This window comes from Phoenix dactylifera, unplaced genomic scaffold (assembly GCF_009389715.1).
Source record: "Phoenix dactylifera cultivar Barhee BC4 unplaced genomic scaffold, palm_55x_up_171113_PBpolish2nd_filt_p 000557F, whole genome shotgun sequence".
Classification (NCBI taxonomy): domain Eukaryota; kingdom Viridiplantae; phylum Streptophyta; class Magnoliopsida; order Arecales; family Arecaceae; genus Phoenix; species Phoenix dactylifera.
In genome coordinates this window covers 81717-225895 of record NW_024067964.1, presented here as the reverse complement: position 1 = coordinate 225895, position 144179 = coordinate 81717, and the positions used below count along the sequence as shown (strand labels likewise).

The 144179-nt window shown below is 39.1% G+C and overlaps 5 protein-coding genes and 1 long non-coding RNA gene across 27 annotated transcripts in view; 2 read left to right on the top strand and 4 right to left on the bottom strand.

The window, feature by feature from the left end:
• Positions 1 to 15532, bottom strand: part of LOC103723807 (protein NETWORKED 1D) — a 20435-nt gene extending 4903 nt beyond the window's left edge. The window contains exons 1-5 of one of the 4 annotated variants that reach the window (XM_026800244.2): positions 15098 to 15532; positions 14222 to 14341; positions 13998 to 14069; positions 13404 to 13576; positions 1 to 1650 (exon numbers count right to left, since the gene is read on the bottom strand). The exon at positions 1 to 1650 is cut by the window's left edge and continues 782 nt beyond it. In XM_026800244.2, the coding sequence (XP_026656045.2) occupies positions 1 to 1650; positions 13404 to 13506 (1753 nt within the window). In that variant the 5' untranslated portion in view covers positions 13507 to 13576; positions 13998 to 14069; positions 14222 to 14341; positions 15098 to 15532. Of the gene's footprint in view, positions 1651 to 13403; positions 13577 to 13997; positions 14070 to 14221; positions 14342 to 14965 lie in introns of all 4 variants that reach the window. The other 3 variants (XM_039119468.1, XM_039119467.1, XM_039119469.1) reach the window with 3 other exon arrangements.
• A 19679-nt stretch (positions 15533 to 35211) lies between these two features.
• LOC103723806 (serine/threonine-protein kinase STY13) lies at positions 35212 to 42279 on the top strand. The gene is made up of 8 exons (XM_008814850.4): positions 35212 to 35530; positions 35621 to 35681; positions 35783 to 36244; positions 40253 to 40374; positions 40676 to 40884; positions 40977 to 41151; positions 41380 to 41514; positions 41742 to 42279. Exons 3-8 carry the CDS (start codon positions 35920 to 35922, stop codon positions 41946 to 41948), a joined length of 1173 nt encoding a protein of 390 aa, XP_008813072.2. The 5' UTR covers positions 35212 to 35530; positions 35621 to 35681; positions 35783 to 35919; the 3' UTR covers positions 41949 to 42279.
• Positions 42280 to 49150: 6871 nt separating this feature from the next.
• LOC103723805 (EKC/KEOPS complex subunit bud32) lies at positions 49151 to 57151 on the top strand. Of its 3 annotated transcripts, none has more exons than XM_008814846.4 (7): positions 49151 to 49295; positions 53537 to 53629; positions 53724 to 53837; positions 54150 to 54428; positions 54586 to 54699; positions 56583 to 56655; positions 56744 to 57151. In XM_008814846.4, exons 2-7 carry the CDS (start codon positions 53567 to 53569, stop codon positions 56779 to 56781), a joined length of 681 nt encoding a protein of 226 aa, XP_008813068.1. In that variant the 5' UTR covers positions 49151 to 49295; positions 53537 to 53566; the 3' UTR covers positions 56782 to 57151. The 3 variants fall into 3 exon arrangements, with proteins under 3 accessions (XP_008813068.1, XP_008813067.1, XP_008813066.1); XM_008814845.4 differs by having other exon boundaries at positions 49170 to 49312; XM_008814844.4 differs by having other exon boundaries at positions 49170 to 49342.
• A 2531-nt stretch (positions 57152 to 59682) lies between these two features.
• Positions 59683 to 100398, bottom strand: LOC103723804 (ATP-dependent RNA helicase SUV3, mitochondrial). Of its 3 annotated transcripts, none has more exons than XR_003383014.2 (17): positions 100216 to 100398; positions 94729 to 94849; positions 87127 to 87248; positions 86856 to 87046; positions 84858 to 84998; positions 81179 to 81301; positions 78004 to 78081; positions 71719 to 71887; positions 70727 to 70839; positions 68363 to 68443; positions 64164 to 64229; positions 61628 to 61692; positions 61438 to 61483; positions 61235 to 61351; positions 60737 to 60828; positions 60225 to 60647; positions 59683 to 60145 (listed from the first exon to the last, which is right to left on the bottom strand). XR_003383014.2 is itself a non-coding variant. In XM_008814843.3 (16 exons), exons 1-16 carry the CDS (start codon positions 100277 to 100279, stop codon positions 60521 to 60523), a joined length of 1716 nt encoding a protein of 571 aa, XP_008813065.2. In that variant the 5' UTR covers positions 100280 to 100398; the 3' UTR covers positions 60180 to 60520. The 3 variants fall into 3 exon arrangements, 1 of the variants encoding a protein (XP_008813065.2); XR_003383015.2 differs by having other exon boundaries at positions 59683 to 60129; XM_008814843.3 differs by lacking the exon at positions 59683 to 60145 and having other exon boundaries at positions 60180 to 60647.
• Positions 100399 to 106232: 5834 nt separating this feature from the next.
• On the bottom strand, positions 106233 to 109320 carry LOC103723803. Of its 15 annotated transcripts, none has more exons than XR_005508665.1 (7): positions 108768 to 109320; positions 108002 to 108664; positions 107732 to 107849; positions 107424 to 107582; positions 107197 to 107337; positions 107038 to 107097; positions 106579 to 106934 (listed from the first exon to the last, which is right to left on the bottom strand). It is a non-coding gene; the product is annotated as an uncharacterized LOC103723803 (long non-coding RNA). The 15 variants fall into 15 exon arrangements; XR_005508666.1 differs by having other exon boundaries at positions 106579 to 107337; positions 108002 to 108380; positions 108461 to 108499; positions 108577 to 108664; positions 108768 to 109319; XR_005508654.1 differs by adding an exon at positions 106233 to 106332 and having other exon boundaries at positions 106739 to 107337.
• A 6924-nt stretch (positions 109321 to 116244) lies between these two features.
• On the bottom strand, positions 116245 to 130232 carry LOC120106523. The gene is made up of 2 exons (XM_039119465.1): positions 129602 to 130232; positions 116245 to 117011 (listed from the first exon to the last, which is right to left on the bottom strand). The coding sequence occupies exons 1-2, from the start codon at positions 130182 to 130184 to the stop codon at positions 116710 to 116712; spliced, it is 885 nt and encodes a 294-aa protein (XP_038975393.1). The 5' UTR covers positions 130185 to 130232; the 3' UTR covers positions 116245 to 116709.
• Between the last annotated feature and the right edge of the window lie 13947 nt (positions 130233 to 144179).

Sequence of the window (144179 nt, the reverse complement as noted above, 5' to 3'; positions counted from 1 at the left end):
GGTTCCTCTGCAGCAGATCACTTCTATCTTCTTCTAGGTGGCAAAGTTCTTGCTGAAGAACTTTCTTTTCTTCTACATGGACATCCACTTCATGATCAATTGTCCTCTTTGTTTCATTCAAGAAAATGATTTCATCTTGCAGATCTTTTATCTTAGCTACCGAAGAGAAATTCTGTTCGTTGAGGCTATCAATTTCCTCCTTAAGCTTGCTTACTTCCTCCTCTAAACTCGCATTACTCTGTTCCATGTCCTTCAACTTCTCAATGCCCTTTTGAATCTCCAAGCCCAAAAGCTTCACATCGTCCTGAGATTGGGAGTGTAGTTTCTCCATGGATTGAAGAGCTATCTCAAGTGTCCTCTTTGTTTCCGTTAAGGTAATTATTTCATCCTGAAGATCTTTTATCCTCATTGCAGAAGAGAGATTTTGTTCATTTAGGCTGTCATGCTCATCCTTAAGCCTGTGAACTTCTTCCTCTAAACCTACATTGCTATATTCCATGTCCTTCAACTTCTCAATCACCTTTTGAATCTCCAAGCCCAAAAGCTTCACCTCCTCCTGAGATTCGGAGTGCAGTTTCTCCCTGGACTGCAGAGCCATTTCAGCCTTCGCGCATCGCTTTTGTACATCTTCTAAGGAAATGATAAGTTTTTCCAACTCTTCTTGCTTTTGATTAAGTTCTTGCTGCTGCACCTTCTCTTTCTGTTCTAACATGCCCAGCTCCAACTGCAGAGATTGGCTAAGTTCTTCAGCACTCCTTAGCTTCATGACTTCCCTCATCATCTCATCACTAAGCTTTTTAAATTCTTTTTGTCTGTTGGAGATTTCGGACTCCAGACTTGATATTCTTTCAAGAGATAACTGGTATTGAAGAAAGGTAGCATTTTTCTCAGAGTTTAATTTAGAGAGACTGTCCTTTAAACTTTCGATTTCATTTTGAGCTTTATTATCACATTCAGATGCTGATGTTATTTGGTTTCTCAGATTTTGGATCTCTGTTGATAACCGTGATATTTCTTCATGCAGATTCTTCATGTCATCACTTGAATCCTCTTTCTCCTCAACTTCTCGTTTTTCAAGATCTCCTGACCCACTATGTGATTTATGCTCATAAACTTTTCCCTCTTCTTCATGGAAGTTCAGGCCTCTTCCTACTCTTCCTTCAGATAAATTTGTATGGGCTGCTCCTTCCCCAGTTGCAAACATCTCGTTCAACTGCTTCAAACCTTTTTGGCTTGATAATGCATCACCTTCTCCAGAATAAGCCCCATTTCTTTTAATGGCATGAAAATGTGACGATACACCCAGTGCATCCTTCTGTAAGTCTTCTGGATCTAATGATGCTCGAATGGGTGCAGGCATTTCAGGTGTTTGAGGCTCCACCTCCGTGCCAGATGAACCAGAAGGTGACTCATCAAGCAACACCAATGGGACTTGGTTGGGGAATGCTTCTGCCATTGTTCGGTGAGCCTGGCGGAGTGCCCCAGTTGCATGATCATATCTTTCAGCTAAAGCACGGTATGCTCGGTAGAACTCCTCCACCAGTTTCATAAGCTCAGGCCGTTTTTTGTAGTACATCTCTGCTCTCCTTGCAAAAGAATCAGCATCTTCTTCTATGAGTTTGATCATTGCCTTGACCTTCATGTCCATATCTGTGCAGGGAAGCTCAAGTTTTCAGTGAAATGATATTCATAAAAGTATATCTTTACAGGTGACAAACAAATAGTAAAGTTCTTGTACTGTACAAAAATGATTGCATAAATTAACTTTATTATATTAAAAAATTATTAAGAAAATACAGATCACATAAAGTAATGCCAAAAGTTTTAATTGACTAGATGTTCATCAGCAATAACATCTGTCCTTATATGCACCACCTTTGCAAATTATGCTGCTGTGATGGATTCCTCTCCATGATGTGGTAAAGATGACTCCTAATCCTTGTGAAAAATGATGGTGTGGTTTCTTTGTCAGCAGGATTCACCTAGGGTGCTTGATCATTTCTTTTAATTCTCAAGTATGTGGTGGCCTGGCATGTTGCAACCCTAAATCTGCATTCCCTCAAGAATAAGGTGCCCCATAGTCAGGTTCACCCCAAATGAGCAAAATGCAATTCAACCTTGCATTGTATATGACTGACCACCGTTTCGGTATCGGACCCCATACCAGTATCATCTTATTACAATGTCGGCACACCCGGTATGGTATCCGGTTCGGCGTACTAAGTGTCGATACGTCCCCGTACCGTGTACCTATTTGGTACTTATACCAATTGGTATGGTTGGTATGAGCCAATACCGACCGGTACGACAAATCTTGCGGGCCACTTATTAGGACCAATAAGGTCTTTTTTTCCCCTTAATTTGTGACCACCCCCTTGTTTTAATAGGAGTTGATGCCACACGGATGTAAGCAATCTGCATGGAATCTTTCTCACCTATCTTCTGCGTCTTCTTTCCCTCCCTACTTCTCTCTTCCTCTCTTATTCTTTTTATTTTCTATTCCATTTTTTGCTGTTTGGTTACTGACATGGTATCAGAGCCAAGTTAGGACTGTTCTGTTCCTGTTGCCTGGTTCGAGGACTTGTGAGAGATACATCCCAACTTTGCAAAGAGGAAAGACTTTGACCATGCTATTGTGATTTCCTCTTGATGCGTGGGATGTGAATCCCAAGTATGCTGTCCATCGATTGCAGCCCCCTTTATTATATGAAGCTTGTGATGCCATGAAAGAGTGCTGTTGGATGCTGGTTATGTTCAAATAGGCATTAATTTTCCATTGGAGAGTAACTGTCCAATCCAATCAAGACAAAATACCTGGACAACCAGATCATGGTAAAATAAATTTATCCTTTATGAAATCAGTAAATTCTGTGCTTGCTGTTCCGTAATGCAGAAATCAGCATATTCTTATTTGATTGATGATTAGTAAGGGTCTGCATATTATCTCCTTGTCTTGAGTGTGCTAGTGATTCTTAGTTGTCTTATATCGGTGATTTATGCTCCTTGCTAAATATTGATTCTATTTACTGTTAATGGATTATGGTGGGAGGAGAAAGTGATATGCAGGAATTTCCACTCGTGATATATTTTGTACATAAATCAAGCTTTCTGGGGCTAAGAAATATTTACAATGGGCCAAAGCTGTAGAAGTTTTCTTGAAGGCAAAAGGAAAACATGATTATCTCATTGAAAATCCTCCTTCAAGTAATCGTAGAATTAAAGAATGGCAGAGAGAAAATTCACAAGTTATGACTTTGTCATGGAATAGTGTGGAGGCTAGTGTTAGTAATAATTCAATGTTCTATGACACAGCAAAGTACTTCTGAGAAACTACAAGAGAAATGTATTCTTCAGAAAAAAATATCTCTTGAATTTAAGAGACATATGAACAGATTTTTCACCTTCAGCAAGGAAATGAATCACTTAGTGAATACTATAGTCAATTGAGAGGAATTTGGGGGGAGTTAAATGTGTATCAACCTCTCATAAATGATATTGAAAAACAAAGAAAGTAAAACAAGGATTTTAGAGATGCTAAATTTCTATCTAGGTTTAGTTCAGATTATGATCAACTAAAGGGTCAATTCATTAGTAGCGAGCTTCCTTCTCTGAACATCGTATATGCTCATCTTCAGCAGGTATCTATCTCATCCCCTACTCAGCATATGAGTGAAAATCTGCATTTGTCTCTACTAGTAGAGATATAGGAGGTCGCGGAGATCACAGTGGATGTACAGGGGAGGTGGTAATAGCACAATGAAATGTACCAAGTGTGGATGCACTAATCACACTGTGGAATGCAACTGGGATGTCATCGGAAGGCTGGCTTAGGCTAAAGCCGCAAGTACAAATCAGGCACTAATCACCTGCTTCATCCATGCTTTCTACCTCATGTAATAAGGTCTCTGATTCTCAGGAAGAGTATAATCAACTGCTTTTGCAGAAGTCTCCATCTAAAGCCACTGTTTCTCAGTCAGGTATTCTACATGCTCACCATGCATCTCATTGCTCACCCCCCTGGAGATTGATTCAAGGGCTTCTGACCATATGACTGATTCTCTTAATTATTTTCTTCTGTTAGTTATTTATCCTCTTCAAATCATGTTACTTTGGCTGATGATACCTTATCGTCTATTTCTGGACAAGGAGAGATCCGAGCTTCACCCTCCATGTCATTGTCTTCAGTCTTATATGCTCCTAAATTTCCATGCAACTTATTGTCTGCCAGTCAGTTAACTAAGTCCCTCAATTGTGCGATTACATTTTATCCTGCTCATTGTGAATTTTAGGATCTTCACGCGAAGAGAACTAGGTGGAGGATGTGAGAAAAGAGACCTATAACTTCTTGATTCTCATGGTGGTTCCTCCAAATCCATTGAGTCATAGCAAATCTTTGGTTAGATGGCACTGTCATTCAGGACAACCATCATTTCCTATTTTGCAACATATTTTTCCTAATTATCTAGAAATGTTAAAAACCTTGAATGAGACTGCTTTATGTCCTTGTTATTGTACCTTTATTTAAGCTCAAATAAGCTCAACCTTATATTCTATATGTAATGGCCGGTCACTTATTAGGGCCAATATGGTCTTTTTCACCCTAATTGGCGACCACCCCCGTTTAAATAGGAGCTGATGCTGCAAAAATGTAAGTAGTCCATACAGAATCTTTCTCACCTATCTTTTGCATCTCCTTTCTCTCCTCTTTTACTCCCATCTTCTCCTCTCTTCCTATCTTATACTTGTTACTTTTCTATTATGTTTCTTGATGTTTGGATACCATGACAAGGCCCATATCACTGTAACAACCAGGGTCGGCGGAACTGTCCCAAACTGGGCGGTTACGATAGTCTCGAGCCATACCAGTGGCTCACCAGTATGGTTCCGGCAACGGAAACAAAATCCGTTACCGAAGCTAGAAAAGGAGAAAGAAAGAGAGAGTGAGCGGGGGAGGAAGAGAGAGGGAGAGGGCGGGACGCTGGCGGAGGCCGCGGCCGCTTCCTCTGTTTCGTTTGAAATAGGGAAGCAGCCACGGCCTCGCTTCCCGTGGCCGAGGCCAGCCTCCGCCGGTGTCCGCCACCCTCCGTCGGGCTCCCTCTCTCTCTCCCCCTTCTCTCTCTCTTTTCCTCTCTCCCACGGTCTGCGTGTTGTCTCCTCCATCGGTACAAGCCCAGCACGGCCTGTGCCGACTTGTGCCGCCAGAGAACCAGTATTGATTCTACCGACCTTGGTAACGGCTGTAGGACATAAATTAATTTGCACTCTATATCAATTTTAGAATATACGATATAGGCATAAATGCACAAATACAAGCTTGTGCTTTACATTTTCTCCTTTCTAACCCCGCACTTGACTGTCCCATATAACCTTGTCCTTTTTAAGATGATCTGCAGTTTTGAATTTTGAAAGTCCTTTTTTTTCTGATTTTTTTCTGAGAATTTCATCAGCCTACATTAAATTGAAAGTTTTTCTTTCTCAATTTTTTTTTGGTTTTTATGGTTTCAATTACCATTTTATTTGATGAATAAGGATTTTAAGAGCTAATCCCTAAAACAGGGCCTGATCATCATAGCCAAGATTATGGGTTTTCTTGAAAAAGTAATCAACGCGATCATATTTTACTTGCTTTAAATTCAAATAGCATTATGGAATTCAAAGAAACTCTGTGCACCATAGATCCAGGTCTTTTGGGGCCTATGAACTTATAGGTCATGACACTTCCACTTTCTTCAATTTTTAAATGAGAAATGAATATTTCCGTTTAGTTTTTAGCATGAAAGTCCAAATATTGTTGTACAATGCCTTAGACAACAAACCACTTGAAACTATGATATGCACATAATGTTAAACGTATAGAGGTCAGAGAAAAGCGTGTTTCATAAATGCCTGTACATTATGATAAAGCAGTTTAAATCAGTCTAAATTAAGGGAAAAAAGTTGAAAAAACTAATATATCTCATTTCATAGGTTGTAAATCTTTTTTTGACAAACTTGCTTAGTATTGTGTCAGTGCATGCTAAGTATTAACAGGACAAGACACAATGTGTGTGCACATAACACCAAACTCTTGCCAGCAGAGCCAACATATATATGATTCTCCATTCCTAGTGAATAAGTAATGTGATATTTATATATAAGATCCCGTCCCCCCCCCCCCCCCCCCCCTCCCCAACATATTTATGATTCTCTATTCCTTGTGAATAGAGGGGGGTTTCCCTTCTTTTCAGAAAAATCTCTATGCAACTACAATTACTTTTAAAAGTCTTTTTTTTTGGAGCTTCTATTCTTAAGTGATTTGGGAAACTGATATGTATGTTCTATCCAATGGTCACTTTGTCTAACTTGTGAAGATGTTTATTTTCTTTAGCAAACAGAGAACAATCAATTTCCCCTCTTATATAACCATGACTTATATTATGACTTATCATCTCAGATGCTCGATGAAATTTGATAAAATATTCTTGGTACAAGTATGATCCACTTAAACAAAAGGTTCGCCATAAGATTCTCATCAGTTGTATCCCAAGAAATTCAACATCCAGGCTATGATATCAAGTAGGCTCATTAGGATCCATCAATATGCACACCGCAAGCTTCAATCAGTGCTTAAGTATAGTTTGCTTGTCACCTACTTAGACAATAAAGACTTCAATAACCATATAAACAAAAAATTTGAGTAGGTAAATATCATGATAGGAAGTTAATGCAAGAAGAAGTATCTTGATCTCACTGGAGTACACACTAGAACCATGTATTTCATGATTGATAGTAAAATGTGAACAGCACGTCACTAACAAGAAATATTTTATAAATGTAATAAGATTATATGTTCGTTGAACCACATAAAATAGCAAAACAAAAAAAAAACTTGGCTCTCTTCATTTTCCTTCCTCATTCTCATATTTTTCCTTATAATAGAAAAAACTGATGTTATATCATAATGTAGTAATTAACTTTTCATCCATCCTGGGCATCACATCAAGTATGCTATAAAAGATTTTAGCTATTCTTGGGATCCAATGTGCTGTAGTACATATGATAGAAAACAGAAATATACAAAGAGTTACAGGAGCATATAGTTTGTTAAGTTAGCACGATACCTAGCTGGCCAAAATAATATCTAATCATAATTAACTACCGTTTCATACTTTCATGTGTTAGGAAGAAGATAAGAAACAAACAAACAAAGGAAGCAGAAGTTTGGTTATGGCTCACAGACATCTAAGCTCAGAGTGATGCTAATACAGAAGGATTCTCAAACTTGATATTGACCACTTTGGCCACTACAAGTAGAGCTGGACAAGATCCAGGAGCAACATCCACCACCTCGGGAAGCCGTATTGCAAGCAAACTTCCTATGGTCATAACTTGGTCATACCACGTCCAATTAAGACGATCTTTTTTTTTAAATCAGACAGTTTTTCGAGAGTTACAACATAAAGCCACGCCCTTTAGAGTGTGGCGCCCCTAGTGATCGAACCCAACTTCCATCTTTTGGTATCTAAAACGGGCCGGTCAAACTGAACATTTCATTTCCACGTAAACATTTGCCCAAACGTTATCTCCCAATCCATAAAGAATTAGATGAGCGACAGAAAGCAAAGTTAATGTAGAAGTTGAGATCTACGCTTGTAGAATTTTAGTTTTTTCTTAATTATTTCTATTGGTCATATTTATTTTTGGAGATCTAACCCTATTCGAACTATGAGAGAAATCCAACCCAAACTATAAAAAGAAGAACCTCATTAGTACTATAAATATGGGCTATGTACCTCTGTTTATGAGATGTGGAGTATCAACGAAAAAAAGATTCTAAACCCTACTTTCACAATTCTTCCATCTTTTTTTATATTTCTTTTGAGCAAAGTAGGCCGAACCGGACCACTCGGTTCGGCCCATACCGAGTTGACCCAGTGGGAAACCGGATCGATTTGCCTATTGAAATCAGTTCCAGTTCCAAACCGGTCGAAACGGGTTCCAAACCGACCGAAACCGGCCAAAAAAAGGCTCGAGCTGGACTGAACCGACCGAAACGGCCTGGAACCAGACTGAAACCAGCTGGTTCCGTTCGAACTGGGTGCAAACCGGATGGTTCGCACCAAATCAACCTGATTCGAAACCGAGCCCTCTCCTCTACTTCTTTTGTTAAAAACAAGTGTTGGGAAGGTCGAAGGCATTCCTAACAGTTTGTTTTGAAAGTTCATTTAGCTGTAAGATGGCTAAAACTCCCCCTTCCCCTCAATTTGTGAAATCACACAGATTCAACACAATTAAAGAAAGATTCAAGCCTAAATATGATGTGCTTCTTGTTCCCTATCTTATTTTCTCTATTTTCTTACTTAAGAAAATAGCTCAAAATTTACAAAATAAGGAGAAATCATGCCAAAATTTTTGATTTGGCCTTGATTTTATTATATGTTGTAGATCTATGGATAATCTACATGATGACATAAATCTTTTTAAATTTTGGATTATATATAATTTTTAAAAATTAAAAATCAAAAAAATTGTACAATCAGAAGTGTATTTAGGGGCATGCAAACTACTGTCCAGAAAAATTTAGTATCTATTTATTCAAGTTTTGATGCGATCACGCGCACAATTACCTAGGCCTAAATTTAACAAAAATTAAGAAATAAGTAGCCTTTGATGCATGACCACGAGCTTAGAAAAATATATGTAACATCCATTGTGGAGTTCTACATGGATATGAGCTGAAATTAATTTTTTAAAATATTTATATTTAAAAAGTATTTTTAAATTTAAAAAATAATTAAAAATATATAATTAATACAAAAATTATAAAAATTAGTGGTACGTATTACATAATTCAGAAATAATTTCTGAAGTAGAAAACATATTTTTCTGAATTTTTGATATTTAAACATACTTTTAAATTTAAAAATAATAAAAATTAATTAAATAAATAAATAAATATGAAATATTTGTATATGTATTAGATAAATTAGATGTATTTTCTGAGGTAAAAAAATATCTTCATCATAACAAAATTTTGCTACTTTTAAATAATTAAAAAACTGGCGTACTTGATAAATCTGCAGGAATGAAACCATCAAAGAAAAAGAAGGCCAGAGCGTGATATTGGCTAGGATCATGAGCAAATGCTCTCGGGCCAACACCATTGAAAATGCAACTGGTGCAGCACAGAGTTCAAGGGAGGAGAGGTAATCAAATTGAAGCAACACTTAACTGGTGATTACTCCGACGTATCTATAGGCCGGAAATGCCCACGGGAGGTTCGACAGCTAATAAAAAAATACTTCACTAATTTCAGAGTAGTGAAAGAGAAGGTTTCCAAATGAAAGTAGAGGTGGACCGCCGAGCGGCAGAGCCACTTTTCTATCATTCCAGGGAGTCAGGATGCGTCCACTCCAAATGACGAGGCACAAATCTAGACTGCCATGCAGGCAAGCCTGCATGATTATGGGAGCAGGATAAGGTGGTCAGGCATAGGGCTCAATTTGGGCCCTCATACTACGAGTCAGGCTCCGATTCTGCGAGCAGTAGACTAGATCCAGAGTTCAAGATGCCTCCTCAATCAGGAAGGTCGTCAGCAGAAGCAGTGATTGTATTGCATCCATATTAGAGCTTTTGGTAGCAAAAAAAAATCATCCAGAGAGATTCCACCAGGAGGAGCAATCAATAATTTAGATCCATATGCCTTTCCCAACAGAAATTTGAAACAGCAGAGGGTTGACACTTGACACAATGCTGAAGAAGGATAAAAAAGGATATGTGCCGAGCTATTGGATCCTGATTCCACTTTAGCTACGTTCCAATGAATATGGCAGACAATACATACTATAGATCTGTCATTTCCTCCATACAGACTGTCGGTCCTGACATACATCCTCAAAACCCAAATGACATCGACGGTGAGCTTCTTCACAATAATAAGGAGCTAGAGATATGAATTGTCACATACAAAAGCAAGTGGCCCACATATAGACTAACAGTGATGTGTGATGGTTGGACCGGTTCTGCTAGATGGAGCATTATCAACTTTCTAACATATTGTGATACGAAGACTTTCTTCCACACGCCGGTTGATGCTTCTTATCAGGTGCACGATACCACGTACATCCTCAAATTGATGGAGGAGGTGATTGATCAGGTAGAAGAAAAAAATGTCATTCAAGTCATCACTGATAATGAGCCACAATATAAGGCCACCGAGGAGATCTTGATAGAGCGGCGACCACATATTTTCTGAACCTCCTGTGCTGCATATTGTATCGACCTCATGTTGATGGACATTGCGAAAATTCATAGGGTGCAATAGACAGGGGAGCAGCCCAAACCATCACCAGATATATTTACAACCATACATTGTTCCTTTTACTGATGAGAAGGTATGCAAAGGGAGATATCTTGAGACCAAAAGTCATACGGTTTGCTACCAACTACGTTGCACTTGATAGCATTCTTGAGAAACAGCCCTACGTCAGATATTTGTCAGTCCTAAGTGGCAGAAAAGTAGATATGCGAGGGTCGGCACTAAAGGTAGCATTGTCGAGAACTTGGTGATGAGGCAGACATTCTAACATCGGGTCACTACTATAGTGAAGGCTATCAGACCATTATATAAAGTGCTTCGGGTCGTAGACAGCGAGAGATGCCCTCAGATAGGCTTCTTATATCACATAATGGAGAGGGCAAAGATTCAGATCAAGAAGACAGATCCGACGTATGCCCAGAAGTACATCGACATCATTGAGCGGCGGTGGGACTACCAGATAAGCAGGGACTTACATCTAGCAGGTAAGTAGGAACATTGAAAATTAGGCTGCTCCTGTACTTGTACAATTTTACTAGGACAATAGCGAACTCTATCTACAGCATACTACTTAAATCCTCAGTTTCAGTACACTGTAGCTGGAATTGATATGGATGACTAACTTCTAGCCACTCTGCATAATATGATTTACAAGATGGAGCCTGATCCAGAAGTTGCGGCCCTATGTTTAGAAAATATAAGTTAACTTAAGTAGCATGTGTAAGTTAACTGATATCTTCAATTATTAACATACTACAACATGCTTCTTTTTCACATACTAAAATATTTAGAGAGGGCATTGACTGCTTTGGAGTCTTCGCAACTATCTTAAATAAGAAAAGTATGAATCCAGATATATTACACATCGGAAGAATATTTATCTGGCGTTAGATGGTTACTAATATGATAATATCTCATATATAATTTTCTTCAATATTTTTGCAGCTGAATGATAGATTCATTTTAGTTTGTCCGCAAAAAATCTTAAACAGTTAGCTATCTCGATCCTCTCCCATACGGTCTCCTCGAGTGGCTGTGAGCGCAGCTGGTCTACCTTCACCCTCATCCATAGCAAGCAGAGGAATCGTTTGACACAGAAGTGCCTCAAAAGCCTTGCATTTGTTCACTACAATCTGAGGTTGAGGCTGAAGTGCATTTAGAAGGAAGTGGAGCTAAAATACATAGATTCAATCCATAATGCTCTCGTTTGATGATGAGAATGATCCTATAATCGGATGGCTTATGGGCCAGCAGTAGGAGTCGAAGCTTGATGAGCGAGAATCGCCTTCACGGCCGGTCAATTTCGTAGCCAGCAAGACTAGGGTCGATGCAGGGCAATGGGCAGAGAGCAATATTCCACGCATCCTTCTAGCTGATCAGCCACAACCACAGGGGAGCCGAACACTACATAACTCCTTATCCAAAATATCCACTTATCAAGAGATTCTTAGATGAAGCCACTATGCTACCCAGCCAACTCAATCATGAGGGCGACATCCCAACATAGCCAGTTAAAGAGGAGAACGAAAGGTAAGTAAGCAGAGAGTGGCACGAAGGATAAGCAGGCAGCGAGTTGCACGAAGAGTAAGCAGGCAGCGAGTGGCACGAAAAGTAAGCAAGCAGCAAGTAACACGAAGGATAAAAAAGCAACTGCCCAGCACACCAAAAAAAACCAAAAGCACTTGCATCCCTAATGAAAAGTGTACAGGAGAAGCCAATTCATCCAGATTCAGAGACCAGGAGCAGCAGTTCTGGTGGTCATGGATCTGCTGACCAGAGAGGGAGGGGAGGACATGAGACCACCGTTTATGAGAAAATCGCAAGATGGTCTTCGATTCACCGATGAATATTAGTTTCCGTATGCTACATAGGGACCATGGTGCACGATCTGGTGGAGCCCACGAGAATTCGATTGCATATAAAAGACGGGCTCCTCGAGATCATTCAAGAGAACATTATGCAGCTACAGATGATCTCAAACATGAAGTAAGATCTATAGACATATTAAATTCCGAGTCGTATACTGGATCCTATTATCTACAGCCACAGACAGTTACGATCTATACGAATACGGATATGAATATGATGCATCTGAGGTATCTTTCGGTGACTACTATCTTATGCATCCCGAAGCATCTTACGGATCGGATTTTGCTGCCGGCTTATTCAGATAGGCCCCTTCATGGTCGTTTTATCAGGCAGTCTATTAGCCGAAAAATATCTCTTAGAGTTAAAGCTTCAGCGAGAAATCCAAGAGTGCTTATAACCCAAAGCGCGTTCCTTATGGGTGGACATACAAGACTACAACATCATTTGAGGCATCGCCACTCGACGAAATTTTAGATATCGGTATGCATGTTGTACTTTAAATATATGTAATTGATTGTATTATTTTATATTTTTAATCTTACTACTTGATTTGAGAATATTTTATTTTGCTTTTTTAGCATACAACATCTCACTAATCATTTTATATTTTGTATCATTTTAAAACAATAAGATACATCATTTAGATTAAACCGGAATCATAGGAACATAAAAAAAATATCAAATTAGACTTAAAATTATTGAAAAAGTTTAAAAAGATTGATTACTAATGAAATCAACTTGAAAACTCCAAAAAAAAATTGAACGTGCCGGAATTGAGCATGCCGGTTTTGGTACGGTGTCGATTCGGTACCAGAACCAGCACGCTCAAACATACCGTGTGTTGGTACGATACCTACCGGTTCAACGGACTTCGTTTTTGAGAAATTCAAGTTGAATGGGTTGAAGAAATTATTCCTTTTTTCTAATCGGATCATATGCTGACATGTATGACACAGAAGTATAAAGCTTATTAATCTCAATTGCCTCTTAAAGGATTGTAATTTGCTAAGGCTTCTGCTAAATCATTATTAGTGCCTTTGGGTTACATAGCTAAAGGAAAATCCAACAGAAGAGTGTGACTACTCTACAAGAATATCATACCCCATAATCAGGTAATAAATATTGACCTTACACAAGTTTTCTTATGGGCAACACAGAACTTCAAATACTTGGCAAGATATCAGGTTCATAGTTGCATCCCTCAAACATGACAATAACGAATAAGAGATATAAATACCTGTAAGATTTTCCTGAAGCCATTTGGAGTTCTTTGGGCTGATATGACTGCCCCACCACCATGAGTACAGCTGTCTTGATTCACCATGTCGCAGAGTTGCCATGAATCCAAGCAGGCAAACCACTACTATCAGTTCTGATCCTGTGAGAACTCGATCCTTGCAACAATTAAACCTTATGTGATAGATCCAAGACAAACCAAGAGCCAAGTCAGAATCAAGGCAGCCACTTCATAGCCACATAATTCAACATATCAAAAGTAATATGATGATTTGTATTCCCTACTCTAATGGATGTAAGTCTTTACTAGGCAGTTGCATCGATACAAACATGTCAGAAATAGTAATCACAGTATAGGTTCACAAATTCCAGAATAAATATTAGCTTCTACAAAGAGAATAAACAATATCTTATCGACAAAGCACAAAAATGAAAGAAATATAAATTACTTGAATCATTGCTTAAGTAGGACTAAAGTCACGTATTAAGAATTAGTTACATAAAAAAAAAAAAAAAAAGATGCAGAAGGTAAAAATATAGTAACATGAAAGCTTATCAGAAAGAAATCAGAAGACAGACAAAAAGATTTCATCACCTAATTTGAAGTCAGGAAAGAATTGGCAGCATCCTCAGTTTCTCATTCAGAAAACACTTCAAGCTGCTGCTTCTAGAGAAAAGGAAGCACATCAGCAAAAGCGTCAACAAAAATCCAAACCTATCATCTAAAACATGACAATATAGCTTTTCAGCAACTGGGTTTCAATAAAAAAAAAGCACGGAAAGGGAGGGGGGAACATATCAGATAGAGATGGAACTTACCAGGAAAAGAAATTGGCTGAGGGATTGAATAACAATTAACAACAATAATTGAGTGAAGTAAGCCTCCTCCGAAAAACTCCCAAAAGTTCTCTTTTATAGCTAGAAACTCCTAATTGACAACTGCCAAAACCAAAGAATCAATAGACACGACCTGGCTAATCAGAATTAGGAAGCAGAACTAACTTATAACCAAGAAAAATAAATGAAGGGCCAAATCAACCTCTCCATTTTTTTGCCATTAAATCTTTATCCAATTAATATGATAACGAAAATAAAGTATTCCTTCTTGTGAATGAACAAAAATCTAGAAAACTTGTAAACCCAAAGACCGTTGCAAAGCTAAATCAATCACTGGGAGTACGAGATCACAGTATTTCTGCAGCCCAGATTTTCCATTTATTTAAGAAAAATTCAGTTATACAGTCGGATTCTGAACACAGATTCTTATAAAACAATAGGAAATCTAGATAGCCACAAAGCCCAAGCTTTAAAAACAACCAAGAAAAACACGATCAGAATACTGAGGGCAGAGAAGAAGAACAATCTTGCGAAAGAAGACCATACAGTGGAAAGGGCAAGAGAGATACAAACAACAGAAATCCTAACCACCGATCAGACACGAAACTCAACTGAATCAATAACTAAAAGAAAAAATCGAATCTCTTTACAACCGGGTACCGATCGCAACAGGAAAAAAAATCGAATCTTTGAAAGAAGTAAGATATAAAGTCGCGATTTGATTACCGAATATTGGTACTGAATCCGATGAAGCAAAGATCTTTAAGACCCATAAGCCCAAAATCGCAAGAAAATCATATCCGATCTTTAAAAGGAAGAAGCTATAAAACTGCGACGTTTAGGAGGAAGAAACCATACCACGCACAATAAACGAAGCCGCCTCTAACAAGCAGCTGTGAATGATCAATTCCCAGCTGCTTTTCTCATCCAATCTCACCCCATTTCGGCACTAAATACTCCCTCTCTCTGTGTTGTTTGTTTGTAACTCTTTGTACTGTGGAAGGGGAAAGCAAAGGCTGCACACAAGAAAAGGCGAGACAGGCGACAAAAACACGGAAAGGAGATATCTTAACGTTTAGATCTGAGATTTAGCAGAGATTTAGTAGGATTTGCAACTAAATTTGGGGACCTAAGCCTTCCGGAGAAGCAGAGGTTGAGGAGAAGGGGCAAGCTCGAAGCTTCGATTAGGAATAGAAGCTTAGAATTGAAATGCACCTATTGGGCCGTGAGGAATTCCTATTCTTCTTTCCATGGTGTTTTTTCTGCGTGTTTCCCTGCCTCTGTTTTTGTTCTGTATCGGGAGAGGGGTCAAATGTCTAAAAGTAGGCTTTTGATTTACTAAAATGGCCTCGGGATTTGATTCGTAGATTCTGTTGGGTTTTTTTTTTTCTTGATTTCTGATTAGGTTTCCTGCTTAGATTTACAATGTAGCCCATGGATATGGGTTGGTTATTGAATCACAACTGTGGCTCAAAGAGTTCAGCTAGACATCTGACCATCGGAAAACAGTTCTAACTTTGATATTGCTCCAACCATCGTCACCATGGCAGCAAACTTAGGCAACAATTTAGACATGCAACCAACCCGCTTTAAATAGATTTAGATTTGGCTTGAGTATGTTTGGGTCATAGATAGATCAATCGATTAAACTCGTTTTTTTAAAGATTGCATTTAGGTATAACCTTTTGATTTATTTAACCCCTTTTGTCCTATTTAATAATTAGAACGGTTTGTAGATCTACTCATGTAACCCCTTTAAACTTTTTTAACCCATTTAAGATCTAATTAACTTGTTTAATTTGATTCACTTAGCTTATTTAACTCATTTAAATCTATTTAACCTATTGAAACCTACTTAACCTATGTAACCCATTTAACCTAATTTGAGTCATTTAATAAATACGTTATGGAGTGTGGTTGAATTACCTATTTAATAAAGGGTAGACTTAATATATATAATTTTCACTTGTTTAATAAACAAGTTGAGTTTGGGATTGAAAACATTTTGACCTGATCTATATCCGACTTGACTTGTATCTACCCTGGCTAACCTGATTGCCATCCTTAAGCATAATTAATGTGGAGGAGCACCAATGGACCCTAGCAAATATGAATTGTACATAACCAAATTACATATGTACTTGATGGTAATTATCAGTCATTTGTTGTTTTCATTGGAAATCATATTTGTTGTGTCATATATATCATGAAAAATGTGTAAAACTTTCTAAATACACTTCAAAAAGTCATACATAAATCTACATTGTAGAAGGTAGCTATGAAAGCAACTATGGAAGAAGTTGTTGCTTTATAAATCTTTTCTTTTTAATACTACCTTTTGATTTCTCTTGAAAAGGTATTAGGTGGATAATTCTTGACCAATCGCACATGGGTATTAAGCAAATTAAACCAATCAACAAAATTCAAATATAAATTCTATGCATACAAATGTTTGTAGGCATGCTTTATTTGTTATAAGTTTAGTATTGGTGTCATATATTCCTCCAATAATAAAAATTAGTTTGAAACTACAACGAGACAAATGGCACCACTTAGTTGTGTAATGCGAGTGGAATGTTGGAAACACATAAAAATATTTTAATATCTTTCCAAACCTTATATTCTCTAACATATGCTAATTAGCTATATCGACCCTGTAATACATTCAAGACTAATATATCACTTGATTCAATAAAAAATTACATAATTACCAAGACAACGAATTGTATGGTTAAGAGTAATTTGGATGCAAAAAGTGGCACAAAGATAGTCTCTTAAGTATTCACTTAAAGTATATTTGATTGTTTAATAATTTATGAAAGAAATAGAAGAAAAGAAAAGATATTCTAAGGACACGGAATGATCTAGACAAAATTTAAAATTTCATTTCCATATTAGTCTTCCCACCTTTCAAATAGTTGAAAAACTTATTATTTTCAAAAAAAATATTTTCAAAATTTTTTGCAAACCAAACATACCCTCATTAAAATAGGTAATTGTCAGCAATATTCTGCAAGAGCATTTAATAAAACAAATATTATCACATGCTTATTATAACATATTTGCTAAAAAAAAATCTTATCTTTTTGTGATTAGGTTTCTCCACTAGATGATATCCCCAATCTAATCCTAATCTCTCTTTTGTCTCTATCTAAACTTTAATTACAAACAGTCTTTAACTTTATCATTCATCAATCCACTACCATTCATTCAGAATTATTAATTTTAAAAAATAACAGTTAATTTATTTAATTTTAAAATTTATAATTAGTTGAATCATTATGTGCCCAAAGTCCTTCATCTGGTATATGCATTATAACTCGTATTATTTTCGACAATCATACTTTTTACAATTAAAATTCTATAAATTCATGGTGGCCAGACAAAAAAAATAAAAATAAATATAAATATAAAAAAATGATTGCCTCGGATGCATCTAACAAAATGGCATTTTCTTAATAACAATGAAAGGCGTGGTCACTCTTGCAAATGCGCACAGTTCCGCAGTAACAGTTTGGTAATTTACAGGAAGTCTATGGCTATTTTGGACAAGATGGTGAGACTCAAAGTGCGGTGGAATTTTAAAGGTGGACGGCGGCGCCGTCGGCACTCGGACAAAATATTCGTACAACGAAAAAGGGAACGTGCCCAAGGTTTGGTGTGAGTCCTATACACTTCAGGACCCTGTATAAAAAGTTAATCACGCTTTTTCCCTTGTTTAGTTTGTTGTTTGGTTAAAGGAAGGGAAAACTGAATTCTGCCCTTTCATATTATGCATATTTTCTGAGAAGTAAATGGAGGCACGGACTGAGTAAGTTCGTATATAGCGAGTCACTCTAGGAGCACCCTATGGGTTGAAAAAGAGGAATTGCTGAAAGTGCTCCGAAACTTGTTGTTTTCTGATTTTATTTGAATGTATCTGTACTAGAACAGTATAAATTATTCGTTTCAGTAAAAAGAACTCGATTCTGCTGGTTGTACTCACACTAGAGTTATGTAAGCAGCCGTTGTACAAAAAAAAAACTCTTCTAGTTTGTCACGTAAGAGACTCACTGAGCATCCTAGCATCTGTTGACACAAATATAGCAGCTCAAAAGGATAAGTGTCACTCTAAAATTTTTGTTTTCGGTAGCTTTGTTTGCGAGCCAATCAGTGAGCTGATTTCCTAGCAAAAGTTAAAGACTCTGAACATTTTGATTTCATGTCTCATGAAATTTATATATGGGACAAAATAAAGTGAGTTTCTATGTACAACCAAGCCTATCATTTGCTTTCATGGAGGGCTTATGCATGATAGTATAATGTGTAAGCTTCCCATGCCTTCTGTATCCCAGATGTACATGTGATGCAAGAGGTTTGACTACATTACAATCGAATCCACTGCTTCCAAGTTTTTTTTTTTTTTTTTTTTTTTTTAAATGAGAGGCCAAAACTTATATGCTAGCTAAAGAAATAATGTTAGTCGGGACATATGGATGACCACACAAATACGTCAGCTAAGAGAAGATGATATATAAGTGCATGGTTAAATGTCTTGGTATAGAACTTCCTGAAAATACCTTAGAAACTTCTTTGAACCATTTGGGTTGCATATAATTGCATATCAGATTATGACTAAAAAACAGTCCTTCACCTAACTCTAGTTATATTTAGGGGCTTTATTAATTTGAATGGTGTTGTTCTCATCGAACTTATATTTGGAGGCTATACTAATTTGATCCTGATTGTCACAATTGACTATGTATTGGTAGCTCGACTATCTCTCTCTATGTGTGTGTATGTAGGTGTATCTCTAGCACGCATATTAGTTGGTGGAGTAGCCTTTTCAGTTTAAGCTACCTCAGATTAATCTTACATATAGGATGCACAGTTTTTACATACAAGTTGTTTGAACTTGGGGACATGTGTTAAATTAGTCTACTTTGCCTACCCATGTTCTAATACATTTTTGGTTGACTTAGCTAAGTTGCATATTTAACTTTGCACATTCCATTGCTGATTTCTATGATTCATTAATAACCAAAAAACTATAAAAAAAGTGTGGAAAGCAAAAGATTTTGCAGAAGTAACACATACTTGAATGCTCCACTGATTATTTTGATGTAAATTCCTGCAATAATGATCCATTAGACCATATGCATGCAAAGTGTACCATATATAACATATCGATACATATAGACACACTCGTACATACACATATACACATGTAACTATAGAAAAATTGTTAGAATTATGAATGACACTGTTGCAATAAAAGTAGAGTATGGTAGCGAAAAATCAAATTATAAAATTAAGTGGAGGAATTACAAAGTGAGTCAGAGTGTAGCAAAGATGATATAAAGGGTGCAATGGTGGGGATTTTTCATGAAGAGCCACCAATATAACTATGTTGCTGGCCTCCTGCGAATGTGATAACTATGATCTCTGATATGGTTGTCAAGTAGGGGCCCGCCTCCGACTCGATGATTTGTTCTCTTTGGGGAAAAAGTTGCCGAACTTTTAATTCTTCTTTTCATATTTGTCCTTTAATGTGTTGTTAGACGGCAGCTTAGTCAGCATTGACAACCATTCATGCATGATAGAAGGATTTGAAACTCCATGCCATCAAACTTCACATTGATTAGGAAGTTTTACTGTAAGGGCGTCTTCAATGATTTGACCAATTTTCCATCGAATTGATGATAATTATAACTAGATATTTAGGTGGATTGGTGAGAAGAATTATAACAACCTAAAACCTCATCCAAAATGGCTAATCGGAAGATATTATTTGGGTTTTTTGATCCTATATAAGTACCCAAGATCTATCAAGCGAATAACCGATATGGAACTAAACACACGTCCGCACGAGTCCTCACAAGAATGAACTAAGATTGTTAATTCTTCAGAATAAAATCTAGTTTTTCCTCCACACTAAACATCTAGAGCTATAACTCAGATCTCTTGATTAAGGTTATGTTAGTCTTGAGGGTTGTGCAGATTGGTACAAGACTCTCTATTTCTTTGCCTTTTTCTTTGTGGAGAAAAAGCATCCTGTATTACTCTATTTAAAACACAGACAGATCTATCATGAAGCACAATATTCTGCAAATCTATAGGAGTAGAAGCCCTTAACTCACTTCTTAGGAAATCACTTCTAGCTCTACTGACTTCTATATTCAACCAACCATCCAGGGTAATATAAATACAAGCTTACCTAGCTAGTAGACCGATCGGAGAACAAAATTCGAATGAATCACTGCCATTAATGAGTCAACCAACATGAACCAATGAGCAAGTGATTAGTAGGTAAACTTTCTTAATAGATCAAATACATTGAGGAATACCATGCTACAAGTTATGACTAGTCATGTTACCCTGTCAAAGACCATAGAACATGGATCCCTCAGGACCCACCACCATTATTCCCACAAGAAGCAGTTCATGTGCTGTGTCCCATACTCCACAGCTCTCGATAGCCCCTCGATGCTCACTGAAGAGCTGGTGGTTGCATTATACACTGATAAAGTAGCCTCTGCATTATACACTGAAGAGATGGCCTCTGCAATTCATTTGTGCTGAAGTGCTTTATAGGAATAGGAGTGTCAGTTCCTAGTATTTTGCTAGTTAAGATGATTTATAGTGTTTTATAGGTGGTGAAATGTGTGTTCTTAGCATCTTGCCCGATGGCGGATCGAAAAAGAGGAAAGGAAGAACAACTACTAGATGAGCAGGTGATGAGAGATTGAGTCTCCAAAGAGATTCTGAAGCAGCAGCTGACATCCTAGATAGAAGTTTCCTGCTATTAACCTCTATACTCATTTGCTCTCCAATGGTTAGCTAAATGCTAAGATAGCAATCCTAAATATATGCTTAAGCTATCCAACAAAATCTAATAATCAAATCAAATTAACGAAACTCGAGTTAGGCAGATTGACATAGAAATAATCTGAATTAAATATAGGTTTGTGATTTAAATCTGGATCTGAACCACTGATAAACAAATGTAAGTTGGCACAAGTCAAATTGCAGGTTGAGTTTATGACATTAATTTTTTTTTTTCTTTTTTGGGTGTTATTGTGTTTCTCCAAAAAATAGTCATTAAATATATTCTTGTACGCATACGTATGGATCATATGTCGCGACTATTTATTATGTTCCTGCATATGATTCATGATGTCTAGGCTTATTATAGTTGTATGTGGAGGGCATTCAACCCTGAAGGAACAGCCTAACAGCATTTTGTCTCTAACTTCTTTTTCTTCAAGACATGTGAAAAGTTGATTCTAGTAGACACCATCACACCAACCTCTTTGCCAGAAAATAAGATCTAGATTTGAGAATGAAACACAATCCCTTCAGTCCATTTCCAGCATAGTGTCAGATGCAAGCACTCTGCCCATTTAAAACTTTTAAAATCTCACCATAACTTGGTCTCTATTTGCAGAGGGCATGAAAATATGAAGAAGGAGAGAAGATGGAGTTGGTCCCATTACAAGACAAACACTCCAAATTATGTTTTCTTTTAGAGTGGGGCAGGGAGCACCACCCATGTACTCAAGATTCTTGTTGAGCATTCACAAGAAGGTTGTTGGACCAACAGAAACAAGCATGAGGTGGTAAGCCTAAAAAACCACCTAATGGGTACTAGAGACAAGCATTTTGGTGGCCTCACATGTACACCTAACACATGACCTCACATGGTTTACACAGCCAGGGATCGTGTGGCTAAGAAGCAAATTGTTTCTCTTTGTGCACTTTCTATGCCTCACTGTGCATGTTTCTCACTCTCTCCTTTTTTTCCTCTTCTCCTTTTGGCATATAATATAATTCTATCAAGTAAATGATGCTTAGAGGGCAAGAAAAATTTTAAAGGATAGCTAGGAAAAGATTCAACCCAAAAGTGGGGACTCCTTATATCACGCCCTGATCTCGCCACCCAGGTCCGACCACGTGACATTGTATGAGCCCTAGAGCGATGCCCTAGAGATCATGCAAAGCTTAAGATGAATGAATATCCAATAATCGAATAATACAAATAAATAAATTCATTATATTCAACTAATCCAACCAGTTCAATTATAAGATCTTCAAATGTTTATTAGTATCAGAAACTAAACTAACTTATTAACTCATGACTCTGATGATCGAACTCCATGCTCCTCCTATTCAAAATTGTTCATCTTGCAACTCTGAAAGAAGAAGAGAAGAGGTAGTGTGAGCTTTATACAATATAGTAAATTTAAAATAAGGATTAACTACAAACCTCATCAGAATGCAGACAAAATCATAAAGCCTCATACTGATTATTTAATATAGCTTAATAAAATCTAGATAAATATGCATTCATAAATGTATGACGTCAAACATATAACCCATTCCAGAACACATGTAACATATTATCATATAGTGATTTTATGCTCTTAATCTTCCATCTTTATCCAGATTTCTAATCAACCATTATTTTTCTGATTTGGACTATTCATGGTCACGCTTCGGTTCGTGACTGGCAAACAATAATTCCACACTTCGATCGTGGTGGAAACCAAAATATCTGCGCTTTGGCCCGCGGTGGAAAACCAAGATAACTGTATTTCGGCCCACAGTGGCAAACCAGAATATCCGCGCTTCGGCCCACGATGGCAAACCAAAATAACTGCGCTTCGGCCTGTAGTGGCAAACTAAGATAACTGCACTTCAACACGTAATAGCAATCTACATATCTGCGCTTTGGCTCATGGTGGCAAACCAAGATATGTCACAATTTGGCCCGTGATAGGCAATCCATAACATGTTTAGTCCAAATTCTTTGTTCATCAATCAAATCGTTCAATTCATCTATACCAGAAAAATATAATTTCATATTATATTTTATGCCTAAATTCCGAAATAATCATCATTATATCCCAACAGCCAAAACTATAATCCAAGCAGCCATAATCATTAATATTTGATATGTCTATATATTAATGAAATATATATGTCAAAAATTTTTAAACAATCATATAGAAAATGATATAAACCCTAAAATCATTAACATATGTTACAAAATACATATTATCTATATAGGTAATTGTGTATAGGACTTCTTACCTCTATCGAAGATTGATTGAACATAATAATCACTGACCCACTTCATGATCTATGAGCTGGGTGCAGAGTACTTCGATCAAAACTTTTTTGTGTAGATGACTCTTCCTCTATAAAATCAAACTTAATTATAAAAATAAATCAAACTATGGACTAGTAATCTAGGCCACCTATCGGCGTCCACTAGGGGTCTATCACTAGGTCCTTCGAGTCAACTAGAGAGAGACACCATGATTGAAAAAAGGAAGAGAGAGAAACTAGAGAGAGAATTAGAGAGAGAAAGAGAGAAGAAGAAAGAAGAGAGAGAAACTCTCTCTCTCCTCTCTTCACGAATAGGGAAGCTCGTCTTCTCCTTCTCCTTTTCCTTCCTCCGCGGGTCCAAGAGGCCGGGTGGCGGCTATGGTGGCCCTACCCCCCACGATTGTGGTTGCAACCCTGGCCAAACCGGGGGCTAGCGGCGGCAAGATCGCGGTAAAAGAACATTGAAACAAGGCACCCTTGTTCAGTAATTTTCTGACGATTTGCTGGCTCCATTCACTATGGATTTTGTGATTGCCTTGCCTAAGACCCTTTGGGATAATGATGCTATATAGATGATTGTTGACCAGCTAACCAAGTTAGCACACTTCTTACCATTTAGGGTTGGTTTTTCTTTTAAAAAATTGGCAGGCTTATATATAGAATAAATTGTAAGGTTGCACAAGATTTCAGTTACTATTGTGTTGGATAGAGACAGTAGATTTGTGTCACAATTTTGTAAGAGCCTTCATAAGCCCTTAGTACTAGATTGAACTCAGTATGACCTTTCATCCGCAAACTGATGGACAATTGGAGTGAACCAATCAGATCTTAGAAGATATGTTGAGGGCTTGTGTCATGGATTTGGGTGGTGCATGGGATAGCCACTTATCGCTAGTTGAGTTTGCCTACAATAATAGTTATCAAGCTAGTATCCAAATGGCTCCTTTTGAGGCATTGTATGATAGAAAGTGTCGATCTTCGATTTGTTGGGATGATATGAGAGAGAAGAAATTATTGGATACAGAGATTTATTACAGCAAACTGTGGATAAGATTCAACTAATTAGTGAAGGACTTTGCACAACTCAGAGCAAACAAAAGAGTTATGCTGATAATAGAAAAAAAGGGCTAGAATTTTAGGTTGGTGATCATATTTTTCTAAAGGTATCTCCCACTAAAGGTGCGATGAGATTTGTGGTTTGCGATAAATTGAGCCCTAAGTATGTTAGCTCATTCGAGATCTTGGACAGGGTCAGAGAGGTGGCATATTAATTAACATTACCATCGACTTTGTCAGCTGTACATAATGTATTCCACATTTGATGCTGAGAAAGTATGTTCCAAACCCGAATTATGTGGTAGAATATGAACCGTTGAGTCTACATGAAGTTTTGACCTACGGGGAGTTTTCGATAAAATTGTGGATGGAAAGGATCATGTATTACGACATCAAACCATTCTTTTTGTCAAAGTACAATGGAATAATCATTCAAGAAGAGAGGCTACTTGGGATCTTGGAGAAGAAATTAAGGTCAAACATCCACAGCTTTTTGAAATTTCAGTTTGTTAATTTTCAGAACGAGATTATTTTAAAGGAGAGAGAATTTGAGGACCCATTGGCTTGTGGGCCGGCTCGGAGTGGCCAGGCCCACAATGCCTCACATGCGTGGCACGTGAGGAAACATGGAGGAAGACTCTGGCCGAGAGTCTTCTTCCTTCCCGATCCCAATTGAAATTGCCCAAAAAATAGAGAGTTTCAAGGTGATCCAAATACCAATTTCCATCTATTTAAGATCTCATCCTCTTTTAAATCTATCAAAAACTAGGAGAGAAATCACCACAAAATTGAGCTCTCTTCCAGACCCTTCTTCCTCCAATTTTTGTCGGACAGGGTCGTAGGAACGCCTGGCCGGACCGAGGTAAGGGTCTTTCATCTTCTTCTCTTTCTTCTAGCCATGTTTTGGCCTTCGTTCACTGTGATTGGAGCCGGTGAATCATCGGAAAGTTGCCGAAACAAGGGTGCCCTATTTCAGTGTTCTTTTATCGTGATTCTGCTACCGTTGGCAGTCGGTTTGGCCAGGGTTGCGACTATTATCGACTGGGGGCTGGTCCTCTATAGCTGCCACTCCCTTGGACCTGCAGGAAAAGGAAAAGTAGAAGGGGAAGACGAGCTTCTCTATTCGTGAAGAGAGGAGAGAGAGGGTTTCTCTTTCTTCTTCCCTCTTCTCTCTCTAGTTTCTCTCTCTTTTTTCTTCTTTTTCTTAGTCATGGTGCCTCTCTCTGCTTGACCTGGGTAAGTAGTAGTAGAAACTCGAGAGACCTAGTAATGGACCCCTAGTCGACGCCGGTAGGCGGTCTTGGTTACTAGTGTACGGTTTGATTTTTTTTTTAATTATCGAGTTTGCTTTTTTAGAGGAAGAGTTATCTGCACAAGAAGGTTCTTATCAGAGTATTCTACACCTCACCTCGTAGACCGTGAAGTGGGTTAGTAATTATTATGTTCAATCAATCTTCAGCAGAGGCAGGAAGTCGTGTACACAATCACATATATGGATAATATATATTTTGTAACATGTGTTGATAATTTAATATTAGTAGATTGATTTAATTATAATTATTGATATTGTGTGAATTTTTGTTCATCTCAAACTTAGCATATTCTCTAGAGCTCTATCTTAGAGAGTGTGCGGCTGTGTCGCATTCCAAATCGGAATACTGAGTCCTTGGTGGTACACCTTATGGTAATTGCCAAAAACTTAAATCTTCTAATATGAATATCTCCACCAAACCTCATCTTTCTATGCAGCGGAAAAGTTTCGAGCTCGCAGAAGAACAAGGATGGCTTCCCCATGCAATAACAACTGACCCGAATCTGAATCAAGAACGTAAGAATTCTAATTTATGAAATAGTCAGAAAACAAGCAGTACTGCTGTCCTGATATGAAGACAAAGGCAAGAAGTCTCAGTCCATGCTTCAAGATAAGAACCGACCATGGAGGATTAATCAATAGAAGAGCCATATCAAGCCAGCTCAGTACCCAAATAATGACAAACATGGTGGACTGATGCAGGCTTACGTAATGACAAGATATATCACTGCATGCGACCACATGCTGAAGTCCAGTTTAATGAGAATAGGTGCTCCGTCATTAGAATAACATCATCTTAATAGGATTAAAAATTCATGATGATTTATGATGCCACGTGTCATAGTAACTTATTATCTCATAAACATTAGTTATCTCACAACTCATTAGAATAATTGTCATGTACAGATACATAAATCCGATTTTAAATAGGTGGCATGCTGGCAGTTGATTGTTATGGTTAATGCAAAATATATAGGTGTTTTTTTTTTTTTTTTTTTTTTTTTTTTTGCTAATGCGGGTGGATCAGACCTGACGAGACCAGATACATCCAATAAAGTCAGAAAATAAAATACCTCGGAGTGCCAAAGGCAGCTCCCCATCGCCACTCCATAAGGTGCCTCCGGAGTGAGAAGCTACATACGCAGCTACCCAATCCGCAGCACCATTACCTTCACGGTAAATATGCTTAGCCTGAAAGGCCCATCCATCCCTCGCCATAACCCAAATATGTAGGTATTTGGGATATTAATTATTTCATATAAAACCAATGAACAAGTACTTTAGCACAAGCAGACTTTTCAAAGGAAACAATATCCTGCTCCTTGTTCTCTTGAAATCAAAGGGTAGATTTGTTGCCTGTCTTAGAACATCCAGTTCCTCACAAAAATGAATTCTAACACTGATCCGATTGGCAAAAGGAAAGAATTTTCTTGTTCAATTCAAGTTTTTCAAAAAAAAAAAAGGAAAAAAAAGTTTTGATTTTTTTTTTCTTTTATTGATCAAGAATTATACGCCAAACTTTCGGATGCCATAACTGTTAGGATCCGTGAGAACGCGTGTTTAGCCCCATATCAGTTATTTGTTGGATAGATCTTGGGTACTCATACAGGATCAACAAACTCAAATAATACCTTTCGGCTAGCCATTTTGGGTAAGGTCTTAGACTGTTATAAACCTGGCTCATAATCTATGTGGACTAGGGGACACTGCAGCACGGATCTATTGGGGCTGATCACGAGCCGATCGTGGTGTTTGTGATTAGATTTGAATGGATTTGAACCCTTAGCCTGACGAGAAAGTCGGGGCTTAAATGGAGAGAGTATGTGAGGACCCGTGCGGGCGTTTGTTTAGTCTCATATCGGTTATTTGCTGGGTAGATCTTGGATACTCATACAGAATCAACGAACTCAAATAATATCTTTTAGCTAGCCATTTTGGGTGAGGTCTTGGGTTGTTATAATAACTTAGTCATGCGACCCAATTGAGATAATTTTGCTCTTGGATCCCATCCAGCTCTACTTGTAAGGATCAAAGTAGTTCACACTAAATCTGGTGTTCTTTCTGAATCAAATTAAATATGAAAAATTCATCATGCCAGACCCACAATTGAAAGAAAGCTTGATGGTTAACTATCTTGAGCTATAAGAAAGATATCATGCTATGCCAAATCTATGGAACTCAATTTACTAAACATTAGGCAGTGTAGAATGATGACCGTACAATTAGGAGCCAGAATCAATAGTTTTAAGCAAGGGAGCAAAGAAACAATGCATTTAGAGTTAAATGAACTTGATGTTGCCTACTTTATCTGAGAATTTAAAATTTTACTGATGGTTATTTATTTTCAGTTTTTGTTTAATTAATTAGAATAGAATGCTATAAGTTTGCAGTTGTTAATTGAAGTGAAGTAGCGATACAACAAAGCACCTACCTGTCATACGTTATCACATACAATGGCGACAAAGAACAACTCATTTGACAATAACAAGGGAACATATCTTAATTATTTTGATAGCTACGGGTATTAAAACATATGCATCAGACTCCTAGAAGATAACACTTGTTGGATACTTCCTCAACTGATTGCTATCAATAGGACTCCTTGTTAAGATTTGCTTTGATAAATGAGAGACACTGTGATAGAGATTTCTTAAGCCACTTGGACATCTATTAAGTTCTTTCACTTAAAGAGCATTTGAAGGCACAAGTAAGAATGGCAAAGATCATTGAGGGAATCTAAAACCTGAAAAAATTCTAACAAATAGGTCTTGCTCTTCAATAAGTAAATTGAATTACCATTACAGATGATAACAGCAATTTGGTATGTCATCCTTGAAGTATATTTCTATGGTTTGTAAGAAAAACAATGTAGATTATTCTTAAAAATGAGAGAAAAACACCATAGATTCTAATATAAAGGGCCCCACAAGTTTAAAGACGAAGCCCCAAAACACCAAGGTGATCATTCAGAGATTTCTTTCCTCAGTTAAGAAGATTACATCCATTCATTTCCATGAAGAGTTATAAAAGTATTCACTGGTATTTTCAAGAAAATTCGGTGCTTATAAATCTGTAATTGATAATTCATCTTTAATATAGAAAGTTTTCCTTTCAGATTCAAGCTTAAGTTACTCATTGAAATTTACAATCCATTCAGCCCAATAAATAAATGATCACTAGAGTCTAGAACCTAGAATTCAAAGATAGTAGTTATAAAAAAAAAAGGAACAAGAACAATCTATGGATGAAATATTTAACTAGGTTGTGTTCCAGTGGATTACCTCCTTATATACCTTCCGCATTCAATCCGAGCGATGTATAATATAGCACTAATCTGCCATGTCATAAAATATTTAGAGTTGTAATCATTTAAGATAAAGTAGTAAAGAAACATAGAAAAATGGCTTGAACTTACAACAAAAAATGGCTAATCTATTAGCAAGGAATCAAAGAAGTGTGACTGGTGAATGAGTCAGGTTGATACTAGATGAAGAGTGGACCAAGAGGCTGACGAATGCTACAAAGAAGGATTGCTAATACCAAAAATCCATTTGAGTGGGTGAGGCTTGTAGATTATAATGCATGTACAAGTACTCTAATCATATATTGTTGTTCTTGATGATGATATCGAATGTCCAACAAGGCTTAAATTGGGAGAGGTGGGGTATAGATTCAAATTACATATTGTGTAACTCTTATAAAGTCACATCTCTTTTGAATTGGATGATAGGAGTCTCACATCGATAAGTTGAGCCATTAGCTATGATCTACTACTTCTACACTATTTAAAAATAAAAAATCATATAATTTGGAGATCTCTATCTTAGGCATCAAGCAATCAAAAATTGGACAATTTAAATAACACGTAAGAAATATATATTTTTGACCATTTGATGCAAAGGCTATGGGTCTCCAAATCTTGTGATTTTTTTGGTTTGTAAGTAGTTTAGAAGTGGTAGATCATACCGAATGGGTTGGATTATTGATGTGGGACCCTCATTATCTAATTTGAAAAAAATAGAGTTACATTAGATATAACTTGAAGTTGATACCATCAAAGATCCACATCATTGATTACAATCTATACTACTAAAAGTGCCTAGAAAGTAAAAAATCATATATTCTGATAGTTTCTAACCAATGCATCATATAGACAAAAAATAAATGGTTACCATTGTGCTAATTTGCTAAATATATGATAAAATATTTCAATTCAGAATCTAACTTATTGATAATTTGCACATATTAAAAGATATGTAGATTGAAAATCAATAGATTTTAATGATTAGATTGTAGAAAACTAGTCTCACATCATTTAACTGTTCATTTCCCCATCTATTTGATGCATTAAAGACCATCAAAACACACACATTTTAATTATAGAGATCTATACAAAATCATAAATTTTAATAAATGACACCTAGATTGTATGAAGACTCAATTTTTCTTACAAAATGTGGAAAAATATTCATATAGTATGACTGAGACTATTGCTTTGTAAAATATATGTCTCATAATGGAAATAAAGTGATTATTTTTCTAATAATTAACCTTTTTGTACAATCGAGTATTTCACATCATAGCAACTTTCAAACATTTCAACAACTCCAATAAACACAAAGTAACGAGGAAATATTAGCAAGTCAAAAAATGGCCCCATATAAATAACAAGCCATGCTATAGATTTTTTTCTTACAACCAAGATTAGTGGTCCTTATTTCACAAACAAAATTTCAAATAACTGCCTCCTCTCTTTGAGCTTGCAGGGTATGTAGTAGTGTCGAAAAGGCAAATCATATCTTAAACGGATTATGGAGAAAAATAATCCAGGAAGAGACAATGTAGTCAGGGAGTGTTAAGTGTGAGATTTCAAAAGCCATCCTATGACTAAAACACTTGGCAATTAGTATCAATTTAAACAATAAAATAGCCACATCCCTAAGTGAACAAATAATTTGTACATGAATATACTTGATATTACCAAAAACTGATAGAAGCCATTCCTCGAACATGAAGAAAGGAAAATATGATCCACTCAATGTCCTTCCTAAGGTAGACCTAGATATATTAAACTACTAGTAAGACATATTAAATGGGCACCTTCTCCTTATTCCACCGACTAGGTAAAGAGTACAATTTAACTAATGGGAGTTCATTGAGCATACCTAAGATCATGAAACAATGGTTCATAATAGGATAAGGAGACAATGGACAAATTCTAGGTCAATCCTCCTAGATGGTTTAGTATAAAGATTGAGATGGCTAGGTAACAGACTAGTCCTCTAGCTTTAAACGACTTAAGTATAGAATTGATTTACAAATAAGAGACGCAGTATATAATAATGACCAAAGATATTTTAGATTCATTTTGATGGATTCAGAAGAACATGACGGTAGTTTGACTATTAATTGGTTAGATCACTAAAAATTGATAAGCATGCAGACTTCAACCTTGATAATAATATAATCATTATTTAATTGAAAACTAGAGGTTTGACCTACTCTGATTAGTGATTGGGTCTAGGTCTACTTTAAATCATGTATGGATCAGATGGATTTCATGTACAAGCAAATAGTATTAGTATTATTTGAAAACTTCAACTCCCTTCATACCCTCCAAACTAATCATTGATTAAATAGCCTATAAAATTAATAAGTTTCATTAAAAAGGAAAACAATACAATCAAAATATATATCCTATATCAAGCAAAATATTAATAAGATTCCCATAAGTTTGATTTAAAAAGAAAAATATCAACATTATATTCCAACTAATTACATGTGAAAATATATTCAGCAAAAATATTTTTGGATGACAAAAAAATTAAAAAAAGGCCAATCTCTTAGAGCTAACAAATACCAACTAAATATTCCAAACTCTTAATTTAATGATTCTGATGAGGACTAAATATTTAAGAAATTAACCCTCAAAGTCCATATCCATAGAGGACAACGATGCAGCCTTTAGAACTATACCTCGTGACCACATGAGACAATTAATAGTCTGACATATACCTGATCCAACCCAAATAACACCTATCCCAGACCCCAGCCATGAAGAGTTAGCTCATGGCATATCATCTTTTGCCACCCCCCAAATTTTAGACCTTATGTGGCCCCTTTCTGGCCTTATCTTCAAACATTTCAAAACCAACACGTCAAGTTATGTTCATACTTTTTTGTCAGATATCTATGCTCATACTTATATGTGAGATATATAGATTTATTCTTAAAATGATCATTCTCTTGGTCTAGCTTTCCAATATACCTTTTACAATTGGGTAGGAATTTAGTGGCTAAGATTAAGCAGATTAAATACTGGAATAGCACAAAAAGACTGAAATAATCCTCATAATAATCAACTTTTGTTTTGGGTAAAGAGATGGGCTCACAATGTTGTTAAAATTCTCTCTTTCCATACAAAATGATCAAATTATGTACCATATTTATAAGGTTCTTCGTATCATCTTTAATATATATGTACCTTGTTTCACAATATTGTTCCATTCAATTACACAGTTTGTTAATAAAATTTTTGTCAAAGATCCATAGGGCAAATGTTTGTGAATATATATTATTTCACATGCCATCTCCTAATTACTCGCCTTCTCTTAATCATATCAGCAGTGGAACTCAGAATCGTAAGGTTGAAGAGCACACTATATATTAGAACTTGAGTAGAGGTCGAATTGATGCTAGATCAAGTGGTGATACTTAAAACATGAGTTTAGATTTTGAGCAAGTTAGATGCAAGTTTACCATACCTATTCGAATCCCACATTGATTGTTGTGTTGCGATCGACTCCATTAATGACTAGAGAGGGACAGAACACAATGGCATAAGGTAATCTGTGATACTTGTTTAGTTGTTATCAAACAATATGCATAATGGTTTGACATAGAGGTAACATTGCGCTCACCTCCATAGCTGAGTAAAGATGTCCAAGCCCAACCAATGATATAAATATATTACTTGACATGGATTTGATCAAGTAATAGTATTGGACCTTGGAACATCTCTACTTTGGGGCTAAGTACTATGAATGAGATGTCTGTAACTTTGTTTGATCAAGAGAAATGAATAGCAGGGCCTCTTGCTAAAATTTGTACAGTTACATCCATTCTTGAACTTTATGTAATTCACATAGCACCTGATTGATATGAGTTTGCACCAATCCTCTCCTTGATTCTTTTCCCACTTTTTTCTCTTTCATCCCTCCTAATTATTCTCTTTTGCCATCATTCTTATTTTGCTACTCTTTCTTGTACAATGCACATCTTCCTCCTGTGATTCATAAAACTTTCTCTTTTCCTCTCTCACATTCCCAAACTGCTTTGGCCTTTTTTCTTGTCCCAAATAATTTTCCTTCCTTGACCACATAAACTGCAAAAGCTATGATATCAAAGTAGTTTATCGAAATGTAAAAAAAAACGACATATATATTTAATAACATAACTATCATAAAGTGAGTAATCAATTTATAATATCTCATAAACAAAAAAAATCATGAAAATGAGTTTAGTTATTCTATAAGATTCTATGTGAAAGTAAAGATGGATCCTCATTCTCAAGAAATATTCAAGAAGCTTATACAAGCTAGATTTGTTCCTATCTTTAGATAATTAAATGATTGAGATTAAGATATACATTGGAGGTGAACATTTTAGCAATTGGATATGACATATCATCAATTGACATTAAATGTATGCAGGGTGAGATGATAGAATGCATATTCTAGTTGCATTTCATTAGCATACTAGTTCATTCTATATTTATCATAGACTTCCAAACCATTGCATAACTCAATCCTATATTTTGACCCAACGAAATAATTCTAATATAGAACTTGCATTTATATTCATCTTTTTTTTGCACGAAACCACCATTGGATCACCAAGCCCATGGATCTAAAAATGCTCCAAATTTGATCATTCATCTATTAACACAAATATGAAAGCAAGTGGCCGATGATCCAGTGGTGGATTCATGCTAATGATACACCCTCGACCCTTGGAGCCTAGTTATTGAAGTTCTTAAAAAAGCCTTATCTTCTTTCAGTCTTGCAAGTTTCGTAGACTCCAACAAATCATCACTGAATGCTAAATCCCAACTAAAAACATTCAGGTAAACCCTAAAATGAGATCAAATCTTGGAAGTTTCCGTTCAATGGTCCATTTCCAACCTCTTTTGCAGCAAATCTCTTATCCAACACCTATGCTTTGCGATCTGTGTAAACGGTTAGCTGGCGAGCTAAAACGTCTTTTTCCAAATGATTGTTTCCTGGTGACCTCACCAAATGATCTTCCTCCAATACGTTGGCGGGAGTCTCGGCGTGAAATTTGGAAAATCCAGGGTGGCAAAATCAGCGACAGAGCCCATCGTTGCCGTCACCGTACGGTAAGTGTAACGAAAATTCTATTTAAAAAACAATTCTATTTTTGATATCTTATTATTATTAGTACTATTAAATAAGTAAAGAAAACAAATGGGAAGAATAATTTTGATGGTTCGGCGGGAACTTCGAGGCTCCGCAAATACCCTGCCGCCTGTTGCACGGCATTCCCGCCTTTTAGTAAATTATCTACCAAGCAAATGCATACTTTGCATCCAACCCCCTGTCTTTGTTCAAATAAAAATAACGTCACCTTTTAAACGTCCTTGGCTCGGTCATTTGGACTTGTGAACAAGTTTGATGATGATGATATAACAAGAATAGCTCAGGAACATGTGGTTTAGTTTCATCCATCCACCTTTCCTATATTTTATTTATGTACATGAAATCATGCACCAAGACTGCTAGAGATATAATAAGCAAACTTTTATAATCTAGACTTCCATATTACATGATTAAAGGGCAAGTATGATCTTAAAGTGTGATCATTTGAATAAAAATTTTACTAGCAAGAGGCATTGCTTAAGAAGTGTTTAAATAAAAATTTTGGCATCTCCTTTAAACTAAATCTACCTCAGTAGCAATTGCTAAAATTACTCTAATTTGTCTTTTTTTAATTGGTAACATGACTTAATATTAACTGAGACAAGATTAACATGGAAATAATTATAACTGTATTTTAAAAACAAGATTTATTCTTCAAATATGTATCAAATTGGGCATACAGAAAATGATGTATTATCATAAAATGGTAATTAGCGTTACAAAAAATTTAAAATGTAAATATCTTGACAAAGAAAATGCTAGCTTATCATGCTTGGGCATGCCATGCTTCATGTTCCATATTAAGAATGGCACACATCTCATGGCTCAATCTTATGTAAGGAATTTCATAGGCTAGGCTGTAAGTACCATTCTCTTAGTAGAACAAACTCAAGTAAACTATAAGCTTCTTATGTTACCAAGTTTTGAAAACAAAATCATCCAATGGACAACCTTTGCATACGGTGTAATAAGAATATTAGGGACTTTTCTGTAAAAAGAGAACTTTCCTTTTCTCTCTGGCTGTCTCTTGTATTTGGTTTTTGGCTCCTCCGTTGTTGTGGCTTCTTTTCGTTGGAAGCGGTCGTCTCTTCCCCTCATTTTAAGGGCGTAATTCCTCGCGCCCTTTCATCCACCCTCCTTCTCTCTCTCTCTGGCTCTTTCTCTCCTGACGACCGAAGTGACGCTGTCCTTCCCTTCTTCCACCCCCCCCCCCTCCCCTTCCTTTTCCCCTTTTGTTTCGCTACTCGAAATCGATCCGAGAGCCACCTCGAGGTTGTTACATAGGGTTCTGTGCCCCTGCTCAACGAGATCGGCTTCCTTTTCTTGTGGATTACTCGTCTCCTCCCGTTTTCTCCACCCTTCGATCCCTATCCTGTTTCGGATTTCGAAAAGCTGGTGCTTTTTTCGATCCTAGCTTTCAAAATCTTGAAATCGCCTTTTTTTCGTTGAATTTGGGTCTAAGTTGACGACGTTGCTGTCTGGCAGCGAAAAGTTGGGATTTTGGAGGTTCTGCTAGCCGAGTTCTGGCGATTGGCTCTGATTTCAGGTTTGTTTCGCATTGTTTGCTGTGAAAATTAAGTATTTTTTTTTTATTTATGGTGTTGGTTTTTCTTCCGTGTTTGATTGATTTTGGCATTTGATCGAAAGGATTCTGGATTCCATGGCGTCTGGCTGAGGACTGCGGTCGGTTGATGACTGATGGAGAAAATTATGAAAAATTTATAACTTTTCGGGGAAATTCCCTCCATTTGAGGTTCATTTTGAGGGTGGGTTAATTTGTCAATATGGATTTGAGGATAGAAACAGAGAATGGAAGTGTTGGGCTTGCTTCCGAAGCGAAGGAGGGGGTTTCACAGAATAAATTGAAGAGTTCCGGGAGCTTGAGCAACAAGGACATGTTCTTGAGAGCTGATAAGATTGACCTCAAGAGCTTGGATATTCAGCTGGAGAAAAGACTTTCTAGGGTGTGGATCAAGGACAAGAGTGGTCCTCTTAAGCCCAAAGAAGAATGGGAGGTCGATCTATGTAAGCTGGATATAAGGTATGTTGTTGCTAAAGGGACCTACGGTACCGTGTATCGTGGCACTTATGATGGCCAAGATGTTGCAGGTACTTATCCGCTCCCTTTTGAGCTCAAGAAAAATTGCAAGACTTGTTATATTCTGTTGGCGTCTGCATATATGATTAATTCAGACTTGTTACTATTTACAATTTCTATGCAATAAGAAAAGCTGTCTCAAAATATAATTTAATATATTGCAAACTGTTCCATGTGTGCAAGTTCTAGTTTTTTATATTCATATTCAACTATGCATATATGTGTATCAGTAGGTATTTTCTCATTCTTGTAAATATTCTTCTGGGAAGGACATCATCATTGTATAATCCTTCTTTTATAAAACTGGGATTGCACATGGAACATAACTCTAATCAGGAAGGCTCCATGGAAGATTGTATAAGGAAGCATGCTTGAAAATCACAGGTACCAATCGTAATTGGGATGCCTCCTAATGCTTCATTACCTTTGAGGTTTCACGAGGATACCGACTCCTCATTCCTTAATTTTGAAACTTCTTTCTAGGTCTAATCCCCATGTCTAGCAGTTTCTGCTAAGTATCCTCATTACATCACAAGGATGTCCATAGTTTTAACAAAAGGACCCATTATGGAGGGTTTCAAGGAGGCTCAAGTACTTGTGTGATTAATTCTGTAATACCCAGACACTTGTTGCCTACTTGTCCAACTATGCTGCTTATCCCAGTCAGATGTTTATTTTCAAATTCTTCTGATTGTCTGTTATAGAGCCTTGTCAAATTATCTTGTTTCTTGGCAACATGAAGGGCATACTCTGAATCTGTAGTATATCATCATCATTGTCATTTTGAGAAAAGAATTGCTCTCTTAATCTTTTTTTCCTGTTATCTTTTTCTTTAGATAATTTAACTTAGGGAGGCATGGAAACATATTAATTCAGTTTTTCCTTCCGTTGCAAGATATATTTTTGTGGTAAATGATTATGGAGTTGGTAATGACTATAATATCTCATTTGGATGGTTGATGATTTTTGAAAAATGGTCAACTAAGGGTTGATGCAGTTCAGGAATAATCTATAGGTTACGTATGTCAGGACTGGACAAAGAACCTATTCTACAATTTCATATAAAAGAAATGATGTTTTTATCTATTTCGTGGTTTAGAGCAGGATTTGAGGTTCAAAGAGGCAAGTTATGGAAATATTTCATTTGTAAAATATTGCACAGAAATGGAGGCTATTGACCTTAGTGAGGGGGGGAGAAGAAAAGATTATGATTGTGAAATTTCAAGTAGATTTATGTGATTGCTGTTTTTCACTTGGTTAGTTTACCGAATTTTGATAGTGATTCAAAATTCGGTTCAGGATGACTATAATTCTTGCCTAAAGGTTAGATTACATAATGACAAATTTTATCATACCTAAGTTTTATTCACTCTTGAATGATTAAATAAAAGAAATAACTAATCGAAGGTTAAACAGGTAGTATATTTATCAAATCTGCTACAAACAATCTTGATTGATGTGGTGACAGCCATCCATCAAATGCTCTCTTCACTTGAACAAACATTGGCATTGCATGTGCCAAATACTAGTTGTTGGTAAATTCACTGCTAATATTCAGTAGGATGTGCCATGATGTATGTTACATGCAAATGAATGAGAAGAGGATAAGGTCTAATTCGCATTTGGAATCATGGAGGAAAAGTTCGGAGGTCAAGGGCCTAAAAGTTAGTAGGATGAGTAGAGGGTAAACGGGATGGAATATCGATGAATACAGAAATCAAATCGAACCTGTAGCTAAAATTGATGACAAAGATGACTATTTTGTGATTGGTTTTGATACCTTATATTTATAGTATAAAGAACAAAGTGATATTTGAAGGCATATCTAAAAGTTTGGTGGATGAAGTGTCGAGTGTTTCTTAGCTGTTATGGGACTGATGCATACCTTGGCATACCTTTTTTTTTCCTTAATTTTTTTGGCGAATAGAATGGGTGGAATCTTGACCAAAATAAGGTGAGGGCAGGACTTGAACCAAGGTCGTTGGTGCCCAACTCTTAGTAATTTTACTAGTTGAACTAGCTGATAATTTTACTAGTTGAACTAGTTGGCACCTTTCACATGTGGCATACCTAAAGGGAAATTTTGTAATATGGTAGCAAAGCTTGCAATGTTGCATTTTCAGTGTTGGCAACAAAAAGGGAGCACACAAGATAGAGGTTGTAGAGATGACAGTATTGAGATAAATGTATGATGAAGCATAGAAGGATATACTGAGAAACAAGGGTAGGAAGGTGGCATAGTGGCGGCACCTGATGTAGGCAAAGGCAGAACATTTAAATGGAGGATGTGAAATGAATAAACCATGACAAGGAAAGGTGCTAGAATCTTTGCTAGAGGGCTTAGAAAGAGAAGGTGGGGCTAGCAAGTTCATCCATATTATCCAACCTGCCTAAAATATTTGAGTGTTGGTATAGGTGTTCATATTTAAGTTGTGCTTAGATCTTCTGCTTTTAACTCGATTGTAGTAAGGTTTAGTTGGACTGAGAGTTTTTTGACCCAAGTACTAAAGATCCTTGGTTGTTTAAAGGGCTTTCATTGAGGTTAATCTAAGCGATCTCAAGCAATAAGGCTTTCAACTTGGATTAGGGGTTGAAGAAGCGGATACTGCCTATTGCCATCTGCTTTTGATTGCTTGCCTGATTAAGAACTCATACGGGCTTGGAGAAGCTGTATAACTGAATAATTATGTCCTTATCCTCCTATTTGCACGGAGGCTGAACTCCCTTCTCAATGAACTTGACCCCTTGCATCCCAATAAAATGCCAAAAACTCAGTTGTGTCTCACATATTTTTTTGCAGGACTATAAAGTGGCATGAATGCCTGACACTTGCATAGCGACCTTCAATAATAAAGAAGATGCCTTGTTGGTTAACCTTTCAACATAGCTTGGTGCAAAAAGATAAGCTCAGACATTTAATTTGGACAGAGTGAATGTCATGACTTGAGTGACTTAGAAGTCAAGAGAATTTTCAATAAAAAAGGGAAAAATGCATACCATGCGTGTGATTCCGAAAATAAAGTTAAGAATTTAGTGAAGGAGATGCCAAGAATATGGCCCTATTTTGGTGAAATTCCATCTTTATCATTTTGAGTCCACGACGAACTTTCATGATTTCATCTGTATCTAGTCTACATGTAGATTATTTTACTGGATCTAGTGATAGATAATCTCTTATGTTTCGTAGGAGTTATTTGGAAGAGTTGATGAAACCAATGTAAAGTTCTGTGTGATATAGTAAGGTGATTTTTAGTTTAGCTTGCAATCCTTCCATTTCTGTATTTGATCTGCATGAATGTTGTTGAGTTGCTCATGGTTCGTGGATCTCCTCACGAAACCTCTTTCCTATGAAATGCTATATTCTTGCTTGAGGACAATCAAGATCCAAGCTTGGTGATCCATGTGGCAGAAGTATGCTTATGGATGCATGATTTTCTCTCGTGCATAATTGCTCATTATTGTAGACAACTTGTTTTCCTGATTCTCTCTCTCGATTCATTTTTTCTTAAGAATTACAAACATGACCTTTACACTGCAGAATATGCAGAAAAACAAGTTAGAATTATAGGAAACATTCTTTGTATGCATACACCATAATCCGAGACACTTGGAAATAGTTTCCTGAATCTTTTCCCGTCATGTCTTCTTTGTTCCCTCAAGTTTACCATGGGTGTTTTCCATTTTCTACTTCCTGTTTATATGTTTTTGTTTTCTTTTATTGTTTGATTGTGTAAATTTTACTCTTTTCTAACAGTGTCTAAGGGCAAAATATCATGTTTAATTGGTGGTTCAAAAGTTGTTTCATGTTCATTAGTTGTTGGTTAACGGATACAGTCCTGCACTAATATTTTGCAATGAATAATAGGGACAGAATAAATTTGTTGAGTGATTTTTTATAATATATACATGATACTAGTGTAAGCTGGTTTCAAACAGTCTCCAGGTGTATCTCTCAATGATACAATATTTCCATTACCTGACGTTTGTGTTACATAATAATTGTTTTCTACATTATATAGTGAAGTTGTTGAACTGGGGAGAAGATGGGTTCACAACTGATGCTGAAACTGTGGCTCTCCGAACATCATTTCAGCAGGAGGTTGCTGTTTGGCATAAGCTTAAACATTCAAATGTTACCAAGGTGAGGACTTCATTGGAACCATCATCTTTAAGCATTATATGACTTGTACTTGGCACAAAGAACCATTGTATTGTATTCTAATAATGCTTACTGATATGCATTGGTTGATCAAAGTATATCTATCTTCAAAATTGGTTTCCTTGGGGTATTTCATGATGATTAATATATAAGTTTGCTCTTGAAGTTCTATTCCATGTCATCTTCTGTTCCAAAGTAGGAATATATTCCTTCTTATGTTCTTTTCGTTCATTGGGTTCAAATCTATATGGTCCATTTATAACTTAAATATTTTTTGTTGCAGTTCATTGGGGCTTCAATGGGTACCTCAGACCTCAGGATTCCACAAAAGAATGCTACCTGCAATGACCACAGTTCACTTCCAGCTCAAGCATGTTGTGTTGTTGTGGAATATCTTGCTGGGGGAACGTTGAAACAATATTTAATAAAAAACAGGAGAAAGAAACTTGCCTATAAGATTGTTATTCAACTTGCATTGGACCTTGCTAGAGGGTAAGCATTGCACTAGCAATTCCACGTTATACTTAATATTACAGCAGATTCTTAGTGCTACTGAAAATGAAAAAAATACTCTCTTATTTCAGATTGAGCTATTTACATTCAAAGAAGATTGTACATCGCGATGTCAAGACCGAAAATATGTTATTGGATACCCAGCGAAATCTTAAAATTGCTGATTTTGGTGTTGCTCGTGTCGAGGCTCAGAATCCCAAGGATATGACTGGTGAAACGGGTACCCTTGGATATATGGCGCCAGAGGTGCCCATCTCCTTATATGCATATCTTATTCCTGTTGGATATATATCTTTTGAAAGAACTTAACAGAATTCTATAATATGTATAGGTATAGAAGACTTGCTAAAATATAGTTCTGAGTTTAGTGAATATCTGTTATATTTTTGTCATGAACTAGTTTTAGGAATATCCTTTCCCCAGTCATTTAAAACAATTTGCATGCAAGCAATTCTGATGGAAGGAGCATGACAGGTTCTTGAAGGTAAACCATACAACCACAAGTGTGATGTCTACAGCTTTGGCATATGTTTGTGGGAGATCTACTGCTGTGACATGCCATACCCTGATCTCAGCTTCGTTGAAGTCTCCTCTGCTGTTGTTCGACAGGTTACTCTCATCACTAAAACTTTTATGTTCTATTCATTTGCTTCTACCTACTTTAAGAAATTGAGCTGCATTTTTCTTCATATGACTAACCAGAACACACAACAATTAATCCTTGTCAATTCAAGAAAGTACTTCGAACATGATGTTTTTTCACATCTTAAATCAGTGCTAGCAGAAGTTTAATGAGAAGCAAAAATGGGTTGTAATTTATTCTCAATTTTTGGCAGAATTTACGGCCAGAAATCCCTCGATGCTGTCCAAACTCTTTAGCATATATTATGCGGAAATGCTGGGATGCAAATCCTGATAAACGACCAGAAATGGATGAAGTTGTGAAGCTCTTAGAGGCAATTGACACCAATAAAGGAGGTGGGATGATACCCGAAGATCAGGTGGGTGGATGCTTCTGCTTTAATCCAGCTCGTGGTCCATAGTGTCCTTATTTATAATATATATGCGAGGAGCTTCCATTATGATTCAGATTTGGAAGTTATTGATCATGAGACTCCTATTTTTGAGTTGAGAGATTGAAAAAGTGTGCCATATCCATATTAAATGCAACATTTTAACCTCAAGCTGTTGGTGTACTTCAAAATTGACACCGCTTACATCGTTGGCTGTGATCTTATTGCCACTGATGTCTGTAAAGCAGACCTGAGAAATATATCATACATTATTAAATTGTATTTCCTAAACCCACAAAGTCTGATCATGATGCTAAGACCATGGTGTTGTTAGCTTGTATGATCTAACATCCCAGTTTCATTTATTATGTTCTGTGATGGGTTGCAAATACATTCATATATTTTTCTTGATACTGTAAGGGTTTCATTGGTAATTCCGATTGAGTTGAAAATTTGGTAGAAGTCTTGGTTCTTGTTTGCATAAAATGTCGGATCATTTGCTGTCCATGCTCCTCCGAAAGCACTTCCTGTTCACCCATGATGATGGTTCACATTAGGCATTATTTTTTGTTAGCCATGACATGCAACAATTTCACAAGAGAAAATTTTGATGGCACAGTAAATTGTTCATGCATGTCTGAAAGGTAGCACCATCCCATGAGTGACTCCTGGGCATTGACAATTAAGTTGCATAAAGACCCGTTAACCAATACTTGTACCTTGATAATACTCTCTTAAACTTATTAGTCCATTATGCTCTTCAATATCTAAATACCTCTTCTATTCAACTTTTCTTTTGTAAAGATGTAAATTTAAATGTTCTATACCATTATATCAAGATCCGGTTGAAGCTATTTATGAAAACATTCTAGATGTTATAACAATAAGCAAATATTGAAAAAAAAAGGAAAAGAAAAAAGAATTAAGATCATTCTCAATAACAAGTTTTCACCATGGATTTATAGACTATGGTCGAGAACTTTGAGAGTTGATCCATCTACACATTTGTGCCTTGGATTCAATTATTACATGACCTCAAGGGCGGCCTAGCGGAGTTATTTGTACCCATTCATTGATCTTATGATGAATTCATTAAGCCTCATTTTACCAAATGAAGATAAAAGCCAAGTCTCCTTCAAATGTAAGATACTTTGTCACCCCTTATCATAATTTTAACATTTTTATATCACTCCGGAGGAGTCCAAGGGAGCGAGGAATAGGAAGACTACTAAAAGTACATAGTAAGAAATTATGCAAATGGTTTTAGCCCTAAGTGGACTTAAACCATAACATTTAAAGTCTTACTCATCTAAATGGTTTCAGATTTACAACTCATAATATGACAATTGAAGTTTAGCGAATAGCAGTTGAGCTGAAATAATTTCTTTGTGAATGTAGAATTTTTAATCGCACCAGGGTTTCTTAATGAGGGGGTCCTTTTTTCCAACTATAAAACAGAGCTAGAGTGCTTGTAATGATGGTCTATAATATTTGGGGGAGTCGTCAAGGAAAATCTACTTCATTCTTTATGTGGATTAGTTCCTACAGTCAAGGGCAATCCTTCATGATTCTCCACAACTTTGAGAAATGTTGTATCTATGAAAGAAAGTGGTTAGGCTTGATACAACAGTGCGTTCATCATTCATCTTCGAAAGCAGAAATAAGGAATTATAATTAATTTTAATCTAACCAAGGGAATAAACATATTGCCAATAATATAAAGTTATGAGTAATGCAAGAGGAACCAATTCGACTGGAATTTTGTCCATATAAGATCTTGACCGAGCTTTAGAGTAAATCATAGGATCAGAGTTAGATCACTAATAAAGAATTATGGATCCATTGGCTTGTCTATTAAATGGACTTTTTGTTTCCCTTTTTTAGGATAAAGAGACTGGATATCTCAAGTCCCAACCCATTTTCATTAAGAGAGTCATGTTATGACTCGAAGAGCAATAGAAATAATAATAGAAAATAAAAAATTAAAAATGATACGGCATACCAAATTTTAAGCAGTTCAACATAATTCTTTACATCCAGTGGAGGTATTTACTCTTTTCAATTAATTTAAAGAGAATCACAGTGTAGAGAGAGTAATAAAATAAGCATGACAACAATAATAAAGAGAACATATGCTCAAATAATGCTCCTTACAATGCTAACAAAAGCCCATCGGTAGTCGAATGATGCTCAGAGATTTGCCTTCAATCAGCTTAGAAAGCCAACATAGCACCATTCTTAAACCTGCCAAGCCCTCGAGCATTCTCTCAAAACACCACTTGTTATGTCTTAACACTTCATCATAATCTCCTCTATTTATGGGGCCAACATAAGCTTAGTATACGCACAAGTAGGAGAGTGGGAAGCCGGTTAGGAGTAGGATACATGAAAGAGTAGATGAGGTGATGAGTAAAAAAGAAACAAGAGAGGGAGTAGGTTACTGAATGCTTTCCCACTTCTGCTCAAACTCATGAAGGTAGGTGGAAGAGTCCCACTCATGCTTAGAGACAGGTGAGTGGGGTAGGGTCCTGCCCCCCAGGTTTTCACACCCCCAGTATTATCTCACTTGAAAACTTCAACATCTCTTTGAACACATTGAACACCAAGTATATATATCAAGAGACCACACCTTAATCTCACCAATCATCTCCATGTGAAGCTCTACTCCATGTGAACTTCTCTCTAATGACGTGCATTGTAAGTATATTAGCTGAAATTTTATTAGTGTGGATCTTCTGTGTAGAAAGAGCAACAACAGTTTGTAGCTTAGACATCCAACTTCTTGCACCTTTTGTTAGAGAGAAAACATAGCCTATGATGGAATGCCTTCAATTTCTATCACCAACAAAATCGATAGTCACAAGACCAAGTAGCACCAAATGTCTACCAACATAATAGATTGCAATACTAGTAGTATCCTAACAAAGGATCCACTTCAAAATATTCAATGATCTTGGCTTGGATTTGCTATATATTGTTTAACCACTCCCACTACACGAGCAATGTTCGGTCTAGTGCAAACCATAACAAATATATAGGTTCCTTACTGTAGGCGAATATGATACTCGAGACATCTTTGCCTTCTCCACTTCTATGTAGTAGGGCGGGCAGTTAGGTATATTCTGGAGCCGAATAGTTTATGGAGTGCCCTCTTGAGGGGCAAGTATGGTATGTGTTCGGTGATGGATGATTTTTGGGTAGGTCGTCATAGTTTCTTCATCTGGAAGGAGATATGCACCTACGCTCTGATGGTCCTCCCAGCGATCAGATGGGCGATTGGTAATGGGCGGTCGATCGATGTCCTTTGAGATGCTTGGATGACCGATCAACCGCTTGGGAGGACACCGACGATGGTGGGCTCGGCGAGATTGTCTGGGTGGAGAGTCAGTGCTTTGATCAGTCAAGGTGGGGGAGGGTGGAACGAGGCGATGATCTAAGAGATCTTCGGGGAGCAGTTGGCTGAGAAGATATTGACTATTCCGATTCCAGGTGAGGAGTTGAGAGACAGGTTGCTGTAGACTTCGATGAGGAGGGTGAGGGTGAGTACCGGAGACCTGCAGGCACTGATGGGCAGAGAGGCTACTCGGCAGATCGAGGGCAGGTGGATATGGAGGATGCGAGTGCACCCTCGAGTGGCCTTATTCATATGGAAGGTGGCGTGGGGGTGTCTACCGATCCGGAGTGTTTTAGCTAGTAGGAGAGTCAGGGTCACCCCGATGTGTGAAGAGTGCACAGACTCGGAGGATCTGCTTGGGTGCCCTCGAGCTGTGTAGGTCTGGCAGCAGGCACCCGTTTCCTTATTGCGGATGTGGAGTCAGTGGAGGATCTTGTGGCCCACTTGAGGTTGTTGGTAGGTTTACCAGGTACAGTGGAGAGAGGTATCATATGCGTTTATATGGCGTATCACATTTGGCTGGACCGGAATGCCTGCATTTTTGAGGACAGGAGAACCCTTTCGAGGGTTGTGGTGGACAGGGCCATCTGTCATGCGACTGAGATCATTGCCATTACCCGGGCATCTCCACCGAGGTTGGCTAGGGATATCTAGGGTTCCCACTTCGCTGCTGCAACGCCTCGAGTGACTCTTGTTACTTGGGAACCCCCACCCTCTGGCCACCTCAAGGTAAACTTTGATAGCAGTGCTTCAACAGGAGAAGATAGAGGAGGGATGGGGTTTGTGATTTGGGATCATGCTTCTAAACTAGTCGCGGCAAGCGGGCGACGTACCGGTGATATGATGGCCATTGGAGCCGAGCTCAGGGCGGCATGGGAGGGAGTCGTCACCTATGCGAGGGGTGCCTAGCGTAGACTATCTCATCCTGGAGGGAGACTCCTCTATGGTGGCCTAGTGGATTCGGAATGTCGGGCACCGGGCAGATGGCCACCGTATTCTCAAGGACATCCAGAGGTTAGTGGCATGCTGTTGTTCGATTCAGGTTGCCCATGTGTTTCGAAAGACGAACAGGGCTGCAGACTGGGTCACCTTCTTTGCTGCTCACCATTCGGAAGAGGTTCTTTGGACTGAGCCCGACTCTGTCCCCTCATCTTTATGTAGCCTTCTTTCTAGTGATGCTGAGGGTAGTATTCATGCTATGTTGATATGAACTACTATTGTACCAAAAAAGAAAAAGAAAAAAAAAGAAAAAAAAAGAAGAAAGTTTGTAGCTTAAGTAATGAAGTAATGACAAGCTTTTTTTGTGCATATTGAAGCAATTAGGACCTTGTTCCTATAACCCTTCTAATTTACACACATAGACACAATGATCAGCTTTGCATCTACAAAATCCCAAGCTCACAATGGACGAATCAAATAGCTTGTACCAACACCTTGGCACCTTCTTTAACCCATACAATAATTTATTCATCCTGCAAACCAAATTCTTTTTTTATTCAACAAAATCTTCAGGTTGAGTCATATAAATCTCTTCATCTAGATTTTCATGCACAAAGGCATCTTCACATCTAACCGCTCGAGGTCCAAGTCAATTATTTTAGCTGGGAACTTCAAAATGACATGGATAGTCTCTATGCAAACAATTGAGAGAAAAATTCTTTGAAGTCCACCTGATTTTTGAGCATATCTCTCCACATTCCCATTAGTACCTTTCTTCAACTTGAAGGTGCACCTACAACCAATGGCTTTTTGCCCCTTCGTCGATTTCACCAAATCCCAAGTTTTATTCTTGTGCGAGGCCTCCATCTCTTCCTCCATGGATGTTCTGCAGCTAGTTTCAATGGCCTCACAAGTCTCACGATATTGTACTAGGCTCATCTTCCTATGTTATGTAAACATAAGAAATGACAGTTGTTAAGCCATATAGGAGATTTATTTGTCCTTCTAAACTTGCCTTAATTTTCTTGTGACTCTTCTTCTTCTTGCACATGCTCTTCTTTGGGTTCAGGCTCATGATCCTCAGCCTACTAATTTCTTATACCAACTTGCTCATTGTCATCATGCTTTGGTGCTTCAACTTCAATTGTGTCTTTTGTTTTTGACTCAAGCTATACTTTTCCTTTTTTCATAGAATCTTCACTGACTAATATCTTAGATAAAAATCAACATGGATAGGGTCCCACAATCTCTTACCCCTTTGTTCCAGTAGCATAGTCAAGAAAAATACACTATTTGGACCTAGGTGCTAACTTGGTCCTCTTATCCTTAATTAAGAATCCATACATTAGATAAGAATCACCTCTAAATACACGAAGAAAAGAGTAATTTATAGGCTTGCTAAACCAAGTAACATGCTGTAAAAACTACTTTAGATCAAAAGGAGTCCTCCAATCCAGTTGTGATCAATATGCTAATAGCTCACTTTCTAATCGTGCGGTTAATTTGCTTAACCGCTCCATTTTATCATGGTGTACCAGGGACTGTCAAATGCCTGTTGATGTCATGCTCACTGCAAAAGTGCAAACTTCTTTGAGATTTACTCTCCTCCATTATCGGATCTCAGATACTTATTTTTTTTCCCCTTCGCATTCTCAACCAAAACCTTGAACTATTTGAAACAAGTACCATACTTCCTCTTCATGATTTAGACTGAGACTTTTCTAGAGTAAGCATTCATGGAAGAAACAAAATATGATGCTCCACCAAGTGTTTTGGCCCGAGCTTCCCAAGAATCAAAATGGATCTACTCTAGAAAGTCTTTGCTTTTTGCTAATAGATGAAGGAAATGGCTTCTATGCTGCTTTCTATGCAAGCAATTCTCACAAAATTCCGAACTTGAAGTTTTAAAACGTGGAAGCAAATCTCTATTAAGGAGTACCTTAAAGCCATGCTTGCTTAAGTGATCACCTAAATGCTTGTGACAAATTGATGCACTCTGTCTTAACTTTAGCTACTAAAGCATCACCAATCATGGTATCTCCAAGAGTTGATACAAGCTACCTAAATTACTCTCCTTTCGCTACTACTAGCACTCTCTTCACAACTTTTATCTATCTTTTTTCTCCAAAAAATTTGCATCAATCACTATCAAATTTTTTCCATCAATTCGAACAAATATAACTTTTGCATCATGGTTCCACATACTTGAAATGGTGATTTGGGATGTTCTAATCCATGAGGTGGTGGGATCCAAGACTTTTAAAAATGCTTTATTTTGTTACAATGGAATCCAACCAAAATTTTTGTGGACCGTCATAACAATTAAACGGTTGTTATCTAAATCAAAAATAACTTTTCAAGCTCTTAATGTGAAAATAGTATTTCAAATAATAGCTATTATACTGGTGCTATAATGAAAAATAATAAAAAATAATAAATTTATCTTTTCTTTCACTTTTGTTAAAATGAAGGTATAAGTGAAAAATATAGCCGTCATATTTTACGATATGATTTCCCTAAATAACAGGCTGAAATCGTTATAACAGTAGTTATAATGCTTATAAGATTTTTTTTTAGAATCCTACTGGGTCCTCTCCAGCTAGGATTTTAATTAATAATATTGATTTTTTAATTAGCTGACGTGTATTTTGAAACCTATTAGAGGGTATTCGTCTCAAATTATAACGGAGAAATGTCGAAAAACCGGAAAAGGACCGGTCTGTTGAACCGTCGAGGTCCAGCCAACCGGTGCGTATAGTTACCTCCTAAAGCCGGCCTACTTCAAAACCGGTAAATAAACCGCTAAACGCCGCGGTTAAAATCGTTGGTTCGTTCGAATAGTTCCCGGTTCGATCGAACCGATCACATCTTGAAGCGGACAGGGGATTAGGGTTCGGTTTGGGATTTTCCCTTGTTTGAGATATCGATCCGAAGGCGGATAGCCCTCGACGCCTCCTCTCGCAGGCTCCAACCTCCAGCCCTCGACGGCTCCTCTCCGGCGCCTGCGCCGGCGCAGACAAAGGACGGCAGGCTTCCATCATCCAGTGAGCACCTTTCCACGGTAACCCGAGCCTCGTCTTCTTCGTCCCAGGTCCACGGCAGCAGAACCCCGCCTCCTCTCCCCCCCCTCTCTTCCTCCCTTCTGTACCCCCTCGCAAGGCCTTATTAGTTTGTTAAGCTAATTAGATTTTAGTATTTCACTATGAGTTGTTCACCGTTAAGCTTATTCGATTTCTGCTTCACTATGAATTAGCCCAGATTGATAGTTTATTTATGTTTAATCATTTATAGCAGATTAGAGGAGAATATAGCTTACTTTAATGAATAGAGATGTATTTTGCTTGTATTAACTTAGCTAAGATTCTCTGATGTGATATGCTTTTGTTCATCTTGTCCTATTTTTTCTGACACAGTTATCATGTTGAGAACTTGAATGAAAGATGTTGGTAGATGTTATGCGTTATCTGTAATTTGGTGTTGTTATGGAGAGTACAAAATAGCAAAGGTTTTTAGAAAAATGCTAATAAAAAATTATGTTTTTATAATTTATCTGCATATGCTTATAATTTTAATCTAATTTTCTATATATCAATAATTAATAGTTAATATGTTTATTACCATCATGATGTGACAGTTCTGTTCAATTGGACCGGTGACTATGGTTGGGCTGTGTCCCCTGACTCGATAGCTAATACCCATAATCTCCTAACATCCCAATTCACCATTTCAAAGCTTGTTATCATCTAAGCTCTTCCTTTAATTTACATTGGCATGTGACATTGGCATAACACTTTAGAGTCATTTCCACCTTTAAGAACTTCTTCCTGTCCATTTGGAAATCGTTTGAGTCTCTCTTTTTTTTATTAGGTAGCTGATGATCTTTTGCATGAAATGTTGTAGCAAATTGTCATGCTTGAATGGTTACAGTTGATGAGCTCATTTTTTATATCCAATCTTTGATTTGCATAATCTATAGGAGTTCATGAGAAGCATAAAAACTTACATTTTAGAATCTCACCTTATATCCTTATGGTGATATTTAGATTTGTTTCATTTTGGCCTTTGCAATGACTGGACTGCATATCTTCATGCCAAAAGAAAGTAGCCGATTTCTTTTTTGATGACAGTTTGCTCAGAAACCATGCAAGTTGAAGAAGATATTTATGCATTTGTTTGATCTTTTAAACAATATGACAATACCATGTACTATGGTGCTGAAAGGGAACCATACTAACTACAGAAGGCTAGATAAGGAGATATTCTGGTTATTTCTCCATTGCATATATTAAAGTTGGGAACCATGTGTGTTCAGCTTAAAGTCTTCTTTACTTTTCATGTTCATGAGCAAGGGAAACTGCCATTCAGGAGGAAGATGTCAAAACATTGTTTAAGTGACTGGTCATCCAACTTGTGATTACTTGATGACAATTAAAGGAGCTTTGTTCTGAGGTTACAAACTAGATAAAATAAGATAGCACGTCCAGTGTTAAAATAAGATAGCACATCCAGTGTTAAAATAAGATAGCACATCCAGTGTTGCTGTTCAGATCATATATAATTGACAAAATCCGCCATTCTGTCTAAACTCATGAAAGTTCAAACCTAGTTTCATATAGCTGAATTAGCTAGAGATACTTAAGGAAGATAGGAGAGATGACCTGGGACATTTTGGATAATTGGACTACTTGTTTGTCATGGAAGGTGATGAGCTTTATGGTCTTCCTAGTTCAATAGGTCTGCATAGATTTATGCAGCTTTAGTAAGGCATTTATCAGGGCCATAGACCAATTTGCCAAAGTTTTTCCAAAGCAAGTTAGAACTATGTTGCCCTTTGAAGTATCCTTCTCCATAACTTGAATTGTGAACCATCTTTTGGTTCTCAACCTTATGCCTTCTTCTCTAGTTTGACCTGTGATTGTGTTGGATGAAATTTTTGGTATGCATATCAGTAGGAAATTAAGATTAGATACTGGGCTATGTTTGATGATTCATTTAATTTTATTACAAACTAAAAACACTTTGGATTATGCACATGTGCCTGCCTATGTTAAAAAAAGGGTATCAATATTTTATAAAAATAAAAAAGGCTGCAGTAAGAAATCCTTAACATGTAATCTTATGAAGATAAAGCAATTTTGTTTAGAAATCTAAATTTGCATTCCTGTCTATAATTGCCAATTTATTATTTTGAGAAATGGAACTATCACCTTAATTGGAGCAGCCTTTTTGTTTTTTTGGGAAAGTAGGAGGGGAGACAGAGCCCAACTTATTCTTTTGGCTATAGGCAAGATTCAGCCCAGGTCTCTAGTACCAACTTGTAGAGACATCAATTATGTTCCATAATATTGAATTAGTGGATGCATCGTGTTGATGAAAATGCAAAGAGTCTCCTTTTCGGAAGTTGAAAATATTTTTTGAATGTACCGAAAAGATCACATTCCTCATATACTTGTGGAACTAATTTGTTACATAATACGAATGTACAGAAAATAGATACTACGTGTGCATATACAATGTTTAGTATAGGATAACTATATGCATGGATATGCAAAAGTATCATGAAGTCTCTGGTGGTTGACCATGTTGGTAAAGTCTTTAGTGATTGTAGCAAGAGACCTGGCTTCAAATCCCATCTTCACTAGGTTTTGGGGGGTTAAGGGTATTTGGTGGAGGGCTACCCCCGTTATGTAGCTTATTTATGGGCCTTTCTGTCTCAAAACTCAAAAGAAAGAAGAAATCTATATATACATGCAAAGGCTAAATGGTAATTGTACAAGGATTCTTTTGATATAATAAATATTGGTGGTTTGAAATTGTATCTAATTTACAAATCAAAGAATGCTTTTCTTGGATTTGAGTGTTTGACTTGGTCAGGGTTTGTACTTGTGTTTAGTATGAGGTGTAAAAAATCTATGACAAATAGTTATAGTTCGTCTTATGAGCTTCATTTTTCTAAGTTGAAATAATAAATTGGACTATGGGAATATTTTTGTTGCCTTTTTGTCTCATGATAAAATGAAAAAAAAACAAAGGCCTGTTTGGTATAACTATTATCTCTTGTTTTTATTTTAAAATTCAACCATTGAAAATGAGAACGAAACATATTTGGTGCTATTATTTTTATTTTCTATTTTTCAAAAATCACTTTTGTTATTTCTAAAAAATAAAAGTTAGAAATTATTGTGTTTAATATTTTCAAAAAAAAAATATTTTTTACCACCACTACCACTACCAACACCGCTACCACCACTGTAGTCGTCGTCTCTAAGGTTTGCTGTACTGACCCATACCACCCCATGCCAGCCATATTGGTACGGCATCAAGGTTTGGTTCAGTTTATGAGCCGAATTAGTCTATACTACTTCAAATTGAGTGGAACTGCTCTATACTACATGATGCCGATCTTTACCGGTATGGTACCAAGCAAGGTCCGCCGTACCGGTATCGGTCGGCGTACCAGTGGCGGCCCGTACCGATCCGAACCGGTTCCGTACCGGTCCGAACCGGTCCCGTACCGGTTCTCCAACAATAAACTACTGGTACCGGATTCCACGCTGATCCGGTACCGGTTCCAGGCCGGACCGGTACGACAGACCATGGTACCAAGGTTTAGTTCGATATATAAGCTGAATCAGTTTGTATTTGTCTGAATCAAGTGGAGCTGCTTCGTACCACTCATTATCGACCTGTACCATCTGGTTTCACGTAGTACCATAGCTGGGAGTTAAAATAAGTGTTGAAAGCCGGTCTCGATATTGGAGACATACCATACCATATCGACCATACCGTTTCGAACCATTAATGTATAAGTACAGTTCTCGGAACCGATTTGGTAAATCTTGGTCATCTCTGTAGCCGCTGCCACCACATTATCGCTGCCATCATTGCTACCTCCATCAGATAGCCAACAACTCAATACCACCATTGCCTCCACTACAACACCGTTGCCATCGTCGTTTTCTTTGCCATTGCTGTTGCCTTCACAATATCACTGGTGCCCCTATCATCACTGCCTCCTATCGTCACCACCTTCACCATATTTCTGCCGGCTTTTGCCACTAGCATCACTGTTCCCCCATTGCTACTACCATCACCTTCACTATCATTACTTTGTTCAAATTTTTATTGACTCTACAAAATGTATTTATATTTCTAAAAATTTGGAAAAAAATGGAAGTAGAATTTCTGTGTTTCTATTTCAGAAAATAGATGAAAATGAAAAAGATGCCAAATGGCACCCATGTTTATAATTAAACAAGTATCTGATTTCTTGCATTATTGACAGGTATATTGGTTTCCAGTGTATATAATCATTATGGAGATTGATCAGAAACAAAAAGAGGGTCTTGGTGTACTGCTGAAGCAGGGGGCTGAAGCTGTAAGTTAAATGTGTTTTCTTTTTAAAAAGAACTTTGAATTTTCCTTTCTTTTTTTTTTCATGGATTTTCTGATATTGATTGGTGCTTTTGCAGAGGGTTTTCGAGTCAAATTTTGTGGGACGTAGATCCATTGTCAAGGAACGATTTTCAAAGAAGTACAGACATCCATCACTGGACTCAAAATTGACTCTTAAGCGCTTAAATGCGGTAAGTTTCCTTTCAATGAAATTTGTTATCTCTAGACTATTTTGTGATTATTATATGCATAAAAATACAATTTCCAGAATATTATCAGTTTTAGTTTCTTTTCTGAATTAATAACCTAGGTCAAGAGTATTTATATTTGTCTGCATCAATTGAGGAGGGAATTTTTTAAGTTTTCCCAGCAATTCGTTTCTAATCCCTTCTATGCTTGGCTTTTGTTTTCATCAGTGGGTATTTTATCTGGACACCTGTCAACATGGTTGAGACATGCAACCTTTTTCTTTTCTTTTTCATTATCTTTTTAATTTGGAGCAGGAAGCTCGCTGCATGACAAAAGCAAGACGAGTTGGTGTTCCCACTCCAGTTTTGTATGCTGTGGACCCTTTGTTGCATACTTTAACTTTCGAATTCATCGATGGCCCATCTGTAAAAGAAATACTCCTGGATTTTGGATTAAATGGTGTTATTGAGGAACGACTAAGTGATATTGCAATACAGATAGGGAATGCAATTGGAAAGCTACATGATGGAGGTCTTGTTCATGGTGATTTGACAACATCAAACATGATTGTCAAGAAAGGGACAAATCAGCTGGTGAGATCTGAGCACGTCTCACTTCTGAGCATCCATTTCCATGCTATAATTTGTGATTCTGTTAGATAATTTACACACATCCATGTATTAGAACTAAAATTGTATTTAACAATATACAGTAGAAATAATGAATGAATCATTCCTGTTCTTCTCTCAGGTCCTTATTGACTTTGGTCTGAGCTTCATATCAACTCTTCCTGAGGATAAAGCAGTCGATTTATATGTGCTTGAGAGAGCTTTGTTGTCTATGCATTCATCATGTGGGAATGTGGTAAGTTAGAGTAGATCCTGCTTTCTGTCACATTCAAATTTCATGTTTTGATTTATTTACTCTAATTAGCGTGTTTTAGGATTTGTAATATTTAAACAGCTCATCCCATCTATTGGGTATCAGCCATGTGGATCGTACTTGGCCATTTTAAGTCCCTAAAGTTACATGTGCTTGCATGACCATCAATTTTTTTGCTTCCCTTTTTTATGATATTTAATTCTATGTATGTGGCTCCCACCCCAGGATTGCTCTTTTTGGTCAAACTGCATATGTCCAATCAATTTACTAAATTACTGGAGCCCCTGATGGACAGTGGTAGCCTTCTTCTAATATGTTTTTGCTCACTTTATCCGTGTTGTTTTAGCACATATCTACAGCATCATCTATGCTATTCTCATTGGATGCTTTATGGTTTCTCCTTGTTCATTATTCAATCAGTAAAATCAAACTGATCTTACTAGCTGTTATATGTATGTAGAAGAAAGCTAGAATGCCCTTTGAAAGTATTTGGTTCCAAATGCTGGACCAAATGCTACCTATTGAAAAATTAATGATAGTCCTCTCAATTTGAGAGCGCACAACATATACGGACCAAATTTTAACTAATATAGATGCTTCTAGTCTATGAATCGTATCAAAGCATGGTAACATCCTAGCAATTCCTTCTTATATCCATTTGATGGACATGTAAAAGGCCTCAAAAGATCAATGGTTTGGATGTTCAAATTGGACCAAGGTGTACAGTTCCCAAAGGAAACCTTACCTAAAGAGAATATTCTCCTCAAGTATAGTCTGGATATAGTTTTGCTCATTCGTTATATTGCTTCTTTTCATTTTGCTTGCCAACTTGACGCATAGGCAAGAGACCTGCCAAATAAATGTTAGTTTTTTGATTTCTATCAATTTAGACAGTGTATATTATGATTAATGGTGTAGATTTTGATTTTAAGAGGGCTATTGTTGATTTCACAGACACACACACGAGCTCGCACACACATACACACACATGCATATGCACAACATGCATGCGCGCAGACACCTTGCATGTGCACATACCTGTACACCCTGCACATGTGCATGCACGCGTCTGCCCAAGCAAAATTTTGAAAGTCTCAATGGTATGCCATGATAATAGTAACGTGGTGCATCTTCACATCATCTACCCTTCTTTATTCCTGTTGGAGATATCCTTCCCTACTTTCTTTTTCTTGAGTATATAATAATAACATGCAAGGTGACAATAACATGCTCTGGGAATCACTTCTGCTCTTGTATAGCCATTTAATTACTTCATGAATGTTTTTTTTATCAATCTATTTGGAAGAGCATATTTCTTTAGAGTTTTCTTTCATAACACCCAAATTACACTTCGTTCATCCTTAATCTTATCAATTAACACCATAAGAACTGCAAATAAGATGGTGGAAGGGGCCTCCCTTTTAACATCAGCGCATGGAGTATCTTAAACAACTGCAACATTAAGAAAATGCTACTTTGCTACACTTTGTTTTGGTTAATTTCTTGCAGGCATAAATGTGGTACTCTGATCCCCTTCTTCGTGTATCCTTTTCTACTTGTTTACCCATTTTTCTAGCCTTCCAGAGCCTTTACCTTTGCAAAGAAAATTCAAATGAATTCCTAAGCAAGCTCTCCTTCATTCTGGCCACACTATAGAAAAGAAATTGCTCTCTTCTTGCAGTCAAGTTCTCTTTTGATAGTTTTTTTTTCCTCCAGCAGGCCATGCTTCGGCATCCAAACTTACAATTGCCATTATGATTGAAATTTGAAATTTTACTCATAGTAGTTGGAAACAAATGTTGTTACAGCTGTTGTAAATCTTATTGCTCTGATCGGTCAAGCAGTGACTCTCATTTTCTGTACAGATGGATAAAATACTCGCTGCATACAGGAAGTCTTCAAAACAGTGGTCATCTACAATGAACAAGCTAGCTCAAGGCATGCAAATTATCACTATTTTCATCTTTAACCTTCCTATGCTTGTGTAAGCTGTTTGTTGAAGTGTTTCATCTTTTAATCTTCACAGTGCGACAGCGTGGTCGGAAGCGTACCATGGTAGGATGAGCATTTTCAGCTGAAGTACTTCTACGCATGTTAAGACAGGCCATGTAGACATTTGAAGGGAAGCTGTATAGGATTTAATGGAGATGACTATTCATCATTCATCAATGTAATGATGTGTTTGCTTGTAGCAAATTCTCTAATAACCAAATGACATTGAGATTGATCATCAAAATGTCATAATGGATTATGTTTCTTTGGGTGGTCGCCATAATGGATTTTCAGTTGAGCTAGAAGTTTCAAAAACCTGTCATTGCAATTATATTTGTGTATCAGAACTACTGCTATCAGCTGTTAAAACACGATTCAACCGCTTATACTGAAAAGGCGATGCGGGCAATCTTAAATTAGAGATACGGATTTATTGTATAAATTTTCATGCAGTGACTGTGTGAATAATGTCATTGTTGTGACTTGTAATAAGCTCCAAGAATGGTCATGGTGCATATGTGGTAGTCAATATGCATGTTTATAATATAACAAGCATCCAAAACTATTGCAGCTGTCCTAGAAAATTGATACACGCACGCGCGCACAGACAGACACTTGGTATTCCAATTGCTTGTCATTGTTGTTTGTTAGAACTAGCATAGATCCTGCAGGATGAGTTATTTCTTGGGGATTTTTTATTGTTAAAGAAAGATAAATACATATAAATTCTATGAAAAAAAGAAAAAAAGACAAGTTGTTTAATTACATCAAATTGGAGAATAAAGTTGTAAGCTATTGAATGGAGTTCGATATTGTCAATACATATTATTCAATCAAGTATTTAAATATTCGATATTATCACTACAGTTTCAATTGAGTTCTTAAATGCATGTACAAATCCGAGGACCAATTTGGTCCCGAAATGCTATGGTGTAGGGATGCTACCATCGCAATCGTTGGTACGGCTTCGTGGTTTCGTAATGGGACATTATTTTTCTATTTTTTAATATTTTATTTTAAATAAAATTTAGTGAGTATTGATATATTTTAATGTTCTTAAATATGATTTTTGAGCCAATAAATGTATGTCTGTAGTGGTACAAACATATGTGGTTTGAACAAAATTAAAAATTTTCAATAAATATACGTAAAGGTAGCTCAGACGTAGGCCGGGTCTCCTTCCTCTCTCTCTCTATGCGCGCAGCTCATAGCATGGCACAGTCCGTATCTTGGAGCATTCCATCTTTCCTCCGATGCGTACCAGCTGTTTCTACTCGTAGGTATAGTGCTGGGCTATAGTAGAAAGGTGTAGTGCTAGGTTATAGTAGAAGGTGTAGAATTGAGTTATAGTAAGGATATAGTGTTAGGCTACGGTAAAAAAAATTTAAGCTATGCTTACTCTTAAGATAAAGGATTAAGATAAAGATAAAGTAATATGATCTGATTGATTGTTGAAGGATTCATTCTAAAGTACAATTCCCCTATTTATACTAATACATAATAACTTCCCTCCAATATAATTACTATTCACTTTAATGACTGCTTTTTATGTCTGGTCTCCACTTCTGGTGGTTCTCGTAACTGTCGCCAAACATTTTCCCACTATGCATGTACACAAGCACGATTACTTTATAATTTATGTACGCAAGCACAGTGACTCTATAATTATCAGTCTAATAATCATGCCTTATCAACATTTGACTTATTCTAACGTATCTTGTGTTGGCCATCTTTCCTCATTCAACCTACAATATAATTCTCTGTCCCTGGAAATCTAGGATTAGTATCATTGTCTCGGTCTTCTATTGGCCATATTTCATGGTCAATACTTAACCTTTCAGCTTGCTTACAAGTTACAATAGTATGACCGAATTCTAGTTATTCAGCCTAGGTTTCCATCTAGTGTGATTTTATTGCTAAACTCTATGTAATCTTAGCAAGAGTCATGTGACTCTCTCCTATTTTGATTCTATCAAACTTAATCCATATGACACTTGCTTCTAGTGACCAGCTAAGTTGTTGAGATGTGTAAACAATGCCCCCTATATTCATTAGCCAAGGATCACTAGGCTACATCATTGCCTCCTTGATACTTGCATAATAAAAACCTGATGATTATGATTTTGATCTGCTGACCAAAGGCTACTCTTTTATCCAACTATTTGTCTTCAATAATTTGATCATCTCTTTTAATTCCGCAGAGCCTCTCCCCTGGCATATCTGCTAATGTGGAATGCTTCTAGGTATGGAAATAGCCCGCACACTGCGTGAAAGATCCTCTACATCTACAAAAATTCAGCATTATCTTTTGTATTGATAGAGATTTTGATTTATCTTCTAGTAAGACATACTTCTCTTTTGTAAATAGACCTAACATCTCCCTCTTTGGTACTCATTCTTCTTCTTGTTCCTTCCGACTATCGTCATACCTTCTCCCATTCTTCTTCCACTTATCATGATGAGCCTGACTATTGGTTAGTACAATCCATTCATCTTAACCAACCAACTTCGGACTAGTTTGCCGAATTAAAATACCATTAGAAATTAAAACATCATCACAAACGAACGAGCGATATTGCCGATTACTTTTCTTACTCCCGGCTCCAATACTCTGCTTGAGACAACGAGAAACAAGTTCACTGAAGAGCTAAGGATCCGTCTAGTACTGTTCCTATTTTGAAAAACCGAAGAAGAGATATTTTTTTTTAAATTTTTGGTAAATCAGAAATCTCAAATAACCCGAGTACGGAGACATCCATGAAAATAAAAGATAAGAACCCCACTTTAAGTCCTGGGAGAGTTGCGGAGGGGAGGTCCAACAATGGTCGCTGGAGTGGTCAACAAACACAGCTAGCCATCCAATCTGCATGATGAAAGCCTCTTATTGTCCAAAATTGCTTGCAAAATCTCCAGTGGCTTTGGAAGCAAACATCTGCTTCTGACAACAGGCGAAAATAAAAGTTCGTGCAAATGTGCCAAAGTCCACCTCCATGTAGGATTTGATTAATTTGTAGAGAAATAAAAATGCAAAAACAGCAACAATACCAGACAGGCCCTAAGTTTACCTTACACCAAACTGCATACTCTCCAGGGGGCAGGGACACCTTTTTTCCCTTCTTCAAACCAATATTTAGTATCTCACTGACAATTAGTATTATGGTTATGGTAATTTTGATCCAATGAAGTTGAGATGGAAACCAGATGACCAAGCTCCTGCCAGTGATGCTGGTACAGGGTGAATGAAGATTAATCATCCCTCATGATCTAGTTTAACTGCTTCAAAATAAATCTTATTGCGATCATGAAATAATGCATCACGATGCGATGGATTCGAATGCGTCTTCCCTCACTGTCCAATCATTGTACATGCCAATACCTTGATACATTGCTGTTTTTTTCTGCCATTATTCCGCAAGCCAGCTGAAAAAAGTGAAGGCTAAGAGCACAATATGTTCAGTGGTCAGCTGAGATGACATTAAATGAATCAATTGTATTAGAAATTGTAAATTACATACCTGTATACATTTAGAAAAATACCCCAAAAGTGAACATAGCTAATCTGTGGCTGCATTCAAATTTTACAAAACAATAAACTTAAGGATTTTGATGGCACAGCATGCTCAGCAGTTGAACCATATCCTTTACAGACTTCGATATCCATTGACATGAACCATACTTCCGTTGATTGTTGATGGTGGAAAAAGAGAAGGGGCAGGAGTTGTGGGGGTCAGGAGTGATTGTAAATTCAGCTGCATTTCTAGCAACGGTGTGATCTTGGTCAAATGGCCCTTACAGAGATTCCATGTGGATTTCAGTAATGTAAAGGCCGTACAGTCAAGTGCATTGATATTTTTTGCTGCAGATAAAGGGGGCTGTGCCGATAGCTTCCTTTTCCTTGCCTCTGCCATCCGAGTCTCTCCAAAAACTCTTCAATCAATCTAAAAGTATTAGTCATTGTATGATCAGTATCAGTCAGTAACAATCAAGCAAAGGAAAAAAACCTCACAAGGCTTGACAAACAACTTACAAGCTACAGATTGCCTTCTGAGAAGAAGCCAGTTCACGGTCTGGAAACGAATCTTCCATTCGGAAGCTCAGCCACACATAGAGATCAAGGACCTTCAGGTATGAGATCACAAGGCAGGTGATCAATTCTAATTACTGGTCATTAGAATTGCACTTGGAGCCATAATTTTACTGAGGAATAATACAATTTTCTTTACATTTTTTTTTTGTTACTTTACCATTCCCACATAGCAGCTAATTTAGCATCTTCCGAACAAGGTAAAAAAATGGCTAAAAATATTCTTATTCAGAGATGAAGCGATTAACTCTCCACTGTTCACAAATAAACACAACAAAAATTTATGTTTGTATAACACATTTGAAGTATGCTCTAATTCTTAAGTATAACGCTTTTTGTTGCAGTAATTTCTTTAGTGTTTAATTTAAACCAATTGCTCAATTCAGGCAGTTTAAAACTCATTAATATTCGGGTCCCAAGGAAAACATGAGAAATACTTACCTTGTGAATGGATTCAAGCTCCTTGAGTGCATTCTGTGATTTAGGCACCTGAAGTGTTCCAGGTGTAAATATTTCTCTAAGTCTAACAAGGCCCTTCTTTGCATAGTTTTCTGCAAACTGATTCTCCCAACAATTTGGCCATGTCAGTATCAATTCCTCAAATTAACCAACTTTGTAAACTAATGGTATAAAATTATTTAGACCTGCGTCAAACCCTGGGCTGCAATATCATCGTTCATGTCAACTGGACTGCAAAACAAAGCATTGAAAGCTTGGTCATCAACTCTGAACATGATTGTCAAATTCAAGGTGTTGAAAGTAAAGCCATATATAACAAAAGAAATCAATCATTACTCCATTAAAACATGTTCCCATATACTGAAAAAGACTAACCTGAGGCAGAAAAGGTACTTATCATACAACCCAAGGGGGAACGTATCAACAACAGCGGCAACCTTCTGTTAAAAAAAAAGGCTAATTAATTAACTGAGTTGGCAGTTAATCTAGCCTTCTCTAAAGTTAAGCAAGCCCACAAACTGAAAAGGGGAGTTTACTTTTCCAATTTGGTTAATATAACCATGACAACAAGATTTAACCTATTAATTTTGGGTTTTGAGTAATGGTTATATTCCTGGGCATTCATTGTCATAAAGAGCTTCGCTAAGGAAATTTAGCAATCCTACTAAAATTTTCTGATTTTTTCTTCCCCATACCAATCTTAAGCCATAATATGATTTCACTCCATATCAAACAACCCTTATCCTTCACTGATTACAAGCACACCAGATCAATATGGTTCCTATCACCTTATCCTTTATTGATGTTACTATTCAACACCATACAACTATTCTCTCTAGTTTGCCAAATAAAATGTACAAAACAAACATAATCAGGAAATAGAGCAAGCAAGCTTTTAGATATTTCTAAGGAATACAGAAATATTATGGACCCCTAGTATACACAATTTTCAGTTTTCTATAACAAATGACATTATAAAGACAGGCATTAATGACCTGAACTTGTGAATGCAAAGTATGGGCCACATAACAATGGGGAAATAAAAAAGGTAAAGAACATTTTTTGGACTGAAAGAGTTCGTGAAGCTCCTACACATGGTACGCCATACCGTACCAAACCGGATAGTACGAGATGTATCGTATAATGTACCAGTACCGAATCAGTATGGTACGGTATATCGAATAGGCCTCGTACCGTACCGATAATGATAGCGTGGCACCAGTACAAGGCTTGGTACCTTGACGGCTTACCTTGCTCCTACCTATATTAAGGGGGATTTCATTTGAAACTTGGCCACAAGGGAGAGGGTTTCCAAATTAGATGATCCTTGGAACTGTCACAGTCCTCCAGTTACAGTATTTCCAGTCCCTTTGAACATCAAAATGTAAGCTTTGGCCAGTTTGACAAGCCTCTCCCTTGAGGCGACCAGCAAAGCATCTTGGAAATCCCTCTTAACACAAAGGATTGATGACAGAGTAAACTTTCTGTTGTGGCAGATTTGGAGAAAAATGAGTGAAAAGGTCCTTCAAAAGGTTGTGAAGTAACTCTTCAAGAAACTTTGATGATTTGTAGCTAGGATATAGTTGATTTTTAATGGAGGTTTATGCTATAAACACCAGTGTTACAGTTTCGATGTTAAGAAAAAAAGTGGAATTTTTCCTTCTGCTTCATATCCAAAATATGCATTGACCTTCCATTTGTAAATGCAGAAGTTCATAAATAGTCTGGAAGAAATTTCATAAACAAAATGCATATACCAAACTCATAACTCTCAATAAAAATGAGAACTAGATGTGTCTAAACACCCAAAAATCTTGGCTTTGGAGAATCTACTTAGACAGAAGTTGCAGTCATCCCAATAGCACAATGGAATGTATGCAAGGGCAAGAACAACTTCATCATGCAGTTTTACAAAGCAAATCTTCATACATTGACAAAACAACTTCGTGCATATTTCCAAGGCCCATGCAAAAGTGAACCTGGGGACTGCAGAAATGCAAGTAAGCCCTTTCTTTAATAAATTGGCTCGAAGTGCAGTGTGATGGCTTATGATTCTGAACAATAGACAGCTGGTGGCCGGTGGAGCATATGAAATGGAAAAATCATCTACATGACTTGCAAGTGCACATCATTGCTGCCAACTTGCTTACAGCAGGAGCCATTGCTCAAATTGAAGGTATGGGTACCAAATACACAGCTTACTGATGTTAAACCAGACTGTGAAGCTCTGATCAACAAATTGAATTTTAAAGATGAAGGATATGCTAGTGTTGGAAGCAGCATAGCTGACTGTAGAACCAACATATGTCTTTTTGATAATTTTTTTTTAATCAAAGCAAGCAAACAAAAGAATGAAGCTAATGACTCAACTGCAATTTTTTCCTATGGAATTAAACTGATACTGCTCTAAGATAAAAGTTACCCAGGTTTTAAAAAATCATGGTCTGATGCAGGTTGGAATTAGATATGATCAGTTACACAGTATCAGAATCTAAGAGTTGAACTCTTGATTTCAAGGAACCACTGAATGATCATCTTCCTCAGCAACAACACAATTGCAAGGAATATTTACCCTACACCTATCATCCTCCAATGCTGTTCCTTTCTCATGGTCGGAGTATATTTTTATACTGTAAAAATCATAGAATTATAGAAATGATATAAATTTGTATGCAGGGCATAACAATGATCAGATAGCATGCTAATGGACTTCCTCACCACAACATGGTTTGCTGTTATAAATAAGATTATAGCAACTACTGCTAATCATATTACTTGTTTGATATGCCATTACTTAACACTGCACCCCCTTATACTTTATAATGCAATTGACCTTTTGGTAACATTGCCCTGATTGACTAATTGTGAACTTGACAAAAAGGTCAAAAGAAAGTACTCAAGGACTTTATACCAGCATGTGCTCACAGTCAGCAATGAAGTAATCTGGAGATAACTTGGCCTTCTCTAAGAATTGTTCCTGCACGAGAAAATGAGAGTTTAGAAATGAGAAGCATACAGCTGCATTCATATCAATAACCTGGTACCCTGAGTTATATAATATTAAATGATACATGTAAAATTAGAGAAAAATGAAAAATGTCATAAAAGCATTATTAATCCAAACTTTTTTTAGAAATTAACATTATATATATATATATATATATATATATATATATATATATATATATATATATATATATATATATATATATATATATATATATATATATATATATATATATATATATATATATATATATATGCAACTTTAAACAAAAGAAGATTTAAACCAAACTATACCACAGATTTAGTTTCAGCTGAATCATGTGTTCAAACATCTAATAGTGGATCAACTTCTAATTCACAGCAACAGCTAGTTAATTTATGCCATGGAAAGTGATATCTAAGAGAATATGAAGGTAATTGCTCTTAATAGGTTGATGTGGGGGAAAATAAAACATCCAAGGAGGAAATTTGTGAAGCTTCAACAAGGGGCTAATATTGCAAGGGAATGATGACCAAGGATTAAAATACCAATACCAAGCCCCATGCCTGTCTTGGAATGGTATGATACCAAGATGCTACTATCCCAACCCTTAGGACAGTTTAGCATCCTAGTATCATATCAGAACGCCAGCTTTTTCTCGTTATTTATTTATTTTTTACTTCTATTTTTTTAACTTTTGCATCTTAAAATGAAATTTTATTGTATATTGATATGTTTGAGTCAATAATAGGATGTATGATAATAGTATTAGCAAGGTCTGCCATACCGGTACCGCCCTAAACTGGTACCGGATCAGCATGGAATCCGGTACCAGGAGCTCATCGTTGGAGAACCGGTACAGGGCCGGTACAAGACTGGTATGGGGCTGGTACGGGACCGGTACCATACCGGTCCGAGCCGCCACCAGTACGCCGAACCTTGAGTATTGGTATAGACCCCATGCTATGAATAAATTTTAAAATTACCAATAAATATAAGTGAAATATCAGTTATCACTTATCAATGTATTATGTAAAACATAATCATGAGTTTAAGGAAATCGGAGGGAGGGTAGGTTGGATATGCGCTCCTTTCTCCTCCCCATTCTTCTCTCACTGTCTACCCATCTCCCTCTCTTTCTTGGTCTTTGGCTGCAGACCCCGTAACTAAATCTAAAGGCCCCCCCACTACTTTCATTCTCTTTTTCAATAAAAAATAGGTGACCTACCAGGTTTTGGCATTTTGCCTAGTACCAGCCTAACTGGCCTTTATACTTACCATCGATTTTGGTTGGGACCATGGCACACCCCAACCATGGTTTGCCGAACCGCGCGGAACCGCTGGGTTTGGGCAGTTCCGAGCCGACCTGATGTGAAACTAGGTCGGTTTGCCTTGTTTATTCGGTTCCATCCCCGAACCGGACGGAATCGGTACCGAACCGGCCAGAATCGGTACCGAACCGGCCAGAATCGGGCCGTACCGATAAGAACCGATGCGAACCTGGCTGAGATAGTCCGAAACCAGGTTGACTATTTTGGGTGGTCTGATGCCCGATAATGGTTGTTGGAAAGACTACAACGTCGTTTGGTTAGAGGGGTGGGCTGATGTACCTCCTGACTATACTGATGATCTGGATATCTATGAGAGGCATCACCACTTGACCTTATTTTAGATATCGGTATGTATGTTGGATTTTAAATTACGTAATTGATTGTAGTATTTTTTAATTTTTACGTAACTACTTGATTTGAGAATATTTTATCTTGTTCATTGTAGAATGCAACATCTCACTAATTATTTTATGATTTGTATCATTTTAAAGCACTAAGATGCATCATTTATGTTAAATCGAAATCATAAAAATATCAAAAAACATAAAAAATATCAAAAAATATTAAAAAAAATCAAAAACATCAAGAAAATATCAAAAAATATCAAATTAGACCTAAAATCATTGAAAAAGTTTAAAAAGAGTGATAACCAATTAAATATTTTTGAAAACTCTAAAAAAATTGGGATGCTGGTTCGTGAACTGGCATGCCCTATCCGTACCAGTTCGGCACGGTACCGAACCGTATCGTGCGCCGATCGATACGGATTTTGGTACCGGTTCGGCGGACTTTGATCCCAACCCATGAATAGACCAGTGTTGGCAACTATCCTGAGTACTGGTTCCTTGTCATAATGGTACGGTAGTGATGGTACCAAACCATCCCACTAGTAACTAAAACCTTGATGATCTTTTTTATGAAAAAAGCCATGTAAAATGGAAATGATGATTGGACAGCGAAGGCCATATATATGACGATTCAATAGGGGAAACAGAAGAATAACACTTTTTAGTGTCTTGATATGTAAATTGCAAAATACAGCATAAGATGTAGCCACAAGAGAATTACGACAAGCAACTGAGAAGTCTTGAAGCAGATCAAAAGAAGATCATTGATTTGAAGAGATAAGATCCATGTTTCTTAGAGAATCGGTGATGAGGCTTGGGTTTATTTAATCCAATATATGATTTTGATGGTGATGGTTGGGAGTAAGGTCTGTGATACCGACCGTACCAATGTACTGGCAAGCATCGGTACCGGTACAGTACCGATATCGTACCGAACCGAGCCGGATCGGTAGGGACACAGAGCGCGAGAGCGCGCTGGTTCAGGGACACTCGCACGTGCTCTGGGGCACGGAGTGCGCGGCCTTGTGCGCGCGAAATGCGCGTCCTCGTTTCCCTCGGTTTTTCCACTTAAAACTGGAACCCGCATGCGTTTTCACACAAAAATTCCCCTGCGGAATGCGTTTCCCTCGCGAGACGGATTACTTCTTCTCGAGCCTTCTGGTGTCTTCTCCGCTCTCCTCCGCTCTTCTTCTGCGAGGAAGCCCCGACGAGGATGTTCTACTCTCACGAGCAAGCCCCGACGAGGATCACCCCGACGAGGATGCTCTGTCCTCCGCTCTTCTCCCGCGAGCAAGCCCCGACGAGGCCTGGTACCGGTAAGTCTCCTCTTTCTCTTCTTCTCCTCTTCTTCTTCCTCTTCTTCTTCTTCTTCCTCCTCTCCTTTCTTCCTCTTTCTTCATTTTCTTTCCTGTTCTTCTTCTTCCCCAATCGGTTCCCCGACCCCTTCTGGGTCGGAACCGATTTTATATGTCGTACCGTATCGGTGCCTGTCGGCACCGGTTCGGTACGGGAACAGGCACCGGTTCGGTACGGGCTGAACCGACCGGAACAGGGTCGGAACCGATTTTATATGTCGTACCGTATCGGTGCCTGTCGGCACCGGTTCGGTACGGGCTGAACCGACCGGTTCCGGTCGGTTCAGCATACCATGGTTGGGAGATACTTCAGTTGAATTTCTTCCAGGAGGTGGTTGTTTGAATAAATCAGAAATATGCATGCAACCTGATTTTCATGATGAGTAATGAGAATAAAGTTTGAGAGTTACCTTTTGGCTTACTGACATAGTCCTTTTAAAAGAGGCTTAGGCTTCGTAAACCAAATTCTTGTAACTAAATTTGATATTGTGGAATATAATTTCTAAAAGGGATCTTTTTCTTGGAAGGGAGGAATAATTAACCATCTGATACAAAATGATAAATTTAATGAACTAAAAATAAGTAATAAAAGTCATTTCGGGTTGGCATCACAAATTTGGCAAAGGTAGGGAAGAAGCTTTAGGACTGACCTCCTATACAAGTTCAATAGGGTAGGAAGATGTAGAAGGCTTCTTTATAATAAAACTCACTACCAGGTGAAATGTTGAAGAAAATCAAAGTACACAGGTAGTTTCAACTCTTGATATCTTATTTCTTTTCTTTCTCTTTTTCGAGGGGTATGACTGTCAATATCTTTAGTTTCAGATAAAGTCATTTTGAGATCTCATATCAGAATCACACTGGTCTGAAAAGGTAGGATGTAAACTTACAATCCTGCTGCTAAAGTAACTGCATGTCTAAATAAGCTGTTAGAAAGAAATTTAGACAAATCTGTAATCAGGGAGTCTACATTTATCAACATATACTGTGATCAGTTGCTTGAAGATGAAATTATATCCTATACCTATGTATCACGCTATATAAAATCGAAGATATTGTGGAGATCTCCAGATGAATAAATTTTCACATACCAGTATGGGGTGGAAAGTAGTTGTTGAATGCAATCGTGAATACAGGGACAAAAGATCAAAAGTAGGAAACAGTCCAGCACGCTGCAAAATAAATAATATAAGCTTTGGTTAGGATCCTAGCAGAGATCAATGATTTGACTGCATAAGGGAAGGAAATTAATCTCTCAATGAGGTGAATACATGTGTCAAAGAGAGAACATAAACTTCATAAATATTCCTTTACATAAACTAAATACTAAAAGAAGGAAAATATAAGAATAAACAACATAAAAGATATTTTTTGTGCTCAGATTTACCTTTCCAAAAGTTGATAAAAATTAATGTTGCATTCCAGTTGAGCATAAGTCTAAAACATACATATTAAAAAATGACCTATTTAGGTCAATCAGTATTATTATCAGACTATCAGTAAATCTCAACTTGCACGTTAATGTATCATAACACGTTGAGTTTGCATTTACACAGAACTTTGAGCATATATATGTACAGGACCATTCTTTCTCTTCCCTTAGAAGTGTAAATAATAAAAGCCTATTGCCCATGCTTGCCGTGTAAAGCATTACTAATCCCAAAATATTCATCTCACAAGTGCTTCCACGTCAAGTAAATCTCAAGCAATTGTTAAGAACCTTTCCTTGAGATTCAATAAAGGTTTCTTAAGGAAATAACTGTAAGCATATTATTAACCAACTACTGTAATAATAAATATGACCATCAAACCTTATCCATTTCTACTTGAGGGGGCTTGTTTGATAAATCCATGCCTCCATCACTGTTCCTCATGAGAACGAAATCTATATTTCTTCTAGTCTTCCAAATCAAGGTTTAACGTTCATGCTTGTAAACTATTAAAGCCATTGAATATTGTACAGTTGACACATTGTGCCGCTGTTTCACCAATTTAAACTATATATTAACTTTGATCTCTTTGTACATAAATACAGTCATCAATATATCGCTTAACACGAACAAATACAACCAAGAATTAATTATTAAAAAAAATAGACGTGAGAACTCATTTTGATAGCAAGAAAACAATTCTAACAACAGGGTTGCAGATGGCAAATGACTGTCCTTGTAATAAAAATAAGAGCTATTGATTCATCCAAGAAAAGTTTGAAAAGGGTAAAACATAAAATTGCAATTGCCAAAGTTTATGAAAGACATAACAGGCACTGCTTAATAAGACATCCAATGGAACTACTAGGAGCATCTTTAAACTCAACTCAAACTAAACAGTTAAGAAGAAGATATATCTAGTTCCGATAACTGTCAGTTGGGACAAATGAAGTTTAAGACAACTAGTGGAGGGATGGTCACTTTTATACTGTAGTAGCTAAACTAAGTAATGTGGGAAAAAGGAGATGCAATATAGAATCCACTGCCTCCAAATTTTGGTGCCATTTGTTCCAAAGCTTTCTAACAATATTTAATGCATTCATCAGCGAGTCAATGCCAATGGAACAAGTGAATTTGGAGCTGGAATTATCTACATATTGACATTTAGTTTGTCAGCAAATATCAGAAAAATGACATTTGCTAAGCTGGGAACCATTTTAGAAAAAAAACCCTTCATAACTGGTTTTGACATTGTTTCAGATAATCAGGGTTTATTTTTTTGAATCAAATAAGCCAACAAGTATCAAATAATTTTGATGCAAATAATTTTATTTAAATAATTTTGTTGCTGAAATAAATTGAATTGCACAATGGAGATAAAAAAAACATAAAAAGCTGCTGTAATCATACAAATCATAGCCATGAAGAAATAAAGGTTGAAGAAGTTAACTAATTCATATTTGACAACCATTTCCAACAGTAAATAACTTTGTTAAATACACACTTTTTTCATATTCCATTTGATAAAATATATCTTAATTCCCCAGATTTCTTACTGTTGTTGAGCCAAACTCTCCAATATATTTCAGATCCATAATAGTGCAATATTTTTAGCTGACTGAATCAAAAGTGAGGACATCATATAGCGATCACTTGGGTCGTGCCTTTCTTTCCAAACCTTGTAGTTGACTGTGTAGAAACTTTAAGTTCAATTTTGCAAACACAATTTATCAAAGATAAAAATAGATAAAACTTCAGGTGCATTTTATTATAAAACGTCCTGAATGCACATTTTCAAGTTGGGAGGAAGATGTGTTCTTCACTTAATATATAGCCAATAAAAGTTTATGTCAGCAATAATGATAATTTAAAGAATGCAACAGTGGCATACATATTAACATCACAGCGACGTACATATTAACATCGCATATCTATGCATAAGTACATAAAGAAAGTTGACATTTGTGAATGTGCAGCTTAGTGGATGTATATTAAGTGGAAAAAGAACAAGGGCAAAGCAATCACCTCCAAAACAGGAGAGGGAGATTCCAGAGATGAATGAAGCAAAGGTAGATCTTCTGCATCTAAACAAGTCACTTCACCAATTGGAAATTTAGATCCATATCTCCCTGCCCTCCCTATAACAAGAAAACTTGGTAAGCGATCCATTGTATTGGGCATGTTTACGAAAAATATCAGAACTTACAATACATGTATGCATAAGTTCATTTAAACCTGTATCACACTAAGGCAAATAAACATTTCACCATGAGCAAGCTAATAACATGATATTGCATTTCCAGGCAGTAAGGCATATTAAACATGTAAATGTAACATGTTACTGGCTGTCTGTCTTCTTCTTTATGAGGACATTTCAATGCTCAATGGCCGCAGCAAGGCAGATTTTGGTCATTTTCTTATGATTGCAGAATCCAACCTCATACCTCCATAATTCATGGTACCCTAATAAGTTTTGATTTCATCATTCCTAGCATCTGCAGTCTCTATTGTTTCTTCCATCCTGTCACTCTTCAAGCCACACTAAAATTCCTGGCCAACATGCAGCAGGAAATTGGATGCCTAGGCATTCCATCCTAGTAGGACATGCTGGGGCATCTAATCACCACCTGATAGGCACATTGACTGTAAGGCTTTTACATTGTAACCTTATTGCATTCAAATATAGTGACCTTACAAATAAGGAAACAGCATTGCAAAATGTAGTCAAGAGGGGCTATCTGAAAGCTATCAAGTCTTAACTATTAGGATTAAAACATTTTGTTGGATAGGATGTCCAATTAAAATGCCCCCCTGAAATTAATAAAGCAATATTTCATTATGGATAATCATGCCTTGCAATAAGAAACCCAAATGATACGGTTCGCATCGAATGCAAGAAAATAAAAAATATGGATAACACTTTCTTAAAAGATTGAGTTATTGAGTGCCAAAGGAAAATAATTGAGCAGATTCTCAGAACTTACAGATTAACTGATGATTGGCAAAAAGTTCAATACCTGCAATCTGTTTGATTTCTGGTACTGTCAGTTCTCGGTTATAAACACCATCAAATTTTTTCAATGTTGAAAAGATGATTCTAGAAATATTCAGATTGAGACCCATGCCGATAGCGTCGCTGGCTACAAGAACATCAAACTCACTACTTTCATCATTAAACATTGTTGCCTGCAAGCTTAAAGAGCATATGCACTCAGCAGTGAACTTAACAGTCAAAGTAGTGTTGATAATTAAGCCAGCATACCATGCACAACATGATTATGTCATTGGATAAAGTATTGTCAATTGTGTATATAGTTATCACTTATTCCTGCTATCATACTTCAGTGAAGACTAGCTTGGTCCAAAGTTTGAGCTTTTACGGTGAGATGTTTATAATTATTTTATTAGAGAAAAGGGAAGTTAGTATTATAAATTAACCAGTAGGTAACATCTTGTACTGTCTGATTATCAGCAACATCACCAGTGATATCATCAACAGTGATGTCAACATCACCATCCAAGTCTTTTCCCATTCATTATTTGGTCAAATATAGAGCAAAACTAACAATTTGTTTTTGCTTGTCTAAAATAACCATAGAACTTGATTTTCTGTAAAACCGGTTTTATGAGAAATAGGAAAAGATTTGTTTTACTCAGAACTTATTTTTCAAGTTTTATGACTTGCTAATATTGCAGACAAGGTTTTGCATAACATTATCGTATGCTGTAATTTATCCATCAAAATGGTAGAGTATCGATATAGTACATACAAAATTGACAGATTCTAAAAAATCAAAAAACAATCGGCACCGACTAGTACAGCCAGTACGCACTGGTATCGACTGGTGCAGACCAGTATGGCTGATACATACCTGCACCACTATTCACCATCCTAGCACTTGTACCAATGCTAGAGTTGCACAGGAACGGTACAGTATTGATCATACCATCCTGTTTCAGTGATTTTTAAAGCCATGATCAAACTAGTTTCATAGAAAGTAACTAAGAAGTTTTGTGAAGCCCATCCATCCAATGTTTTGAATAAAACATGTTTTACCAAAAGCTAACAACTGAACAACTCCTAGAGGTTGAAAAGGTCCCAAAAGGATTTTGAGCATATTTATGACCAAAAAGGTTGTAACAAATAATTGCCTAGATCAAGGTTTGTCAGACAGGTATTGAGACTTATACTGGCCAGTGATTGGTTCCGTACGGTACCGATGCATATTGTACCAAGTAGGAGCATACTGAACCAAGGGAAAGAGAGGGAAAGGAAGAGAGGGAGGAGAGGAGAGGGAGGGAGGGAGAGGGTGGGGGAGAGAGGGGGCTCATGGAGAGGGAGGGAGGGAGGGAGGAAGGGGGGATAGAGATAGGACTTACCTTGATATTAGTCAGCATTGGTTGGCGCTGATTGGCATTGAAGAGGGGGAGGGAGTGCGAGGAGTGAAAGAGAGAGAAGAGAGCAAGGTTAGCCATATAGGTACTAGAACCTGTACCAATTGCTGGTGGCACAGTATAGTACGCTCTCATGTCGTGCCGTTCCAGACTATACCAACAAAGCCAGAGCCGAAGAGGGAAAAGGGTGAGGAAAAGAAAGGGAGGGAGAGGCCAAGGGTCCTTTGTCCGCAGCACCCCCGTTATGAATAAAACAAGGGTCCCTAATTTTTTTTTTTTTGCAAATTCATAAGTGAAGTCGGCAAAAAATTTATAAGCCTCTATTTCATTTGAAATAGGAGCGGCCCCCTGCACATGGCGGACGGAGGATGAGATGAGAGCTTTTGATCCCTCTCTCGGCCTCTCTCTCTCTGCCCATCCCTGTCTCTCCCTCCTTTCCTCCCTCTCCCTCTCCCTTCCTCTCTCTTTTTTCCTCTCTCCTCCCTCTCCCTCTCCCTCACTGGAGTTTTCGAACCATGCCGATTCCACCCCAGTACGATTCGGTGTGCCTCGAATCGGGCGGTTTGAGACGATACCACCTTCCTTGGAAGAGAAAGCGAGCATTCTCTCAAAGCTTCGGCCGAATGTGAGGGGAGGGCATGGTTTATAAACTGAACCAATCCACAAAATTGTTCCAATTTGTGTTGGTTTGGTTCAGTAGGGGACAAACAACCCGATTCGGGTTAGATCGGCAAACAGTGTTCTAGATGCCTAGGCCATCCTATGGCTGCACTCGAGCAACCCCAACATCTAGGCATCTGGTGCTTTTAGGTGGGGCAATTGCCGAGTGCATAGGGTGGCACCTAGGCAGGCACCTAGCCACTTTTTGGCTGCTTTTTTGCAAGATGAGTGCCTATTTCCGATACTATTTATCCCTTTAAATTCCATCCATGTTTCTTCGAAGATACTATAGAAAAATTATCTACCAAAGTATTTCAAAGACTACACTTTTGCATAATAGCCATCTATATTAGTTGTTCTTGAAGATTTTGATTGATGTTAGATCATATAGTGAATAGCCGTTAACAACCTATCATTTATGAATACAATGCTTTATCATGTTTTTTCTATGAGCCAAATATATGTAATGATTCAATTATACACAGCTACAATATAAGTTGTATCAATTTTTGGGGATTTTTTAAACTCTAGGTGCACAGCCGGCTGTCTAGGCATTTCAATTGGCCACTGCCTAGACCATCTAGGCATTTTGACAATCTTGATGATCAAGTATCAGTATGACCTCAACCCTCTAGAAACTCGTGCAAAATTCCTAGCCAAACAAATTTGCACAAGTGAGGTACTTGCTGTTAAACCTATATAAGCCAGCTGGCAGTAAATGGCCTTTCTTACTATTTGCAAATTAAATTCATTTAACTAATGAATTAACCCTTCTAAACTCCCCAATATTTGGAACAATTGGTGCTTTGTAAGAGGAATGTATGATTGCCAAAGAAAATGCAACGAATTGAGGTAGGGGTGGGTACAGTAGCCATAATGTTCTTCAACTGATTTTATTGAGGCTGACTTCAAACCTAGATATATTTCCTTTATTCACATTTATTGGACAAAGTTTCTATTTTCTCCAGATAGCAAGGTTTGAAATATTGAGAATCGATAGTGTACTGAGTACTAACAAAGGGCAGATATGGCACACACCTTATCAAGGATCATACCAAGAAAGAGTATCAATGGGTGTTCATAAATACACTTTGAACACCCTTGGCATGGGCTTTTTGGGCCTCCAAACTCTAGTTTTGAGTTTCGTATCATGTTTTCTTGCCTAAGTACTATCATATTGCAAAAATAAAGATAGGAGCATTGAGTTAAATACCATATTCAAAATTCTATATGTTTCGAAGCATTAACATGCATAAATATCATGTAACATCTCAAAACTTATGACCTCAAATACATTTGAAAGATGCATGTACTAAAATTAGCAATGAAAATGCAAATAATCAAAGAAAGAATATACTTAAAGCATCATTTAATAATAATAGCATCTGCAACCCAAAATCATTAAATGATCACTACTATCATCAACTATCATGTACATGGCACGAGCTTACTTATCCATATTATTCTATTAAATTTTAATTTTTCAAAATTCATAGTGCACCCCGAAGTGCAGGTTCATGCCGTGCACTTTTTTAGAGCATGCACCTAATATCTTATGGTCCATCAATTATCTTATTTTCTTAATGATTTAACGATATTTTTAATATTAATTAATTAAAAACAGATAATCAATTAGAAATTTATGATAATATTGGGCCTTGGCATGGGTTGAGACTGAACAAGCACTGATCACACGAATTGTTGACCAAATTTTGGTATTTGCATCACTAGTGAAAAAATAGTTGTAGATTGGTTAATCTAGTTTAAAAACTCTTGTACTAGACCGCCACTTTTTCCTTCCTATTGTTTTCACCTTCAAATGGAAGAAAACAAAACAAAAGCTCCTAATAACCAATTTACCCAAAAGCTTAAGTTGATAAGGAAAGGGTCAAGTCAATAATCTACATCAGGCTCAAGACCTCCCCTCACGTGCAGCTCAGACCATGCACATGGAGGGATCACTGAGTCAAGAGAAACTTAATAACAAATAACCAAGAGTAATTAAAAAAATAACTAGACTGGAGGGGATTCGAACTCATACCTCCAGCAAACCTAAGTTCTGATGACATGTTGACTAACCGAATTATCCAAAAGCTTAAACTGATAGGGAAAGGATCATCCATATATATCACACTTAACAGAAACATCCTTTGACGACTTTTCAAGCAATTCTAGATATACTACTTAGCTTGGAAGTAGTCCAAGGTTGAATTGGGAAGAATCGACTGTGATCCACACCTAAATCGCTTAATCCATCCTTGATTCAGGCTGTTTGGATGATCCATCTGAATCAAGTCTACTTGTTCGATATGAAACCTCCTTGTATCGATGAAGTCTCTATATAATACGTTTGAACCAAGGTACACTGTCTCGATACCGGGCTCCATATCCGTGCCACACTATCACTATGTCGGTATGATATGGTACGAGTCCGGTTCAAAGTATCGAGTGTCTGTACGCCCCCGTACTGTACTGATACCGAGCTAGTACGGGATGGTACGCCTCATACCGTTCGGTTCAGTACAATACAACAAACTTTGGTTTGAATCCTATATGCTGAATTGCTCAGTATTTCAAACCATGCCAGATAGCAATACTTGTCATTGTGTTACAATATATAAAAAGGTTTCTTATATTGTCAAAAAATTTGAGTGGTAGGCCTTCATCGAACAAGCCATCACATCCTTATGACGATCGTTCAAATTGGATTAGCTTATCCACATTGTGGAAGCGAACCTCACAAAATTCTGAAATAGTTGGTTAATTTTATTTTTACTTCATATTTCTATTTATTATTTTATTTTATTTTCAAGCTCTTTATATTAATAAGTTGTAATCATCTAAATTCCTATTTTGTTTATCAAGTTTTTCCTTTAATGTGCAAATGCACAGAAACCGTTTGCTAATATATAGATATAATAGACCTTTAAGTAATTGTCTTTATAATGTTACAATGTCAGTTATTTTAAATTTCATTGTTTATCCTAATAAAGTATTTTAAATTTAAATGTTAATTAGATCATCCAATTTTATTTTATATTATAAATTTCACTAATTGATTCTACCAAAATATCATGTATTCCAATCTAATATCAGAAATGTTGCTAATCAGTTTATACCAAGAAGATCATTCATTCCCATTTCTTTGGGAATGACCAATCCTCCAACTTACAATGGAATAAAAATTCCTTTATTTGAGGGAATGGTGATTCCAATTGAAATCTGATTCTGTTACCTTAAACATTGGAGTGGAGCCAAAGCAAGAATTTCATTCCATTCAAGATTTTCATCTTAGCCAAGATATCACCTTTTTATTAATATTAGGCACCCGTAGGTATGATATAATCAATATCTCAACCCTTATTATCTTGGATGATATAAACTGTTATATTCCAATATATTGGTATTTCCTAGTTAATATTTTACCAACTTAAATTAATTTTCTATTATTAAATATAAATTAATCTCTATTATTAAATATTCAAATCCATCGCTTAAGGTGGAAATTGATCTCAAATTTACTTGTTGACTGAGATTTCAATTTCTCAATTCCTATGATGTGGCAGATATCTTGGAATATCTCAGTCTTTCCCTATATATCCCAACTTTTTTCCAAGATCTCAGCCAATCTTAGCATTGGCCACCCAATGAGATGGCCAAGATTGATGATAGAACAACTACTTTTGCAATAAAAGCATACATATGATTTTGGTTGCCAAGTGCCTTCAAAGATGTTTCTTAAAAGACGCTTAACCTATTTTCTTTTCTTTTAGTCTGGCTGGGTTAATCTTTAATATATTTACTGTGGAAAATTAAAAGTTAAACATCATAGAACGTGTCACTATTTTAAGATAATGTTTTCCAACATAAATAGGCCATGTATGTGATGTGTGCAAGAAATTTGACTCTTGAAAGCACATAAACTAGCAAAACAAAAAATATAGCTGCATTTTGGAAAAGAAAACAAAAAGAAAAAAGATTTATGATCCCTAGGAAGCAAAAGAAAGCCTAAAAAATTAAGAAAAAAAGTAAAGTCCAAAAATTTTCAAGGAATATAACATAGCGAGATTCTGCTTTTGACAAATATATACATACAAGAGAATGGGTCAAAGAACAATTCTCAACATGCTTTCTGAAGATGGAAAAGGTCTAATATACATTATATTGACCGTGAAGCATTTTGTACAGAAAGATCTATTAGTGACACATACAACAGAAATTTCCATTAAAAGGAACAAAAAAATTACCTGCTTTGTTCGAGTCTCTGGTGGTAATGAGCCATAGACTACAGAACAAAGATGTTTTCCTCCATTTTCAATTTTTTTCTGCACCAAAAAAAGAAAAGAAAAGATGGAATTTGTGAGATGAGATGGCATTTAGAACAACAGATATGGAGAAAACTTTATGGTCTTGTAACCAGTTTGCATAGATATGTATTATATTGGAAACAGAGCAATTAGAGCTGATTTGCCTGATAAAGATTAGCTACTCAGCATTGGCATTACTAAGGAAAACCTAGAGATTATCAGCTTTTTACAATTAAGGAAAGCCTGAAGCTGGAAACAGGTCTGTTTTGTAATTATTATATTTGTCATATGTTTTGCTTGGATTTGGCTTGCCTAAGTTTTGTTCCAAAATAAACTACTGTCCACCTAGAATATAAATCTCCATTGGATAATAGGCTTTTAAAATGATAGAATCAACCACCTCATCAACAAAATAGCATTCTCACTTTCCATTTCTTTCAAAGCATTTAGAAGTCGCTCAAAAGTTAACATTTTTTTTAAAATCACTTTCCTAAAATTCTCAAGCATTACCATGAAAAGAAAGTTTTCGCAGTAAAGTAGTTCCCATTGTGATTTTCCAGTTCTCACCTAACTTCTCGATAAATCACAATGTTCCCTGTGCACTGACACAAAAAATGGGGTATAACCTTGATTTTACCAATAGCCATCAAACCGTTAGTTAAATTATGAGGGCATTACTTCAACCAAAAACTCCTTAATTGGTTGGCCTTCATCGCATCCATTTTGGAACCTTAACCCCTGCCATCCTTGAGTCTCATGATCAACAACTTGTCCTTCTCAAAGCAAAGAACTATTGAAAGGAGGAAAATTGATACTGCACCAAAATTTGTAGGATCACAAGTTAACCTTTCTGAGAGAGCGCAGTGCTCTTCTGAAATTCACCCTGTACAAATGGTCTTTTAATGTAATTGTTCAATCTTGACTCGTAATTAGTAATGGAACTCATGATTTACTATGCTTTTAAAGAGAGGAATCTTGAACCATCAGAAAACAAGACCAACTGCACAAATTTTTGCAAAATAAAGCAACAGAAACTCAAATGATTTAAACTATTAAATGGATTTCAAAATGGATACCTAAATTTACATTCACTAAAAACCATGAAAGATACAAGATATTTTGGTTTAGAGCAGGGTTTGCTGAACCGGTTGGAACTGACCGGCTCAGGCTGTACCGTATTGGTACCGGTATTGGCCAACACCGATATGGTACAGCCATAAAATTCGGTTCCAACCAGAACGGCTCCTTGTCCGTACCAGTGCGATTGGCACCGGTACAACCAAGGTACGCGGTACCGATTGTACCGACATACCGGTGGGCATCGGTACCGGTACGGTACCGAACCAAACCGAGCCGAACCGATACTGTACCGATGGGGCTAAAAGCCAAAAAAAATTTGGAGCCGGTACGGATGCAATGGACAATTCCATCGTTTATAATCGAAAAGAAAAGTTACAAGAGGTTTTTCAAACCACTGGTCGGTACCGGTTCGGTACGGGCCAGTATCGGGTCGGTACGGTTCGGTATCGGCCGGTACGCGCCGGTACCGAAATATGTAGCTGTACCGTACCGGTAGGGTCTGGTGCCAGTATGTACCGTCCGGTACCGACTCGTACCGACCGGTACGGCAGACCATGGGTACAACCTAGCACCGATGCGAACCGGTACAAGCCTAATACCGGCACCAGGAAAGAAGAAGAGGAAGAAGAAGAGGAAGAAGAGGAGGAAGAAGAGAAGAAGAAGAGAAGCCTACTTGTCGCACCGGGCCTCGAGCCGACCTCCTCCTTCGAGCCGACGAGGATCACCCATCTTGCTCGCGGTTCGGGCCTCTTCTTTGCTCGTGGGAGAAAGGGAGAAAGAGAGGAGAAGAGAGGAGGAGAGAGGGCAAGAAAGGAGAGGAAGAGAGTTCGGGAAGGAGGAAGAAGAAGAGAAGGAAAAAAAGAGAGAAAAGATTAAAAAAAAGGAAGTCCGTGCGCGGTACCGGTCCCCACGGGTACATCGGTTCGATCGGTTCCGCGTACCTTGGTTTAGAGGGCTCTAGCTTAAGGGCATAGATTAGGTGCATGTACTCAGCTGATAGAAGGGTCTAAGATCCAAGCATGTCCAATGGTGAGACTGAATCATTGATATTTATATCTCCAAACAGAAAACAAGGCCCTTGTAGTCTGTCTCAGCATTGAAATGTAAGTATTGGCACTTAGGAGTCATTTGTCCAAACAGACCATTGGTGATCCTACACATATGATGACTCTTGATCAGTGAGACACAATAATAACTTGTTCTACTTTGATGATATAATTATTTATAAAAGATATTTATTTGCTATACGAACTTCACACCCTATGAATTCAAGATTGTTTAGGTAGGTTGGGGTGCCTTGCCTTAATATTCTCATAAAAAAAAATTGAAATGCAATTTATTTTCAATTTTTTTCAAAAAAAGAAAGGATTAAATGCAGTTCACTTTTATCGTTTTGGTGGTTTCAAACTTTTAGTACTTAAAATTAGAGAATTTATCAATAAATTCAGCATTTTTTCTTTTAAAATACCAATTGACAACATCTTTGGCTAGAGAATCAGCCAGTCAGAATCCACTATCGAAAATGTAATTCAGCTGTTCCCTTAAGGATCCAAAGCAAGACAGAATATTACAAGGTGGACACAGCATCAGGTACAGTAATCTTGCAGAGCTAAGTGAGTTTTACATGTCAAACAATTCTTAAGGTAATGGAAATAGAAAAAAAAAAGTCACCATGATAAATTATTTCTCTTCCTGGGATTGATTGATTGCTACAAGAATTTTCATTTGACAAAAGCCACATAGTGCTAATGTGTTCACAGAAAAGTCAGGTTTTATTACATCCAGCATTCAATAACTTACAAGTTTTCAGCATTACGCAAACCAAATCATTAAGCTAAGCAAGATATCTTAAGGCACATACATTACGACAAAATCTATCACAATATGAATCTTGCTTGTAAATGGACATAAATGAAAAGTACATATTATATACTTTAAAATTATGCTTATAATAATAATATAAGCATAACAACAATTTATTATTTTAATGTATCAAATTATGATTAAAAATCAAAAAAAAAATGTTAAGGCTGACCTTCAACTTGTATATCTCGCGTCTTGAGAAAGTTACAATACAGTCCCCTGTATTGATGTTGGAGAAAGATCCAAGTGGATATTTCAAAGGAATCAGAGGCAAGAGTCTGTCATAATATTGAACCTGAGTAGAAAAACACATGAGGAAAAAAAAATGTAAGATGGACCTCATAAAATAAACTATAGAATCATAATTATCCAGGTATATTAGCAAGCTAGCATATTATTATATCCAGCAAACTTGACTTTCTTGCATGATCATTAAAGAAATACAACTGCAAGAAGAAAAATAATTTGAGCAGATTCTAGAAGATTTGCCATGGTTATTGGAGCATTAAGACATTAAAATGTAAAATACAAAACAAAATTACCTTCCATGCTGGCTAAGATGGCAGTTTGTAAATGCCATAAATGAATATGACAACAGTCTGGGCATTAAAGATCATCAAACTGATGACTTGAAATAATAGAATGCATACTCACTCATAAGCAGAGCTAAACTTCACTAGAAATAAATTGCTTAAGGATCTAAGGACTTGATTTTTCAAGATAATGCAAAGCTCCACCAGCCAACTTCATGGTTAAGATGCAGCCTCACAAGATGGGGGTCTCCCATAAACAATTTAACAAATATTAGCTTATATTGAGTTATATCAAAAAGAAAAAAAGAAAAGAAAAGAAATATGAGGCTTCCCTCCCTTAAAGTGGGAGGCAAAAACACAAGAAACTATTATATCAGTATGCAGGTAAACACATAAGAGGTACAGATGCCTCCAACAATAAGGAAACAAGAAAGTGACTGAATATTTATATAAGAAAAACATACAAGACTCTATGCTATACTATTTGGCAATCGAATATTTAAGTTTGTGGTAAATCAAGATATGACATAAACAGTATATAACTAAAAGCACACCGAGTGAAGCTATTATCTCTTAAGAGTAGATAAGTTAGAAAGTGATAGCCGAGGGCCTCAAAAGGAGGTGGTGGAATTTAATTTTAGAAAGTGAGATTTTTTTAGATGAGCTATTGATAGAGTAGGCTATTGTCATATGGGATTTCATAAAAACAAATTGCAAAAAAAAATTCTCAAAAGTCTAAAGCAAGGTTTGCCATACCGATTGGTACTGATGTGTACCGACTAATCGGTACTAGTGCATACCGACCATATCGAACCAGTATGTTGTATAGGGGTTGTACCGACACTTGGTACGCCAAACTGAGTATAGTATCAAGTGCACCGACAGTATAATAGGATGGTACCAGTACGAGATCCGGTACCAAGACGACAAACTTAAAGCAATAATAAGCATAAATAAAGGTTTAGAAATGTCATAATCATTAAGGTGATTAGTTGAAAAGATAAATCCTGCATTATAAACTGAAAGGAAAATAAGGCACAACACTAAACATTAAGAAGAATAATACAAACTCGATAAGACCAGCCCTTTCCAACTGCTGAAGAAATTTATAGGACCGAAAAACAAAAAAATGAAATGACATAGCATGTTAAGTATCAAAATGATTTCAAATTACAAGATCAAGGTAAAGTTCTACTTTGTATAAAACTTTGAATGGAGATGGCTCATGACCAATTGCATGTACAAGTCAAATGCACAAACTATGTATAACATTTTAACCTCACCGGGGGGGGGGGGGGGGGGGGGGGAGGGGGTAGATTTTATTAGGATTTTCTAACAAATAATGGAAAAGAAAAAAGAAAGATTACTTAGAGCCAAGGTATTAAACATTGGTGAGATGGTGAGGCATCCCACTGTTCCGAGTGTCAGGACAGGGCACTATTCCAAATGTTGGGATGAGTCAAGAAATGGACCGAGATGAGATGGGGGGACATCCACTGTCCCTAGTGTGGGAACTTGGGGTGTCGGATTCCAAGGAAAAACCAAGATAGTCCAACCACATGATATTTAAAATCTTGCTTAGAGCAGTATAGAGGACCGGTTATATCATCAACTGCAACACTACTGTAAATGCCATATTATGATGTTTGAACCAAGGCTTGAAATACGAACAGTGGATACCCTATCAACAAAGGTGGGTACTGCAAGCCATATGGCGAATCATGCTGACAAAGGGTATTAATAGGTATGGATGGATAAACCCCAAATTGGAATGACCTTTTTGGCCTCCAAACTCTGGGTTCGGATTTTTTTTTTTATCATGTACTCCTAAATGCTATTTATTTGCAAGAAATAATATTAAGAGTATCAAGTTAAGTGCCCTTGTCAAAGTTTCCTACATGTGTTTAAGTCATTAATATGCATAAATATCATATAACATCACATCACTTGCAATATAAAATACATTTAAAAGATATAAATGTTAAAATTAGCAATTGAAATGCAAGTAAAAAGAAGAAAGAATATATTTATAAATAAGGTACGCGGTACCGACTGTACCGACGTACCGGTGGGCATTGGTACCGGTATTACCGGTTCGGTACGGGCCGGTACACGTCGGTACCGGCCGGTACGGGCCAGTACGGGCCGGTACGGTTCGGTATCGAAATATATAGCTGTACCGTACCGGTAAGATTCGGTACCGGTATGTACCGGCCGGTACCGGCCCGTACCGACCGGTACCGGCCCGTACCGACCGGTACGGCAGACCATGTTTATAATAGTATTAAACGATAGAAGCATTTTCAACTCAAAATCATTTAAATGACCACTTATTATCATTCATGATAACATGCTAGGCACTAGCTTATCCATTTTGCACCAATTTCTAACTTTTCAAAATTTTTATAGCATGGTTCAAAGTGTAAATTCATTCCATGCACGGCCTTAGAGCATTTACGTCATCTCTTTCAGTGCATCAATTTATCTTCACTTTTCTAGTGATATAAACAAAATTAAACATATAATAAATTTTAATAAATTAAAGTTATATAAAATAAAAACCATTCCGTTGGTTGTAGAAAGACCTATTCTCTACAACATCTTCAAAAATCATTGCAAATTTTGATGCAGGTTTCCGAGATCAACCCAAAACCCTAAATTCATTAATTTTGATCTTGGATTCTTGGTCTAGGGCATAAAACCAATAACCAAATAAGGTTAGATCTCAATTTAAAAGAGTTTCCTCCCAATTTTGTCGATTAGTCACAAATTAGTTGTTGGATTATTGGTCATTTTCTTTTGAAAAAGTGTATCAAAAAGGAATTTTCCTAGCTAGAACAAATTTCTAGCTCAAAAATGGTTGTAGTTTGGTTGATTGGCACCAAAACTCCTACAGCAACTTCTCCCTCTTCCTTCTGTTTCCATCTTCAAATGATGAAAACAAGAGACATTCATCCTTCAACCCATTTCTCAAGAGGTACTCAAGCATGCTGATCGGTTCAGGATTGTCCGAGGCCAGTTCAGGACAAATTGACCTCAATCTGCCTTCGAACCACTTGTTCTTCCCTTGATTTGAGCAGTTTCGAGGGTGATTCAGGTGGTTCTCATCCGAACCAAGTTCCCTGTATCGAGAAGGTCGTGGTATGGTACGTATTGAGCAGTTTGCCTTGAACAGCTCGGTATTTCAATCCTTCGTCTGAGCATTATGTAGATCACATAACAAATCAACATTAACAAGAAAATGCATGATTCAACCACAACAATATAAATTGGTGAGGTCATAATTATCTGCCATTATCAAGAAAATTTAAAAGTAACCTTGATCACATCTCCTGTCACTTCAAGTATTCTCTGAATAAGAGGAACAGCTGCTGGATCTCCACAAAGATGAAGTTCATCTGAAGAAATCCCTAATAATGCACGTGTGAATGAAAACCCCCTTGTTCTACACCCCACCATCTACAAAAAGAAAATAAAAGTAAGAAAAGAAGACAATAATATATACAAGGGCATAAAATTTATTGGGGTTATTTTTCTAGGAGCATTAGACAAAAGATCGTTGTTTATCAAATCATGATCACAAGCAATGCTGTTGTTTCTTGAAAAGATCTAACATTCTGACAAACAATAAAGCACTACACATTGTAGAGTAGATCAAAAATCGAATTGATCACAATTTAGTGGACGATACCCTCTAGAGATGAAAGGAATGCTGGATACAGCTATATCATATGTTCTGTTTGTAATTGCAGAACACTACAAAAATTGAAACTTATCCTTGGAGACCTTGGTAAAGTGAAGGACCTAGACTGTATGCAACTTTTAGAGAAAGAAGACAGCCTATGAAAACCTGGAAACAGTGAGAAAGGAAGAGCTTGTAATGAAAGATATTGTAGTTTGATGAGAATAAATTGCAAAGGCAGATCATAAGCAGAACCCAAATGAACAAATCTTATTGGATTTGGCTATGGCTTATAATGAATCTTATCAAGCAAGGTATATATAAAATCCATCATAATTTATAACATATTTCACCAGCCGGGGTTACATAGAGGTAAGAATGAATGCCAATGTTAATCAAGGATAGCTGCTTGTTCCCTGTTTGAACGAAACAATTTATAATTCTCAAGTACAACCCAAAGCAAACGATATAGCCAATTACAAGTTTATTGCTTTGAAGATTCAAAGCAAGGATTTTGGGCTAAGCAATGATAAAATCTGCATTTCCATGTAAGCCTTTTTACCATGCCAAAACTAAAAAACTAACTCTTGTAAATGACAGAGTCATTCTTGTATACATAAAGGCTTGCAGATAAACAATTACGTAATGACGATACTTGATTACGTAAAGCCCTCCTAAGCATGGTCGGGGGAACCGTCCCGAACCGGGCGGTTCCGCCCGTTTCAAGCCGTATCGCTGGCTCATCTGGTATGGTTTGGGCTGTAAAAACGGTACGCTACTAGAGCCGGAGAAGGAGAAGAGAAAGAGAGAGAGAGCAGGGAAGGGAGGAAGAAGAAGAGGCGGCAGACGCTGGTGGAGGGCTGCGGAGGGCCAACGGAAATTTTTTAGCTAGACTTCACTTGAAAATTTTGAAATTTTTAAGTCGCGGCCGGACTCTTATTTCGTTAGACACAAGAGAACTGGTCGCGACCTCGGCTACTACGGCCTCCGCCGCCCCCACCCCCCTCCCCCGTGGCCTCCGCCCCCGCCCCCCCCCCCCCCCCCCCCCGGCAGCCCTCCACCGGCGTCTGTCGCTTCTCCTTCTCCCCCCTACCCCGCTCGCACTCTCTTTCTCTTCTCCTTCTCCGACTCCGACAGTGCATGGCCCATACCAAGTCGTCCCACTGGGGAACCAGTATGGTGCCCGGTATCGCTTCCTCCGATCTTGCTCCTAAATGATGAATGCGGGGATCCTGCATCTGTAAGCAGGTTTCAGATAAACAAATTATTAATGATGAACCAATGGGAATCCATCAGAGTGTCTTGTCATAGCATACAAATAGATGAGGATATTTCATTAGAACTATTAATCCATTCTAAATACCAACTACCTCCATGAAAGGCCAACCAGAGCATTCTTATTTCATATGAATTAATTATAAAGAAGAACAGCATTTAGTTTCAAACCAATGATTAGTTGCAGCTGAAGAAAACATATGACAAAATTCATAGTATGAAACTATCATAGTCATGAACAATTTTAAGGAATCCATCAATTTTCCTGTATATTTTTCCCCTTCTTTTGGGTTATCATTCATCCACATTTTCTTATGTTCTAGATAATGCAAAAGGGTACATGATATTCCGCCACACACCTGGATTTCATCAATAACAGCACACTGGTATTCGCTGGTCACATCAGCCATTTCAACTGTTACTGAGCTGTGCTTTGCACCATCAATTTCCTCTCTTTCTTGTCCAGTAATCAAATTACAAGAAACTTTAGCTTTATTTAATCTCTGTGCCACCTCCCATGCCAGTAATCTTAGAGGCCCACAATATACTCCTTCAGCCAATTATGATCATAATTAATTTTGTCCCAGTACATATACAAACATGCAATCTTATGGGGATGGAATACAATACCTGAGGAGCTTGACTCTAACCGCTTTAGAGCATTATATGTTTTTCCACTGTTTGTAGGACCAACATGCAAAAATACATTGCGCTTCTTTCTCCGAGCATTTGGATACCATGTATGTGGTTGACTGCAGTTAAAGATAGCTTAGCTAACAGAAACTCAAATAATAGTGTCTGATTGACATATGAAAAGAAGGGAAAGAAACAGCAGTTTAAACTTTTGTAAAATCACTTGCACGTTACACTAATAGCAAAAGTGTTCAATGATCTGGGGCAAAGGCAAATTAGTCCTGGAACTTTTTAAGTCAAACACAAAGAACAACTTTAAGTACCTACATGCTATCACAAACATTTTCTAAAGAACAAGGGTAGTCAAGCAGTTGAACTTGGTTCAACAAGAACTAAGATGTTTCATGACTTGCTAAAGAGTACTCAATGCTTTGGGGCAAAGGCAAATTAGTCATGAAATTTTTTAAGTCAACACACCGTGAACAACTTAAGTACTTGTATATTGTCAAACATTTTTTGACGAACACAATTGGTCACGCTCGAACTAGTTCAACAAGAACTAAAATGTCGCACGACTTTGTTTTGTATCACAAATTCATGATAGTATTACCTAGACACAGGCACGAGTTCCAAGTGGCTTAAAACATCTGACACTTCAACCTCTGAAAGAATTCCAACATTTGGAACTTCTATGAAATGTAAGAAATAAACATACACCTACATATGGTAGTTTATATCAAGGATGCCTGTGGCAGTACTGAGGCTCATACTGACTGCCCAGTGACATGGTTTGGTATGCCCTTGTGCCATTTTGTGTCGGGCCCGTACCGACACAACAAAGAGGGCGGGGAAGAGGGAAAATAGGAAAGAGAAAAAGAGAGAGAAAGGGGGAAGGGAGGTAGAGGGAGAGGAGGAGAGGGAGAGAGAGGGAGGGTGGTGGACGACTAGCGGAGGCTGACGGAGGCCAGCCTCTGGTTGGAACCGGAGGGTGGAGCCCTTCCTCCGCCCCTCCGTGCCCCTCCTCAACCCTCTACCGGCCCTCCACTCCGCCAATGCTATTATTATTTAAACATTTTTCATGCTATATTTTATCAAAGAAAAAGATGGAAAGTTAGGACACTACTACACTCTATTTGAAGCTTCCAGGCACTTCAACCTTATTTGGCTCTTGGAATAGTTAAAGCATCAAGACTTGCACTATAGTGTCCTTCAAATGGACACTCCAAAATTCCAAATCCTGCACCAAATGCCAGTGAGTGCTCCAAATTGACATCAACTGAATACACCATCTTTAAGTACCAAATGGTGTCAAGTAGAATCATACCATGCGATGCTCAAGTGCTCAAAAATGTTGGTAATCTAACATTCATAGAAACTAAAGTGTCCAGGTAACTCAACGTATAGCATCGGATATTATCGGAAAAACATCTAAATTAAATGGTACTACTAACAAACATTTAGACAATGGTACGTCGTACCAGTCCGAACTAGACGATACGGGATATATCGTATCGTACCAGTTCGGTACCGGTAAATTTTCATACCACACCGTACTGATACTGTACTAGTGTCGCACCGGTACGGATCCAGTACCAAGACGGCGAAGCTTGATTTAGACCATTCAAATTCGCTGCTTTGAAGTGAACAAACAAGATCACAAGCCCAATTATAAGTTCTTTAGAAGTTTTTTTAAAAAATGAATGGCTTCAAGTTAAATTATACTAGGATTTCAATAGTGTAAGAAATTCTTTTAAAACTGCAGGACCAGTTTCTTCAGTTTCAAAGACCAGGTCAACCATGCAAGAACATGGTAAACATCATAGCCTGATATCATCTAACTGGATTTGAACATACCACTTTTGCTGTACTAGTTCAAGCTAGACAGAACACCCTTATTGTTTAATTCCAAACTGTAATACCCGGCCCTTTAGTGAACTAGGCATTGTTCATTTGACCGGCCTGGTAGAAAAGGTTTGGCCCAAAAGAGAAAGAAAAGAAAAAAAAAATTGCACGTCCCGCACTCGTTCGAGGAGGGAACGACTCCCGATGGAAATCTTCTTCCTCCCAAGTTCGTCGGACGGAATCCAACTCTGGGCTGGATTTCGGTCGCAACCGAGCTCTATTTAGAGCTCCTCTTATTGCCCCATCCACCCCACCAGAGATCCAACCTCCATCGGAGCTCACCGCCGAAGTATTTCTTTGTTTTTTCTCTCCAAACGTCGGCCACTACCAGCATCATTGCCACTACAAATCATCGTTGGAAGCCAGGTAAGAACTCGGCAACCTTTGATTAATTGTTCTCTCCCTCTTCCATGACCCTTGGAAGCCCGATTTTGGCTGACCATCGCCGGATAGGAAAATGCTTTGTTTCCCCTGTTTTTGAAAAACCAACCTGCTTTCTTCCGTTTCTAGTTGTTTCCGTCGCCGGAGTCTTTCCTCGATCCCTTGCAGTAGCAGGAAGTCGTGGTTGGAGCTTCGGCCACCTGGATGCATTGGTTCTATGGTTAAAGCGGTTGAAACCTTATTGTTAGGCGGGTTTTTGTGCCGCCGGCCGCCTGTCGCCTCTGGCCGCCTGTTGCTTATTGGCCAACCGTGGGTCTCCTGACCCCAGGCACCACCCATAGCCACCCTCTTTCCTCCTCTTTCTTGGTTAGAGAGAGAAGTTGTTCTCTCTCTTATCTCTCTTCCCATCCTTTCTCTTGTTCCTCTTCCTACATGGCGTTCTCTCTACTCTCTCTAGGGTTGTTTGGATCCAGCAAAGGGCCCTTCTCTATGTTTTGGATCGACTGTGGTAAAAGAGGTCCTGGACCATGACCGTTAGGTGGTGTGCCGGTCCCCACCTTAGCCCTTACCGAACTCTGTTAGATTTGGTCACTTTCGATTTCTGTCGAACCATTTGCACTCTAGTTCGGCCTTGATTAGATGAAATCATCTTGATCAGACCGATCGAGATGTCAGGCACTCCTGCTTAGTCAGCCCTATAAGGATATTGGAACTTAAAAGTTCTTAAATTAATCATGATTTAATTTTAATAAAATAATAATGCAACTTTGGATATTAGGTTCTGAAGGAGGATCTCAAGATTAGTTGGATTGTCTTCTCGTTGTTCGTGCAGGGTAAGTAATGATCTTTCTTTTCTTATTTTTTTATTCATATAATATTTTTTTACATCAAATAAATCGTTAATCGATTTATATGAGATTTATGAATTTTACAAGATGGTGATTTGAACGAAAAATATATATGAAATTTGGAGTAATATTTTTCGAACTAGTATTATATTGTTTACTGATCCTACATCGTATATGCATATTTTGATTAGATTATGATATATATGTTATTTTGTAAAAAGAACTTTGATATGTATTAGATTTGAACTCTCATCCTGACTATGTTCTGGATCCTGCTAATTAGGAGTTATGCATTGACACTTTGATTATTATTATGCTCATTGATTCTGCTTCTGGCCCTGCCATAGAGTATAAATATAGTATTTTGGCCCCCTCTGCAGGATAAAAGTGTGGTATTCTGGCCCACTCCGCAGGATATAAGTGTGGTTCTATTTCTGGCCTAGCCACAGGATATAAGTGTGGTCATAATTAATGGCTGTTTAGTTGAATGTGATTTGTTTTGAATCAATTATGATAATGTCTATGAATATATAAAAGATATTGGTTTTATTGATTTTATGCTTGAAATAAAATTGATTGTCTTTATACTGATTCATTGTAATTTGTATTTATATTTTATGTTATTACATAAATTATCTAGTTAGGTTTTCGTTACTTACAAGGCCGTCGAGCTCATTATCCCTTCTTTTCTTCACTGATGCATACAGTTCTGGATGCGAGTCCTATTATGGGAGTGAGACTAGAAGCGAGATTTCACAATATCTACATAATTTAGATATAGTATTATTATAATATCTTTATTGGGTTATTTTTTGGGGTTTAATTGATGTAAGACATTTATATATTATTTGTCAGTTTGATTTGGTAGTTAATTAAATTATGGCTTATAGTTATTTAAATCTATTCCACTGCTTATTTATGATATCATGATGAGATGCCTTGCATGCTTGTAGGAAGAGTTTTCATGAGTATGTGGCGGTTACCGCTACCCTTGACTCATGAACTCGAACCGGAGGCATGACACAAATAGATTGAAGAAATACTTAAAAAAATTCTAGATTGTGCAGACAGCACAATATCTAATATCACATATACATTTGTTTCTTCCATAACGTAAACCACCCACATTTTATATTGAATCGGATTCTAGAATCATTCCTAGAAACAGACACAGGGGCTAGACTTATAGAGATTACATACATCTAGTGTGACCCCCCCAACCCATCTTTTTTTTTACAATTCCACAATATCGTCTATCTTTTTTCCTATTCCAAAAAGAAAAGAAAACAGCGAGTGGACGATCGAATCTCAGACACCGATTCAACTGTTTCTAAGAGGCGGAACTGATGTCCGCGATTCGACCACCGTGGGGAAATAGCATCCAGGAACACCGGATGTAGCGCAGCAAGTTTATTTTTTTTGTTAGATTTGTTTCAGTCCGTTTGATCCAATGATCAGATGGCTCATAGTTTGACACCCGTGGCGAGGGGGAGTAGGATTTTTTTACCACTTCAATGGTAGCCGTGTCTGAAGAAAAAATTTAGCCGAGGCATGCCGTTGACTTTGAAGTCAAACGAGTGAAGGCCGTTGGATCTCCTCAGCGCAGGCACGAACTTCCGTATAGCATCCTAGTTTTTTAGTGCAAGTAGCTAAGGGGGCTGGGAGGTACGACTTGCGTCAAACTTTTGAAAGAATACTTGCTGCGCACCTGCTGAACAAGGCTCCTTGCAAGTCAAACGGAGATTACAGTTCTGGAGGGACCAACCATTGTACTTCTAGGAGAGGGTCTAACATAGCGGAAGGCCACGACTTTTTTGAGTGTTCAGCACAATATGGTACGGTATGCCACCAGCATAAATGAGGCGCACAAAAGCCACTGGCACGAGATAGATTTAATGCCAGCCTGGAAGTGATTCGCTAAGTCGGGTTTTCCAGCGGCCGCCTATTGTAGAATCGTCGATAACCTGGCTGCCACTATCATGTGTGTAATAACTGTATAGGCATACTGGAAACCGTTTGGCAAGTCAAGGGACTTTGAAATCCGCTCTTTAGCTATAACGTTCCAGAGTCATGCAGAACAGACACTAACCGTCCTCCTATTACTATTAATTAATTGGACCTTCAAGGAACGAGTAGAGTACAAAAACAAAAGATTCGAGTAATCCTCCGAGCTAGGGATATTCAAAAAGGCCGTAGCAAGGATACTTTAACAGACCAGTTAGATATTGTGGAGCTCGATAGTCTCCCTTAAAACCGCTACCGATTCTTGAACAGAAAGCGGTATGCTTGCGAAGACCATTTCTGGTCTATCCGTGTTAATGAAATCCATCCCGTGAAACAAAGGATAGTTCATTCTTGGGGTGAATAAATAGAGACTACTGCTACAGGATAGACCAAAACTTCGGGAGAATTCCTTAAAGCGGGAGATTCGCTCCGCTCCTACATCCCCCTAGCTACAGTAATAAGAACCTCAGGTAAACCATTCAAGAACCTAGCCTTCACACATACAACTGCACTACAGGAAAAAGAAAACTAATTCGCTCCGCTCCTACGCTCTTGGCCTAGCAGCAGCCCATCTAATACATTCTAACCAGTCTTAGCTTGGTATTACCTTCAAGCAAGACAACAGGAAGATAGGAATCCATTCTTACCTGTTTTATGGTGTTATAACCTTTACCAGGTTTCAAAACTTGGAACCTTGAACAGGGTTGGATATCATAGAGAGAGAGAGAGAGAGAGAGAAACCTAGGAAGTTGATTTAGAAACTTGGATGAGTTTTACCTAGCCTAGCTCAAACATGGGAATATAGAAAAAATATTACAACCATCGCTTTTCCTTTTCTAATATAATAATTAATAAAGTATTATGTTGCTACCTAATCACAACATATGCTCAATTGCCAAAGATAATACCAACTACACCATGTAATGGCACTGCTTGTGCAATTAGTTTGCACAGATCATGAACGTGACTTCATATATGTTAAAGGGAGAAAAACAATGAGAGAGCATACATGAGATAACTATTTATGTAGTATGTTTGTGGGAGGGGGGAGAGAAATGAAATAATAATGTTGGACATATTTATCATATATCCCAGGTTAGCATCAAGGGACACTGTGATGTTAAATTTTACTAATATTTTGTACTAATACTAGATGAGCAAAGAGGTATATGTAATGCTTAATATGCCTCGATCTTTTATATGTTGAAAGGAACATGATTTGCAGATTGAGAAGAACTAAGAGATCTTAAGGCACCTCCACTCGATTTGTTCATGGATTGTATGTAAATTATAAATAGTAGGGGAGCTATGTGTAATAAAGTAACATAGGAATTCTAATTATTATAAGCAGAAACTTAAAAATGGGCACTAAAGCAAGGTTTCACAAACTGGTAGAATGAGATGATACCACTAGTACCATCCTGTTACGATGGTAAAACAGCACAGGGGTGGACCCTAGGATACCGAAACTGGTTGAACCAGTATGAACCGGCCATACTGGTCCAATGCTGGTTAGTACCAACAATCTATATTGATTGCAGAGGTTACATATGAGTTCCTTTTCATTCTTATTAATTCAAATTCTCTCGGACCAGACTGCAAAGGTGGTGTACAATCTGGGGCAAAACTGGGATGGGCTTCACTATTAATATTTAAAGTTTAAACCCTTGCACTAATGTTACACTTTCAACATAAGGAAAAAGTGGATTTTAGTAGTAAAACAGAACAAGCACACAGAAAAAAGAGGAGACAAAGGGGGTGGAATATAATATGTTTTAGGCACTTTTTGTTTGGAGGAAAGAAACTAACTTAAGAACATAGATCAGCTCGACCTCTATTGCATGCCAACAGGAAATAAGTTATGAACATGAAAAATGAATAAAACATGTGAATACCAAAATCAATCATGGGCCATGCAAAGATTTGAAGGTATCATTAATTTTATAAACTTGACCAATATGCTGAGCTACCAAAAAATAGACCAATTTAGTCCTATATGTGGGTAATGCGTGACTTATCGGGTCCATACCAGTTATCATACAAGTTTTGGACAACCAATGAATTCTTGAATAGGATAAATGCTAAGGGTCTAAAAACCAATAGAACAAAAAGATTAGAAACTAGAAACAAATTTAAATATTACGCCATGATTAAAATATACAATCAAGATATACCATAGTGCCATCAGTTGCTTTATGCTGGCTTTATTGTACAACATAATGTAGAGATATAGGTGCAGACACATCTGATAGAATTAGAGCTGGGTATAATTAATTAGGAGGAGCTTCTATGGTGTTATTTCAGCAGCACATTCCTTCTTTCCTAATAGAAAATTTTTATTAAGTGACAAAAAAGCCCACAATGTTTCATGATTTAGTTTGCAGATATATTTATCAAAAAACATATGCATCTACAGCTATTGCTTATACGCATCTCTGCAATGATGTGCTATGTAAGTTCTTACGTCAAGTCAGTCAAGTCGAACTTCCCAGAGATGTGATAACTGCTCAAACATCTGAAGCTGCACCAAGCGTGTAACCGGGTATTAAAATCCAACTCCAATAAAATTGAGCGAATCATGGTATCTGCAAAGAATATACCATAACAACTGGAAATCATCAACCATAAAGAGTAAAGACAAAAACAATAAAGAGAAAGAAACACTTTCCTGCAGATTCTCAAATTCAAAAAATAAACTTGTCAACATGCATAAGTAAATAAATAAATAAGAGTACAAGGTGAGTATATAATTACTAAGGATGCATTTGGCAAGTTCTGCCAAGTACTGCTTTCAAGCCCATTACTAATAAACCAGTTGATTTCCTAATCCAATTACCCTATTTAAACTAAAATTTTGACTTCGAAATTTCTGAGGCATCTGTAACTTCCCATTAAGCAAGTTCACATCTTAGGCATAAAATTATAATAAAATTTTAAACAACATTTAAGAACTGAAAGAACTGTTCATAATTAGACTTTCATGACAAACCAACTAAAATAAACAAGAACAATTCAATAAGCAGCATATGGATCACGTGTTCGGTTATAGAAAGTAGGCAGACAAACCTAATAGATAGAAGACCCATAAGTCAGACAAGCTGAAGCCTAATATACAGTTTCCTTGTATTGGCTTATCCCCACCCATGATTCTAGGAGTATCAATAAAATTTTTAAGAATCAAGGCTTCCATGTATAACCTCTGTAAGCTCTCAGCTCTTACAAGGTAGATTATGTAAACTGTTGGGGTGACAGGTCCGAGGAAAAAGGTCAAGATATTCAGATCACAAGTTTTTATAGTCCTCATGGATTTTAGGATTTTGCAATATATGTATATATATATGTGTGTGTGCGTGTAGAGAGAGAGAGAGATAGAGTGGACCTAAAAGTAAAAACGCCAAGCTTTCATTAACTCAATTCATTCTCTTGGGGATGGCCTCACATATATGTATATAGGCTACTATTTTAAGCCCCAAAAAACATAAAATTAAAATAAACTATTGGTTCAACTAAACTAATATTATCCATTAAACCCAAGGATTGCCAAACCGATACCGGTAGGTGTACCAGTCGGCTACCGAGCTGGTTCGGAACTGGTTCGAACCGGTATCGAACTGGTACCATTGGTTCGGCCTGGTTCACACATCCAAAAGTCCAAAAAATTTTATCCTAGCCGGTACGGGCTGGCACGGGCTGGTACCATTTTTTAACGCCGAACCGGACCGATCAGAGACCAGACAAGTTTGTTACGGGCTGAATCGGCCGGTACAGGCCGGTTCAGCATTCCTTAAATTTAAACCAAACTTATGTTAATGAAATAAACATCATGGCATTATTAAATTTCTATTCCATCACTACATCTTCAAGCCACAATAACTTGGTCAAATTTGACTCGTTAGTGCATGTAACACATCCATAATGTATGTCAGTGAGGCTCATCCACATCAAATTCTAAGATTATTTTCATGAAATGAATTCTTGAATCTTAGTGTTATGGCCCTAGAAAATTATGGCTGCAATTATACCTAGAAATCAAGAAAAATGTTCTAAACTAAAGACTTACGAAACCCTAAGGCCTACCTACAGACTAAGTCATGTTTCGTATAGATCTCATTTTCAGAATATTCTCGATGTTGTCTATAACTCATGATCCTCCATTTAATATTCTTGTTCTAACGATGGAGAAGAACAAAGGACTTCTTTGTGAATGAACCCTCAAATGGCTGATGTAGCATCTCTGTCCATTAATTGTGAACCACTTGATCTATCACAAGACCGACTAGACAACAACACCAAAAGGATCTCGAAATAGATTAGAAAGTTAGTCATCAACTTTTGAAGCTTGAAGAAATGCTGTGCAAAACTCACTAAGTTCTCGAGATGCAATTGCTTTGACACAATAATCATTGCTGGAATAAGGTTCAAAAATCTAGGTTTTGGATTCAACTAGGCCGATGAGTTTCGGTTTGAACAATTTTGGTGATCTCAGTGCCCTTGGCTTCAACTTCAGAACACATGATTGAAAATTAAATTTAAAATATTAACTAAAATTATGAAAAATTCAGAAATTGTAAGTAAAAATAAACTAAGTGAAAAGGAAAATAATTTTAAAGTATATCATTGTTATTTTGGACCATTAAAAGCATCACTATGCAGGTTTCCCACTAAAACAATCAATTAATTATTTAAAATATAAAACAAATAATATTTAGGTTATAATACAAGGTATGCCATATCGGTATCGGGCTCTGTACCAATGCTACGTTGTCACTGTGTCAGTACGCCCGTATGGGGGCTAGTTCGACGTACCAAGTGTCGGTACACCCCCGTACCATATACCAGTACCGAACTGGTACAATACGTATGCCCATACCACCCGGCTCGGTGTAATGGCAATCTAACATAACTTTCCAATCAGTTTTGAGCAACACTAAGGCCTTTTGATTCAAATTTTATAGTTTCTGGTAAAACTTCAAACAATACCTTAAATTGATCCACCAATTTCTTCATTCAATTCTGATTTGTTTTTCAGCATATGTCACTTGATAGTATGACCTAATTAAACTTCTCTTCATGTTGTTGGAACTTCTTGACACACTCTGCATACTTCAATGTTATGGAGATGTTGCCCAGTCATCAATCACATTGCTAGATCTTAACACTCTGATGCCAAGTTTATGCGAGTCGATGAAGCTGTTCATCATAAAAAGGTTCGAGTCTGAAATTTATAACATGCAATTTTGCCTATAGTCTGAATTTTTCAGATATTATCCACAGAAAAATTCTTCACATGATCGCACGCACATTCTCGAAAATGTTATAGTGCTAAAAGGTGACTTTTCTGATATCAGATATAGTCGAAAGGGTTGAGGAAGATGAAGACAGAAGAAACACAAACTATAAAGATTAATGGTTAGAAAATTTAATGTTTAGGGTATTACTTTTGCTGAATTTGTAATAGGTCCAAGTGATCAGTTTGTGTTTGTTCTCTGTTTAGCAGGGACCTTAATATTTAAATGTCTTTTGATCTGACAGTTTTGATTAGAGACAGAGTCGTCACTTTTAGTAACAGTGGTCCACAATTTTAAATAATGGGTCACTAAGTTATTTCCACCATCCAAATCTGCAGAAGCAATGAATTAGGCTAATGAAGATAAGTTATACAACCGGTTCTTAAAATCTTGGACAACCAATATAAATAGAGCATATTTCTCTCTAATCTCAACAATTGAACCACAATATTTTTACATCTTATAAGAAATCCTTTCTAAATTAAATATAGAAACAAAGAGACCGCTATGAGTCATAACAATACCTCTAAGCAATGTTTAAGTTCCTGCCAAAACAAAATGATACCATTAGTACTATAACATTCTAACAGGATACTAGTAGTGGGTTGGGGCATGGGACACTGATCTTTGCCCAAAATGGGATGTCCCATGCATCCCAACCAAAACTAGCCAAGACAGGTGATAACATAGCTAGATCTCCACTACCATGGCCGTATTGGCCAATATTGAACCCGACCCGATTGGGTTGGCTTGTTTGAAAAATAAAATGAGAGAGAGGATGCAGGGGCTTCTATCACGGAGGGAGTGCCAGGAACCTGTGGCTTTGGACTGAGAGAAAGAGAGAAGGGAAGGGAAGGGAAGGAGGTAAGATCCAGTACTTCCTCACACTTTCCAACCAACTTGATGCTGGAATCATCGCATAGATCCACTAAGTGACAATCCCCCCTTTTTTGGCCACTAATTGGTAAAAAAAAAAAATAGGGACATTCATACAAAATTTTTTGTTTAAGTTGAAATTTGAATATGTTGTAGGGTGGACATCAACCCAAAAAAACACTTCAAATTCATTTAAGATAACAAAAAGTTAAAACAATTGAAAACAAAATATATAAAAGCATAAAATTATAAAAATATAAAAAGAATGCCAATGGATGCAACACCGTCCCCAGTGTCATGATGGTATCATTCTAGCCTTGTGGAAAATTAGTAGCACTATTGGTACCAGTATTTTAGCAAGATATTGAATTTCAATTGGATGGAGGCGCATTCCACCATTCTTAGTGCCAGGACATGGCGAGTTGGGAAATGGACCAGGATGGGATAGGACATTCTCCATCCCGGGTATCGGAAAGCAGAGTATCTCATTCCATGAGAAAATTAGGACAACTCTGTTCAATGGTATTTAAATACAACAATATAGTGGAAATAATAGTTTGCATTAAATTATTTGACCCCATCCCTTCTGGTCCTAAACTATATATATCATGCTCATTCCTTCATGTGATGTAATAAAATTAATTTACATCCTTACAAACATCACATTTTCATAGTAAAAGGTGTCGTGTTTTGATACCTTCAAATTATGGTCTGAATAATGGAATATGTCACTTTGATTGGATACAGAATATAACATGCAGCATATTAGCATCATGTGACATCAAAAACCTTCAACATTAGTATCCATCAGATTGCTTCAAATCATAGAAGGGTAAGAAGCATTTCCCTAACTGCAACCTTGCAACAGGCGAGAAACTACTTCTGTTCAGTCTAAACTTATCAACCAATTCTTGTGATACCATGTTTCCCTCACAATCCCCAGTAGTATATATGTTACAAATATCTACAATTAAGGCCCAGTGTTTTGCAACGACTTCAAAAGTTGAACTCCTAAAATTTTTAGGTCCATCAATTGTTATCTTTCAGTCTTGAACCAAAGAATAGGTCGCAGACCTATTTCATGTTTTAATTGCATCATTTGGGACTACCTTAAGAAGACAGCATTTGGCAGAACTAAACAAGCACGTTAGAGAATACACTGAGAAATGTTATGTTTTCAAACGACCTAAAAGATGGGTCTTTTCAACATCCTGTGGATTCAGTATTCATTACAGAAGGTAAATTCTCACAGATTCCATACCTCATGTCATGCATAAAGACAAATGGATGCGGCAATTCTCCTCTACCAAGAGCTAGCTCGTACTATTGCATGGATTTAAATTATAAAATGCAAAACTTTTTCTAAACAACAATTACTACAACAAAAAATCATGAAGAAAACGGATGGGCTAAGCATGTTCGTCGTGCAACCGAATCGGCATTACAAAACCTAATTAATTAGACAAATCTATGGTTCACTTCACCACAGTAAGTACTATAAGCAGCAATACAGGAGCATAGATTTACATGACTCCAGCAGTATCATTAGAAATTCAATACAAGTACAAAAACCGAAGCCCCAATCCCACATCCATATTCGTTTCCCAATCAAAGCAAGATAGCAAGCGCAGGTTTCAGTTCAGTGCCCAATACCATCAGGGTAAAACCCAAACGAGAGAGGGAAATCAACAGAAAGAAGCACTAAAAATCCCCAAAAAATCATTGCAAACGACACATAAAGAGCGGACTGCGATCCAACAAGCACCAGAGAGAGAACAAGAACAAACCGTGGAGATTGGGTGGGAGAGGAGTGGAGGAGGAGAGCTTCTTCCGAAGGAGGAAACGAGCCATTAGACTCGGTATGGAGGCCGCAAGCTTCTTCGCGGCGGTCTCCGCGGGGGACGCGTCAAGACACAGAGGGGCCGGAGAATCGGAGAAGAGCGGGTCGGAAGGCTCCAACCGTACCTTCCGAATCCCTCTTTCACGCTGGAGAAGAGTCCATCCAGACCGTCCATCTGATAAATAACGGTACGATCTCTAAGTGACCGGATTTTGAATAGGCTTTTCTTTTTCGGCTAGATTGAACCCAATAAGTTTGCTGGTAATCTTTTCCAAGTTTTTTGTTATTTCATGCCAGTCATATATTTGCAAGTTGGTATGAACTGGATTGATTGATATCATGTTTGAGATGGCATTTACCTTTGCTTCAACTTATGAAAAAAAAAAGTACTTTATAAGAAGAACACATTTATAGAAGTACCTTTGTAAAGTGAACTCCTTCCATAAAATATGTGTAGTAAAATCTAGTTACAACAATATTTTTTTTTGAAAAAATTAAAAGAAAATATGTGTTTAGTAATACCATTTTGGACTCATAGTCGTTGTAACATTTCTCATGAAATTAGTTAGATTATTTTTTTAGATGATATGGAGTCAATATGTAATATCCAACCCTTTGAGATCTAATATTGACTGGGCCAAGTCCATTTGACTAGCTTAGAAAGTTTGCATCAACTTCAACTAGCCAGGGCTGAATCAACCTAAGCAACCTACTTGGCCCAAAATCAAAAGTTTGAAATAAAAAAGGGGATTTCAAGAGCACGTGCTCGGGGTGGATTTAATGGATTCTTAATGAGAGTGGTTCAATCGGTTAAATCCTAATGGATTCACGATGAAATCCAAATTCTCAATAGGTGTACAAGGCAATGACAGGAGAAAGAAGGGTGCCGGTGAAGTGGAGGCACCAATTCCTCATCTCTAGATGTGATGCAATTGCATCTAGATGCGACCATTTTTTTTTTCCTTTTTGGTGATGGCAATCGTGGGGATGGAGCTTTATAGAGGTGGAGGCTGGGGTTTACTAGTCTCGGAGCCCTTCTAGATCTTGGACTCCTACTAGGGTCAGAGAGGAAAACAAGAAAAAAGAAGACTTCCATCCTTCCGAGGCATGTGTTGCATGACCTAGGGTCGATCTAGGCCCCTTTTCTGGCTGATCCAAAAAAAAGTCAGGTTATTTCATTCTCTAGTACACGCCCATATGGGTCCTCACATACTCCCTTTATTTAAGCTCTAGCGTGCTAAGAATCGAAATCCATTCAAATCCAATCACAAGCCCCATAACCAGCTTGTGGTCAGCCCCAATTGATCCATACTGCAGTATTCTCTAGTTTACATAGACCACGAACTGGGTCTGCTCTAATACCAGATGAACAGTTGAATTTTATAATCAACTAAACTTTACTATTTCATAATGATGGATTATTTAGTTGGATTATTGTTGAACTTTATAATTGATTATTCTAGTGTAATTGGATTCATCTTATAAGCCTTACATTATCTTTAAGGCATTGCTCTAGAGTTCATACATTCATATCACATGGCCGACCTGGGCGATAGGTTTGGATTTGAGGGATGTGTCCCAATAATGGACTGAATAGGCCAAATGCGTTGCCTACCTTGGTTTCTAATCATAGATAAGGCTCAAATCATAACCTTGTAATGAAATCATCATGTGCTTGTTGAATGCAAGTCTATGTTGTCCCACTTAGATCCCGTTAAGGACTTGTAGAGACCTCATAAGCAAAGGAAATTTGTGGAAGAAGGATCTCTTATCACCCATCCCATAAATGCATTTGAGGGTAGGACCTATACCTCCTCGCCCTAGTCTCTGCCAATGCGATATCAACCTTTACCGTTCTATGCTTCGCCCTTTTTTTTTTTTCCAAACCAAGGATTTGTAAGACCCCAACACTTGATAAGTCTAAACATTTTTTCCCCTTGCCAAATACATGCAAAAAGCCTACCATGCATACACTACGTTGTTTGAGATTTGATTAGATTGGCTGATCGACAAATCGATGTGGCTAGTGCCTGCTTTCTGAAAATCAAATGCAATGGTGGTTTAAATCTATTGTGTTTCTAATTGAGCTGCCAATTATACATGAAAGATTTTGGCTTCCAGATATGCTCCCTGGCAGATCCTTCATATGAAGTAGTATATTGAAGCCCATATCTCGAAGATCATCCAAATCTCAAAGTCTATTGTGCATGATAGATAGACGAGAAAACTTGGCCTCTAATTCGTGGTGGACCTAAACTGCACTCATGATAGAGAATGGCCAATTGCCACACAATTGTGTACCCATTTCTTCAACACTTAATTGGATAGTACTTAGGAACTTAATTAATTCATTCTTGATGTTATTGAGAGTTCAATATAAACAAACAAACAAACAACAAACAAATAAATAAAGGATCTTCAATTTTTAAGGAAGGTTGTCTTGGGGCATATTGTTCATGAGAGAGATAGGCTTCATGACTAGACATGGAGGGTCTCTCTGTTAGTTATTTGATGCATTATTTGGTTTTCTACCATAGTTTTGTGTGAACTAGAGTGTGCTGCAGGGTTTTGAACACAATAACCCATGGAGGTCAAGTCTTTAGGAAGCATGGCAGTTGGGCAGCCCGAGCTAAGGGTACCAATTTGTCATTTGATAGGGCAAGTAGAATATCATAAATTTTATGGATATAAAAACATGATTCAGTTCACATAGCCTTCTTCTCAGTGTCAGTCTTCTTCTCCACCACCTTATTCTCCTCTATGTTTTTTGGAGGCTGGCTCTTCTACGTCGAAAGGACCGGCCCTCTAGTAGCCTAGATCATACCTCCTTCCTGGAAGCCCCACGGTCGCCACGGGAAAGCTCTGCCTTCTTCTTCGGTGTTTTTTTATTCACTAAAAAAAACTTGTCTTTTCCGGCGCATTTCAGAGCCTATATCGACGTTTATTAGCGTTGTTAATTCTGACTCCGACGCTTTCAAAAGCGTCGCCAAAGTGTCGGCTAGGTGAGAGTGGAAACAAGGCAGGTGTTCTCTTCTTTGTCTCTTAGTTAACGAGGCAAGCATGCATACATGGGGTCATGCGTATGGGAAAGCTCCTATTATTCACATGTAGATCTGACCATGATATGCGTATGCACACACATCAACATGATATCAACTGCCATGTCAGCATCAGAAGTCTGCCTCTGCCTAATTTCAACACATTGATTCCCTTTTTGGCGTCCTTTCAACAAATTATGTTTATATATTTATAATAAGCTTCTCTATTGCTCCTCTAGGTTTCTATTTTTGCTACAATTATGTCTACTAGTGAGACTCATTCTAAGATTTCTAGACCCTTTGATATAGTCTTGAATGGGCTCAATTATGTTCCATGATCTCAAGTTATGTGTAGCTTTCTCAAAGACAAAAAGTTGTGGCGACTTGTTATTGGGGATGTCAAACAGCCTGCCAAGTTGAACAATGAGGATGATGCTATAAATTTTGATCGACTTAAAGATTGGGACTGTAAAAATCATCAAATAATCACATAGTTTAGAAATAGCTCCCATCTATTTATGAAGAATTTGGTTAATATGAGATTGCTAAAGAGATTTCGGATATATTGTAGAGGCATATATTATTGTTGATCTTGCTCATAAATATTAGCTTCGAGGTGATCATTATCATATACATCAACAAGCCTGGTTAGTCTATTTGAGATTTTTATGCTCAAATGCACTCTTTTTGAGATTAGTTAGCTCTTTTTGAACTAGAACAGGATACTGCTGCTGATGCATACAAATTTCATGCTTCTTTGAATGAGTATCAACAGTTTCTGATGGCTCTTAGAGATACGTTTGAGCATGTTCCATTACCTGTACTTGATTAGGCTGTTGCTTAATTTGTTTATGAGGAAACTCATCTTGGCTCTCTCAGGTCCCAATGTACGAATGTTGCTATGGCTATTTCTTCAGTATCCTCCTCTATGGCTATTGCTTCTAATCCCACCATTATTGTTGTTGTAGCTTCTGGTTCTTCAAAATCTCCTCGCTCTTCTACAAAGCAAGAATGTCGCTATTGCGAACTACCTAGACATCAAATGTTAGAGTGTCGTAAATTGGCTTGTAAGAACACTCAAGCTCGGTCTCATATCCGTCGAAGAATACTCCTAAGACTTCTATACCATTACCACTGCTACTGACACTGAGGAATCTTCGCCTACCAAACACCCTTCCTTTTTAAGTGATCTACAAGCCTTTTTGACTTAGTGTGCGTCCAATGCTGGTAAACATTCCACTTCTACCATGTTTGTCACTCCAGGTACTACTACTTGGTTTTTTAACACCACCTACTATAACCATATGAACACTGATCCAACTATATTTTCTTGCAAAATCTCTATATCACACTTGCTTAATATTCATACTGTTGATGGATCTATTATGGCTATTAGTCACGTAGGTCATGTTTCAACTTCAAACATATCTCTTCCTCATATGTACCTTTTTCCTAAAGTTACTCTAAATTTTTTATCTATTAGTTAGCTATGTGATATGGGTCTTCAATTACATTTTTCTCATAATGGTTGTATTGTGCAGGATCCACAAACAATGCAGATTATTAGGATAGGGCACAAAGTTGGATGCTTGTTCGAGCTTACTTCACTTCAGGTTCCTCCTTTTCCTCACATTGGAGCTGCTCTAACCTCATCCTATTCCTTCCTAGGTCTTTGACATTCCCGTTTATGTCGTGTCTATTGATCCATTGCATTCTTTAGTTTCTAGTGGCAAATTAGGCATTATCCAGGATGAGCATATTAATTGTCAGTCTTGTCAACTTGCAAAGCAAACCTCACTATCTTTTTCTAATAGTGATTCCATCTCTTATGAACTATTTGATTTAGTGCATTCTAATATTTGGGATCCATCTCCTGTTGGTACTATAGGTGGTTTATGCTATTTTGTTACTTTTGTAGATGATTTCTCTCGTTTTACTTGGATATATCTTATAAACTACATATTCGAATTACCAGATATTTACTTAAAGTTTGCCAAAATGGTTCAAACTCAATATCACGAAACATTAAAATTCTTTGCATTGATAATGCCAACGAGCAAATCCATCTCGCTTTTCTAGAACAAAATGGTTCTATTCTTAAGCATTCTTATCCAAGCATATCTCAACAACATGAAAGGGCAGAACGTAAGAACAAGCATATATTAGGAACACTACGTGTCTTACTTATTTTTTCCTCGTCCTAAAGAGGCTTTTCTCATTGTAGTCTATACTATTAATTGCATTCCTACTCCAGTCACTGGTAATCATTCTCCCTATGAGCATCTTTTTGGCATTATAATTTGCTCAAGGTTTTTGGATGTGCTTATTTCGTCCAATTGCAATCTCATAAGCATACCAAATTGGGACCCCGGTCTCGTTTGTCTTGCTTGCTTTATGGAATTGAGCATAAGGGTTATATGTGTTGGGGCTTTCTTTCCAAATGACTCTGCATTTCTCATCATCTTCTAGGAACAAAAAATGCCTTCTTCTATGTTCACTACAAAAGAAAGGATATCTCCCGGCGGTTTTTTTGGTCTCTACCGACGCTTTTAAGCGTCGGCGAGTTTCCAGCCCACGCACCCCAAAGCGTGGGTCAGACGTCGGGCAGGTGGGCGTGGGTCCGATTTTTGCCGACGCTAAGAGAAAGCGTCGGCAGAAACAGGATTTTCCCGACGCTAATAGAAACGTCGGGCAGAATACATTTGCCGACGCTTTAAAGTGTCAGGAAAGCCCAAAGCATTCCCAGTTTTGGGTTTTCGCCGATGCTTTAAAGCGTCGGCAAATGTATTCTGGCCGACGCTTTAAAGCGTCGGCGTAGGCGTGCCACAACTTTTTTTACTAACGCTTTAAAGCGTCGGGATTGCTATTTTTTTAAAAAAAATAAAAATACGAATGTAAATTAAAGCCATATCAACCTGTGCTCGGATTATGAGGATGTATGCATTCCTAGTGGCACCATTTAACACTGAATCTGCATCGTCATGCCTTAGGAGCTTAAGAGCCTCCTCCTCTTGCAATGCAAAGACCTTAAGAGCATAACACAAGAAAAAATGTATAGACTTAAATTATCTCTACCCAACCACAGTTAATACTCTTCTTATGAAGATATGAAACAAAATGACACAGGAAATCTTTTAGACAGCGTTCAACTGACGTTCCTCACTGTAAGTTCTACTCAAATCTTGATTGCAGTTAGATTTTCAAATGGAACTTGATTGCATCTCAACAGGGCAACGATATGCGGTGTGGCAAAAACATATAACATAGTAATATTAAGTAAAAACTAACATTTTAAAATAATGAATCAATTTGGACAAGGAAATAGATAAGGAAGGTTGGGCATATATACTTTTAGGCAAAGATAATACATGAAACAAGATAAGGTATAATTTCTGCCACCATGTAAACTGAAAGGTTATTGTAATGTAAGACCTGTGGTGCAGAATCGGCACCAGCAGAGACAGCAGCCTGTGATTCCTTTAACACAGTGAGCCAATCCTTTTGCTTACGTGCTTCATTACGCTTGGCCAAATGGGTCTGGAGAGCATGCACTTGTGAGAAGTCATTAGAGCTGGTTTCCTTTCGTGATAGCTTGTAATGGTGAATTGCCTTCTCAGCTTCTCCCAGTCTGTGAAATATGTGCAGAAATATCAAGTTTTGTTTAAATAAGGCTATGGAAGAAGTAAATTATAAGGAAAGATGCCACCCTTCCTTTGAGTTTAGTACTCCACATGGAAGAAGATCACCAGCAATCTTTAGCTTTAGGCTCTCCTTCATAGGCCGAAGTAATCCTACAAAGATAGATGCAAGATGTAAAGATCATCAAGCATCGAAGGTTCATCGAACTGAGAGAGAGATCTCGATCAATAATCAAGCACTAGCAGTACCACCTGGCGGCAGAATGTTTGAGGATAGACTAAAAATTTTTAATCACATGAAACGATGCATTTCTATGCACTGATTTATGCTACACAAGAAAATAGCAATAGCTTTTCTCAGTTTTAGCCTCTCCTTCAGAAGCCAAAGTAATCCTGCAAAGAATGATGCCAGATGCAGGGAATCATTAAGCAGCAAAAATTTGCTGAACTGAGAAATCAAACAGTAGTAGCAGTACCACCTGGGGGCAAATGTTAATTTCACAAATGACAAGACCACCATCCAAAGGCTGCCACTTCACACAGCAAATTCTGTTTGGTCGATGGGCAAACTCACCCAGCCTCCATACCCCAAACAAATTCAGCTCCTCGTATATTTGGAAAATGCTTTCCATTTAATCCTGCATGTCCATGAGAAGGGAATTCAGACCAGCCTTTTGCAGCCATCAATCTATATTTTTAGTCATTAATCTACGATAAAGTTACAAATGTGAATAGAACCATTACTACCTTTACAATCTAGCTCTATACCGTTGTACTTCACCCTTACCTTGCAACCAATCAAGTTGTTTTTTAGAATTGGGATCTGCCCCAGCAGTCAACCTTCCGCTTAGCAACCAGAAGTTCTCGATTCGATTATCAGATGGTGCATCCCCAAAAAATTGATCCTGGATAATTAGTGTGAGTGGATGAAGGAGGTTGACTGAGAACAACAAGCACAAACCATATTCTAGCAGCTGCTCAAGTTTAATCCTTCTTTATTAATCTCAATTTAGCAAAAAGAGAAGATCAAAACTTGATAGTTGATAACTATGCATACCTTGCTACTAGATCCGTTGGCAGATTATTTATCATAAACAATACTCAAATATTTGTTTCCTCCAAGACGCTGCAAAATATTTTTCATGACATGGCATATACAGATCTTCTGCGTCCATGACAACCCTGCAGTCTCTGGGACTCATAAGAGGTACATCCGTATTTCAACCATAATCCATGAATTTGAGCTGCAAAAACAATCCTAAAAGCAACCACTGACATGAATAAATCTCTGCAACTAGGATTTCCATAACTAAGAGATACCTGCTTCAGAAGCACATGCAAGAAAATCAAACAAAACCCCAAATCCTTCACAGAGACTTGACAGTCCAGACCCGTCTCTCCTATTATACTGCTTCAACCTACTTAAAATTAAAAACCTGACAGAGCATAATTACATTCCAATTACAACAGATATCATACTTCAAACACAAAGAAAGGCAGGAAGCTTTGGAAGAACCTAAAGAGAAGAAACTTGTCCCAATGTACACTAGAAGGCCTGTTCATGAAATCTCATTAGTATTTTCAAGTGTTTTGTTCAGAAACCAAGATAGTCAATTGGTTTAGAAAATTGACCTTGTAAACGAGTTCCAAACAAGGTCTGTAACAGAGTGTTTAAGCCGGCCACAAACAGTAATGTCTGGATCACCTGAGCTTTCTCATCCTAAAGCAATAAAAGTGGTTTCACGTACAATTTTTTTTGAAAACAAAAGCTAAACGAACCATCAACCTCATGGATCATGCATATTTGTGTAATTAAGTCATACATTTCCTCCACCCATCTGAGGAACAAGAGCAGTAGGAATGATAACAGTGGTGCCAAGCATAACCAGGTAGTGCTGGAAACCGAGAAGGATAACAGTGGTGCCGGGGGACTCGATCATGGGGAACATGAGTCCCTGGGGGCCGAGATCAAGGGCCTTCTTGGCCCAGGCGGCGGAGAGCTCCGGAAGGCGGAGGATGGCCGGGGTGCGGGCGGCGGCGAGGGTCGGGGATCTCGGCGAGGGTCGGGGAGGAGCGCAGGAGGAAGAGGCCGTAGAGGGTCTCGCCGGCGATGAGGCGGGACTTGAGGATCCGCGGTTCGAGGGAGAGGGGGGCGAAGTCGGGATCCAAGGAAGCGGCGAAGAGGCGGGCGAAGATATCAACGCCGGAGCCGTTCTGCTTCTTGAATCTAGAGGGGGTTAGGGAGGGGGGGTGATGATGATGAGAGAGAGAGAGAGAAGACGAGGAATGGGGATGATGATCCCCTCTTAAAAAACTCTGGAATGGGTTGAGGGTGGAGGGCGGTGGCCGGGAAAACGGAAAGAGAGAGAGGGCTCGTTTCCGACGACGCTTTTTAGCGTAGTCTTATCCGGCAACTACACCGACGTTTTTTAGCGTCGGCAAATTTTGACGCTAGACCAAATATTGCCGACGCTTGGAAAGCGTCGGCAAAAAAGCGTCGGTAAAATCGACTTTTTCTGTAGTGGTTACAACTTTTTATTTATTGTCCTTCCTCATTCTTTACCGACCCTTCAATTGAATTGTTTCTTGAAGATTCTGATGCAAAGCCCTCAAGTGAGCTCACACCCTAGCCACTTTTAATGCACCCCTCTTCTGATAAAACTGCTCCAGTTGTTGATCCTATTCTTCCATCTTTATCTGAAATTGGTTCTTTACATCGTTCTACCAAAATGATGAAAGAGCACTTCCTTCTCATCTTTGTGACTATCATTGTTCTTTGCTATTAATTCTCTTCATGAACCTTGTACTTTTTGCAAGGCAAATTTTGATCCTCTTTGTCAGCAAGCAATGGTGAAAGAACTACAGGTCTTGGAGAAAATTCGTAATTGGGATCTTGTTGATTACCTCCAAACAAATCTTTGGTGGATGCAAATGAGTTTATAAAATTAAAACATGGTTAGATAGTTCAATAGAGTGCTATAAAGCTTATCTTGTTGCCAATGATTTTACACAAGAGTATGACATTAATTGTGAGGAAACAATTACTCCACTTATTTGACTAACCTCAGTTAGGAGACTTACTGTTGTTGCTGTTGCTAGGAAATGGCCACTTTTTCAGATGGATATCTAGAGTGCCTTCCTTAATAGTGATCTTTCAAAAAGAATGTACATGCAACAACCACCAGGTTATCCTCATCCACCTAATAAGGTGTACTAGCTTCATCGTGCTTTATATGGTCTTAAGCAAGCTCTTCATGCTTGCTTTTCAAAATCCAATGTCACTTTCGATTTGGTTTCACTCATGGTTCTTATGATTCGGCTCTTTTCATCTGCAAAACTACTATAGGAATCACCTTGTTATTACTCTATGTAAGTGATATGATTATAGCCGAGAATGATCATACTGGCATTCATGATCTGAAACAGTATCTTAATCAAGAATTTGAGATGAAAAACTTGGGAGCACTGAGTTACTTCTTAGGACCTAAGGTTACATCTAGCTTTGATGACTCTTATTTATCATAGGTCAAATATGCATTTGATCTCATTTCTAAGGCAGGCTTAACTTATAGCAAGATTACTTCTATACCTTTTAAGTCTCATGCCAAATTAACACGCACTGATGGAACTCCTCTTTTTGATGCTACTCGTTATCGACAATTAGCTAGTAGTCTTATATATTTCATGATTACATGCCCTGACATAGCTTATGCAATTTGTATCGTCAGTCAATTTATGACAACTCCTTGATCCATTCATTATGCTGTTATTTTTCATATTCTGCGCTATGTCAAGGGTACTTTGTTTCATAGCTTCTAGTTTACTATCGATTCCTGCTCGCACTAGAGTACTTACTTTGATACTAATTGGGCTGGTGATCCTATTGATAGATGCTCTACTACAAGCTATTATTTTCTTCTAGGTGACTTTTCTATCTCTTGGTACAGTAATAAGCGGGCTATTGTCTCCAGGTTTAGCACTGAGGCTAAATACAGGATTGTTGTTGATGCTACTGATGAACTTCTCTAACTCAGATGATTGTTAGAGGATATGAGAGTTACTCATCATGGTGATACCACTCTTTACTATGATAATCAAAGTATATCAGATTGCTCATAGGGATATTTTTTATGAGCATATTAAACATATTGAAACTAATTGTCACTTCATTTACCAACATATTTGCTACGGTATCATATAGCTTTGCTATATTTCTCCACTGACTAGATTATAGATATCTTCACTAAGGCCCACCATCCTGATTTTTTCAAGATTTAATTTCCAAACTCACACTGGCTTCTGCCATACCATCTTAAGTTTGAGGAGGGGAAGGGGCTATTACTATCGTAGTCAAAATATGATTGATATTTCCTCATTAGTCATGATACACTTTCCTTATTGGCTACATTGTTAGGTTATATATTGATGTACATATTGTTGTAATAGTGAATACAATATACAGAGATTTTATCTTCTTGCTGTACATATTGTTGCAATAGTGAATGCAATATGTAGAGATTTTATGTTCTTCCCTTATTTTAACAAATCTATCAAAATCAATTGGCTTTTACTTGCAGTAATAAAAAACAACAGGGGGACAAAATCAAAAGAATGAAACTTGTGCCTCAAAATTTTGTGTTAGTTTAGAGCTTTATATGTGTCACTTATATCACTATAATGACAATGATAAATTGAGGACCCCCATCTCGAAGAAGGGATCACCATCGTCTTGCCAATTATAGTTTTCCTTGTACCTTGGTTATTAGGTTCATTTGCTTCTTAAACTCTCAAAAATCTTGAACATATTGGTGGGCACATGCATCACACATGTCATAGTCTAGTTAAAACAAGTGATAGCTATGAAAACTCTCTACATTGGCTAGTAATAACAAGCAACCTTAAAAACAGTGACTTGCTTAATAATATGATCCCACTCTGGAGCAAAAAAAATTATAGCATCAACTGGTTAAATGGCTCTATTGGACTCAAAGTTAATAAACTAATACTTTTAAAGTCGATCAAGTTTTAAATCTCGAGATATCGATTATCTTGTTGAATGACCAAGACCCATTGATACGACATATGGGGAAATTTCAAGAAAGTTGAGATTTTCTAAGATCTCAGCCAACATTCTAGAGTTGAGATAATATCTCATGTGATATAGCAAATCTGAGATTAGCAACTATTTTAAGTATTAATTTTAATATTTATCAGCTAAGAAACATATTTAAAGAAGTAAAAATAATTAAAATTATTGATAGATATGAATATATCATATCGGCCAATATCCTCGATTTTATTAATTTAAATCAGCCGAGATAATAGGGCCATAGTTTTCATGTATACCATCTCGAGAGGTGCTTGATAGTTATACATACTGAAATCTCAACTGAGAGAAAAACCAAATCTCTCCTAGGATAGCCAAATACAATGTAGAACTCAAACAAAACCAATGAAGCGAAATATCTCTAGAATTGAAAGCAAACCTCAAAGTAACACGTGAAGCTCCATCTGTAGGCATGGCATGTGGCAAGCAAATCCTAGTTTACTTAAAAGCCAACTAAAGATCATATTGCCTTTGAAACTTTCTCAAACAGCCTAACTTTTCAACCCTCAAATCTAAGAAAAATAGAATACTATGACATGTTCATACAGCTCAAAATTTTTCAAAATATTGTTACATAAATATAATGACTGCTAGACTAACATAGTTAATCCACCAGGGATGTAAATAGGTTGGCAAGCCAAGCCTAGCTCAAGCTTGGCTTAATTATTTGACTCATTTTATAATCAAACCGAGCTTAAGCCAAAGTATTTAATTCCAAATCAACCTTCAAGTATTCATGAATAGCCCAATTAAGAAATCTAGGGAGAGCTTGGGATCTTCCAAAGCTTTATCAATGTGCAACTAAAGGATCAAGTCATCACCTTCCACATGCTTGTGCTATGCTTGGATGAACCCGAGGATCTATCGTACTTTGGGAGTGCCAGTGCCATTTATCTTGCATTAGAAGGACAATGACACTTTTCGGGTAGTGCCTATTACACCTTCGATCCAAGCTCTCCTTTTTTTTATCTTGATTTTCTAAATCAATTTAAGAGATTTTTCAAAATCTTTTTTACAAGATTTTAGAAAAGTTATTTGTCATATTATTTTCTAATTAGTTTCTGACTTATTGTGAATTACCTCCAAAGTCTAAGAGCACTATTTGGCTTAATTTGTGAAATAATTTTTGCAGGCTTTTGAAATTCATGTTAGTACTTTATATGCATTCATGGGTTTTGATTTATGTATGCAGAATTTTAGACCTCTCTATGCATGCCAATAAATTTTATGATTCTGGTACGTACTGGCTGGTTGAGGAGGGATTTCCTTTACCTATTTTGAAGGATTGTAAAGAAAACCCCAAAAGATGAAAACAAGATAAAATACTCTGATTACTTCGAGGGAACCAGAACCTCCAATGAAAACACCAAAGTGCTGGGAAAAGATAAGCGTGTTTGTTGTTATTCTCTTCCCTTTTAAATAGGCCACAATACAACTGAAGTTCCCAACAAAATAGGAATAATCTTAACAGCTAGTTGACTAATTCAACTCAACTACAAATCAGAAAATAGTTAACATGAATATCTAGAAAGCAGAAAGATTTAAACAGGAAATAACAGAAATTATTTAGAGTCCTAATGACTAGGAATTCTTGAATGTAACAGCTCCTCCCTCCTTAAATTTCGCCCTTGTCCTCAAGGGTAATGTTTGGAAATTGTTTTTTGATGAAATCCCGATCTTCCCAGGTTGCATCAGTAGGAGATAAACCTTTCCAATGAATCAGAACTTCATGCTTCTTGTTTGAGACTCGTCGATCAAGAACTGCTTGCGGTTTTGGAATAATCTTTTCTTCCTCCATGTTTACGAAAGGTAATTGAGATTGCATAGAAACTTTTTCTCCAATTTTCTTCTTGAGAAGAGAGACATGGAATACTGGGTGGATACGTCAACCTGCTGGCAAATCCAGTTTATAAGCCACTGCTCCTATTCTTTGTAAAATCTTAAATGGCCCATAATACTTAGCAGACAACTTGAAGTTCCTTCTCATGGACACAGAGAGCTGCCTATATGGTTGTAATTTCAAATACACCATATCTCCAACTGAAAATTCTCTTTCTCTATGTTTAGAGTCATAGATTTGCTTCATTCTAGACTGTGCCTTTTTTATTTTCTCTCTAAGTTCCTTGATGACGACATCTCTGTCTTTCAACTCTTTATCTACAGCTGCAACCTTGGCTGTTCCTGGAACATAACTTAATAGAGTGGGAGGGGGTCGTCCATAAACCACTTCAAAAGGTGTTCTGCCAATTGTTGAGTGCCAACTTGTATTATAACAGAACTCTGCCCAGGTTAACACTTGGTCCAATTCTTAGGCTGAGAACTCGTAAAACATCTCAAGTACATCTCCAATGTGCGATTAACCACCTCACTTTGGCCATCCGTTTGGGGTGGCAGGAAGAGTTGAAGTTGAAAGATGTACCATTTAGTTGGAATAACTCTTTCCAAAATGCACTTGTGAAAGCTGGATCCCTGTCACACACAATTGAACAAGGCATTCCATGTAAACGGAAAATGTGATCAAAGAAAATTCGAGCTATCCCAACAGCAGTGTATGGATGAACAATAGGGATGAAGTGAGCATATTTTGATAATCTATCAACAACAACCAATATGGTAGATTTACCATTAGAGAGAGGCAAACCATCAATAAAATCCATAGCTATATCTTCCCATACTTGGTTTGGTACTGGAAGGGGCTGTAGGAGGCCGGCTGGTGTGAGATGCTCCACCTTGTGTTGCTGACACACATCACAAGTTTTAATGAACTCCCTGATGCTCTTCCTCATTCCTTTCCAACAGAAGTTGGACCGAATTCGATGAAGAGTTTTAATGAACCCCTCATGTGTACTTCCATGGAATTGCCCAACTATGTCTACAATAAGATAAGAGTCCTCTGCAAGATAAATTTTTCCTTTGAAAAATAAGATTCCATCTTGGAACCTCCAAGTTCCCATAGCTTCACCTTCCTTAACAAGTTGCACAAGCTTCTTGAGAGCAGGATTTGATTGGGTTTCTTCTTTGATTGCCTCAATCCAATTGGGTAATGGCTGAGAAATTGCATGCAAGTCCCCACAATTACTTTCTTTTTCTTCTCTCCTTGATAAAGCATCAGCAGCAATATTTTCCTTTCCTCTCTTGTACTCAATAATAAAATCATAACCCATTAACTTGTAGAGCCACCTTTGTTGAGCCTCTGTTGTAATCCTTTGCCCCCATAAATGCTTTAGACTTTGGTGATCAGTCCGCACAATAAATTGTCTACCCAGTAAATATGGTCTCCACTTTTGTACTGCCAAAATAAGGGCCAAGATTTCCTTCTCATAGGTTGACAAAAAGAAATGCCTCCCTTGAAGTGCGTGGCTATAAAAAGCTATAGGCCGATCTTGCATCAAAATTGCACCAACTCCAGATCCAGAAGCGTCGCACTCTACAATAATTTTTTTTGAAAAATCTGGTAAAGCTAAAACTGGTGCTCGGACCATTGCTGCATTGAGTTTTTCAAATGCCTCCTCTGCTTGTGGACTCCACTTGAAAGAATCCTTCTTCAACATCTTCGTCAGGGGACCAGCAATCTTCCCATAATTTTGAATGAATTTATGGTAATAGCCAGTTAACCCAAGGAACCCACGTAGAGCTTTAGGAGATTGGGGTTTTGGCCAAGTCAACATTACTTCAATTTTGTATGGATCCACACCCACCTCTGCACTTGAAATTACATGGCCTAGGTATTTCACTTCCCTTTGGCCAAACTGACATTTTTCTAGCTTCACATACAACTGATTAGACTTTAAAATGGAAAATACAATCTCTAAATGCCTCAAATGTTCAGCACATGATTTGCTATAAATTAAAATATCATCAAAGAAAACTAAAATAAAATTTCTCAAATAATCTTTGAATACCTCATTCATGAGAGCCTGAAAGGAGGAAGGTGCATTGGTGAGGCCAAAAGGCATCACCAAAAATTCATAATGGCCTTGATGAGTCCGGAAAGCAGTTTTCTCTATATCATCTGGATGTACCCGTATTTGATGATAACCAGAACGTAGATCCAATTTGGAGAAGTACTGTGCACCATATAATTCATCTAAAAGCTCATCAATCACCGGAATTGGATATTCATCTCTAATTGTTATTCGATTCAAGGCTCTGTAGTCTACACACATTCGCCACGAACCGTCTTATTTTTTCACTAGGATGACTGGAGAAGAATAAGGACTGTTGCTTGGCCGAATAAGTCCAGTAGAAAGCATGTCAGCTACCAACTTCTCTATCTCAGCTTTCTGATAATGAGGATATCGATATGGTTTGACTGAAACAGGCCCTTGACCAACTTGTAGAGGGATCCTATGATCTTGTGCTCTCCTGGGAGGAAGACCCTTTGGTTTTGATAGTACTTCCTTATATTTATCCAAGAGTTGCTGCACGTTAGTGGGAAGTAGAAGTTGAAAGTATTGTGCCTGTGGGCCCCTCATGGCATATAGTTGCAACAGGACTCCTTCTTTTCTTTTTCTAGCTACACGTTCCAATTGGAAGTTGTTGACCACCTTATTTTCTGGGATTGACAAGCCATGTAAGACCACTTCTTTCCCTCCCATATCAAATTTCATCTGCAACTTAGAGAAATCCCACACAATGGGTCCCAGTGTGCTCAACCACTAAGCCCCTAAAACAACATCATAGCCTTCAAGTGGTAATAAATAGAAATCAATGAATATTGTAACTCCTTGTAATTTTATCGGGACATGAGCACATTTACCTGGACTAGCTATCCTTTCTCCAGAAGCTACCATTACTGCAAGTTGGCCGCTGGAATTAGGCTGCAAACCCACTGCCTTTGCAACCCTTTCACTCACAAAATTATGAGTGCTTCCTGAATCCACAAGCATAATAACTGCCCTATGTCTGAGGCTGCCTTTAACTCGCATTGTCTCATGTGCCCGTGTTCCAGCAATGGCATGTGTTGCTGGAAATTGGACCCGGGGGCTGCCGCAAACCGAGAAGGGAGGAGCTCCGGTGGGAGAATCGGCGGACGGCGGTGTGCCGGTTGGTGGCGTCCTCCTTGGAGAGAGAGAGAGTCCTGCAAAAAGAAAAAGTCGGTGGCCGGGCTTTCCGGCGCCGGCCCTCCGATGCTTAAGTCAGAGGGGGCTAATATGTGGGTGGGGGAAAAAGAGGAGAATGTTTGTTCTTTATGTATGTATTTGTGTTCGTGTTTGTCCCCCTCCTCCTTCCCCCCAGGTTCCCTTTTATAGAAGGGTATTTTGTTACCTGGGAGGTGACAGGAGATTTGTCCTTTTTCGTGATAATTGAGCACGATTTGGCTCATTAATGGCGTAGTGGAGAATAAGGCCGAATCAGACCGGAGTCAGGGAGTTGTCGCGATTGATCAGACCCGTTGGAGTGGTTGAACCGTCGGCCGTGGTGGGCATGGAGTTCGTAGATGGTAAGTACATTAATTACCGAGTGAACCGGCGGTCAGGGAGAGCCATACGCTTTGATGGTTCAGTGATCCGGAGATCATCTTGAGCCGTGTTCATTTAATAACTGAGTGCATCGGAGACCTGAGGGGGTCTCATGCATTAATGACAGGTCATGCCGAGTTCCTGTGGAGATCCCGTGCCTTGATGACTTAAAGGATGGCGGCAGATTGTAGTGGAGTCACGTACTTGGTTGTCAGACCTGTTGGAGGATTAAGCGGAGATTGGATATTCGGCTAAGGCATGGGCTCAGCAGAGGTGCCGAGCCGAATAGGTCGCTTAGCGGAGTGTCCTGTGGTGGGGTTGCTCCTGGTCGGCGCTTTCTAATCGAGCGCCTCCCTGGTCGGCGCTCTTCGGTCGAGCGCCTCTCTGGTCGGCGCTCTTCGGTCGAGCGCCTCTCTGGTCGGCGCTCTTCGGTCGAGCGCCTCTGAGGTGCCATGACTTGGGTAATTCTCCAACACTACCCCCCGACTTCCTAGTTCTAGCTGGCTACCAGCTTGAGCGCGGGAAGTAGTTTTGGTTGGGTTATTATGGATTTAGAAATTTTAAAATTATTGCGCATTTTTGAATTACCGGGCGCTTCGAGATGCCTTTAATAGGCGGCGTTTCTCCTTTTCCGAAAAGGCCTCATTATTGGGACGCCTTCTCCGAAGCGTCCTCGCGTCGTGAGCTCATGATGGGGCCGTATGATTCGATAAGGCGCTTCTGTGTTCGAAGCGTCAGCCTGGAATAAATGTGATGCTTTACCTTTTGGGTTGACACGCGTCGTAATCCGAATAGGGAGCAGCGTTTTTTCTCGCTGATCTGGGCCGTTGGGGGGATTTATATAAACCCTCACCTGGCTTTCTCCTCCTCTCTTATCGTCTTCTTCCTTCAGCTTTTCTCAGTCCGAAGTTTTTTGTTCCCGGCGTTTCACAGGTCCCTTCCCCCCTTCTTCTTTTCCTTCCAGAATCCCTTTTCCTTCTTCCTAATGGGTTTCGGTCCAAATGAAGTCGAGTCCACCATGAGCGTACTGGAGGTGGAAATGACCGAGGAGTGGTTTTTTCCTCTCCAAGGGTTCCGGTTGGAACCCACCAAGCAGGGGGATCGGGTGACCGACCCTCCGGTAGGCCGGGTTGGAGTGTATTTAGAATCACTCTGGGCCGGCCTACGTTTCCCTCTTCACGGCTTCGTGAATGAGTTGCTGACGGAATACCAGTTGGTTCCGGCGCAACTTGCTCCGAACGCCTGGAGAACAGTGATCGGTTTCCTGTCGCTGTGCTTACTGCACGGGATTCCGACCTCTGTTAACGTCTTCCGGCGACTTTTTGTGCTAAAGTCGAATCCGGGAGACGGAGAGTGGCTCTATATCGCCCTTCGGATGGGTCGGCCACTCTTCCATGGTGCCCCCTCGTCCATCCACGACTGGAAGAAGAAGTTCTTCTTCCTGGGGTCTGAGCGGTCGTGGGGGTTTGACCCTAGGTGAGGGCCAACCCATCTCAAATCTGTCAACAAAGTCCCCAGGCTTTCTTCGCGCGAGCAGGGGGTCCTCGACGCCATCCGCAGCCTCGGGGGCGGCATCTTACTGAACGGTCTCATCAGTGAGGACGCTCTAGTAAATGTTGGGCTGAGCTCGGCGCATCCCCATGGTAAGAGTAGCCTTAAGGTGTTTTTTCTATTTTATTACAGTTTCTAAGTTTTAATCCTGCTCGTCCTCGCAGATATCGCAAAGATGGTGACCAAGAGCGAGGTCCTATACGCCCGGTTCCAAAAGAGAGCGGCCGAGCTCTCGGGAGAACCGACCGAGCCGAGGAAGAAAGCAAAGACCTCGGTGAAGACCTTGGCGACCACCTCAGTTGAGGCGCGCGCTCCTCGCCCCGCGCGCTCTGAGGCTGGTCGGGGAGAGGGCGCAGGCTCTGGCGGAGCCACGATTGCACTTCCATGCCCGGTGCCCATTTCGCAAGTCCCTGGTCGGCAGGAAACTCCAAATTCCGACCAGGGAGGGAGGACTTCGACAGATTTGGCGCTTGCGCGCCCCTCTTCTACCATGCGGCGGTCAGGTCGGCCGCCAAACCGACCCCAACTCTCCGGTTCCGAGCCGGAGAATAGCCAGGAAGCGACGGGGTCGGTTGCACCCAGGCCGGCCGAGGCCGGCCTGGCGGGTTCATCGGGCCCCCAGGAGCGGGTGCCATACGCTCCTGGATGGGCCGTCTTTGAGGGCGACTCGGCCCTCGACAACGTACAAGTGGCGCGCGAAGTTCTCCGGGTCGCACTGCTCCCGGCCGACCAGGTCAAGATCCGATCCATGAACTATGGCGAGTTCATAGATTCCACTATTTGCTCCTCCATCCGAGTAAGTCAGCTTTTATTTCTGTGCAAATTTGTGTTTCGGCTTAAAACTATTTCTTACGTGTCCCTCTTGCAGCGCCTCCACGAAACCGAAACGATGATTCACATCATCCAAGACTATCGGGACCGGGCCCGAAGGCATCAAAGGGGGCGTGAGGAGGCCGAAGCAAAGTTCCTCGCGTCCGAGGCCGAGCAGAAAGTGCTTCAAGCGAAGCTAGGGGCGGCCGAGGACGAGGTTCGGGCTCTGGTTGCCGAACTTAAAGAGGAGAAGGGCGCGCACACTTTGACCAGGTCTGAAGTGCGCGCCGCGGAGGCCCGCCGGACGGAGGCCGAATCGTCGCTCGCTATATGCGAGCAGGAGGTGGGGGAGGCTCGAATAAAGGTCCAAGATCTCGGGGTCCGTCTAATTGACGTGCAATCTCTGCTCGCGGACCGCGAAAGAGAAATAAAGACTTTGGAGCGGAAGGCCGCCTACCATGAGGCTCGGGAGAAGGAGGCCCAGGAGCAGGCCCAGGACGCCGTCAAGCTCTTCCGTGAATCGGAAGAGTTTCGCGACTTGATGGAAGAGGAAGGCGTCAACGGGCTCATCCAGGGCTTCAAGGACTTCCGCAACTAGTTGCGGCGACTTCTTCCAGACTTCGACCTCAGCCTGCTTCAACCAGGCGCTGGGGTCGAAGATCCAGAAGCGGAGGCGGAGGCAGAGGTTCCAACCTCTGGCAGGGCCGACCAGGAGGGTCAAGCTGAAGAAGGCGAGATCGCTCCCGAGGTCATCGAGGCGGCTCCCGAAGCTACCGTGGAGGCCTCGACCGCAGAGGAGCCAACCGCTCCTGAAGTCGCCGGGCCTGAGCCCTTGGTGTAGTCTTCCCCTTTTTTCTCTCTCTCTTCTTTTTTTTTGTAAGCCGGAGCGGCCTCTATACTTGTTAAGGCCGAGTCCGAGCTCTGTACTTAGCCTACGGGCCTTTTTTGAAATGAATATACACGTATTTTCCTTATATTTGCGATGCCTTATCTTTGATAGGCTTAGGTTCCTCTGCCTGGATCCTCTTTAGGCTCCAAAGGCATGGGCTCTATGGCCCCAACTTCGTCCGCCACAGGACTTGCGTTTAAGCTCGGCTTGCCGAGCTCCATTGCTCGGTCCTTCGACCAGCAATATAGTGATGCTTACGCTTAGGGTGTTTGGGCTCGGGAAGTCTTTCCGAGCCTAGCCCAGAATTCAGCCGAGCCCTAGGACGGTCGCTAGGACTTGAATTTTTTAGCTAGTGAACCTTGAGTCCGAGCCTCGAGTTGCTGGAGTGGACCGGATTCTTTTCCGACGAACGGGTTGAATGCTCGTCAGCTCGCGATGGGGATTCACCGAGCCTAGTATAAACTAAGCTTGCTGTTAATCGGTGTACGTAGGAAGGGCGAGGCCGGGCGATGATTGGCCCGACCAGGTACCTTGACGTCAGTCGGGGGTTTATTCAGATAATTAATCAGGGATGAAAGTAAATTGAGAACGTAGACATTGAGTGGGTACCTGGTACCGTGAGCGTTCTTACGCCGAGGTGACTGAAGACGCTCCTCTGCTCGGAGTCTGTTCTTTGGGGACGTCGGCAGAGAGAAAAAATCCAGGAATAGATAAGATAATGTAAAAACATTAAATAAATGGGTACCTGGTACCGCGAGCGTTCTTACGCCGAGGCGACTGAAGACGCTTCTCTGCTCGGAGTCCGTTCTTTGAGGACGTCGGCAGAGAGAAAAAATCCAGAAATAGATAAGATAATGTAAAAACATTAAATAAATGGGTACCTGGTACCGCGAGCGTTCTTACGCCGAGGCAACTGAAGACGCTTCTCTGCTCGGAGTCCGTTCTTTGAGGACGTCGGCAGAGAGAAAAAATTCAAAAATAGATAAGATAATGTAAAAATATTAAATAAATGGGTACCTGGTACCGCGAGCGTTCTTACGCCGAGGCGACTGAAGACGCTCCTCTGTTCGCAGTCCGTTCTTTGAGGACGTCGGCAAAGAGAAAAAATCCAGAAATAGATAAGATAATGTAAAAACATTAAATAAATGGGTACCTGGTACCGCGAGCGTTCTTACGCCGAGGCGACTGAAGACGCTCCTCTGCTCGGAGTCCGTTCTTTGAGGACGTCGGCAGAGAGAAAAAATTCAGGAATAGATAAGATAATGTAAAAACATTAAATAAATGGGTACTTGGTACCGCGAGCGTTCTTACGCCGAGGCGACTGAAGACGCTCCTCTGCTCGGAGTCCGTTCTTTGAGGACGTCGGCAGAGATAGGAGAATTCAGCTTATTGCCAACCACGGACTTCCCGCTGATCATGAACAGGAGAACGAGCCGAGCTCGTTGGTCGGTGGAGAACGCATCCCGACGTATCGGGGCATCCCGACCGTGGTCGAGGTAGGACAACGAGCCGAGCTCGTTGGCTGAAGTCGATGGAGAACGAGCCGAGCTCGTTGGCCGGTGAAGACCGCATCCCAACGTATCGGGGCATCCCGACGTATCGGGGCATCTCGACGTCTCGAGGCATCCCGGCCGTGGTCGAGGTAGGAGAACGAGCCGAGCTCGTTGGTTGAAGTCGATGGAGAACGAGCCGAGCTCGTTGGCCGGTGAAGACCGCATCTCAACGTCTCGAGGCATCCAAACGTATCAGGGCATCCCGACGTCTCGGGGCATCCCGAAGTATCGGGGCATCCCGACGTCTCGGGGCATTCCGACCGTGGTCAGGGTAGGAGAACGAGCCGAGCTTGTTGGCCGATGGAGAACGAGCCGAGCTCGTTGGTCGATGGAGAACGAGTCGAGCTCGTTGGTCGATGGAGATCGAGCCGAGCTCGTTGGTCGGTGGAGAATGCATCCCGACGTCTCGGGGCATCCTGACGTATCGGGGCATCCCGACGTATCGGGGCATCCCGAAATATCGGGGCATCCCGACGTCTCGGGGTAGGAGAACGAGCCGTGCTCGTTGGCCGATGGAGAACGAGCCGAGCTCGTTGGCCGATGGAGAACGAGCCGAGCTCGTTGGCCGATGGAGAACGAGCCGAGCTCATTGGTCGGTGGAGAACGGGTCGCGGACTCACGAACATCTTCAGGGAGTCCACGCAGGTACTTCGTCCCAAAATATGGAGGCATCCCGACCGTGGTCAGGGTAGAATAATGAGCCTGGCATCATAAGATAGGAGAATTGATGAGCTCGAACAAGTGCACAAACCAGTACAAATTATCATAAAATGATACTTATGGTTGAATACTGAGGACCCCCTGGGGTTCTACTGGTAGTACATGCGGAGGTTTTCAGAACTCCAGCTTCGTGGAATGGGAGTCCCATCTAGGGACTCTAGCTTGTAAGTTCCGGGTCGGCAGATGCGCGTGACTCGGTAGGGTCCTTCCCAATTCGGAGCTAATTTCCCTTGCTCAGCTGGTCGGGAGGCCTCGACTCTTCTGAGGACAAGGTCCCCTGCTTTGAAGGATTTGACCTTGACCCTGGCGTTGTAATACTGAGCTGTCTTCTGCTGGTACCTCGCCATACGAATTCGGGCGGTCTCCCTTATTTTCTCGACCAAGTCAAGGTTACTTCTGAGCCGCAAGGAGTTGGAGCTGGCGTCGTGATGCTCGACTCTTGGAGAAGGAAGCCCGATCTCCAGCGGGATGACAGCTTCCGTCCCATATGTTAGGTTGAAGAGAGTCTCGCCAGTGGGGACACGGAACGTGGTCCGGTAAGCCCACAGGACATTGTATAGGTCTTCGACCCATTGTCCTTTAGATTTGTCGAGCCTGGCTTTGAGCCCCTGCAAAATAGTACGGTTTGTTACCTCGGTCTCTCTGTTCGTCTGAGGGTGTGCGACCGAGGTGAAGCGGTGGTCAATGCCAAGCTCGGAGCAGAATTCTCTAAAGTGAATGTTGTCGAACTGGCGACCGTTGTCGGATATGAGGATGCGGGGGAGCCCGAATCTGCAGATTATGGACTTCCAGACAAAATCCCGCATCTTCTGCTCGGTGATCCGGGCAAGAGGCTCGGCCTCCACCCATTTTGTAAAATAGTCGATGGAGACGACCAGGAATTTCCTTTGCCCGGTAGCCAGAGGGAATGGCCCTAGAATGTCAATTCCCCACTGGGCAAAAGGCCAAGGAGAGCTGATAGAAGTTAAGGGAGCTGAGGGTCGGCATTGGACATTGGCGTTTCTCTGGCATCGGTCGCATCTCCGGACGAAGTCCATGGTATCCTTCTGAAGTGTCGGCCAATAATATCCCTGGCGCAAAATTTTATGGGCCAATGCTCGTCCCCCCAGGTGACTTCCGCAAATCCCTTCATGGACTTCGCTCATTGCATAATCAGCCTCCGTCGGGCGGAGGCATCTGAGGAGGGGAGAAGTGAAAGATCTCCGATAAAGCTTTCCCTCGTGCAATATGCACCGGGTGGCGGAGCGCTTCACTCGGTGAGCCTCCCATTCATCATCGGGGAGGACTTCATCTTGCAGGTAGCTGATGAGCTCGTCCATCCAGCTTGACTCGAACTCAACACAAAGGGCCTGCTCGGGCTTCTCCGTACTGGGTTCTTGAAGGTACTCCAGTGCCGTTGTTTTGGAGAGCTCGCTCATGCGGGAGGACGCCAGCTTTGACAGCTGGTCGGCCCTGAGATTCTCCGACCTGGCAACATGTTGGATGTGAAAAGAATCCAAGGTCGAGGCGAGATGTCGTACCTTCTGAAGATACTTTTGCATTGTGGGGTCTCTGGCTTCGAAGTCGCCCAGGATTTGGTTGACGACGAGTTGAGAATCACTGAAGGCCTTCAAGTCCTTCACACCTAGCTCCTTGGCTAGCTTGAGCCCGGCGACTAGTGCTTCGTATTCCGCCATGTTGTTGGAAGCCGGGAACTCGAGGCGTAGGGCCTGCTCAGCGACCACCCCCTCCGGGCTGGTGAGGATGAGACCTGCTCCGCTACCCCCCGAGTTTGAAGAGCCATCGACATGTAGGGCCCATGCCAGACTAGGGGTCTGCTTTGTTGGTGTAGGCTCGGGTTCAGGCTCGATCTCGTCCGGTACGGTGCACTCGACTATGAAGTCGGCAAGTGCTTGAGCTTTGATCGCCGGTCTGGGTCGGTACTCGAGGTCGAATTCTCCGAGCTCGATGGCCCATTTAGTAATCCGGCCTGCACGGTCTGATCTTTGCAGGATCTGCTTGACTGGCTGGTCGGTCAGCACAGCCATTGTGTGGGCTTGGAAGTAGGGCCGGAGTCTCCGAGCTGAGATGACCAGAGCATAGACAGTCTTCTCCAGCTTTGAGTATCGGGTCTCAGCATCCCTCAAGACCCGGCTGGTGTAGTATACTGGCTTTTGGAGTTTGCCCTCCTCTCGGACCAGGACCGAGCTTACTGCTACAGGGGAAACGGCTAAATATAGGTAAAGAAGTTCACCCTGTTAAGGCTTTGTGAGCAGGGGTGGGGAAGCCAGAAGGTGCTTGAGCTCTTCAAAAGACCGCTGGCACTCGTCCGACCATAAGAAGTCTTTTGGCTTCTTGAGAGCTGCAAAGAATGGGAGGCAGCGCTCGGCCGAGCGGGAGATGAATCTCCCGAGGGCTGCAACTCGGCCCGTGAGTCGTTGTACCTCCTTGACCGTCCTGGGAGGCGTCATTTCTTGAAGGGCTCGGATCTTTTCAGGATTCGCCTCGATTTCCCGCTGTGTAATGATGAAGCCGAGGAATTTGCCAGAGGTGACTCCGAATGCACATTTGGCTGGATTGAGTTTCATTTGGTATCTTCGGAGTGTGGAGAATGCTTCATCGAGGTCGGCCACATGATCTTGCGCTACCTTGCTTTTTACCAGCATGTCGTCTACATAGACCTCCATGTTTCGGCCTATTCGATCTTTGAAGATCCGGCTGACCAACCTCTGATAAGTTGCCCCGGCATTCTTTAAGCCGAATGGCATCACTTTGTAGCAGTAGGTTCCCCCGTTGGTGATGAAGGCCGTTTTTTCTTCATCTTCTGGCGCCATGCGGATCTGGTTGTATCCGGAAAAGGCGTCCATGAAGGCTAGGAGCTCGTGACCCGAGGTGGAGTCCACGAGCTGGTCGATGCTGGGGAGTGGGAAGCTGTCCTTTGGGCAGACTTTATTCAGGTCGGTGTAGTCCACGCACATGCGCCATTTTCCGCTGGCTTTTTTGACGAGGACCACATTGGCGAGCCACTCCGGGTAGGATATCTCCCGGATAAAGCCAGCTTCAAGGAGCTTATCGACCTCCTCGGCTGCTGCTCGTTGTCGCTCAGGGGCGGCGCCTCGCTTCTTTTGTCGCACGGGCTTGCAGGTTGGCTTTACTTGAAGCCGGTGGACCATGATCTCTGGATCTATTCCCGGCATATCCGTTGGCGACCATGCGAAGACATTCATGTTGTCTCGCAAGAAGTTGACGAGGCGATCCCTCTCGTACTCATTGAGGCCAGAGCCGACCTGCACAGTTAGCTCGGAAAAGTTCTTGCATAAAGGAACTGGGATTAATAACTCACCAGGCTCTACCCGCTTTTTCTGAGGATTGACCCGTGCCTCCAGAGTCTTAGTTGGGGGCTGGTCGGTTGCTGGGATGGGCACCTCGGCTGGTCGTTTTGCCTCGTGGGTCGCCAGGTAGCATCGCCTTGCTACCATTTGGTCTCCTCGAACTTCGCCAACTCCTTGGCTGGTAGGGAATCGCATGAGCAGGTGGCGTGTCGAGACCACTGCTCGGAGGGCGTTGAGACCTGGCCTTCCGAGGATGGCATTGTAGACCGAGGGCAGACGTATCACGAGGAAGCTTGTCCCCACGGTACTTTCACGGGGGGCGAGCCCGGCTGTGACCAGGAGGTCGATTTCGCCCTCTACTGGGACCGAATCCCCAGTAAATCCAACTAACGGAGCATTCATCCTCCGTAGCTGCTCTTTTGTCATCCCCATTTTACAGTAGGCATCAAAATACAAAACATTCTCCGAGCTTCCATTATCGATCAAGATGCGTTTTACATCAAATTTATTTATGATCATGGAGATGACCACGGCATCATCGTGGGGAGTTTCAACTTCCTCTAAATCATCATCTGAGAAGGAGATGGCTTCCGAGGCGCGCAGGCGCTTCGAGGAGGTTCCTTCCCCTGGAGCTTCTCCAGCCGAGGCCCCGCCTCGGATGGTGTTGATGGTGCCAACGATAGGCCTGTTGGCATTTGGACCCTCAGGCTGAGCGGCTCCTTCGGCTGGCTTCTTCTCTTCACGCCGGCCTCGCACGAATCGATCAAGCACCCCTCGGCGGATGAGAGCTTCGATTTCGTTTCGGAGCTGATAGCAGTCCTCGGTATCATGGCCGTGATCCCGATGATAACGGCAATACTTCCGGAGATCACGCCGGGTTCTGAAATCTTGTTTCGGAGGTGGGAGCCGGATGCAATCCCGACCCTCAATCTCCATGAGGATTTCAGCCCGAGGAGCAGTGAGGGGAGTATAGTTTTCATACCTCCCTTCAGATGCACGGGCCCGTGGTGGAAACCTCGGGCGAAGCGGTGACCTTTGCTGAGGCGGTCCCCGTAACCGGGGTGGACTCTTCAAGCGGGGCGGATTTTTAGCTTGACGCGGGGACGGGCTTCTGGGTTGGCCACGTTCCTCACGGCGTCTCTTCTGTTTCTTGGGGTTCTGCTCAGCCCCGCTCCGCCTAACAGCCACGGCTTCTTCAGCCTTGGCGTACTTCCGTGCCCGAACAAGCATCTCGGTGAGGTCCGCAGGGAAATTCTTCTCGATAGAGAAGAGGAACCTGTAAGACCGGGCTCCAGTTTTTAGTGCTGACATGGCAATTGACTGGTCAAGCTCCCGGACTTCCCATGTTGCGACAGTGAAACGGTCCAAATACTCCTTGAAGGATTCTCCCTCCTTTTGTTTGATATCAAGGAGGGAGTCCGATGTCCACCGCTGGGGCTGGCTGGCGGCAAAATTGCCAGCGAATTGTCTGCCGAGCTGCTCAAAAGAGGAGACTGTACTCGGCTTTAGCCCGGTAAACCAAAGCCGGGCCGGTCCTCGGAGTGTTGCTGGGAAGGCCTTACACATCATGGCCTCCGAGGCTCCTTGTAGGGCCATTAAGACCCGATAGCTTTCCAGGTGGTCGAGGGGGTCAGCCCTGCCGTTGTAAGGCTCCACCTGGGGCATTTTGAACCGCAGTGGGACTGGTTCGTCCTCGATCTCCGGGGAGAAGGGGGACTTTGTGGTGAACTCGAAGTCACCATCACGTCCTGATTTCCTTCCGTGGAGTGCCTGGATCTGGCGCTCCAACTTCTCGACCTTCTTGTCGAGTTCATCATTCTGGAGGACCGCTGCGGCGGTTCGTTCGGGTGCAAGTTGCCCTGGAACCGACTCAGCCTCTGAGGGTTGTGGCCAGCCTCCAGGGCCTCTGACTGGGTGTTCTCTCCAGAGGGAGGCCTGGACTTGAGAGTCCTGGCCTTGAAGGGGGAGCCCGCTTATAGGGGGCTCCGGTTGAACTGGAGCCGGAGGAAGTGGTGCCGTCGGGATGCCCCTAGGTTGCAAGCCTTGGACAGCGGTAGCCAAGGCTTGCACCTGTTGCACCAGGGCATCAAACTGCTCCGGCCGAACTTGAGGAGTTGTCTCGGCCGGAGGCGGCGAGTTTCGGACAGAATGTTCAGGACTAGGTGGAGGACGTCGAGAGGTGTTGGAAGCCCCTTTACTCCTTAGCTTTATGGCAGCGACTCGGGCCCTTCCTCTAGCGCCAACTGTTGCTGGAAATTGGACCCGGGGGCTGCCGCAAACCGAGAAGGGAGGAGCTCCGGTGGGAGAATCGGCGGACGGCGGTGTGCCGGTTGGTGGCGTCCTCCTTGGAGAGAGAGAGAGTCCTGCAAAAAGAAAAAGCCGGTGGCCGGGCTTTCCGGCGCCGGCCCTCCGATGCTTAAGTCAGAGGGGGCTAATATGTGGGTGGGGAAAAAAGAGGAGAATGTTTGTTCTTTATGTATGTATTTGTGTTCGTGTTTGTCCCCCTCCTCCTTCCCCCCAGGTTCTCTTTTATAGAAGGGTATTTTGTTACCTGGGAGGTGACAGGGGATTTGTCCTTTTTCGTGATAATTGAGCACGATTTGGCTCATTAATGGCGTAGTGGAGAATAAGGCCGAATCAGACCGGAGTCAGGGAGTTGTCGCGATTGATCAGACCCGTTGGAGTGGTTGAACCGTCGGCCGTGGTGGGCCTGGAGTTCGTAGATGGTAAGTGCATTAATTACCGAGTGAACCGGCTGTCAGGGAGAGCCATACGCTTTGATAGTTCGGTGATCCGGAGATCATCTTGAGCCGTGTTCATTTAATGACTGAGTGCATCGGAGACCTGAGGGGGTCTCATGCATTAATGACAGGTCATGCCGAGTTCCTGTGGAGATCCCGTGCCTTGATGACTTAAAGGATGGCGGCAGATTGTAGCGGAGTCACGTACTTGGTTGTCAGACCTGTTGGAGGATTAAGCGGAGATTGGATATTCGGCTAAGGCATGGGCTCAGCAGAGGTGCCGAGCCGAATAGGTCGCTTAGCGGAGTGTCCTGTGGCGGGGTTGCTCCTGGTCGGCGCTTTCTAATCGAGCGCCTTCCTGGTTGGCGCTCTTCGGTCGAGCGCCTCTCTGGTCGGCGCTCTTCGGTCGAGCGCCTCTCTGGTCGGCGCTCTTCGGTCGAGCGCCTCTCTGGTCGGCGCTCTTCGGTCGAGCGCCTCTGAGGCGTCATGACTTGGGTAATTCCCCAACAGCATGCAAGGAAATTTCTGGTGTTTCAACTGGGTGCTCATCACAGCTATCAGTTTCCATTTCTACATCTTCATCACTATCTTCCAAACATGCTTGAATCAGGAACAACTTCTTGCAGCGATGCCCGGGGCCAAACTTTTCATTGCATCTGAAACAAAGCCCTTTTCTCCTTCGCTCATTTAACTCTTCAGTAGTCATCTTCTTCATGGGAATTGAGGATGAAGGTGCCGCAACTATATTGCGAGAAAGAGAACCACCCTTCGGAACAAGTGAAGTGGCCTTTCGGCGGGAGAGATCTCTTGCTTCATATAAACGAGCCAACCCAATGGCTGAAGACAAGGTGGTGGGTCTGTTAGCCTGCACATCAGTGCGAATCGCATCACATAGGCCACTAACAAAGCAGCTCACCTGTCTATTTTGTGGCATAGGCCCAGCTTTAGCAAGCAACTTCTCAAAGCTAGTTTGATATTCTGCTATCGTACCAGTTTGCCTTAATTTAGTGAGCTCTCCAAAGAAATCAAAGAACTGATTAGGACCATACCTAGAATGAAGTCCCTCTTTGAACTGTTCCCAAGTGATAACCCCCATCTCTTGTTTAAGCAATTGGTACCAAAGTTGTGCCTCACCTTCAAGATGAAAAGATGTTAGAGAGACACGATCGGCACTTGGTATCTCATGAATTTGAAAGAATTGTTCAGCTCTACACACCCAACTTGTCGGGTCTTCTGCTCTATTGAAGCGGGGAAAGTCTAACCTCACTGTTTTGGGTAAGAACAAACTGATAGAATTCTTATGTTGAAAGCCACCACCACTATTGTAATGCTCCTCATGAATTCGCATGGAATTCTCAGCAACTTCATTTGTGGATTGACTCACCAGCTGGTCCATACGAGCACTAAGGTTGCCAAACATCTCCATCATTTGGTTGAAGATTTCCCTCTGTCCAATTGAAAGTGACTCCAAGGACTTTTCTAGCTTCTCCACTCTTTGATCCATAGCCAGGCTCTGATACCACTTTGGTACGTACTGGCTGGTTGAGGAGGGATTTCCTTTACCTATTTTGAAGGATTGTAAAGAAAACCCCAAAAGATGAAAACAAGATAAAATACTCTGATTACTTCGAGGGAACCAGAACCTCCAATGAAAACACCAAAGTGCTGGGAAAAGATAAGCGTGTTTGTTGTTATTCTCTTCCCTTTTAAAGAGGCCACAATACAACTGAAGTTCCCAACAAAATAGGAATAATCTTAACAGCTAGTTGACTAATTCAACTCAACTACAAATCAGAAAATAGTTAACATAAATATCTAGAAATCAGAAAGATTTAAACAGGAAATAACAGAAATTATTTAGAGTCCTAATGACTAGGAATTCTTGAATGTAACAGATTCATATTCGGATGTAAATCAAGCAGTTAGATACCATTAGAACCCAAATCTATCAGATCTCCAACCTTAAAACTTGCTGGTTTTCAGAATTGCTATTCGCTTTACATTATTTTATGTCAGAATAAGTACATGTGGACTTGTAACAAACACAAATAATGACGAGCAAACACCTGCTTCTTTCCTTAAATACTTAGTCTGCATCAGTAAACAACTGCTTCATATATATAATCTAGTTATTTTCTGCTCCAGAATTTCAGCAAGCAGTAACTGTCATAAATAAACACATTATGAATTACAGTAAACACAGCTTTGGTTTAGTTACCAACTAATAAACCTGTGGTAGTAGCCAGAATTTTCTGTTCATCAAGTTTTTAATAAATAGTAAGCTGCTTTAAGTAAACAATTCCTGCGTCTATGTAAACAACTGAAGCAGTTTGATAAACACCAGATAAACGGAAACATTAATTTTGGTTTTCTGCACATGTTAAATTTATAATGTAATTATGAAATTAACATTTCCAAAAGAGGATTTTAAATCCTAATTCGTAGTATTTTGTTGATGTCATTAATCAGAATATTATTATGTTTATTGCCTTTATTTTTGCACATTTTCATGTTATTTAAAACCAAAAACCAAAATAACAATCAACTTAAAGATTTGAAACCCTTACCCGCTTAAATATGTACTATTTTTTTTTCTTTCTTTCTACTTTTTGTGTGTTTATTCCAGATACACACACACACACATATATACATCATGGTTTTTCAAAATTTTTAATCACACATGATTATGGATGTTTTATCCACATATCTCCATAAATACAAATACTTGGTCATAGATTTAATATCAGCATATACTAAAGGTGATCCTTTTTTGCCTTAATGATATAGTTATTTATTATTTTAATTATATGACTAATTTTTAATAGTAATATCAAACAGAACAAATGGAGAAGATTCTTTTAAGTAGTCACCATTTATGATCATCTTAAATAGTAGCTCATTTAAAAGAGGACATTCTTAAATTGTTCTATCATTTTTGTTATATATGATCATATACGTATAATAGAACATATAAAGATAATGTATTTCAAAAAGATAATGTGAAAATCCCTTTTTAGATAAAAGGTTTAAAATGTAATAATTCTTGCTTAGTTATTCATCATATAATGCACAACATTTCAAATGTATTTAAACATCTTCATGGAGATTCTTAACAACACATTTAATAATTTTTTAATCAAATATTGATAGGATTTGTTTTTATAGTTAAATATGTTTCTTAAGATATTAAAAGGCAGCCATTGTTGGGTAGGGACAAATTGGGATTTACAGCATAGCAACCAGCTAAACCTGCAAATCTGCAATAGAATTTAACAGTTGTTAGACTTAAAATTTAATTTGTTGAATCCTCCGACTCTCCAATTACAATGGAGAAATCACCTAAGAGAAATAACCCTCCTCCAATAAACGATTGCACCACTTCCTCAATCCTCGTTTCACACTTCCCTCCTTTTACCATCCTCATCCCACTAGAGACACTAGGGGACGACATTGGGTCTCCTTGTTTCATAACCCATTCTATTAGAGAAGAGCAAGTCTTGCTATGCTCTATCACCATTTATATAACAACCTTCTCCTTTCTTATGGTCTCACCCTCACCCCCCCAGCCCCCCAAACCCCCCCAAAAGCATGGAGGAAAGATATATGGAAGACAAGAGAATCGCAACTCGATGGGGCAGCTTTATAAGAGTGGAAGGGCATAGTACCTGCCATCAGCAACCTCTTGGCCATGGGGTGAAGATGAGTAATTCTGTAGGGCGTTTGTTTAGTATGCGCACACAAGAGTTCCCTCTTAAATATGCCATGAAGGGGGGACTAATACAACTTTAGGAATTGCTAGGAGGCAAGTTGAATAGCAAATTGTCAAAGAGCAAAGCTAGTTAAAAATCAGCAATACAAGAGAACTCTCCAGTGCTCCAATGAGCAATTTTCGGTTGAGTTAGAGAGGAGGGGAGGGGAAGACAAGCCATGCAAGTCCGCGGCAAGAGATGTGTTGAGGAGGATGAGATTGGTTGGTTGATTGAGCTAGCAAAAATTCCCATTTTAAAATTATGATTGCACACATACTTTTCATTGGTACCTCCAGTGTTTAACCAGATTTTAATTGTTTAAAGAAGCAAATGTGTATCATCTAAATACATTGACAGTCCAAAAGATATACAAGATATTGAAGCATCTCTCTGTGTAAATATATATTTTAAGTACTGATTTCATACATATTTGATCTGATGTCATCCCTAAAGAGAGAGAGTTCAGATGTGTACATATAACAAAATTTAGAGCTGCTGCAGTGTGAGGGCCCGATCCAGTGACCAGCCCACACATGATTTGGGCTGCAAGCCCGTTGAGCAATGGCCCATATGGCTTGTACGCATGAAGAGAAAGAATCAGACTCCGAACAAGAGTCATCTTCTTCCTCTGATTCTGCGGGGAGGAGGAGATCGAAGATGATCGAATCTTACATTTTTGAGCTGATTTTTATTTATAAATGGACCTCTCTTCCTCTCCTTTAGCATCCACCTTGGAAGATTTCCCATTATTGGTACGGATTTCTTGTTGTTCTGTAGTGAATCTAGAGAGTTTTTGCTATCGATCTGATCGGGAGAGCTCGCCGACGGCAAGGTAAGCTTTTTCTCTTTCTTTTTCGGTCTTTAGGCCACTGACTCCATCTTAAATTTGGCCGGTGAATCGCTTGATTGATCACGGACAAGCTTCCCCTTTTTTTTCTCTTGTTTTGTCTTTTTATTCCTCCCATTGCGGCCAACCATCGCCGGGCTTGGCACGCCGCCGACACCACATGGGCCGTCGATTATTGGGGTCACCGGCAACGAGTGGCTGCTACAGCCGAACACCCCCACTGTTCGAGAAGAAGAGAGAGAGAGCCTAACACTCCCCTCTTCTCTTATTTTCTCTCTCCATATCTAGTTTCTCTCTTCTCCCTCTTTTTCTCTCTAGAAGGCCTATAGATCCCAGTATAAAGTCCTATCAACCTGATATACGAACCTGAGTTGATTTCTGAAAAGAGGCCTTAAACTGCTCTAATGCTCGAGATGCCTACTGGGCCGATCACCCTGGCCCTGTCAAATGTCTATAGAACCCATCAATTGGGAACTCTATTGGACGACTTTAGCCTTGATCAAGTCAATGTCATATAATTTATTGATTGAGTTGCTTAGGCCTAACTCATCCAAAACTGTCGAATGCCATCATCCGACTAATCATCCCTATTTCTTATAAATTTAATTCCATTCAAGTCATTTAATAGAGATTAATTTTTCTTTTAATAATTTTAAAAGGAAAATAAGTTTAGAAGATTTACCTAGCAACCTTTGATGGTCTAAGTAGATTTTACACTCCTTATTTATTTTTCAAATTATTATATTTTTTCTGTATAAAATTTATTTTGGAAGATTTACCTAGCAACTTTTGACGGTCTAAGTAGATTTTACACTCCTTATTTATTTTTCAAATTATCATATTTTTCTGTATAAAATTTATCGATGGAAATATCATATTTTTCTTAAAATTATGGATCGACATATGTGTTATAAAATATATGCTTTATTATAAAAAATAGTACTATGAATATTTTAATAAAATTGCTTTATTATGAAATATGAATTTGATCATGCCATTTAGTATTTTTGTATACTATTAAGAAAAATATATAAGTTTTCTAAAGGCTCTCAGATAGCTATGTATAATCCCTAAAGTTGGAAAAATCGACACTCTGGAGTTAGCATTCAACAAATGACTATGAACTATGATAATAGATTAAAATTGGTACCGAATATGAACTATGATATTTTGTCGATTATGAAAATAACCCTGTCACAGGTTATAGTGACTATAGCATAAATATCCGTGAGCAATATTACTGCCCAAGGTAACAACTCAAGAGGAAAGATGAATTGGATTTTCTAAATTTTATGACCTCAAATTAGTTTATAAATAAGTGCACAATTTAATTTATGTAAAAGGTATAAATACAGTGGAAGCTAAAGTAATTAAGCTTTAGGCAATCACAAGTAATTCACTTTAAGTAATTAAGCTAGAGCAACTACACAGTGTAATGAAGAAATAAATTCGGTAGCATAAAGCAAAGCACAATGCAAACACAAGCTCGTATAGTGGTTCGGTGCACTCCAAGGCACCTACGTCCACTCCTCAAGCGTTTTTTTGAAAATTTACTATAACTTTTCGGATTACAGTTGGATTGTTTTACCGGGCTCATAATCCAAAAACCCACATAGTTGGTTTTACGGGTTCACCAACAAAAACCTAACTGTTGGTTTTACAGGCTCATCAACAAAACTATACAGTTGGTTTACAGGCTCGCCAACAAACCTTACAAGAAAAATAAGTGAATCAAAATATAAAGCTACTTAATAAGGAAATAAAACAAATATGCACTAAGAAGAAGAAAAGAGAAATGTTATCGCTTTGAAGGCTCTTTTCTTTTCTTCGCAGAGATTGCTTCATTCTTTAATGAATTGGTTGAGCTCTTGAAGGCACTTGAATTCTGCTCTACACCGTTCTTTTGGATTTCAACTGAAGCAATGAATGAAACTCTCTTGAATGTCTCTTTTTCTTGAATGCTCACTTAAATTCCTACCAAGATGCTTTTCCTTGATGAATAGTGGCTCTTAAATACTTCTCCAACCTCCAAAAATCAGTTTCTAGCCGTTGGATTGAAGAAACTAGCCGTTTATAGCCGTTGGAGCCTTAAAAAGTACATCTACAGAACTAGCCGTTGTCGAGCTCGGGTCGACTTGAGTTGGCTTGGGGTTGACTTGAGCTTTGATGGAGTCGGCTATGATAGGAATTCTAGAGAATAATTTTTTATTGATACAAGCTGGGGTCGACTCGAATTTTGATGGGAACGACTCGAGCATAGCTAGGGTTGACTCAAGCTTTGGTGGAGTTGGCTCTGACAAGAAATCTAGAGAGCAAATTTCTGTTGAAATTGGTTGGGGTCGATCCGAATACTGTGCCAAATTTTCTAGGGTCAACCCGAGGCCTGTGCCAAATGTGCCATGGTCGGCTTCAAACTTTCTAGGGTCGACTCTAATTCTGGTTTTCTGCACCTTAAGGTTAGATTGGCATATAAAACTAATAAAAGACATTACAAGTCATTTATTTTCATTTAGGATGCTTGGCACATGAAAGTTTCATCTCTTTAACTATAAAAAAGATAGAATTGCCCTTTAACTAAGGGAACTTGATTCTTAACTCTATCAAACTGAAAATTTAGGTTTTACTCAAATTCTTCCCATAAATTTGTCTTTAGATAAGTTCTTGAGAGTTGTTTCAATTGCATATGTAGAGCGTATCAAGAATGTATCGTTTCTTTCTTCCTTAAACATTTATGTACTAGATTAATTGAATTAAAAGCATTGGTACTACGATATATCAATGGCTTTGTAAACACCAAAATCACACTAGGCTTAACAATCTTCCTTTTTTTGATGATGATAAAACATTGAGTATAAGCAAATTGACATTCATAAGAAAAGTTAGATTTAGTATGCATGAAGTATTTTTGGTTCAAGAGTATCAAGATAGTGTCAAGATAATATCAAGATAGTCTAATTAAAGACCGTATCATATAGCATGGGTTGAACCAAAAACTCTTCCTATCTTATCCAAATAGGTGCCAAAAGAATTTCAGTTTTGCTCCTCTTACTCTTGTGTATCATTAAAGCAAAATTTCCAAAAGTTTGTGTCAAAACAAAGTTTAAGATTATGTATCGAGGCAAGGCAAATCTATATAATCAATTATTAGGACTTAAGCAAGATTACATGGATATGTATCAGAGCTTATGATTATGTGCCAAATGCTTATGTATCATGCCTTCTTATGTATCTAGACTTATGTATCATGTGTTAGATATATGCCCTAGAAGCCAATCTGGCTGACACATTATTAATTCTGGAACATAATTTTGTACTTGATTTTATTATTATTGAATAATAAATGAGCATCTTTTTTATTCATATTGTTTATGTGTCTATGAATCGTCCAAAAAATTAATAAGATGATGATACATATTCTCAAGAGTTGAGAATTTGAGCTATATATCATTGGTGATTAATTTCTAAATGCTTCTGATCAATGGATCATCACGAGGACGGTGATTGATCCGATCAGTGCACAGATCGCTTTTCTTATGGATGGACGAGACTCGAGTCCACAGTGTAGGGACACTGAAGTGATAGTGCTGGTGCTTGTTAGAGAACAAGGGTACTGAGCGTGACCAAGACAAGAAGTCACTTGGATGTCTATCCACTCGTCAGTGACTTACTTGATGTTGCAGTAGTGTGACTGATCCTTTAACCTGCAGTGATTCGGCTACTCACAGTGAGGTTATTGTAGTTTGACTGCACATATACATGATCTCTAGTCATATGGGTCCTTGTAGTATAGATTGGCTGCAGTAGGTTCATTGTAGGAGTAGGGTATGCACCTACATGGAATCTATCGACCTTGATAGATGAGAAGTGATCCTATGTGATTTATTAGACTGAGTTCTAAGACCTTGGCCAGGGCAGTATATATAGTAGAGAAAGAGTTTTTCACTCTCGAACTCAAGTCGAATAAATCTAGATATATGACAGACGACGGGATTTGACGAGTTATCTATGACCTCCGATCTATAGGGATCCACGATAGAAGCACTGTATCATACGATAACCGCACCTAGAGGTTCATCATTCCATTTTACTGGGTTGCCACTACATGCTGCTAGATGTCACTGGTGGATGGTTAGACTCATGGGGACCATCTTGATGGTCGATGATCCCTGGTGAGTTGAGTTGAAATTGTTTCAACCCATTGAAAGAAGTTTTCAATGATATTGTGATAGAGATCGCAATATATATCTCACTATCAGTCAGAATAGAACCTATGGGGTCACACACATTAGAGGTATTGACCGATCCGACGGTTGAATTGTGATTAGGAATCACAAATAATCAATTTGATTGATAATTGGTTAACCCGCTAAGAGTTAGTGAGTTGAAGAAGGAATAATTGCAATCGGATTGCAATTTAATTTAATTAATTAGATTTAATTAATTGGACTTGATCATGAGTCCTACTTGGAGTAGGATCCTTAGAGTCCTAATTGGATTAGGATTTCAAATTAAATTAGAGTCTACTTGAAGTAGGATTTTTAAAGTCCTAATTGCCTTAGGGCTGAAATTTAATAAATCCTAATTAGATTAGGATTTTCTTAAGTTCTAATTAATTTTAATCTAATTAATCTCATAACTCCTAATTGGATTAGAATTGAAGAGTTCAATAGAGTCATGGTTCAATTAAATCCTAATTGGATTAGGATTTGGAATGAAAGGAAATGGGTGCACCTAATTCTATTTGGAATAGAATTGAACCCGTGCATTGGACCCAACCCTCCCCACTTAATTTGATTAAGTGGGGGCTGATGAAATGGGATAAGAGGGAGGGGCGTACGCCCCTCCCTTGCTGCCGTGCGTGGAGAAAAAAGGAGGGGTGTACACCCCTCCTAACTAGCCAACTAAAGAGATAAATAGGAACTCATCCTTATCTCTTAAGGAATTAAAAGGAGGAGGGATTTCGGCAGCAAGGAACTCCTCTCCCATTCCTCCATTCATCCACAAGAAAAGAAGGGAAAAGAAGCTAGTGGCGTGGGCCTCCTTCCTCCCTTTTTTGGTTCCAACGTGAAGAAAAAGAAAAGGCTGCGAAAGGGCCTTTAGATCTTTTTCCTTGGCTCTTCCTTCTTCTTCCTCCTCTCAAAGCAATCAATGGTTTATTCAAAGGAGAGGACTTAAGCCATCAATAGCCATCTCTGCAAGGGAGCTAGCACCCCGGGAAGATCTAAAAGCTTCGATCGGTGCTTTGCCTCGTGTGGATACCCGTAGAGGCCGGACGCGTGTGCGACTTCCATCGAACTTTCAACAAATCCACGTAAATCAAATTTGCGGATACCATCTATCCGCACAAGATGAAGATCTGATCTTTTTAATCATGCAAAAATGGTTTAAAATAATTTAATCCTAATCCATCTACAAATGGTTTTAAAATACGTTCATGTGATGAACGGGATCTGCGCATGCCCTTCCGCTGCAGATCTGAAAATTTTTGAAATTTTTCTACGGCATGTGACAGATCCTAACAGTGGTATCAGAGCCAGATTATGTAGATTAAAATTAGAATTAAATTTTTAAAGATATTTTAGATCTAAAATTTAAAGGATTATGCTTGCTGAAATTTACTGCATGCAGAATTTTCAGCTTGCTGATTTTTCTGCATGCTGATTTTTAGATGCTTAGATTAATGATTCTAATGCTTTGATAATATGATTACAGATATTTAGAATCATATCTTACATAATCAGCAAGTCATCAGATGAAATAATCAATTAAATTACAGATCTGAAAATAATATTTATGCATGAGATGTGGATGGTGATGATCATGGATGAACCCTTTTGAATGTGCTGAAATGTTCTGCGATATTCTATGATGCTATGTGATGGCATGTAATTTTAATTTTCAGATGCCTGCGTGCATCTTAAATTCATGTATTAGAGACTTGCGTGTCTCATGAAAAGGGTTGTAATTTATTCTTTAATTTTATTTAATTTTTAAAGCAATCTGGGATGTAATCTGTGATGTGTGTTGCACGTCGATGGATGATCGATATGTACATCAATAAGCTCAACATGCGTGGATCGAGATCAAGGGTTGATTGAAGATGGATCAAGGAGTTGATCACAATTGGACCTAGGGGATCAAGATCGAGTCAAGAGTTGAAGACGATCAAACCAATTGACGTGCATGTGCTTGTAAAATGACCCCATACTGGATCCATGATCATCACCATTTAAATTTATTTGTTGATAAATGCTTGGATGTTTAATGCTTATGTCTATGCGGGTAGATATATATTTGCATGAGATGTGAATAGTCGATCGAGAGAGACCTAAATACAAACCTCCTCAATCAGTCGAGAGAGAACCAACATGAGCTAGTCATATTAGATTAATTGATCTAATTGGTGTCTAGGCAAGCCTAAAAAGTGGTTACTTAATTAGGACCTTACTCTCTGAGTAAGGGGAGCCTCCCACCTGCTTACCTGGTCAATTGTTCGATTACCTCTTATGAAGAGCTCAAGTTGCAAATACTAAGATATGATTTCACAATATTAAGTCCATAGGTCTTCCACCGTAGTAGAGCTAGGTCTTTCCGGTGTTGATTTGTCTCGGCTGGACACAGTGGACAAGTTGCATCGGGGGACTGGACCTCTCTATTAGACATGAGATGTTGCAGGGTAAAGGTGGGGTTGGACACCAATAACTGTTAGGTGAGGACCCAATGACGACTTTATTTCTGCGGTGATACGGTGGGTCTGACTTAACTAAGTAATGGGGCCAATAACTGTTAGGTGAGGTCTTCATGACTTAGAGACCAAGTGCCACTACAATTTGCTTGAGAAGCATTGTACAAAAGTTGTAAACTCATCCATTTATGTCACCAATAACTGTTAGGTGAGGCGGCATGTAAATCGGTGAGACCGTAGTACCCACTAGAAATCCTAGTCGCGTAGGGTTTTCGTTTCTCCATCAGGAGAGTATGAGGAATTCGAGAAAATAGTGGGAGCATATTTGTTTTAAAAGTCCCTAGAATAAATTAAGATCAAGTACAAAGTCTAACTAGAATCTTTACTCTCTACAGATCACAATGTCAGCTTCGAACCCTTTGACCTGTATCCTTGAGACCAACCGACTGACCAGAACCAATAACAAAGACTGACTTAGAAACCTGAAAATCATTTTGAATTGTGAAAAAATAGGGTATGTACTCGAGAATGATATCCCCAGGTTACCAGCACGTCCTACTGATGATCAGCGTGAGATGCTTCAAAAGTGGACAGATGATGATATTAGGGTCAAGTGCTACATTATGGCATCCATGACTAATGAACTTCAATGCCAGCATGAGAACATGAAGACTGCTAGGAAAATACTGGCACACCTGCAAGAGTTGTATGGTGAGCAGAGTCGTACAGCTCGCTTTGAAGTGTCCAAGAGGCTTTTTAAGGCAAAGATGTGCGAGGGGCAGTCTGTCCATGATCACTGTTTGACTATGATCAAGGACCTAGAGGAGCTTGAGAAGCTCGGTATGACCATGCATAAGGAACTGCAGATAGATCTGATCCTGCAATGCCTTCCTGATTTATTTGGGCAGTTTATAGTAAACTACCATATGAATAAAATTGAACGCACTAAGACCGAACTGCTAAATATGTTGGTAACTGCTGAAGGGGCCTTGAAAGGTTCAAGGGGCTCTGTTCTGGTGCTGAGCTGACTTCTGGTTCAAAGAGAAAGTCTACTTGAAAGAAAAAGAAGCCTGCAAAGAAGCAGAGAAAGACAAGAAGCCTAAGAAGAAAGTTCACAAGAAAAAGGCTAATGACAAAGGAAAATGTTTCCACTGCAACGTCAATGGCCACTGAAAAAGGAACTGCCCTTCATACCTCGAGAGCCTGAAGAACAAAAGGGCAGACACACCTTCAAAAGGTATGTTAGACTTGCTCGTAATTGAAACTAACCTTATGGTTTCTTCTACTTCTAGTTGGATTATAGATTCTGGTTCTAGTGCTCATTTGTGCACTACTATGCAGGGTCTAAAGGAAAGTAGGAAGCTGGCGGAAGGTGCAGTAACCCTTCGGGTTGGCAACGAGGTAAGAGTTGCTGCTGTAGCTGTGGGCACCTATCCTCTGCGACTACCGTCTGATTTTAGTTTGTTGCTTAGAGACTGTTATTATATCCCTGCTGCTAGCAGGAATTTGATTTCTGTTTCGCGTTTAGCACAGGATGGTTATGTTTTAACATTCGACAAAGACTGCTGTTCTATTTATTTCAGAAATAAATTAGTTTCACGTAGTTTTATGATTGACAGTCTCTATCACTTACATGTCGATGTGTCTGTGAATGTGTCTGAGCAAGTAGTGAGTGCCATAGGATCCAAAAGATCCCGAGAAGAGATAAATCAGAAGTATTTGTGGCACCTCAGACTTGACCATATTGGAGAGGACAGAATGAACAAAATGGAGAAAGATGGGCTTCTCGGCTCATTGACTTCCGAGTCATATCCAGTTTGTGAGTCCTGTCTTTAAGGAAAAATGGCTAGACTACCCCTTGTAGGACATGGGGAGAGGACCACTGAAATACTTACCCTAGTTCACACTGATGTATGTGGCCCATTTGATGTGCTAACTAGGGGTCGTTATTCGTACTTCATTACTTTTATCGATGATTTTTTACGATATGGGTATGTGTATCTTATGAGACACAAATCTGAATCTTTTGAAAAGTTCAAAGAGTTCAAAAATGAAGTAGAAAAATAAACTGAAAAAACCCTTAAGGCTCTTCGATCAGATCGAGGAGGAGAATACCTTAGTGGAGAATTCCGGGACTATCTCAAAGAAAATGGCATAGTTTCACAATGGACGCCTCCAGGTACACCTCAACTCAACGGGGTATCAGAGAGGAGGAATCGGACTCTATTGGATATGGTCCGATCCATGATGAGCTTTACTGATTTACCTATGTTTCTTTGGGGAGATGCCTTATTATCCGCGATTTATTTATTGAATAGAGTTTTCTCTAAATCTGTTCCTACCACATCGTATGAGATATGTCATGGTAAGAAGCTGAGTCTTGGTCATCTCAAGATTTGGAGATGTCCAACCCACATCAAGCGACTACAGGCGGACAAGTTAGAGGCTAGGACCATAAGTGCTCGTTTTATAGGATATCCTAAAGAGTCATTAGGATACAATTTTTACGTCTCAGAGGATCACAATGTATTTGTGAGCCGACATGCCATCTTTTTGGAAAAACAGTTTATCCTTGATAGAGGCAGTGGGAGGAAAATTGAGCTTGAAGAGAAAGTCTCTGAAAAGCAACAAGTTATGGATCCTATAAAACCTATTGACATAGAGCTAGTACACATAGTACCTCCTCTACCTCGTAGATCTAGTAGGGTCTCCCATCCTCCTGATAGATACTTAGGTATGCTTATAGAGGATACCGAGAAAATGTTTCTCATGGGAGATAGGGAACATGTACAGGATCCCAATACCTACAACGAGGCGATATCAGATATCGATTTCGAAAAATAGCTGGAAGCCATGAGTCAGAGATAGACTCCATGTATTCCAACCAAGTCTGGACCTTAGTAGATCCACCAAAAGGTATAGTACCTATTGGATGTAAATGGATCTACAAGAGGAAGATAGGTTTTCGGATGGAAAGGTAGAGACCTATAAGGCAAGGCTAGTGGTGAAAGGGCAGAGTCAGCGCGAAGGCATTGACTATCAGGAGACCTTTTCACCTGTAGCCATGCTGAAATCCATTCGAACATTGCTTGCCATTGCAACATTTCATGATTATGAAATATGGCAGATTGATGTGAAAACTGCTTTTCTGAATGGATATCTTGATGAAGATATCTATATGGAGCAACCTTTGGGTTTCACAAGGTCTGCAAGCTACAAAGGTCCATCTATGGACTAAAGCAAGCATCTTCGAGTTAGAACACTCGTTTCAATGATACGATTAAATCGTTTGATTTCATCAAGAATGAAGAGAAACCATGTGTTTACAAGAAAGTTAGTGGAAGGGCTGTCGTGTTCCTCATATTGTACGTAGACGACATCCTCCTGATAGGAAATATTCCTATGCTAACCTTGGTCAAGGTCTGGTTGTCAAAAGAGTTCTCCATGAAAGACCTTGGGGAAGCATCCTACATTTTGGGGATTAAGGTCTATAGAGATAGATATAAGAGGATGCTTGGCCTATCATAAAAGATATACATAGAGGAGGTGATGAGAGCACAAAAGTGCGATCTACACATCACTCAAATTAGTATTATTGCTAACAAATGATGATAGAAGTGCTGTATTAATATTATATTTTTGTGGGGTGCAGGTGATCGTAAATTAAAGTTAAAATACGTATTGGGACCCAAAAGATGCATCACCATATGCGACCAGCCAACCATATGGGTCAACCCCAGTTGCATACTAGAAGGAGGTTAAGTTCAGCCTTTCAGGTTCACTGCAGCCAATTCAAAGCAACCTGTGCAC

Coding starts and splice junctions, on each gene's coding strand:
- LOC120106523 (XM_039119465.1), bottom strand. CDS start 130,184: ATGGGGGTTATCACTTGGGAACAGTTCAAAGAGGGACTTCATTCTAGG. Junction 117,012..129,601: donor AACACCAGAAATTTCCTTGC/ATGCTGTTGGGG, acceptor TTCCAGCAACAC/ATGCCATTGCTGGAACACGG.
- LOC103723804 (XM_008814843.3), bottom strand. CDS start 100,279: ATGGCTCGTTTCCTCCTTCGGAAGAAGCTCTCCTCCTCCACTCCTCTC. Junction 81,302..84,857: donor TGACAGGAGATGTGATCAAG/GTTACTTTTAAA, acceptor TTTTCTACTCAG/GTTCAATATTATGACAGACT. Junction 70,840..71,718: donor AGAAATCAAACAGATTGCAG/GTATTGAACTTT, acceptor TTCTTGTTATAG/GGAGGGCAGGGAGATATGGA.
- LOC103723806 (XM_008814850.4), top strand. CDS start 35,920: ATGGATTTGAGGATAGAAACAGAGAATGGAAGTGTTGGGCTTGCTTCC. Junction 41,152..41,379: donor TTGGATATATGGCGCCAGAG/GTGCCCATCTCC, acceptor GGAGCATGACAG/GTTCTTGAAGGTAAACCATA. Junction 41,515..41,741: donor CCTCTGCTGTTGTTCGACAG/GTTACTCTCATC, acceptor AATTTTTGGCAG/AATTTACGGCCAGAAATCCC.
- LOC103723805 (XM_008814846.4), top strand. CDS start 53,567: ATGGAGATTGATCAGAAACAAAAAGAGGGTCTTGGTGTACTGCTGAAG. Junction 54,700..56,582: donor ATTCATCATGTGGGAATGTG/GTAAGTTAGAGT, acceptor TTTTCTGTACAG/ATGGATAAAATACTCGCTGC. Junction 56,656..56,743: donor AATGAACAAGCTAGCTCAAG/GCATGCAAATTA, acceptor TAATCTTCACAG/TGCGACAGCGTGGTCGGAAG.